Raw genomic sequence first — 144,179 nt, forward strand, 5'->3', positions numbered from 1 at the left:
CAAGCTGGAAAGCCTCAAAGTGCAAGCAGAAATGTCGTCCGTAACAATTGAAAACCTGAAAGCAAAGAGAATTTGAAAATGCAAGCACAGATTTTGCTAAAAAGGTGACCGGTATTCAGCAGACAAAAATGCTAATCTAGAAGGTGAATAACTTACGGTTAGCATCCATGTGGCATTTTCAACTTCATGTGGATTTGTTTTGACGTATCGATGATTGAAGGTGAATCCATCGTGCATATCAACCTTGTGTTCATCTTTTAGATGAGCAACAAGAGTTGGAATGTCACCCATCACGGAACACTCAGATCCAGCATAGGGGCAATTGTATGGACGAAATCCGCAACTTTGCTCGTGTTTAAGCTTAGCATAGTAAGGGAAAATATCGTTACAACCTAGACTCTGATATCGGCAAGGAAGCTCCAAAGATTCCGCCACTTTCTCCAAAGCCAAACACCTTATATTTCCAAGATCATGATGACATGTTGGGCAGAGATTTTGGACTTCAATTTTACAACTCGAGCATAATGTATGGCCATTTGGACACTGCAACACACAATGCAGACATAAAGGAAATATTAAAATTTAGCCAGAATTACACGAATAGACGTTCGAAGAAAATCAAGAAATTGCAAGTGCTTCACCTGGTGAATTGGAGGATACATTAAATTCTTGCAGACAGGGCACCCGAGTAAATCATGCACACCATTCTTCGAACTAGTTCCGTTCTTTCCATGCAACCCAGCACTAGTAGATTTTGTAAGTGTACTATTAATCTTGGCCTCGGATTTTGCCTTGGGGGTCCCATAATCCGAAGAAGACATCAGGTGAGACTCAAGAACTTCTTTGAAAATGCTGCCTCCAGGAGCCATTTCGGACTCAATCTAAAGGTTTCTTCCCAATTTCCTTGGTGTCAAGTTTATTTTTATGGCGGGCTACAAATGCTAAACACTAAAAGGGTCAGTTCATAAGAACTTCAGAAAGTAAAAACTACAATAGCCAACACAAGACATTCTTTAGTTCAAAATTGAACACTCGCACACAATACAATAACAATTATAAGATACACTTTTTCAGTCAGAATTATACCTTATCGAGTTTCCCTACAACAAGTCAACACGAGCAAGCTACATTCACACACAACAGTCTCTGGCCAACACTTATCATGTAAACGAAAAACTATTCTTGGCGGCAATCGCCAAGATTCAGGTAATCACGAGAAGAGAAACCGCCTGAAACATGACAACAACATCAATAAACATAGTTACATAAAAAAAGTACAATTGTAAACAGAATCTCTCAAAATCAAAAACACTGCTGAGATGCTTAAACTTAAAACACTTTTCACATGCCACAACATGTTCAGAACACATTCAGAACCAAAAATTGTAAGGGTAAACAATAATCGCGTCCCAGATCCCCTCATCTTAATAAAGCCTTAACTTTCTATTGCAACAACACCATAGCAATCTGAAATGTTTTTGCTTTCAATTTCACAAGACACGGTTATGAAACGAAAGAGATTAACATTCCATATCTCCTCCACGTATAAATCAACCATAAAAAAGATCAAAATCAGAGAGAGAAAAAACTCAGAAATTCAACCAAGCAACAAAGAACACTACCTTCTACCATCAATGAAACCAACCAAAAACTGGAACAAAACAAAGAGATATAAAGAAACAAAATCCAAAATCTCAAAAACCACAATTCAACAATTCATCACAAAACCAAACCATAAATAGACTCACAATTCACAAATCAACGAAACAAAACAAAAAGTCATCAAGTGAAGACAAATCTGAAACCAAAAACTTCCAAAAACCATACCAATCAAAGGAAAAAACAAAAACCCACAAAACACAAACAACATGAAAAACAAAAATCTCAAATAAAAACACACCCAATCGAGAATTCCAACCCTTATTTTATCTCCATGCGTGTCGAAAAACAATTAAAAAAAAAAACTCAAAAATAGAACTAAAAACAAAAACCATTTCGAAAAAAGAGCTCCTGAAGATGCGGAAATTACCACCAATATATCGAAATCGAACAACAAGAAAAAAAAACCGTCTCGTTGGTATCGATTATTATGAATGTATTGTTGAGTTGACCAAGACAAAATCGTAGGAATTTTTTTTCTACTATGTTTCTTTTCTATGGTTATTTATCTTTCTTTTTCTCTGTCTTTTTTTTTTTTAATTTGAATTTCGGTAAATAAAGTAATTATTTTTGTGTAATTTCTTTCATTATTTTTCTGTGTTTGGTTTATTTTAATTTTTTTTTGTTTATTTTCGACACCGAATGATACGTTGCCAAGACAACAAGGTGGTCTTGTGACTCTTCCCGCACGCGACGTTTAAAATTGTAAAAAGTTAAAACCGAATGTCTTTTTCTTTTTAAGATTTTTGTTTTGTTCTTTTTCTGTTTTTTCTTTCTTTTTTTAACTTTTCTCTTGTGTCCCTTCACATCAATTTTTGTACACTTGTTTTCTGTTAAGGAAAGGGTAGCTTTTGGTAAGTTTACTTTAATTTTATTTTTTTGTTTAATAAAGTTTTATTACAATGTCATTTGGTAAAAACTCGTTGGATTTTGATGTAACTATAGGTTATAATTGATTTTAAGAATTTAATTCTTACTAAAAATAGTTTATGTTTCCTTTTTCTTCAATTTTTTATTGAAGTAAATTACTTTTCGCAAAGAAAAAATATAAAGTTTGTATTTTTCATACATAAATGAGTGACAGATAAAAACAAAGAACTTAATTTTTTAATAAATAAAATTTATCAAAGTCAGATACTCAAAAAGTTATCATCATAATTAAAGAATTTGATTCTTATACACTAACATTTCATTAAAATGGAAAAACATTTTTACGGTGTTAGTAGGGTTTTGGCTTGGTCCCCTTGTATATCTTAATTTCTTATTTATAAATGTTTGTGACTGATTAATAATAATATAGTATAGAAATTAATCTCTAATTAAAATATAGTTCTATATATTTTTTTAATATTTATCTTATGAAATAAAAGATATATCTTGAGTTGGATACATTTCATATGAAATCAAGGAGAGACTGCATACATAATCTAGAGTTACAAAAGCAATCACACGAGAGTTGGCTTCCCAATAATCAATAATAATGACAAACACGTATATGTATGTTTGTTTTTTTATAAGCATGGTAAGAAGGTCAAAAGAAGCATATACTTTGTAGTTTGTCAACTATTATACTATAGTGGGTTCTTCTTCTTTTAATCTTTTAAGATTATTCTTCTTTATTTAATAATGTCTTGTTTATGAGATAATTTTGAGATCCTTCATCTATATTGGCCACTATTTATTTGTCTTGTTATTCGCAATTTATTGAATCAACCACTCTTACTTATTCGATTGGCATGACCTGTTTTACCTATAAGGGGTGAATATTCATGTTCCTTAGTTGGTCGGTGAGGGAGGCTACATTAATCTTCATGGCTTTGCATTCTCTTTCCTTTTGATCTTGTTGCAATGTATGGTAGATCCTTTTGGCTCCTATAATGTTGGCATTGGTTGTAAGTGGCTCGCTGTGAAGATTATGGAACTTCAACTTAAAGTGAACCGAGGATCCTACAATGTATAGGGCTGCCGCAAAGGGTCTATCGAGTATGCAATTATAGATGCTCTTGTAAGGGACCACGAGAACTGTGATTTGAAAGTCATAACATCTTTCCCTTCACCCACAATAAATATCAATTCAATGTATCTCCAAGGACAGGTCGTCATGTCGTTGAATCCTTGTAAGTCAAATCCCTTAAATGGCCACAAGTTTTCCTTCTTTAGGCTCAAATTCTTGAATAGCTCCAAGTACATTATGTCATAAAAGTTGCCACCTTCTATTCGTATTAGGACATGTGAAAGTGGCTGATAGTGGCAATTGTGACCAATGGGAAGATATAATTGATTCCCCAGACTTTTTCACTATCCCTGGAATCAAGCAGAAGTCTATCTTGTCCCTTGGTCAAGGTGCTTTCGCCTTTCTTGTTAACCACCACTAACTTTGTGATTTTCCTCTTCATTGTCCCCTTGGATGGAGCATTTGCTTGAGTTGCACCTTCCGTAATAATTGCAATGTGTTAATATTTCCCCTTATGTGCCTCTTCTTCGCTGGTCGCCTATTTACCACAGGCCATAACATCAACTATTTTGGTCTGAGACTTGTTCTTCGGGGAATCTTCGTAATCCATTTTTTCAGTCTTTGGTGTATTCAAACAAACAACCTTTCTTTAGCAAAAGTTTGATTGCATCCTTCAGTTATATGTTGTCGTTTATGGTATGATTGTGACTCTTGTGGAAACAACAATACTTCATCGTGTCTGTCCAAGAAGACTCCTTGACTGGGTAAGGATTATTTATCCCATCCCGACCTTACGGACCTCAGTGTTAACACATTCCATGGAGATTTTCTCCTGGGAGGTGTTGAGGGGATTGTACTTATCAAATCGACTACGGGTCCTATAGTTGCCTTCTTCCGTTATCCAGTTAGACTCATTCCCAAATGAGTGATTGGAGCCTACATTTCCCGACGTCTGACCTTTTCCTTTGGTAATCAGCTTCTCTTCAAGATTAAAAAAGGGTTGCACCCTATTAAGTAACTATTTTAGATTGTTGGTCTCCTCGCGCTATAACATCTCCCTGAAGGAGTTATTATGCTTCAAACCATTCTCAAATTTCCAGAATTTGAGACTTTCGTCGGAGCCTCCCACTTTTACGGTCACTTATGTGAAGCGGTCAATATATGACCGCAAACTCTCCTTCTTCCCCTTAGTAATTCTACTGAAGGGGACTATTGTCACAGGATGCCTTTTCTGGACCGTGAATCGATTGACAAAGTTCTCACATAAATCGATTCACAAATTAACACTATCATCGGTGAAGTTCTCAATATATATATATATATGTAAAGCATGAGGTTTCACATAATTTACTAGCTCGATTTAGTAATGATTCTGATTTTAATCAACATGCTTTCACCAAACAAGTGAAATATAACCTTAAGAAAACAATGGTTTTTACCAGCGAATTCAGATGAAATCGGAGGAATAATAAGCAAAATTGTGAAACAATGGAACAAAGTTGCAAAAGTGTGAAGAAATTGGACTTAGAGAAATGTTGAGGAGAAATGAAAGAAAAACACCACTTTTGCTTATGGATTTCACACGCAAGCGATGCATCCCATTGTGGCACGATGGAAGTCCATTATGGCGTGATGTTGCTCATCGTGGCGCGATGCAACAAATATTTCTGACACGTTTGGCAACTTTAAATACATAATGTTGGCTAATTTTTTAGGGTTTCGAATTTGGTAGAGAAAGTGACGGTTGAAGATTATAAAAGTGATAATTTTAAGGGTTTTGGAAGCCATTGAAGACCTTATTCTTCCTTATTTTCCATGTTATCTCCATCTAAACTCATGGTAATTATTCTAATCACTATGAGTAGCTAGATTCCTTAAATTAGGTCTTTTTAGACAAACCTTCTTGTACTTGTTGGATCATATGTATGTTTAATGTTACTTAAATTATTTTTTATTGTTATTTTTAATTGTTCTTGATCTTAATGCTTTTTAAGTGTTGACAAATGGATGAATTGATATTAGAGGAGTGGGGATTTCTGACCATTAGTCTACCGATCTGATGTATGGCAACTATGAAAGTGAGAAAAATATATAAAAGAAGGGGGCTGAATTGTGTACATCGGTTTTTACTTCTTTTTTAAACTCCAACTTTAGAATCTGATGACGAAGCTCAGATTTTGAACAGTGGTTAGAGTCTGAATCAGATATAGAGTTCAATGACAATGGATAATATGATGCAGAAGTAAAGAAGGCGACACACAGTATATACTAGTTCCTTTAAAACATAGAGTAATATAGTCCCCTTGTCCCACAAGAGATTTCCACTATAATCAATCATGATTATAACCTGCTTAGACACACCAGTCAAAGACTTCCTTCTCAATCAATCCTGAAATAAACTTCCTTGCCTAAACACACCATTTTCAGGACTTCCTTGATCAAGCAACCTAGCTAGAGACTTCCTGGCTCAAACACTCAATCTGAGACTTTACAAATTCTAAACAAAATGTTTAGGATTTACAACAAGTTGTACTTGATATACAATTAGAGATATATAACGAATACAACACAATTAAAGACTTGTTTCTTGAGGTTTCTAAGATATACAAAGATAAGAAATCTCAAGACTATGTGTAATACAACTAATATATACGAAATCTTAGAGTATTGTTTCAAGTTCTTGTTGTATTTCTTTTTGTGGTCTTCCTTCGAATCTTCATCTCCTTATATAGAGGCAACTAAAAAGTTATTGGAAGATGACTTGCACAAGTGTCTTCGTTGAGAAGAAATTTTCAAGAGAGAGACATTGAGAGTTGGTACTTTGAAGATCTTTATCTTAAAGTAAAAGCTTTACCCATGGTATCTTTCTTAAGAAAAGCGACCACAGGGATATTGGAGCAGACTAGAGAAGTCATGTCAAATTACTGTGGGCCTTGCACTAGGAAGTCTAGTTGACTTAATCTATAATGTGGCTTTTGATAGGACATAACTACTTTGCACACATAGTACGGACCAGAGGCGGTGTATTAGGTTTCCAAGTCATCATATTTTGAGCTATCATTAGAAGTAGAGAACCTAAGTGTTAAGACATCAAATTCTAATCCATCAGAATCTTAGTAACTTGCTTTTCTTTATAAGTTATTTAACAGTGTCAGAACCAAGTCAATTTAGGGCTTTAAGATCCTGCACACTTGAACAAATGTTAGTATACCCTATTATTATCTAAGTATTTTATTATCATTAAAACCTAAGGAGTATGAACATATTTTTTCCAACAATCTCCCCCTTTTTTATAACGACAAACAAATGTATTTAAGAATAATGGTTGGTCAGTTTAATTAACTTGACAACATCATAGTATGAGGTTTGTAAGCTCCCTCTAAGTCTAACAGTCCAATGGATGAGTCTTGTAAGCTCCCCCTAAGTTCTATCCAAGTTATTTAAACTTATTTGATTAAAAATATTAATCCAATGATTTAAGCACACAAACATAAGTTCATTTAGATGGGTTCAGGTGTTAATAAAAACATTTAAGAATGTTTTTATCCTCTTTTAAATACTCTCATTTCTCCCCCTTTTATAATTCAACAAAAAGGAGACAGAACTGAAGAGGCAGTCAATCATAATAAATTTCTGCCGCCTAGAAATGAAAGAAGTAATTAATAGCCGGTAGCATGCGTGAACTGTCATTGGTGTTTTCACTTCTAAAGAATAATGAATGCTACACAAAAAGCGGTTAAGCTTCAAAAACTTCATTATAAAAGCAGGCAACACTTTAAGCAACATCACATAACTTATCTAGCAACCATGAATACTACCAGAAAAAGTACTCAGGTTTTTCAACTTCAAAAATTTCGATGGAGAAGACAGTTGAGGTAGCAGAAACCCATGTTACCTGGAAGAAGAAGAAGAAGAAGAAGAAGAAGAAGTCAGTCAGGTGGTCTTTTTTTACTCTGATAAAGACGAAGAAGAGAAGGACATAGACTGAGGAAACTTCATGATGGCAAAAAGGTTTGAATAACAAGTAGAGTACAACAAGTGAAATAGTTGTATTCTCAACTCTTTATGAATAAACACTAATATTCCCAGTATCTTGATTGTTATATAGATAGTTACTCAATATGTTTTGATTTATCCATAGAATGAAATTATTCATAGAACGTCAAACAAATAGATAACACAAGGATAAAAACATATAAGGGAAATTAATATATCTAAGTAAATATAAGTAAAGAATCAGTATTAATCTTCCAAAATTAAGAGTTAGAACATGAATCTTAATCTACTAGAAAATACACATCATATCCCAAATAAATATAATAGATATCACCCAAAAAACAATGTCCAAAGAATTAGAGGTTGGGATGCTTCAGAATTTGCCTAACATCAGAGGTTGTTCTAAGAGCTTATGATTATGGTATCTTCTAATCATATTTGAACACTTATTATCCATTCACAAACAAGCATTTAATCCTCAGAAAAATGCATGTTCATATTCTTTTTGATGAAATCAAAACTTTCAACTCTCATAGGTTTGGTAAATATATCATCCCATTGATGATCAACATCAATGAACTTTATATCTATCACACTTTTCTGAGCATAATCCCTAATGAAGTGATGTTTGATTTCAATGTGCTTGGTTCTTGAATATCGAACAAGGTATGACATCAGTATTATCACAGAAGATAGGTATACTACTATCACATATCTGAATGTCTTCTGGTCTTTAATTATCTTCTTCTCTTTTCTGTTATTGTATTCCTCGCTATTTTCTCCAATTTAAAAAATATTTTCTTATCTGTCAGCCTTATCATTGTTTCCTTTCTTTTTGAATAATGACAAAAGAAGGAAAAAGTGTATATGATTTTGAATTTTTTTTGGCGCAGACTCTCATAAATCTGATCATTTGATTTAAATTTTTTGAATGATCAAAATTTTCTAAGTTTTACTCTCAGGGGGAGCTTGCAAACCTCACTATGAAGTAATCATGAATTTTTTTAATAATATTCTTAGACGGAGTTTACAAACCCCACTCTAACGGAAATGGAAATTTTAAATTAGTTCAAACTCAGAGGGAGTTTACAAACCTAACTATGATGCTTTAAACTATTGTGCATTTATCCAAAGTAAAAATTGTTCATCAAACTACATAAGTTTGTCATCATGAAAAAGGGGGAGATTGTTAGAACAAGTTTGGTTCGTTAACTATTATAAAGTTTTAATGATAACAAAGTCTTTTGTGTATAGAGAATAATTTTGTACTCTAACAAGGTTGTTAAATATTTAGATATAAAGAAAGCAACTTTGACTTTGAAGAAGTCAAATTGAATGCATCAGATGCTAAGTTTAACATTTACAGAATATGAAGTTTAGCATAATTTGAAGACTGACATCATCGAAAGTAAATAGACAATGTCATAAGGAATGACTCTGCAACCTCTAAACAAGCTTCGTCAACAAATTTGTTGAAGCCCCTGCTTCAAAGGGATATTGTCCTTATCAAGTCAATGATTCTGAAAGATATCATCAATACATATTCTGATCAAGATTCTAATAAAGACTATCTCGGACCCAAGAACATAAAGACTACGAAGCCTCAATCTAACTAGACTTTAATGCCAACTGAAGGTGAGAAAAATATACATTAGAAGGGGGTTGAATTGTGTGTATAAGTTCTTACTTCTTTTTCAAACTCTAAATTCAGAATCTAGTGATGAAGCTCAAATTCTGAATAGCGGTTAGAGTCTGAATCACATACAGAGTTCAATGAAAGTGGAAAATAAGATGTAGAAGTAAATAATGTGGCACACAATATATCATGGTTCCTCTAAAACTTAGAGTAATCCATTCCCATTATTCCACAAGAGATTTACATTATAATCAATCCAGATACAACCTGCTTAGACACAGCAGTCCAAAACTTCCTTGCTCAATCAATCCTGAAAGAGACTTCCTTGCCTAAACACATCAATTCAGGACTTCCTTGCTCAAGCAACCTAGCTAGAGACTTCCTTTCTCAAACACTCGGTCTGAGACTTTATAGATAATAAACAAGATGTTTAGGATTTACAACAAGATGTACTCGATATACAATCAGAGATACATAAAGAATACAACACAATTAAAGATTTGTTTCTTGAGAATTCTAAGATATACAGAGATAAGAAATCTCTAGACTATGTGAAATACAACAGATATATACAAAATCTTAGAGTATAATTTCTAGTTCCTATTCTAGTTGTATTTCTTGTTGTCGTCTTCCTTCAAATATCTAACTCCTTATATAGAGGCAACTAAAGATCCGTTGGAAGATAACTTGCACAAGTGTCTTTGCTGAGAAGTAATTTCCAAGAGAGAGACGTTGAGAGTTGGTACTTTGAAGATATTCATCTGCCGAGTAAAAGTTTTAGCCATGGTGTCATTCTCAATCAAAGCGACCACAAGGATATTAAAGTAGACTAAAGAAGTCATATCAAACTATCCTTGATAAGAAGTTATTTGTGGGGACACATGTCCCAGACATTGTGATGGCTAAGCACCAAGGTCAGACTATTAGTGGGAGTTCTTCCCCATTATTCAAATTCATGAGAAAATATGTGTTGTTTGAGATGATAGAAGTTTCAAAGGCTCTACAAGAGACTATTTCGACTAGTACCATCAAGAAGCGGAATGCGAATGAATTGATCAAAATGTTGACCAAGGAGAAGGATGTTGAAGATGAAGAAGAACAATCTAATAATGATGAAGAATCTGGTAACTTCGATTTTTAATGTGAAGAATAATAATCTAGACCTAAAGATTGATGTCATCAAATTAAAGTTGCTTTGGTGTTTTTTCCCCTTTGTTTATTTTGAATTTTTTGTTTAGGGTTTGTAATAATTTTTTACTTTTGTGTTAAACTATTATAGTTCGTACTTATTTATGTTTATGGTTTTGTTTTCAATTATAAAGCTCATTAGTCTAGCATTTTGTTCACCATTTATCCTCTTATATGTTATGTATATGTGCTAACATATGACATATATGTTGATTGACTGATTTTTCTAGATGATGCCTTTTTCCAAATTATGGCAAAAAAATGAGTAACGGTGTGTGGAGGTAGTGTGTTGTGAATATTGACTAGGGTGGTGTTGATATATGTTATTGACTCTTGTGTGATTGGTACTAACTATTGTGATCTGATTCTGTGTACACACATGCTGAAGCATCTGACCTGGCATCTGGCCCTGAACTTTGTGTGCTGATCTTTGTGTGTGTTAGTAGTATTTGTTGTTTCTGTCTTGACTACTAACTGTGTGTTCATGCATGACTGACTATGTGATTACACAACCGACTGTTATGGAGCATTGATTGTATGTAGCAACTTCATGAATTCTAACTTATGCTACTGATGTGTTTTCTATTGCTGTTGATGTTTTTATGAGTATGGGATGCTTATGATACTCAGTTGTGTTATGTCTTGAAGAGTTGATTTGCCAAAATTTTCCAATGGGGGGAGATTATTGTTCCTTTTGGATTGGTTGCATTATGCCAAATAACATGGTATGTTCAAACTATTTCTATAAAAAAGGACACACGTGAGAACAAATGTTCCAACATGCGCAACATCTAGCCTTTATCAGCAGGCCAAGGTTATAGGTGTTCATCGCATTATTTTTTTATTGTTTCAATCAAATTTGTTGTAGATTTGTTGCTATTGTTTAATAATGTATGATGTGTGATTTGTTTGACAACTGTTTGAAGATCATATCAATTTAAATGGAGATTTAAATTTTAATTTGAACTAATAACAAATTGTATCATTTGTTGGAGATTTTTTTTAGCAAATCAGATCCAACTATATTAGCTATAATTCTCGACAAAATCAAATCAAATATTCAACGTAGAAAAAGCCCATAATTGTTTTCCTATTTAAGGAGACTTTCACCTCATCATTGAGAGTGTGTGCTAGGAGTGAATATCTGTGTGCTAGGTTTAGTTGAGTCTTTTTTTCTAGTGTTTCTTTTACACCATGTTATTCATCTCATTCATATCATAAGACATAATAGTTGGTTTGTTTAGTTGAATTGTTATTTAATATTGATCGCTTTGGTTATTGTTGTTGATCACTTGGGTTATTGATTAAGAGAAAGTGGGAGGGGGTTCTCATATTTAATGGGAGTCATAAATAGAAAGTCATTAAGGGTAGAACTAAGAAGAGTGGCATTGAAAAAGAGACTTGTTCATCTAAGACACTTTGTACTAAATCTATTAAAGAGCGAATTTACTTTCTTGGGTAGAGTGTCCTCCAGACGTAGGTGTGGTTTCACCTAACTAGGTTACCAAATCCATTGTGCTCTTTATTGTGTTTATTGTGTTTTGTGTTGCTGACACAGTGTGTTAAATCTGGTTCAACGAGTTGAACAAGTTATCCCAGACATCTGGTCCAACATTTGTCCCCTTAGGAACAATACTTATAAAACAAAATATTATTCCTTTTATATTTGGTATTTATGCAACTCACATGAGGTTCATCAATACAATTGTACTCATGTCTCAGGTTCTAAACAGAATCTACTCATACGTGGTTAATGAAAAGACATCGTAAACGTACAAAACATGCATTATAAAAAACTATAAAATAAGAACAGGAATGCAATAAATAGTTCTGAAATGAAGAATGCTCCAAAGTGATACTTTTGATCCAACAATACAACAATAAGAATAAAAGCAACAGAGAAAATGACAACTGAAGAATAACATCAGAAACTTAAAACTTGTATAAACTTGAATAGAAATTTAGAGTAGTATTTGGTACAACAATGATTGGATGTTTCTTTATGTGTTACAGTGTAGTTTAAAAATCTATTTTCACACTAAAATGACAATTGAATGGATTGAAATTCGTACAAAACCATAAGAGAACATGCTGGAGACTATTAGAAAACGAATTGGAACATGGGGGTTTGGGCGTCATTTTTTATGACAGTCTTCCAGTCATGGTTTTCAAAATAGAATTCTGAATGGATCATGCACGTATTCCCCGATGACGGATTGCCCGCCATGATTATGAACGGGGTCACGACTCATGCTATCACCCCTAAACTTAAAGCAAGAAAAGTTTCCTCACTGTTAGCCTGACGGGTTATGGCACGATAGAACAAGACAATAACTAAGAACATAAAATTAAAATTAATCATGAAATGGTTAGTAGGTCAAGTGAGAAATACCTGCTGATTTTCCTCATTCCATATTATTCAGCAGGACACGATCCACTTATTGCATCCTTCAAACTAACATTGGTCTGGGATTGTAGACTATTGATCGACAAACTCTTCCTCCTCGTGAGGAAGAGGCTCAAACTCTCAAAATATAGCAAGAGGCTCTTGGTTTATTTGAGGTAATTCCTCTTCTGATGGATCGACTTACGTAACGTTCGACCTTAGGGGTCTCTGGCGAGTTTGGACTGGTAAGACGCCAAACGCCTCCATCATTCTACATATCTAGTCGACCATAGGGTTAAATATAGCCTTCATCTGTTGAGTCAAATTGTGTACTAACTCTAGATTACTCTCATCCATCTTTTGTCTTAACACCATGACTGAAGTAGTATTTAGAGACGACGTTGACTGTGAAATGTAGCTTACTCCACCCATTTAGCCACCTACACCTGCAGTCGTAGAGGGCACATTTGGATAACTACCCTGATGGCCTGTCGCCATCATATTGTCAATTTACGTTGATATGTTCGATTGAAGGCCAATCATCATAGTTTTGGGCATACCATATTGGTATGGTCCAAGAGGCATCAAAACTACTTGGAATAATGCTCGCGTAGGATTAAAAGGAGACCCTCCGTGTCCTGGTCCTGTCGTGACCAGTGTCGTCAAACTAGTAGTGGCAGATGTCCTTACGGGAGACAAAACCGTCACGCTTCCTGTCGTGGTTACCATAAGTATGACATCCATATTTGGTGTAGTACTTTGCGTATTCATGCATCCTTAACTACGTACGTAAGAGAATGCTTGATAAAAACAACTTTAAAAACTTATTAGCACTGTCCCATTGGATGTGCCAAATTGTTTACCTTGGAAATTGGTAAACAACGTTAGTCTCTTTTTAAAGGTTACTTTGCGAGATCGACTGGAAAATCTCATGGCAGTGCTTTAATTTTCCCAAAGTGTCTTACCAAGAGTTTTAGAAATGTTGTATATTGTAAACGAGTTCGACACGACGTCAAATCAGTTTGTTTCAAAAAGTAAACGTCGGAAGGACTTTGCAAAAAAAGAAGAAGATAAAATTGGTTAAAAAAAGTACTAGACTTTGAAAGAAAGGTAAATGATAATATTTAAAATTGAATGAAAGTTGGTGATTGCCCTTGTCTGGCTCATTTCGGTCGTAGCTTGGTTACTTTGAGTGCCAACGTACAACTATTTACAAAGTTTTATTTAAATACAAAAATGTAAATGCTTTTTGGCGGTATTTGTTTCTCTGCATGCCACGTGTACTCTCAAACCTTCCAAATTCTTCTTCTATTGAATCCACGTTCTCCACTTTGGCTACCCACGTCTTGATTTCGTACGAATTGACTCCAGTTAGGCCTTCTCCTTGCACTGGATTTTCTAACTCCTTATACCCATTCAACTACTTCATTTTCTCAGGCCCAATCGACTTCTCCGGTCACTAGATTTTCCAACTCTTTAACCAACAAAAAGTTAATATTATACTATTATATCTCCCATTGAAAAAAAATTGAAAATTTTACGATGGTTGGCTCCACCCTTAACTTTAGATCTATCCTATTCACATTGACTTAAGTATTTGGACATGCTATTTGCTATGACCTCTATAACAATTGTTTTGTAACATTAAATGACATAATTCAAATCCCCTATACAAATGTCAATAGTTATTAATACCATTTAAATTTAGAATAAATTCTCTACTATACACTTCTTTTGTTTCTTAACTTATACAATCAAAATTAAATTCAAAAAGTTAATTAACAAACTAATAACTCTTCTCTCATCCATAGTTGCAACTTGCATTGCATAAGCAAGCAACAAAAAATTGAAACAATCATTTCCCCCATTAACCCCAAAAAAAGAAATCATTTCCGCGCCCACCCAAAAATTAAAAAAAAAACCCACTCACTCTCTCACCCCAACACCCTCACACTTTCACCAATCCCTACACGGCGCTCTAACGACACCGTTTCACCCTACGCCGGCAACAATGGACGACGAAGAAGAACAACAAAAACTCCCAGATCTCGTAAAAGCCCTCGTCCACCATCTTCTCTCTCAAAACCTCCCCCCAAACTCCCCACCCTTAAACCCTAACTCCTCTCACTTCCGAAACTCCCTCCGTTACGCCCACCGCATCCTCTCCAGCCACCTCACTCCCTCCATAACCCCCGACGCCGCCGCCGTCGCCGAATCCATCAAACGCCGTCTCGCCACCGAAGGTAGATCCTCCGAAGCCCTCTCATTCGCTGACCTATACACCAAATTCGTTTCCAAAGCTGCCGATGTTGATAACAAGTGGGCCCTACTTCATCTCTTTAACATCATTTCTCAAGATCGTAAAACCGCTGTTAAATCTCAACTCGATGCTTCGGGTTTTCTCCCGAATTTAACTATCTCCGATAACAACAACAATGTTCCTCGCCGCATCGAAAATAAGGGATGGAGCGATGGAGTTGTTGTTCTTGCTAAGGATCCTGATAATCGTCGCGACATTGCGTTTCGCGAGTATGTGAAATTGGTTAAGGAGGAGAACGATGTGACCGAGGAGGCTATGGTGACTGATGTGCTTTATGCTTGTCAAGGAGTTGATGGTAAGTATGTGAAATATGATAATGAGAATAGATGTTATGTTTTGTTGGATTCGATTAGGGTTTCGAGGGGAACTGCGGGTATGGTTCATAGGCTTTGTGAGTTAGGGGTTTTGTTTAAGAAGGTTGTTGGGTACATTGAGCAGAGTTTGGGTCGTTTTCAGACGGAAGATGTGGGAACGGTTGGACAAGCTTTTTGTTCTGCTTTGCAGAATGAGTTGAGTGATTATTATAAGTTGTTGGCTGTGCTTGAGGCTCATTCGTCGAATCCAATTCCTTTGATGTCTGAATCTGCGAGTTCTGTTAATTATCTTTCTTTGAGGAGATTGGCTGTTTGGCTTGCTGAGCCGATGGTGAAAATGAAGTTGATGGCGGATTTGGTTGAGAAGTGTAGGGTTTTGCGCGGAGGTGCGATGGCAGGTGCAATTCACTTGCACGCGAGACATGGTGATCCGATGGTTCACGAGTTTATGAAGAGGTTGCTTCAGCGTGTGTGTTCTCCGCTTTTTGAAATGGTGAAGAGGTGGGTTTTGGAAGGGGAGTTAGAAGATATATTTACTGAGTTTTTTATTGTTGGACAGCCTGTGAAAGCTGAATCTCTTTGGAGAGAAGGATATAGGCTCCACGATGCCATGCTTCCTTCTTTTATTTCAGCTTCTCTTGCTCAGAGGATTTTGAGGACTGGAAAGTCCATAAATTTTCTGCGTGTTTGCTGTGAGGACCGCGGTTGGGCTCAAGCTGCAACTGAAGTTGCCATCGATACAGGGGCTGCTGCAAGACGGGGTGGTTTTGGCTACGGTGAAACTGATACTCTTGAGTCGTTGGTTGATGAAGCTTCCAAAAGAATTGATAAGCATCTATTGGATGTAATTTATGAGAGGTATAAATTCAAAGAGCATTGTCTAGCAATTAAGCGGTATTTATTGCTTGGCCAAGGTGATTTTGTGCAATATCTGATGGATATTGTTGGGCCTGAGCTTTCTGGGCCAGCTAACACTATAAGCTCTTTCAAAGTTGCGGGATTGCTGGAAACTGCTATTCGAGCGTCAAATGCTCAGTATGACGACCCTGACATTTTGGACAGGCTCAGGGTCAAAATGATGCCACATGAAAGCGGTGATAGGGGCTGGGATGTATTCTCACTGGAATACGATGCAAGAGTACCGCTAGACACTGTGTTCACAGAGTCTGTGATGGCTAGGTATTTAAGAATTTTTAATTTTCTCTGGAAGCTTAAAAGAGTGGAACATGCACTTATTGGAGCCTGGAAGACCTTGAAGCCAAACTGTATAACTTCCAATTCATTTATCAGATTGCAAAGTTCAGTAAAGATGCAGTTAGTTTCAGCATTGAGGCGTTGCAAAGTTCTTTGGGTTGAAATTAATCACTTCATCTCAAACTTGCAATACTATATAATGTTTGAAGTTTTGGAGATATCATGGTCAAACTTTTTAAGTGAGATGGAAGTAGCCAAGGATCTTGATGATCTACTTGCAGCTCATGAGAAATATATGGATTCAATTGTAGAGAAATCTCTTCTTGGAGAACTCTCGCAGTCGCTGTACAAGTCATTAGTGGTAATATTTGATCTTATATTACGTTTCCGGAGCCATGCGGATATTCTATACGAAGGCATTCACGAGTTACAAGCAAAGTATTGATCTTAATTTTCTTCCCAACTGATTCCCCATCTCTTTTCCCCCATATTGCAATGTTTAACATTTGATCACTTGTTTGTTTCAGAATAACGGAGTCCTCCCTATCCTCTCGAGACCAGCAGAAAACACGAAAGAAATCAAAAGATAAGTCATTGGATGAAGGATCCTGGATTGCTGATGGGAGGAAAGCGTTAACACAACGTGCTGGTGAATTTCTTCGGAAAATGGAACAAGATCTAGATGCAATTACCAAGGAGTATACATCATTGCAAGAGGACTTCATTTCTCAGTTGCCTGTACAGCAGCATGTTGATCTTAAGTTTCTCTTTTTTCGTCTTGACTTCAATGATTTTTATAGGCGGGTTGTGTCGTAGCATATAGGAAAGTTGTGAATATGACTGAGGAGCGGATTGAATTGTTTTCTCAAAAAGTAAGGATTCAACGAAGACTTGCAATTAGCTAACTTCCATTGTGTATTTGAGTTGAACAATTGGTGGTGCTTACTTCCTTCAGACCAAATATTCAATGAGCTATGATTAACTAAAGGTATGGGGATATCCTGACCACTTCATTTTTCCACCTAATTTTTTGCCTGCCTCTAATCTTGACCGCTTCATTTTCCCAGCTAATGTTTTCTGTGAAGGTTGTCTTTCTTCTTCTCTCTAAGTAATCAATTTTTGTGGTTTGCCAGGTAGTTTGTTATGGATTTGAAGCTATTCATTTTCTGATTGGATTGGTGATGTGAGGGAACACTTGTAAGTATTTGAATATATGATTATTTAGTTAGTGTCTTTGACAACTTTTATTAGTTGTGCTAGAAATTGTTCATTCGTGTCAAAGATTTTGTATTGTTTGAATGAAAATGGCTGTCCCAAAATCTAGTATGTGTATCATCTGTATTTTTTTTGTTTTTGGTTTACTGTGTCTTTTCATTCTGCAAAAAACCGGAACCTCAACTTAGTGTTCTAGAGCTCCTGCCATAGCTTGGTTGAAGTGTGTAGGTAGGTATAACAGTGAATTGAAGACTCTAAAATGATCAAGGTATGGTGGCATATTCAAATGGTATTTCCATTAATTAGATAGATGATACGAATGACTGCACAATGCCACAAAACTTAGAAAATTTGATGGAAATGCCAGACACACGGCACATTATGAATATGTTGATATTTTTGCACCACGGTCCAATATTGTTGGGAATTTTCATCATTTTACTTCTGCAGTAAATTTGATATAGGTTGAATTATTAAATGAGGTTCAATATAGTTGATGTAACTCATATTTGGGAACATTTGATTTTAATCCGTGTCCTGTTTTAGATGGATGGAAATGGTATCTAGAGTCTGTTTGGCTTGCAATGACACAGTTGTTGTGCTGCATATGCAGTTATGCAGTATCAATTACTTTTATACAAGGACTGGCAGTGGCATGGGGCCTTTTGTCAATTTGATAAGTTATCCAATTACCTTCATAATAGTAGTTTTTATCAAAGAGTGCATTGTTATATACTTTATGAACAACCCATTAATAACAAAAAAGTTTGAGTGAATAGTCATTTTTGTCTTTGAATTTGTGAGATTCCCTCTCTATAATCTATATTCATCAAAATTACAATAGCATTCTTGTATCCAAGTGTCTTTTATTAGGATGTTTGGTCTATGAATGTGTCTTTCATTAGTTTGTTTGGTCTTTGAACATGTCTTCTGTTTGTTTGTTTAAAATATATATATATATATATATATATATATATATATATATATATATATATATATATATATATATATATATATATATATATATATATATATATATATATATATATATATATATATATATATATATATATATATATATATATATATATATATATATATATATATATATATATATATATATATATATATATATATATATATATATATATATATATATATATATATATATATATATATATATATATATATATATATATATATATATATATATATATATATATATATATATATATATATATATATATATATATATATATATATATATATATATATATATATATATATATATATATATATTATGCATAAACTTGCACACCATACTTTAGTTCAGAGTTTGAGTTTGTACTCAACTCAATCCTACAAGTTGGTTGGGTTGACGAATGTCTCACTTTATAATAATCACTATTTTAGCCATATCACTAGTCAATATGGGATCTCAGATATGACAGTTCTTGAATAGTTTTTGATATCATCACGTCCAAGACTGGGCGAATGAAAGTCAACAATACAGTTGAACATGTTTTGATATCATTTGAAGTATAGAATTCTGAGTTTTATTGTATTGCTTAATTACAGCAAGTCATTATGGAAATGAAGTTGATTAAACAATATATGCTCCACTTCAATTTGGATCTTCTCTTTTACTCTTCTATGTACTGCAGGTGAAGAGGATGTGAAATCTTAAGAGATTAAAATAGATGGGGAGGGTGGAAAAATATAAATTAATGAATTTTTGTCAAACATTTTAGAGTCTAATGACATGTTCATGCTCAAAATTCTATAGACACAATTTGAGTCCTTCTCTCACAAGTGACATTTACAGGATATGTATATAGCAAACTTTTTTCTGTTTTCTAGAGAATTGTTTTATTATTATTATTTGTCATATTTGTGTGACTTAAATCCAAATTATGTGGTTGTTGTGACTTATGACTAGGTCTTGTTCATTCTTTCATATCTTTAGCTAGCGACTAATCTACCACCAGAAGAAATATTTGGTGTACTTAGTTGATTTGACTTCACTTGACTTTTGACTTAATTTAAAGCAATGCAGAAGGTGAAGACTTGTTTAGTAGTAGATAGCAAGCTCAGTTTTTTTAGTATCATTCTGCATTTTGTTTCACAATTAATAAAACGTGATTGAGACTACTGATTACTTATATTTTGATTGAAATCATGTGAATTTGTAGAGTCAAATTACATAAAACTTGGTAAAAGCTTTGCATTATCTTTATTTATTTATTTTCTGATGTTCACAAATTAATATTAGTTTTTTTTTTTTGAAGATGACACCTATTTAAGGTTGCAGGTATGTATAATGTTTTGAAATGTAAGAAAATTATTTTTCTTTTGAAAAAATTGAGTACCTATAAAGTTATTTTTATAAAGATTTTGCAAGTTCTCAATATAAATAAAAAAAATCCATGCAACGACATAAAAAAAGTGCTTAAACATATTCTCATAAAGTACAATGTCACTATTATTGCAAAATTTGCTGTTGTATAAATTTAAAAATTTATTAAATTATGCAAAGTATAATTCTTTTCCATGTATACACATATCACTAAAAGCACCCAACATTGCCAAGCCAGGGCAGTCGTTCAACACATACAGTGCAAGTGACTTCAGGTCAACCTTGTTTTTTAAATTCGCCATTAATCTCTCATGCTTAACAATTCAGAGAAAATATCGCACCGAGAACATTCAAACTCTAGACTCTAGAGCACCTTGCAATTATCAAGGTGAACCATACTATTAATGCAACACGAGATGGTATGCAGTAGCAATAGAAAAGCCTTACCCTTTAGCCCTAGTCCTCGGACAAACTTCAGCAATTCCATCTGGGGCATTACTTTCTTCATCCATTCTAAGGAGTGAGGGCAATTCCATCTAGGGCATTACTTTATTTATCCATTTTAAGGAGTGAGGGTGAACACACTAAAGAATTAAAATTTTCTTTTTGATATTTTGAAGATATATTTTAGGACGCACCTTAAATGCACTCAATGTTTCTTAAGTAAGACATCCGTCCCATATTTGTCAAAATTTGAGTTGGAGATGCATTTCCGTAATTTTGCAAGGTGTATTTGTAAGTATATTTTCATACTAATCTCTAAAAGCATTCTGAGTTGATGGAAGACTATTTTTGTGTAGTTTAGATGATATTTCAAAAGTGCATCTCTGGAAAATCATAAGAACTTAGAGCATCAATCTTACGCAACAAATTTGTCCTAAAATTGATATTTTTTAGTTCAACTTTTATTTTTGGTCATTTATACTAAGGATATCGTAACACCAAACTAATTAAACTAATGTAATTTAAGGATGTCATATATAAGTTCAAACAATAATACAAATCCAAACATTAATCAATTAATAAAAAACGTTACTAAGATATACAGTTTGTTCGAAAAATACAACTGTTACCAAAATAAAAATAAAAATAAACTAGTGTATATGTAACCTCTTATTTCTTCTCTATATCATGTACTGGAAGGCATTATGTGTCTCGAATAAGTCAACATGTACGACGACCATGCTAGAATTGTCTTCCTCAGAATCTTCTCTCTCTCTCTCTCTCTCTCTCTCTCTCTCTCTATATATATATATATATATATATATATATATATATATATATATATATATATATATATATATATATATGGCATCTATTGCAATCGTTGCAATACGTTGACAAATCGAAAAATAGGTATTGGGCATGGTCATCCCTAGCCTACTCCTATTCTATTATCTCTTGATGAACAGACCTAGGTGTCACTCCTGCAGGATCTGGTGTCATGAAGGATGTGACACATTATAGAACCATTGCATGTAGCTGAATGCAATAACACATGTATCACCATTCACCCACCAGCTAGAGCACTATGTGCATCATCTAGTACCAGATAATTATAAATATCATCGAGTATAGCATCTAGATATTTGCGGCGGACTGTAAGAGGAGTAGACACAAAGGAAAGTCTTGGAACAATCTGAAGAAACCCGAACTAGCGCATGACCCATTCAGGAAGACGTGGATACATCAGACGCGACCCACAAACCAACCATTCAGAATAGAAAGCTATGTCGTCCTAGAGATGTGTTTGACAGTGAACGTCGTATGAGAATTGAGAAGTAGCATATGTCATTTACTACAGTACAATCAGTAAAAACCCAACGTGGCTTTATCGTCTGATTCCTTATGAGCGAGATATGAAAGCAAACATGTGGCCAATCCTTAGTGTAACTATCATCAAGTTTCCAACCAGATATGCAAAGAAAGTGACACGTAATTCGTGCCTAAAAATGATTCAGATAAAATATTAGTAACATATTAGTAGCAATAAAGGTGCAAATATATTTGTGTAAGCAGCGTGCAGCTTCCTATAATTCGTCTTGTCTTTCAAAGATAAGTTCACCTAGCTTCGAGTAGAAATAAATAAAAAACGCCCCTCAGCTTCACTCGTGGATCCGATCTAAGTCGATGAGGTATATCAGGTACATTACATGAACCTAGGTTGCACTTTTGTCCACAAATATGAATGTCAACAAGGTACAAAATGTATGACCTCAATGCACATTGTCTGTGGTACAAAACTTGTTCATAATAACCTTCGGCCTCCCCTGCCGCATCCAAGTGATATTTGTACAATTGCTCCAGATATGAAAATCTTGCATGAACGCCTCTCGTGACAACAATCTTCATTTTGGCTTCACCTGAGTCAGCTCCCAAATAAGTAAACATCATGTCTAGTGCACCAACTCTAGAGATTTTGGATAGGTTTAGTAGTCTTCCCCTGATCAAAATTAAAATATGTAGGACGCATAATACGTCGTCAAGGGTGACAAACATCTCACTGGTAGAAATATGAAAAGATGAAGTTTCATTGTGCCATCTCTCCACAAAAGTCGCCAAACCTTGCAACCTAGATAGATACAAGATATCCTGAAATCATGCCTCTTATGTTGTGGTAGATTTAAAATCTTCCTGCCATGGTTTATTCTTTTTATCGTTTCATGGAATAGTAAAAAAAACACAAAAACATCAATCAATTCAATTACTATAAAAACGAATGCAAAAATAATTAAATATTTATGATGTCTCTCCTTCTCACACCTGCCTAGTAACATGGTATGCACAGAGAGGAAGCAAGGAAGTGTCATAGGGGCTTCCTAGAAAACTATAAAAAAAAAATGAGAGCAACGACAATTACAAGATCCTCTTGTCGAGCTTCTAGGGAAGCAAGGGAAACGTGCCTCCTACAAGACGACGCTGGAGACACGTGAGCTCTAGAAGTCAACGCTTCCGGGTCAAATGAAGTTGCACCAACTGGTGGTCGCGAGTGTCTGACCCTCTCCATGTGAACCGATGCATGTTGGGCCACTCAACTGTGCCTGAACATGTCCTGATTTTCAACCATAGACCTATAATAAAATTAGAATATCATATCAAAATCAAAATGCTCCAGGAATAAAGGATAACAAAATCCAAAAAAAAAAAAACGAAGATACATCTTCGTAACACAAAAAGAAAATTTCATAGATACGTCTCTATTAAAAAGCGCGATGGGGCAGAAAATGCAAAAAATTCCTATGATACCTTAAATATCAACAAATGTGAATGCATGTCGATACAAACTACCTATTTTGAATCTAACTACGACTTAATGCATCTTAAACAACCTATTCTACCTAATCATGCATCACAACTTAAAAAGAAAAAGAAATGAGAAACTTATCAATTGAGAGTTGTTTTGTGAAAGCTTGAATGGAGTGGGTGGAATGTCCTAATATTGATTGTAATGACTTATAAATAATGTTGAACCTTAAAAAATGACCTATTTAATTCTTACTCACTTGCTCTTTGAAGTGTTTTTTTATAAGCAATTTAAAGTATTTTTGAAAGTGTAGAAAATAAAAAAGAGAGAATGTTATGGTGTGAGGTATATCAATTAAAATCTGTCCGGAGACGCATTTCTATAAAACATTGGATATTGTAATAAGGGATATTATAAAAATCTCCTGAAACATTTTTATGGAAAATGAAGTGTCTCACTCATCTAAACTTTTAGAGTGTGTAATATGAATAAACTTTTAGAGTATGTAATATGAGTAAATCCGGAGATACATTTCCGAAATATGCAACTTTCATCGTAGTGACTAGCACCCAAAGTAACGCCCTTCCATTTATTGGGGAATGAATATAACAATTTTTGAGAAATATATGCTCAGGAAGCCTGGTAGATCAATTGGCTTCAGCATCCAATAAATCAGCCACCTTTGCATATTCAAACTTAGCAGGACAACACAATCCCTTACCAGCTAGACAAAGGTCCAGCTGGTTCAACACAATTGTGACTATAAATCCATATTTGCAATCCATTAAAATTAAACAATTAACAAGTGTATATATATTACCCGCAACTTCTTACAATATATTGCTAGTATCTATAATATTTTCATCAAGATTTATAATTCACTTATAAAATTTACATCAAAAACCAACACAAAGCCACATTGATACAACAATAGTTGAGTTTCACAGAAAGAGCTAGTTTCTCACAACAAAATGAATCACAGTACAAAACTACATTGTGACAGAAACCCGCATTTAACGGCCAACGACAGCTCAAATAAATAACCAAAGAGAAGGCTTGTGGGTTTCCCTTAGACATGTAACTTCAATAGACATTTTTGGGATGATTCTATTTGAGGTAATTTTAGCAATTTGCAAATGATATATGAGGTATATATACACATTAGCTTGTTAGTTATTATCAAACCACTAGTATCCCTCAAGCTACTACCACTCCACTCTACAAGGGTGGCCTGAGAGTGTTTCTTGGAGCACTAATCCAAGCGGAACCTGCAATGGCAAATCTCCACAGTGCGTCGACATGCTCTGGCAGTGCGTACTGGATACCAACACGCAGACCTACCAATATGTTTTCGGGCTCTGGACCATCTAAGAGTTCTAAACCATCTGCATTGACACTCTTTTCCCTTTTAGAAACACTTAATATATATTTTTAAATTTCACATTTGAAACACAAGAGTAATATAGAGCTTACCAGGGGTATAAAGGGGATGATTTGACCATTCAGTTGAAAGACCTAGAGCCTGACCAACCTAAGATTTGGAAAGACATTATTCAGATATGCAAGGACATTTGTTCGAAAACAAAAACTCAACTCCATTAACATTCTATGTTCTTGATCATAGTGAACTCTGATATGATATGCTGTGCAAAATAGTAACTGTATTTTTTTCCTGGAAAGCATCTCAGACAGATGAGAAAATGGGAGGGAAACTAACCTTCCCGGGTCCTGTAAGAAGTATAGGTTTATCCGTTATTTGACCTCGCCGATGTTGAATAACCTCCAATCCTGTAATACTGTCGAATATTACAAAATAAACCTATAAATAATTTATTACATTCATATATTAATGAATGCTAGTAGAGATATTGTAGCCATTTTGCTAGAGTTGATTTAACTCTTATTAAGTAAGTGTTTTAAAATAAGGCCCGAAATCTCAGCTGCGGCATCAAGGTTTTTGATGTCTTCGCTATCACAATTTAAAACCTCGGCACAAACAACGAATGAGCTATATGATTAAGCATTACCACAAACGGGGGCACAAGAACGTATCAAAACACCACCTCCAGCTCCTTCCTTATCGGCAACAACATTCAGCATCACATGAAGTCCATAGCAAAGATAAACATATGCGTGCCCACCCGGTCCAAACTGCAAAACAGAAACAAATACATAGAGCAATATCCCTCTACATTACTTAGCATCTTCAATTCAAGTTAGCGAATTCAGATACTCATCAATCATAAACAAGTTTATGCAAATGAATAAAGAGAAGTGTGAAAAAAAAAAAAAAAAGCAACTTACAAGAGGAGCAGTTCTTGGAGTAATACCAAACCGAGCATGACTAGCTGTGTCATGTGATCTATATGCTTCAACCTGTCAACATTAATTCCTTGTTAAATCACACACACACAAACAGAACTGTAGAACCTAAAATTTATGAATCACTGACATCTGAAACACGACACTGTGGACATCGACACTGATAATAATTTGAAAAAACAAATAAGTTAAACGTCCGACATGTGAAATCTTTTTCAATTTCAAATACTATGTTGGACTATTATTAGTAAAGTTCAAAAGACTAAATTTACAAAACCCTACAAATTTAGGAACTAATTTGAATTTTCAACATGCTAAAAGGACGTTACCTCGGTAATCTGAAGAACGACGTCGTCTCTGCGAAGAAACTTTCCGAGCAAACGAGGGGCAAGGTCTAGTGCGTCGATTTCGAAGAATTCGCGGGGTAAAGTTTCTGTTTTTTGGAATGAAATGTGCGGTTCTGATGATGGGTTGGATTCAGGAGCGGTGAGTTTGGGTTTTGATTTGGAAAGCCGCGGTTTACGTGTGGGTTTGGTTCGTGGAAGGTGTAATATGGGTTTTGCAACTCGCTTGAAGCGTTGTTTGTGTGTCATTGCGGTGGTGCTGTGGTAACGGAAGGAGTCAAAAACAGAGGAATCGGAAGTTGAATCGCGCGCGAATGTGGTTGTTGTACGGTGGTGGGGTTGAAACATAGTGTATGCAACGAGTTCGTCTCTTGGTCAAAAGTTGACCAATTGAGAGTAATTTTCTGAACTTAGAGTAACATGTTTTATTGTATACAAGTACACCCCTTGCATAGAAGGGTGAAAAACTTGAAAAATATTGTATGAAGTGACTATGGGTAGGCTCAAATAATGCAACATATGAGAATTTCATCAAATCAACTTTGTTTTTTTTAACACAAACATCATATTGATTAAAGGGGGCCAAATGTGCCATACAAATAGAGTTATTTTCCAAACAAAGAAATGTGACCAAAACAAGTTCTAGATTATAAGGACTTGCCTACTCTCAGTATATAGTGAGCATTTGCATTACAAAGTCTATTCAAATGCATAAGAATCTTAGATTTGAGTTCACCTAAGAGAATCTTACAATCATTCATAACCGGATCTAGAGCAGCAAAAACTATTTTCATTAATACAAGCAGTAAAACTTGAGAACCGTTTACAAGCAACAAATGAGATATCAGCATTAGAGTTTTTAATGACACAATCCAAGGACACCATTCCTTCACTAAAACACCCTTCATCAGATTGAATAAATCAGGAACCATTAACAAGAAATACATTCTGCAGCGCATTCTCCTTATGTAAACCTATCTTGTTGAGCCTGTTGAATTCCATAATAGAGTCCCATATAACCTGGGCAACAACCTGAGGGTTTGGCATCTCTTGCTTGAACACCACTTTATTCCTTGCTTGTCAGATTTTCCACAAACCAATACACACTAACTTGGCTAAATAACTATTTATACGCTTGAGAGATTTTGAGAGTCATTCAAGCACACCTGAACAATATGGAAAACACATTCCCAGGGGAGAGAGAAGAAAACTCTCTTGGAGAATTCACAATGCAAGAATAAATGAAGAGAATTTTTAGGGGAGAGATGTCAGAAAGGACATGAAACATCTAATATAAGTTAGTTCTTGCTGAGGTTGCGCTTAGTAGGGAGGATATTTTTGGATAACCTCCAAATGAAGCTATTTACTCCCTTATGGACTGGAGCTTTCCACACAGCTGAATCAATACTTGTTGATGGATCTGGTATACTGCTTCTATCGAATTCACCAAACAAGTGGTAAGTCATAGCTTGTCATCTGATAGCCTAGCAGAGAAAGGGATGTTAATTATATGTTCCACTTTCCCAAATCACTGTCAATTAGGTTGTAGACCCTGACATCAGGATCCAGGGATCAATTAGAACTAAGAGGTTTAAATCCCGGGATTGTTGGAACCCATTTATCCTTCAAGATTTGAACACTTTCCCCATTGCTTATTATCCATCTAGAGCCTTTAAAGACAACATATTTTGCACTTAGAATACTATGCCAGGCATAACTGGGCTAGAAACCCAAGGAAGCCTCTAAGATGTGACTCATAGGGTAATACCTTCCTTTAAAAAATTGTTCAAAGAAGGAACCATCACCTTGTATTAATCTCTAGAATTGTTTCCCCAAGAGGCTACTGTTGAAATCACTGAATACTCTAAATCCCATGCCACCTACACCCTTAGCTTGTGACATTCTCTTCCAGCTCATCCAATGGATCTTTCTCTCCCTATTTTTAGACCCCTTCAAAAACTTTGCCAACATCGATTCAATTTCATTACAGTAGTGTTCGAGAATCTTGTAGCAGCTCATTTCATATATTGGGATTGACTAGGAAACCGCCTTGACGAGGAACTCTTTCCCAAATCTAGAAAGAAAACCTTCCTTCCATCCTTTCACTTTCTTCCAAACTTTGTTGATAACTAGGGAGAAAACTTCTTTCTTCGACCTACCAAAAACCACAGAGAGGCCTAGATAGTTTGAGTGTCTAATAACTGCTCTAAACTCCATTCGGTTAATAAACTCTTTGGTGCCATCACACACGTTTTCACCGAAGGAGACTTTAGACTTCTCAATGTTCACCACCTGCCCAAGAGCTTGTTGGAACTTTTGAAGGATTTACAGAATATGGTCAGCTTCAATGGCATTTGCATGAGCAAAAAGTAGGACTATCATCTGCAAAAAAGAGATGAGAGATGACATAACTTTCCTTTCAACTTGTACACCACAAATGGCCTTGGAGAGCTCCTCTTTTTTAGCATACTAAAAGAACGTCAGCACAGACAATAAACAAATAAGGAGAAAGGGGTTCCGGTTGACGGAGGCCTCTATCAGGATAAAAACTTATACTTGGCTGGCCATTTACGAGGAGCTGATAAGAGACATAAGAGATACACCTCTTGAGAAAATGCACGAGGTATGAGAGGATACTAACAAATTCAAGAGCACCTGTGACAAACTCCCATTCGATTCTTTCATAGGCTTTTGACATGTCCAAATTCAGAGCCATAATACCCTTTTTTGCTTTCTTTTTGCTCTTCATCTAATGGAAAGAAAATTTCTTTCTTCGACCTACCAAAAACCACAGGGAGGCCTTGATAGTTTGAGTGTCTGATAACTGCTCTAAACTCCAGTCGATTAATCAACTCTTTGGTGCCATCACACACGTTTTCAATGAAGGAGACTTTAGACTTCTCAATGTTCACCACCTGCCCAAAATCTTGTTGGTACTTTGAAAGGATTTTCAGAATATGGTCATGTTCAATAGCATTTGCATGAGCAAAAAGCAGACTATCATCTGCAAAAAAGAGATGGGAGATGAAAGAGCTTTCCTTGCAACTTGCGCACCACAAATGGCCTTGCAGAGCTCTTCCTTTTTTAGCATACTGAATTAAAGTCATCACAGACAATAAACGAATAAGGAGAAATGAGTTCTGATTGACGAAGTCCTCTTTTAGGATACAAATTTATACTTGGCTGGCCATTTACGAGGAGCATATAAGAGACATAAGAGATACACCTCTTGAGAAAATGGACCAGATCGGAGGGGAGACCACCAACTTCAAGAGCACCTGTGATAAACTCCCATTCGATGCTTGCATAGGCTTTTGACATGTCCAAATTCAGAGCCATAATACCCCTTTTTCCTTTCTTTTTGATCTTCATCAAATGGAAACATTCAATAGAAATCAGGGTATTGTCTGTGATTAATCTGCCTTTAACAAACGTATTATGCTCATCACTAAAAATGTCTGGCAGAATTTCTGTCATCCTGTTGGAAATTTATTTTGTGATTGCCTTCATGACTACATTACATATACTAATGGGTCTAAAGTCGTGAGGGGAACTTGGATTATTTTGTTTGGGAATAAGAGCAATGAATGTAATGTTAATAAGATGTAATGATAATATCATAGCGAAGATCCTTGTCACCCCTCCAGTTTACCTCTCCTATACTAGACTTCATGGCGAAGATTCTTGCTGACCCTCGGGGCAACGTCTCCTCTGTTGGAATTCATGGAGAATATCCTTGTCGCCTCATAAGGAAACACAAATAGGCTAATTAAATTCTCGCCTAAGAGACTTAATTTCTCCTCGAATGTACAAGACTTAATAATCATGCCTAAAAGGACCGAGAGATATCCAGCTAGAAAGACTTTATAACAAGTCTTGCCTGAGGGTTTGATGGAAGTCCCACCCAAGTAGGTAAAATGCCTCGCTCGGGGGACTAATAGTCTCGTCATCCGAGCTATATACAATTCTATCTAGAAGACTTAGATTCTCTAAGCTAATTAAATCCTTTCCTGGGGGACTAAGTGTCTCCTCAAGCAAGACAAAACTAAAGAGTCACACATAGGAGACGCAACATATATCCATCTTGAGAGACTTGAAAACAAGTCTTGCTTAAGGGCTTAATCCCACCCAAATAGGTGAAATGCCTCGTCTGAGGAACTGATAGTGTCGTCAGTCGGGCTACATACAATTTTGTATGGAATACTTAAATTCTATTGGCTAATCAATCTCTTGCATGAGAGATTTAATGTATCTTCGATCGAATTACACAGATAGCTAAAACCCCGCAAGAGGAAGTACCAGTTAGCAGGATACTCATATAATCTACGATTGAAAAAACACTTCGTCTTCTACCAAGTGTTAAATCTGTAAAAGGTCTTGCCTAGGGCGATGCCCTTGGGCTGTCCTAAAAGAGGCGGTGATAGAAGGTCGCCCAAATGGAGGTATCGTCTTGCCCCATAGTCTTTCCGCGCCCCTATGTGGAAAACGCGGGATATGACGTTTCTCAAATATAGAGAAAGTCAAGGTCATTAACTGACCCACGACTCCCTTAGAAATAGGGATTCAACTGTCTACTATTGATTACTTGGACGGTGATCCTTCCCAAAGAAACTCTAGGTCCTATAAACCTCTATAAATACATCTCCTCTTAAAGAGAATGGACAGACCGCGAGTGATACATATTCTCTGCACCCTAAAGAGCACATTGCTCACTACAGTCTTAACCAAGATAATTAAAACTGACCGGGGCAATAAACCAAGACACTAAAGAGTTTAAGGTTTAAAGGTCGAATCGGGGTTGGGTCGAGACTCAACCAATATTAATAAAATATATACTTATTATTATTATTACTATTATTTAAAAAAATAATACATAAAAATAATAAGATTAAATAATTTTAAATGATTTAATTATGTATATAAATTTTTTATTATTAATTATATAATAAATTTATTTTTATAAACCCTTTAAAATTTTATATGTGATTATTTGAAAATGTTTAAAACTTTTATAATAAATACTAATTATCGAAAGATAAATATGAAAATTAATACTTTTATTCAACTAATAAGAAAACAAGCACAAGCCAAAATTAAACCACGTACCGAAGAAATAAAAACTAATGGTCATATCCATAAATTAGGTCTAAAATATATTTGAAAACAAAAACTCTAATTTCATTTGAAATGACTATATCATTTTTATATTTTTTTATTTGTTACTGAGACTCTCTCTCTCTCTCTCTCTCTCTCTCTCTCTCTCTCTCTCTCTCTCTCTCTCTCTCTCTCTCTCTCTCTCTCTCTCTCTCATAGTATTTCCTCACATTAATTAACCACACCATTGTATTTTTTATTTAGAAAAATGACAACCACGATCCAACTTATGGAACAGTTCGAACCATCAATTTTTTTGGTTTCTTCCGTTTTTTATCTGGTTTTTCGTTTCTTTTCAAATTCTATAATAAGACAGTTTCTTGGACATTTTAAACAAGACATAACTCTGATTCTCGATTCAATCGATCGAACTGGCCCGTCTGATTTTCATTACCATGGTCTTAACTTAACACACGACCACCGATAAATGGTAATCATACCTTCACACTATTTAGACAATGCATACATGTGAAGTTAAAAAAAATGAACAATTTACCAAAGCAATAGAGTATAACTTCAAATACGTGCAACGTAGTATAGTAGAGATGTGATAAAATTCAATGCAATGGATAGAAACTCTCGTAATGCTTAAATATGAGGAAAGAAAGCTCTAAAAGTGCAAACCAGAATACATTATTTATTTATCTGTTTTTGCTCTCTTACATAAATAAAAATAAAAAAAGTTAAAAGAAAATACACGAGTTTACTAAAATCGAAGTGTCCAAATTTGAGTACCTGAAAAAAATCCAACATTAAATCCCTAGTAATTTTAACTTATATGGTCATAAGAAGTGTTTTAAAAACCGGTTCGGGCATCAAATCGGTGAGGGTATTGGGTCACTGGTTTATTGGTCGAACCACTGGGTCACTGGTCGAACCACATGACTAAATCAGATAACTCGGTTCAATAAACCAGTCGTTATAACAAAATTATATAGGTATAAAACATTTCAAACCGGATGATTTAGTCTCTATAAAATATAACTAGCAGTTAATTTTTTTGAAAATATCATATCATAAATAAATTTACAAGTTCATAATTTAATTTCAAATTTTAAACATATATATCACACATAATAAAATAGTACAAAATTATAAAGTAGAACTGCAAACAAACTTTAATCGCAACATAATATACTTAAATAATATATAATTAAATACTTTATAATCAAATAATTTCATTGTCTACTAAATAGAAGGAAAATTATTTAAATGTTGAGATCTCCTTCAATATCAAAACCATATGCAACAAAGTCAACCATCCAACATCTTTATTTTTATTTTTTATTTAAGTTTTTTTTTATTTCTTTTATTTTTCATTAAAATAATCATGGCGTCACTAAAATTCAATTTTTTAAAGTTCTTATACAAATTTTAATATTTAATTTTTTTAATATTTAGTTTGAAATAAATGATTGTATATTTAATATGTTTAAATTTTAAAACTTAAATTTAAGTTATTTTTGAAAATTTCACAAAGATGGGTAGGTTTTTAATTTTTTTTTTATATAACAAACTGGGCCAATATCATGTTTGGCTAAACGCCACACTAAATCCGTTATTTGATTTGTCTTTCACTTTCTAGACCCTTCCATTCCTCTCATTCTCAAATCAAATCTCAACCCCTAAACTACGAATTCCCTTCTTCCTTCTAGACCTTTCCAAGCACTCCCCCATTCTATCTTAAATCAAACCACTCTCTTCCCATCTCCCCGAAAAACACATTCCCTAAAATCCTAATCCTTATTCCTTGTAACATTGCGGCACTATTTACCACCCTCACATGGCGAAATACGGCGAGGGCGATAAACGGTGGATCGTGGAAGAAAGACCCGACGGCACCAACGTCCACAACTGGCACTGGTCCGAAACCAACTGTCTAGAATGGTCCAGAGCCTTCTTTACCAACCTCCTCTCAAATCTCGTCATCCTCAACGGCGAAGGTAACCTCTTCATCAAAACCACCGCGCTCCGCAACCTCGACGGCGAAGCCTACATCAACATCCGTAAGGGGAAGATCATCCCCGGCTACGAGGTGAATCTCACTCTTTCATGGGAAGGTGAAGCCAAAGACTCCGAAGGTAAGTCGTTGCTGAAAGTTAACGGTACTGTTGAAATCCCTTATATCTCTGATGAGAACGCGGATGAGGATCCTGATATTAGGGTTACGGTTGAAGATGAGGGACCGATTGGGAAGAGGATTAAGGATGCGATGTTTTCGAAGAAGGGGTTGATTTTGGAGAAGGTTAGGGTTTGGGTTCAGAGTATGGCGAAAGGAGGTCCGGTTAAAGAGGAGTTGGATACTAAGAAGCCGTTGCCGCAGCCACTGAAGCAAAATCAGAATAATGCTCCGGTTGCTACGGCGACAGCTGCGAAGAGTGATTCTGTTAAAAAGGAGGGTGTAGTGGAGAAAAAGAAGGAGAGTAAGAAAGGACGGAAGAATATTGTGTTGACGGAGAAGTTTAGTTGTAGGGCGAAGGATTTGTATGAGATATTGATGGATGAGAATAGGTGGAAGGGTTTTACGCAGAGTAATGCGAGGATTAGTAAAGAGGTTGGTGGTGAGATCAGTATTTTTGATGGGTCTGTTACTGGAAGTAATTTGGAGTTGCAAGAAGCTAAGTTGATTGTGCAGAGGTGGAGATTCGGGAGCTGGGCCGATGGTGTTCAATCGCAGGTATATAATTATCGTTTTGATATTGTTTTTGAAACTAGTTGAATAATGTTATAATTGAATAATGTTAGGATGCATTTGATAGAGACGAACTTGATTAGCAAAAATAAGCATATTTTGTAGTTGAACATTTTTTAATATTGATTCAACTATATATTTACTACTCGATTAGTTATGAAGCATGGTTATCGGAAACACGACACCGACACTAGCACGTCGACACTGTTAATTTTGAAACTAATTTAATAATGTTAGGGATACATTTGATAGCGACGAACTTGATTAGCATATTTTACAGCTTCATGATCATTTTTGAATATTGATAACAATAGTGTGGGAGGCGGCATGGTTGATTTAATCCTTACCCTACTATTTCCAAAGATCAAGTAGGGTTAGTTATGAAGCACGGTCACCGGAAACACAAGACTGACACTAACACGTTGAAGTAGGGTTAGTTATAAAGCACGGTCACCGGAAATACGACACTGACATTAACACGTCGATGCCGCTAATAATTTGAAAAATAAATAAATTAAACTTAATCACAAGTGTCGTGTCAGTTTTGGACACAATACTCGCACACATTTATTTCAGAGGTGACTTTCTTCGAAATTGTCATTGTATGTGGTTGAATCAATGTAGTGATAGAAAGATGGTTTGTTTTGCAGGTGAAACTTGTTTTTGAGGAACCTGAACCAGGGGTTACTGTTGTTAAGCTGACACATACTGATGTACCTGTGGAAGATAGGTGAGTGTTTTGAATATTGGTTTTGTTGAATGATTGGAGTGTTTGTTTTTTATTTTGAGTGATTTGCTGATATGGTTGGCTTTTGATGCAGGTATGGCAATGCCACTGTGGTGGAGAATACCGAAAGGGGATGGCGGGAACATATTTTCCAAAGGATACGTGCTGTTTTTGGTTTTGGAATTTGAGTCTTTTTTCACGTAGTCTGTTGTTTTGTTAGGTTGTAGGATTTATGGATTTGAATATTCATAAGGAATAACTTATGGATTCACTTTAGATATTGAGAATTGCAATGGTTACTCATATATTATCTTCAGAACTTTGGCTTCCTATGTGGAATTTAACATGTTTCTTGCCGTGTCTAGTTTTATATGAATTGTGTGCTGTTACTTGCTCTTGTAACAATCATTTTATATTTCCTGTCTTGAATGCTTCAAACCTGGGAATTAACTACAATTGACTGCACTCTATTGGCAGATGTAGGTTGTAGGATTAGATGATGTCTTTCATGTTAATTTAGTGGTGGTTCTGATTTCTTGTCTGTAACTTTCTCGATGGCAAACGTTTCCTCGAGGCATTTTAGAGGCTCATTAGTTATGTTATGTTCCGATACTTCTGTTGCAGTTGGATGTACTCTAGGCGTTTAAGAGCAGTCCAGTCCGGAAACCGTTTGGAGACTATTGCCTATTTATGAGTCATTTTCAATTGGGATCAGCCGTTTGGTTGATGATTGAGATTCAGTCAATAAATGCCGTTTGACTAGTGACTGACTACCTATCGGCTATCAGTATCACTATACAACTTATCCAGTAGGACTTCTTGACGATGATACATCTAAGTAACAAATTCTAGTTCATAGAAGTTGGTTAAAATATACCTAAGTTTGAATACTTCTCTTGACATCTTAGGAGTTAAGGTCTTTGAATCTGCTTTAAGAGACATTTCTCAATCAGCAAATCATATGATCTTGTGTATGGAGACCTATGATAGTCTGTTGATCATGATTTGGTGTCTCTAGGATGGGTATATTTTCTAATCCGGCTTTTGTTCTCTTGGATTAAGGTAAGAGCGGTTTCCTAAATTCTTAACCTAGATGAGAATAATAACCTTGAGTAAGAGCATAAATATCAGATTTGTTGCCACCGTTTCTGCACAATGTATATGTCATTTAAAATGAGGACAACTTCTCTACCCATCACAAAAAGTTGGGTAGTGTACCTCCAACCAATCACATGATTCCATCTTATTTAATATATTTAATTATTTATTAAAATACTATACATGTTTGTTGTTTTCAAAGCATTTTACAAAGGATGTAACCTTACACAATTTTTTGAGTTGGGTAGATAAGAATTCACCTTTAAAATAAGTGTCATTTCAAATAAATTTTATTTCTTAGATTCATTGAATAATTAATTATTTGGTTTATTATCTAATTGATTAAGTATATTTTGATTGGAATTTGATATATTTTTTAAAGATTTTAAAATTAAAAAAGTATATATATATATATATATATATATATATATATATATATATATATATATATATATATATATATATATATATATATATATACTTTGGTCCCTTAGATTAATTTTAGATTTCACTTTAGTCCCTTATTTAATAAATGTTACTTTTGAGTCCCTCAAATCACATTCCGTTACTCACATTAATCCCTTCTGTTAAATTTTGGCAAAATCCGTTAATTTTTGTAGACGTGGCACGCCAACTGTATTTATTTGATTGATATGGAATCATTTTAAATGATTTAGAATATTTTGTTATTTAGAATTTATTAAGAATTATTTTATATATGAAGTTACCTTCTTCTTCTCTCATCCTCAAAAATCCTAGCCGCCTCTATCTCTTCTCCATCTCTTTTTTTCTTTTATTCATCTTTCTGCAACAACAACAAGTTTCTATGGTGTTCTCCATCTCTTTATTTTCTCTTATCATATGGTTGGTTTTTTCTCAACACATGGAGTGCAAGGAATTCAACGAATCGTATTTTCATTATATTTAGATCTGGTTGGGGAAAAGAACGAAAACAGAAGAAGATGATCTATCGGAAGTGGAGTCTCCTTACAGGCCCGGTGGCTATCCTCGCTGGCGTACTGGCCACAGTCGCCGTCGCTAACTTCATCTTGGTCAAGAATGTAAATATCTTTCTCTCTTCTTTCTGACCCCTTTTGTGCTGTTAATTCTCCCCGTTTTATATTTGTTAAAAAGGATTGGTTTTTATAGATTTAAATGCTGATTCATGATCTGGGTTTTCAAGAATTTAATCAATTTCATTTAGGGATGATGGGGTCAGATTTAGAGACTTGTTTGTGTAATTTGGGTAGTTTTCATTATGCTATCTGCTACCAATTATATAGTAAAAAGATTGCTATGAATCATGTTCAATTAATTCCTTTTGATTTTTGAATGAAATTGAAAATTTGGGTTTTGTTGATGTATCCAATTTTATCATATGTTTCCATATAAGTTTTGCTTATATGTTATGGATTAATATATTTGTTTGCTTCCTAAGGATAGGGATTCCTCCTCTGAAGAATAAGGATAGCGATTCTTGTTATTCAATTCTATTCTTTTCATTTTTTGAAGGGAATTTGGTGCATTATAAGCTTTGTTGAAATCTATTGAGTCACAATTTTCTGAAAAATTCTCGAAAGCAAGAATGGCTCCATTGTGGTGTTTATGTCTTGAGAGCTTGAATATTTTCTTTAAGCTCAAGGGCCCTTTCGCCATGATCGATTCCTTGTAAAGCCTCTTGATTGATGACTTCAGAGGAAGGGAGTCCTTCGATTTGGGCCAGAGTAGTCTTTTCTTTTTCAAGTTCGGCTATTTTCTTGTTGAGTTCGACGATTTGGGATTGATAGTTAGAAATTTTGCTGTTGATCGTCTTCTCTTTATCACAGAACTTCTGTACTTTCTCTTGAAGTTCTTCGACTTTCTTAGTAGAAACAACATTGAAGTCCCATTCTCTATTCATTTCAAGAACTTTGTTCTTCGTTTGAAGATCAGTGTTCCTTCTCAAAATCAAATCTCGCTAGAGTTGGTTGAAATAGGCCTCGAAGTCGAAGAAATATTGGGCAATTGGTGCAGGAAGTGACGCCTTAATGATTTGGTCAAGCGTCTTCCGTATTTCTCCGCCAAGAGTATCTGATTCTTCGAGGACAAGTAGAAAGTCAGGTTCATGGAGATGGTCACGAAGTTGACAAATTAGAGACACAATGGGAGCCTCGATCTCGTCCTAAAGAGCCTTTGACTGAGTAGGGATTTTCTCTATAAGAGAAGTTTCCCTAAGCTTTTGTAAGCGTAACAAGGCCTCTGAAGGGTTAGTTTTCTTCAGATTTAGGATTTATGATTGATCAAGAGAGCTGTTAGAATTGTTATCTTCAATCACGGTTTTGAGTTGAGCTTGGATTTCAATTATGGGGATGCTTGTTTCGGCACTAATTATGGGGATGCTTGTTATCTTCAATCCCGATTGTTTATTCACAATAATTTTGAGAGGAGGAGGTTTCTTGGTGATCTTGTTCTTCTTTTTAGCTGGAGTTGGAGCAGGAGGTCGAGAAAATATTTCACCTTCGTCATCTTTTGGCGAAGTATTTTCTTCAGAATCATCACTTACAACTAACTAGAAAACATAGTGACATGGATATTATCAGATAAAGAATTCCTTAGGAGATGAATAAGATAAACAAAAAGGAATTACCTTTCTCGCAGTATTTGTTTTGGATTTTTTGATGATAGTGGTGGTGTTTGAGCTACTTTGATGTTTTCGACCCTGAGGAAATAAAGTAAATTAAATTTAGGACAAAAGCTAAAGATAATCATACACCAGGATAGTAGTACTTGTCTAGTTGCAGGTCCTTCGACTTCGACAGCTGGAGCGTTACCTTCAAGGCCTGAAAAGTTGAAAGTTAAGAAATTTTGTTCTTTGCATGAAGGAAAAGTCGAGATTACAAGGAACTTACTTATGTTTAGTCGGTCTTCTAAAACATCAAAGGAAGTTTTTAATTTCTTGACGAAGGAGGGGGCATCAAACAGTTGGTAGTACTGACACCACCAGTCCTCAAATTCTTTAGTCGTCAAGTAAGAGTTTTGAAGGGTAAACTTGGGAAGTTCCAGAAACTGTTTATTGTGGAACTTTAAACAGTCAACATGGTTTCGAGAGGTGAATGGTGTTCCCGACCAAAAAATGTCAGTCTCATGAGTGTATAGACTTCTGGGTAACATTTGGCTAAGGCCAAATTGTCGAGACACCAAGTTAGGTTGATAACCTGTGAACCCATAACATTTTCCAGTGGATTCGATTCGATATGACAAAAGAGTCGGAGTTAAAAATGCTGCCCAAATAGCATTCATGTGAGCATGTGATGTCAGAGTTCTGCCTAGAAAGATATCCCTAAACCAACTAGGTCCAAAACACCTATTGGAGAAAGGAGCCATGGACGAAAGGAAGACCTTACATTCTGAGAACAGTTTAATGAACTTCATGAAATTCGTCTTGTTGGATTCACATTGGGGAGTTTGCAAAGCAAGCTTGATGCGTTCGACGCGCCAGTCGTGCATAACCTCCATAATTGCTTGTGATATTGTAAAACCCAGATGTGACTCGAAAGTGACATTTAGCTAGTGTTGCAGTAGCCAGTAAGGGCCTGATAGAGAGAATTGTTTTGTAGTTTCGTGAAGGTGTTTCAGTCTTAAAGAGGCTAAGCCTAAGTTTTGATAAAGATAGGCTAACAAAAGCTTACCTAAGGAAATTTTTCGACCCTCATGTATTTGAATGGCCATGGGGATGTAAGCTTTAGCTATTTGGAGGGATCCAAGGAAAAATAGGTAATACGAAAACCAGTAGGTTAAGAAGGCCACATGCTCTTCGTCAGAGACTTCAACAGAGTTCTTAACACAGTGATCCATGATGTATTTGGTGATAGTGGCATTCCTGAAGTTGAATTCCATTTCTGTTGGAAGGGTAGGGTCGAAGATTTCCCCTAAAGGTGAGAGCCTTGTGATAGCTGCTATGTCGAAGAGTGTAGGAGTCATCATCCCGCAAGGAAAATGGAAGGTATTAGTCGAACCTTCCTAGAAGAAAAGGGAAGCAATCAACATGCTAGAATTAATTCTGTGAGCATTCCTCGACAATTGGATGGCGTCGAATATCCCTAGTTCTTCCTATCTTTGTTGTTTCTTTGCTTGAACCTTGTTGAGCCGAGCCAGATAGTCTTTGTTGCCTGGTGGTGGAGTTGAACAGAAAACCCTCATGGAAGGATCTATGAACTTTAAGTCCAGTTGACGGTTTTTTTCAAATGCCACTGGCATAGTGGAATTAAATACAGGAAATAAGTTACTAACCTTGTTAGGGTGAGTCCTGGGATCAGGATATGGCCCAAGAAAGGCTAAAAGTTTGTCTAAAATCTGATAGGGGATAAGCATTTGGTTTCTCCAAATGATGTTCTTCATATCATTAACAGGAGGTTGAGGAGCGAATGATAATCCTTTTTCTTCATCTTCTCGCGATAATATAGCGGCCAAAGAGTTCATACCGGTATTAAAAGCTGTGGACTTAGCAGCGACCATTGTTGCAGATTTGCAAGGGTTTTTGAAGCAGGAAATGGGTAAAAGCTTGGAAGAGAAAAGTTTTTGAAGAGAAAAATTGATGAAACGTAAAAGTAAAAATGAAAATAAAAGTGAAGAGTTGCTTTTATAGATGGAATCAGTTTACCTAGACTCCTGTTTGATGCGTCAACAAAGGGAAAAAGCGTGTAAAGGTAAAATCATATCAAACGCTTTAGAAATTGAAAATAGGTGATGGTGACAGTTAAGAGCCCACTAACCTAGGGATTAGGAAATAATGATTGCCTTGGAAATCTTAATATAATTATGGAGTTAAACAGTTATCACAGTAGTCGAAATCTAGTAGAATTCAAAACGCCAAATTTCTCCTTTTTCAGTATAGTCGAAATTGGCCTTTTGAGGGGGAAATTTGTTACCTTAAAGATTTCGACTAAATATTTGGATATATAAAACCTTAAAGATGTCCAAAGAAGGGAGTTAGGGAGTTGAAGTTTTTAGTATAGTCGAAAGGGATGTTTCGTCGAAGGCGGTCGGCTGTGTTTGAGTCAGAAAGTCGAAGAAGCAGTTTGTGTAAAGGAAGTCGGAGGAAAAGACTTAAAAGTTTTTGGACTTATTTCAACCATTTGACGCCACCAATCAATAGAGAATGGATAAGATAAGACAATTTTTCTCTAGGACACGTGGAAGATTAATGGACGAAGATTGCATGGTCGAGACACGTGTTGGTAGATTATTAGTCGATTGTTAGGACAATTATTATTTGAAAATCTATATAAACGAATTTGTTTATAGGATTTATGGTTCGCATTTTGACATTGACAAAAGAATACTCAATCTCTGTGCAAATTAGTGAGAAACGAGTGTAACTTTATGAAATGTACGTATGTGTACCATTTTACATTATTATGCAATGGTTTCTTTTTTAATCCTTTTCAATTTTCCTTAAATTCTGTGCATTCACATCCTTTTGAAGTTTTATCCTTTGTGCATTAAATACGAGTCAAAACTACATTTAAAGCAAACATAGCACAATTAGTTCTGAGATTCTCTAGTTGATCTCGTCTGTAACCTTTAATAAGAGACTAGCGTTGTTTACCAGAAATCTGGGTAAACAGTACCACATGGATTGAGTCATAGAGTTTGATCTCATTGCATTGCATTATATATATTATTCAAAATTCTTTCACCTATATAATAGAAAATTGAATTGATGAGATGCTCTAAGTCAATATTTATTTGTTTAAAATTCTTTCATTCTTCTTTATTTGTTTATTATGTCATGCTATAAGTCAATATTTTATTCTTTTTTATTTGTTATGTGCTAAAAACATTTGTTTAAAATTCTTCTGTGACCAATGTCATGTTACAAGTCAACTAATCATTCTTTTTTTATTTTTTGAGTGTTAAAAACATATGTTTCTTTTATTTTTTTTGGGTAAAACGTTGGCTTATTTGATTGTTTAGTTTTATTTACATGTCTTTTGTTTTTGAATGTTAAAATGTCATTACTAATCTTCAACTTCTTTTGTTTGTTTGTTTTTATTTTTATTTTCTTTCTCTTTATAATCAATTGATCACTTTGTTTTTATTTACAATCTATTGGTAATATAGTGAGAGAGTTGTAACAAACTGTTGTTCTCCAGGCGTGAGATGCGGGGAGCCGTTGGATAACTCACGTATCTTTTACAGAATAACTCCCTTGTTCTACGGATAGTTTGAATGAACCGCAATCCATTTTGGGCAATCGATTAATGTCTATTACGATCATCCTGGAACAGTAACGATGTATTTCTCAAGCTTGTTTCCCTGTTGAAGATTCGCAAGCACATTCTCAAGCTTATTCCCCCGTTGAAGATATCCATGTACATTCTTAAGCTCCTGCCCATGCTGAAGATACTCAAGATATAGTATTTTCAAGCTTTGAAGACATGGTATCACAAATAAAGTTGCATAAATTTTCTGGGACTTAACCTTGGACTCTAGAACATATGTTTAATGACGAAGACATTGGGATGATGTCATACTTGACATTCAATCTATTAGAATTAATAAAATTCTTATGAAACCAAAATCACCTCTGAAGTCAACACCTGCAATGAAACCAACTCTTATTGTGACAACAAGTGCCTACGAGTTTGGTAGTGTTAGATCATTCATTAGTGTAAAACCAAAAGTAGCTAGGCCTAGTGAATTCAAAACATCGGGAGTTGTCAAACTTGCTTCAAAGAAGCCAAGTATCAATGACCCAATAAGTTATATGTTATTAAGTCTTGTGCATTCAATAAGTGTTTAACATAAATCATGTTACTATCTCTTTTTTAAGAATAGGTGAAGAGTATGATAACAAAAAAATCCAAAAACCATTGAGGTTATAGTTTATCGAAGAAAGATTAATAGACTCACGACACTCAAAACATGTAAAATTGTGGGTCCAGGAAATATTTTGGTTGTCATATCTCAAGTTTTGTATATTTTAAATATTAATTAATGTATTTTTATTAATTACACATAAAATATTCTTGTTTTCAAACTTGTAATATGGATGTATATATTGCGTAAATTATAATTCCATATTCATATAAAGATTACTTGATACAAAATGTGTTTTATATCCCTGGAGTTTATTAGATTGATAATATGGCATATCAATCCTAACACGCAATGTCAAATCAAAAAAATTGCAATAAAATAAAATTCGTCGCCTGAGAGATTCGAACTCTCGCGGGGAAACCCCATGTACTTAGCAGGCACACGCCTTAACCACTCGGCCAAAGCGACTTCATGTTAATATTTTGAATATATATAGATTTATATAGAAATATGAATGATTGTGAAAAGTCAAGAATAAATCTAATTCATCGATGCCATTGATGACACTGAATTTTTAGAGGCCACCTCCACCAACTACAACTTGGTGGATCATAATTTATTTTCGTCATTTGCAAAGAGGTGACACTTAGAAACCAACAACTTCCATCTTCTAGTTGATGCAAAGACAATGACATTGTATTATGTTTCTTGTCGGATTCATCTTCCTATCATTTGCTGGACCACAATTGGATTGTTAGAAGTTAGGAAATTAAATTGTTGGTGGATTTGATTAAATATAATTGAAAAGAAGCTATATGGGAGTGTGAGGTAACTAGAGGGGCTCATGCACACTTAAACCGAATGTAAGAAAAGTTTAATACGCATTTATAACTAGCAAGCAACACATTGACTACTACAAAATATACATTTCGTAACATCGTCTTACTATGGTCATTTAGTATTTCGCAGTAATAACTCATTTTTAGACTTTTTTTTTGTTATTATCTTAAATTAATTTCACCATGGTCAAACCTAACAACCGTAGTAAAAAGTATCTAGAGTGTCAGACTTTGAATCCTAGCACCTACAGTTTTTCTTTTTTTGGTTATAAAATGAGCGTGTCAGTTATAATCTTATATTTATATTAACAATAAAATACCTTTCACTACGATCTAAAATAGAAACCGTTGTGAAACATACTAACATTTCATCACGGTCGTTTTTATCATCTGTAGTGAAATATGTTGCTTATATATAAGTGAAATTTCTCTCATTTAAGTACAATACATCCGTCTCTCATAAAACAAAACTCTAACATCTCTCTCACGCCTTATTCTAATCTCCATTTCTTCACAAAACTCCAACATATCTTCTCCAACTCTTATGGGTCAAGGAAAGTTGTTACACAACAAGCAAGACGGAAACATCAAACTCATTTCTTTGACTTCCTCTTCACATATATGGTACGTGAGATTTTTCTACCTTTTAGGTTATGAGTTGTGATATTTTTGATGATTTTATTGGGATATGTTGATGTTTAGGTATATTGATGTTTTTGTGAATGTTATTGTTTAGGTATATCGTTGTTTGTACAAATTGGTTGTTGTTGTTTGTGTTATTGTGAATGTTATTGCTTAGGTATATTGATGTTTTTATTTAGTTCATATATGTTGTTGTTTGTGTATCTTGTTGTTTTGTTTAGCTCATAAATCGTTTGTTGTTGTTTGTGTTATTATAAATGTTTTAATTAGGTATATTGATATTTGTGTTTAGCTTATATATCATTTGTTGTTGTCTATGTATCTTATTATTTTTGTTTATTCTATATCTTTATTTTGAAATAAGTTGATTTTTTTGTCGAGGTATCTTATTGTTTTGTTAAGCCAAGTTTTAGTTTTTATTGATAAAGGTAAATGTTTGTTGTGTTATTGTTATTTTTTTTAGGTATGTTGTAAATGTTTGAGTTATTTTTGATGTTTTTTAGGTATGATGTAAATATTTGTGTTATTATTGATGTTTTTTTAAGTATGATGTAAATGTTTGTATTATTGCTAATGTTTTTTTTTTTTTTGATAATAGTATTATTGCTAATGTTATACCTTGTACATTGCATCTTTCATGACGTGCAGTCAACATGTCATAAAAGATGAGTTTATTATATCGTATATAGTTTGAGTGTTTTTCCGACCCCTTACTAAATATATAACTCTTCAAATTGAATTAGAAAATTATAATATGAGATATTAAGTTATATTAGAAAACAACTTACACTTATCAATGTTATACCCCTCCAAATCGTTTTTGTTTATCTATTACTTAAGTAAGTGATTTTCACACCTTTTCTTTTTGTCTTTTTTGTGATTTCGTGGGTCATCGTTTGTTTTGATTTCCCATATTTCTGTGGTGTATTTTGATTTCTCGTCTTTGTGCGGGTATTTTGTTTTTCCGTTTTTGTGCGGTGTTCATTTGTTTCAGGTTGAAAGATTAGTTTCGATCTAGTGCAGATTCAATCAATGACGTTGGTGCCGTCAACGCTACAGATCCGGAAGCATGAATATTTCGGACATCTCAATACAGTCAATACATTAATATTTGTAGGCATATGCAATTTGCCGTTTTATGCTATTAACATGGATGCTGTGGATTTGTTCGCAGATTCATCCTTTTTGTTTTTGGCGATTTTGAATTTGTATTGCAACGATGTACTCTATCGATTTGAATGAATGAATATCATTTATTTTCAAAAAAAAAATCAGATTGAAAGTTTATATGCTTAGCGAACCGATTGTGAAATAAGCAATCCACATAAGTTATGAAAAACTTAAGTAAAGATATCACCACAATTAGAATCTAAGATCGTGGTGAAATATTGTGCGCTAAGTCTTTCGCTACGGTCGGAATCTGAACCATGGTGAAATATATTGAAATCAGGAAAAATTCAAGCACTAGGTATCACACCCCATACCTTAACCTTTTTACTACAATTATTTTATACTACAGTAATGGCATGTTACCTGCTACTATGTTTTTACCACGGCTATTAGCATGTGGTGGTAAATAGGACATATACAACCACACCCTTTTTTATCACGGGTCACCATCCATGGTGAAATCCTTCTCTAAACCGATACGAAATGAGTATTATGTAGACAAGGCAACATAACTTGTATTCACGGGTACCCGTCCAAACTCACTCTGAGTTTAATGGGAAAACTCGCTCTCATTAGGTTTGGGTTTTGCCCGATTTCAAAAGATGAATACAAGAAGAATAATAGACACACTAGTACCCACTCTAAATTATTCCTAATCATGCCCCGTTGGTAATCTAGAATATTTGATTTTGATAATAAAGAATATTAATGATTTGATTAATAATTTAGAATATTTATCAAAGTTCAGGGAGGAGACATGTATTTAAATGAGATTCAAATTTAGATATAGAAAAGATAAAACTAACCCCTGCTCCGCCCTATTGACATACCTAAGTTTTTGGTGAGCTCCACATTTTTTATCTAATAAAAACACTGTAGATTTTTAAGTAGTGTACATGTAGTACTTAAAAGATATAAATATGGTTGATGATAATGTATGTGTCATTGTTTCCCTTTCATTCTTATACAAACATTTGAATAAAGCAAAAAAACACCAGAAGTTATTAACACATGCATGATTTCTAATAATGCATTTTCTAGTGAAATACTAGAAGTTGGAGGATACATGAAACTCCTTAAGGTAACTCTTCTAATTTATCACTTGTTTAACCGTCTATTTAATAACTATGTTGTTTATTCATTAATATATATTTGATACATGGAAATTGTAACATTTCTAAGCATTGTCATCCAAGAATACGATGAGATGAGAGATACGAAGTATCACAATCAACTGTAAATCTATTTGTCTCTATGTTGATCGGCCTTTCCAAGAACATTGTTCAATGACATATAAATTTATTCAAGATGGATCATATGATGTGACTTTTACATTATCAACTACCTACTAGAGCAAGCACAACACTAGTTTGAATGAGGAAGGATTGGCTACCTTTGTGTTTCCATAACTTACCGAGTTCCTACTATACTATATGATATCTTTTGTTGCAAGTAACAATCCTAACTACTTTATAACTACTTCCAACTAAAAATAGAAGCTGGTTAATAAATCTACTAGATCATCCTACCTCTCATTCATTTGCTACTTCTTTCACATGCTTCATGTCTTTGTTACTTTTCTTTTCATGTTTCAATTGAAGACATGAAAAAAGAGTAAACAAGACTTTCTATATCACCACAACCACAAACTTACAAACTCAATTTCTGCTCATTCCTCATTACCATGGCAGAATCTTCATAGATGACATGCAATGTTTCATCATATGATTTAAAAGGTCTTTCTTCATAGAATTTTTATCTCTATTTGTCAAATAGGCACTTAGAGAAGGTGAAGAAAAAAATATCAAAATTTAGTGGAGATAAAAAAAAAAATTGTGAAAAAATATCTTTGGTTTCCATTAGCCATGAAAAGATTAGGAAGTCCCCTCTTTCTAGAATTTGATATAAATAAGTGGGAACATCTCAAGGACTCTGAGATGTGGAATTAAGAAAGAAAAAAAAGACGGTACTTTACTTGTGGTAAGTTATGATCAAATGTCATTTTGTCTAAAGATAATGTTTTGTTTATTTTTTCCCTTTATCCCAAAGATCATGTCGTTGCAAGTGATGTAATGAGTAATCTTTGGATAGCCCTTGAATTAGTTCAATCTCGAAATGGAAGTGAAAAGCTAGAGCATGTTGCAAGAAAATATATTGATGAGTTACATTCAAGATCATTTCTTCAGGATGTCAATGACTTTGGTCACCTGTTGCGAGTTCAAAATACATCACTTAATACACGACCTTGCATTGTATGTTGCGGGAGAAGATCTTGTAGCGGTAAACTCACAAATTCAAAATATACCTCAGCAAGAAAGGCATTTATCATTTGTTGAAGATAAGTCATTTGGCCATGCTTTGTTCCCAAAGTCTAGAAGTGTGAGAAGATTACAACTTCCCATCTTGGGAATGGGTTTTGAAAGTGAAAGTGTTCTAAATACATGGGTGTCAAGTTACAAATACTTGCATTATATAGATTGAAATGACTCTTCTATTGAAACTATGCCTAATTCAATTTCAAAATGAGAGCACCTGCGTTTCTCGATCTTTCTCGTAATGACAAAATCAGAACAGTACTAAATTCCATTTGTGAACTCCTAAATTTGCAATTCTGTTGCTTAATGGATGCTCAGAACTTGAAAAGTTGCCCAAAGGATTAGGAAAGTTGATTAGCCTTCTACATCTAACTGTCACTACTCACTACAAAACAATCTACTCCACTGCATGATGAACTCGCTAGCTTGAACAATATTCAAACTTTGTGTTTTCGAGATTGTGTTAATATGAAGTTTTTGTTCAAACAATCACTCTCTTCCATTAAAGAATTGCATTGTCAATTTACGAACTGTATTATCAATGGTAAGTGGTGTTTTATCAGCTGCTTGCTGAGCACAAGAAGGACCAAATGCACGGGCTGCGTGAATGGTTGAAGCCAGATTCAAAACATATGCTCTGATGCTGAAGCGCAACCAAATTGTCAAATCTTATGACAGCACCAAAATGAAGGTACTTCACTTGTTTTCCGTCTGAGGATGGCGAATCAAATCAAATAGATTAGGGACAAATTGGACGCAGATGGGACTAAGTTTGGACTTGCAAGTGTTGATCTCAGACTTGATATGCAAGGAAGAGAAATGATGTATTCTAATGCTGATGCTTCAAGTGTAATAGGAAGGCAAATTGAGAAAGACGAAATCATCAAGCTTTTGATGCAACCCTTTCCTCAGGGTGGAAATGATGGTGAGGAGTATGTGTATCATTCCCATAGTTGGAATTGGAGGAATGGGGGTAAGACCACATTTGCAAAGTTGGTGTTCAATGATAAGACAATAGTTCATTATTTCCAATTGAAGAAGTGTAATTTTGACATCAAGCAGATAGTCATTACAATCATATCATCAATTGTGCCACTGTTTCTTTATTCACTTCAAATTCCGGTCCAACAAGTGGTCATACTTAACAAGAAAACATTAACTGATACTGAGCAACTAGTAAGTCTTATGACACAAAATTTATGGTCAAAAGTTTTTACTCGTGTTAGATGACATATGGAATGATGATCGAAGAGGATTGAATTACAAGATTTGATAAAGGTTGGCATACCAGGAAGCAAAATTATGGTGACAACGCATAGTATAATCAATTGCTTCGATTATGGGTAATGTTCCGTTTTTCCCAAAAATCATATCTTCAATAGTTATGTAATGTGTAGTCTTTGGGTAAACTTGGATTAATTCAGTCTCTAAATGGAAGTGAAAAGCTAGAGCATTTCGCAAGAAAATATATTGATGAGTTACATTCAAGATCATTTCTTCAAGATGTCGACGACTTTGGCTCTTGTCAGTTCAAAGTACATGATTTGATACATGAACTTGCATTGTATGTTGCAGGCGAGGACTTTGTAGCAGTAGATTTGCATACTCAGGATATACCTCCGCAAGTAAGACATTTATCGATTGTTGAAAACAATTCCTCTGATGAACTCCCTCAATTCATCGGTGATACCGAAACTCTCGAGATTAAGATCAACCTCGACATCCTTGTTGAATGAAGATTTAGCCAAGTGCATGGAAGCTTGTGCTTGTGCCGCGATCCTCTTGGTAGTTTCTGCTATGATTTCGGTGAATTTGTGAGCACCCAAGGAAAGGTCTTGTGACTGTTTTGATGCTTCTTCCGCAAAGCTTCGAGCTTTGTTCCACAACTCCATGCTTCTCTGATTGATTTGTGATCAGAAATTAAAAGGTTCTTCTATTTGGAGAATTAATGAGAAGAAAATATGATCTCTGTTCGAAGATTTTGTCTGCAGAAATATGGTTATGAATACTTTGTATTTCCCATTTTTGGAGTGGGTCTTGAAAATGAAAGGCTTCTAGATACTTGGGTATCAAGATACAGATTCCTTCGTTATTAAGATATGAGTAATCTTCCATTAACAACAATGTATAATCTTAAAAGAATCTATATTCATAATTGTCCTCAATTGTTGTGTCTTTAAGTGATGCATCATGGCCCTTGAAGATTTGCGCCTCATGGCCCTTGAAGATTTGCGCATTACTGTTTGTTCTGATGCCATAAATGTTTGCCTCAATCTGTTGAGTATTGGCCCATAATTTCACATATCAAGAGTGTTTTTATCCAAGAACCAAGAGGAGGGGAAGAGGAATGAAGTCATCCACCTTGAAGGTAAACATAATAATTTGTAGTATCAAATAAGTGTTGGTTGCACCTTCTAAACTACCTAAGAATCATAACTGACCAAGGCTTTATTCAATCAAATCAATTCTTTCACTTAAGAATGACACTTTAAGAACTAAAAATTATGCTATACTTAATTTCATAAAAAGACAAAATTCTAGTCTTTAACATACATAATCATATTCTGAATCCTGATTGAGAGACTGTGTTGCAATCGACTGGGTTTTAAAAGACGGTCCGCGAAAACGGCCGCGTCAAAACGGTATCGGCAACGAATGAAGTTATCACCATTTTTTTATGTTACAGAAAAAATTGTAGTTAATTTACACCGCGACGACCGCAATCAGTGTCGTGACACCTGTACAGACCAAAATCGCGAAAACTTTTACGTGACCGTGGCTATTTTTTAAAACCCTACCAACGCGACAGTTACTGAAACTTGCTTGCACGATTGTGCAGTCTTTTTGTCATTGCAATCCTTAGCTTCCTTTTCATGTCAACCAAGAGTGGAAATGAAAGACTGGAACCAAAAGTTCAGGGTAGAACAGGAAGTTTAACCTTGTCAAAGGAAAAGAAACTGTCCCTTCCCTCAGTGACCACAATTTTCAATGGAACGCCACCACATTGTCTCTCAAGAGCTTCAATTTCTGTTATAGATGGATGATGGCCCCTAACAGAATATATATGAATTAACTGATTTAATAGAATTTCCAAAACCATAAAAGGAGTCAAAAATGAAGGAAATTAGAGCTAAGGACAAATTCGCATAGTTATTCATGTAATAGACACGATTACTCTGTAATTTTCGATAACAGTATAAAAAACACTTAACAAATCTAAAGTAATCATAATGATATGATCAGAAGAGATGTAATAATTACCTATACAAGTGCAGCCGAAAATCCGGATCACCGGGAGAAGACTTTCTAAACCTGTTGTTTGGAAGATAAACATCAAAATCTGGCTTCAAATCATTAATCTTCAAGTCACCAAATAACTTATCAATAGAAATCTCGACTTCGGAAACCACGTCTACTAATTGTCTGTGTTCTTCTGTTCCATCAAGATCTACATATTTAGCAGAATTTCTGATACTCTTCAAACTCCAAGCAACATTGTGCCGCGCAATTATGTACCCGAGAGATTTGAGGTGCTTGTAAGCTTCAAAAAGCTCCGAACAACATCCACTCTTCCCACCAGAAACCTTTTTATACATTTCTACTAAAGATATACTCTTATCACCATTATCTAAAAGATCTAAGGCTTCTAGTTCCATAAGATACCTGTTCCAAATTAAAATTTCCATAAACACAAATTTTCAAATTTTCAAAATACTTAAATTTTTTCCCCTTGTCTATTTAATCAAGATTATACAGAAATAACAGACAAAAATCTTTCATTACAGATTATAATTTCTCATCTAACACGTCACGAAATCTATCTAAAAATATATGGTATAGCATATAACCTACAATGTTTCCTCAATTGAAGTGTAAATCTTGCCGTGACGAACTATTCCAGTTGTTACCCACATTTTGCCATTTTTCTCAAACACTTCGGCCATTCCCATTTCTTCATTCCATTTGCCTTTTGATTTTGTGTTCCTGGAAGATGAAATGCTAAAACTCATCATTTTGAAAACAAAATCATTATAAACGAGAAATCTTCTAAACCTAAAATTAACGCTTTTAATCTTTTTCGTTTTGATACAAGAATTGTGAAATTAGAATCATATTAATAACATTTAAGGAGAGTAATTCGGTATATTTGACCTGAATTGCAACTTGGGCAATGAAGCAGGAGAAAAGCGAAACTCTTCTTCATCACTTGAATTTTGCGAATGGACCTCGTCATCATCATCGTCGTCACTATCTTGAATTGAAGAACATCCCCACGCATTTTCTTTCATTTGCAACTAAAATATGGAAAAAAAATAAGTTTACACATTAAAACCTATATAATTGAATTAAAAGAATATACAACAGAAACAACAGAAACAACCAAGCCTTATCCCACTAAGTGGAGTTGGCTACATGGATCAACTTTCACCATAACATTCTATCCAGAATCTTGCTTCTGTCAAATCGTTAACCTAGAGATCTTTCTTAATAACTTCTTTTATAGTCTTTCTAGGTCTTAATTTATCAACTAGTAATTCAATGTAAGACTCCATCTTATGATTATGACTTGAAGTGTTTTCAGGGTTTGAAGGGATGAACCCAACATTAGGTTCTGTTGGGTTATTAGCCATTGAAAATTATAAAACACTTAGAACAAAAAAGAAAAACAAACCCAGAATCAAGAAAATACAATTATTTATCAAAGATTACAATATTGAAACCCCCACATCTGCATAAAAGATTTGAAATTGAATGAAAGAATTAGGGTTTTGGATATGGTGATCGAGAATGAAAAATCAAGAACTGGGTATTGAGTACCTGAGAGAAATAGGGAAGAAAGTGGGGAAATGGGAAACTGATGAATGCAATTGGGATCGGGGAAGATGAATTGTTTTCCCTCACTCTTTCACTGACTCCAGTTCAGAGGATTTGATTAGGGTTTTCGGATATATGTTGATAGGTAATAATAATGATCAAGTTTTAAATATTGATATGATGAAAATTGCAATTAATTTTGATTTTTTTATCAGTTTTCAAATTAAAATTAGGTTTATTTATAAATTTTATTGTATTGCTATATTTATCTAATCATTGTTATGGCAAATGTAAATAGTTAATATATAAGGATTTATAAATTTGGGGTCAGGTTGATGTGCATAAGGTATATCCTTATGCACGGTGCATAAGTCTCGTACGAGTAATATTTAAATTGTTCCGAGTAACATTTTAGTTAGAAACGAGTAATAATATTATAATCCATAAATAATATATGCATTATTTGTACACATCTATTAATTATGAGTAATTATTAATTGTGAGTAATGAGTACACTATTCTTAGTAATATTGAATTTTAACTATTTTGAGTAATATATTCATTGTTCTGAGTAATATTTATACTATTTTGAGTAATCTGTATATTATTTTGAGTAATAAATATAATATTTTGAGTAATATAAATAATATTTGAGTATTTATGCACCGTGCATAAGGATATACCTTATGCACATCAACACATCCCATAAATTTTTAATGATTTGTGGATCAAAGAAGGGAATCGTATAGTAGACTGCATTATTCATATACCCGATCATTTGAAGAATGTTAAGCTGTTTGAACTGGTGAGAGATGATGGTTTCTGGTTATGGAGTTTGATGGTTAATTGGTTACATATGAATATCATACCGAAAATTGCAGCAATTCTTCCTCCTAATGATGATAATGGCACGAATGTGTTGGTATGTAAAGAGAATGCAAAAGAAGGTAGTTTCTCAATATCAGCAATGTATCATGCATTGAGGAGAGAGGATAATAGAGTAAAGGATGATGTTTGGCAAGATATTTGGAGGCCGAAGGTCCCAGAGATCCTAAACATTATTTTAGCGAGTAAAGATTATCTTCATTTCTCAAAAGAAATGAAATTCTCTATTATTATAGTTTTGTTGTAAATAAAAGATATATTTGCACGTATTTCAAAAAATAGTGATATTAATCACACATTTATACATCAAAACTATAGTAATGGATACCTCCATGCATTATAGCACAAATAGTTTATTTTAGCACAAATATAGTCTATTTTAGCAACAATAGTTTGTGGGAAGCCAGCTCAACAATAAGCTCCAGTCCCAAACGAGATTGAATCCTCTCCATTTTTTTCTCTCCATTTTCCCTCTCCATTACTATAGTTTTAGAGATATATGTAGGGAATAAAAAAAATGTACACATTATGTGTCACATTATTACATTAAAATTTTCAAAACTTTAGTAATGCATAAAATGGAGAAGGGGGGAAATGGAGAAGATCTTGTCTCGTCCCAAACACCTTGTCCGCACACCAAGTTAGCCACCTTAGCAGACTTCATATTATCTAGGATATTATGATTAATACATTTCATGATAGGCAGTGATCAGTGGTTTTACACGTTGATCTACCGTTTATTATAGTTATCTTTGATTTATTTTATTAAGTGTTTTATTTCATTCTTCTACTTTTTTTATAACTTGGTTGTGTCTCTTTAATGTTCTCAGGTTTGGATACATATTCAAGAAAGATCGGAATGAAAACAAGGAAAAATTGCGAGAATTCAGAAAAGTTTTCTGCGCGTTCCAGGGGTCTGCCACGGCCGCCCGTGGTAGCATGACAGCGTGAATTTCCAAAATCACAGGGGTCTGCCACGGTCGTCCGTGGTAGCCTGACAACATGAGTTTCCAAAATTTCAGCGATCTGCCACGGCCTGTGGCAGCCCATTACGCTGATTTTCGTCTTTTCTTGTTTTTGGGTTAAGTTTTAATTTGAAAGGGTATTTTTGACATTTCAAACCATGTCAATTGATTTCTCACTATTTAGGAGAGTTTTTACGATGAATGAAGGTACTTTTTGACAAGATTGAACCTAGGGGTATAATTAAGGGATCAAATGGGTATTTTGCCAATAATAATTAGTTTTCAAAAAAATATTTTTAAATAAAAATAAGAATAATTAAATAAACTAACAATAATTTTATAAAAAACATACACGAAAAAAATCTTTGTGACTAAATAATTAATTAAAACAAATATTTTTAATACCGTCGTCATAAAAATAAAAGCAAACACAATACATAAATTATAAAATGAGAATATTTGAAAAGAGGAGAGATCAAATTATACTCGAAGAGTTACACCACGAGTTACACTCGCTCGTAAGTTCATTTCGAATAAATAGTTTTTAAAATTAACTGTTGGATTGAAACACAATATCATATAGATCTTACCTATAAAGGTTGAGATTAATCTATAATGATTAACTATACCATCAAGATATCCAGAGATTAACGTCAAAATGAGTTTTCATATAACATTAATTTTGGGACTTGGATCCTCTGCAGTGGCTTAATGGTTCTGCTCCATCTCAACCACTCATTTTAATATAATATAAAAAATCATTAATATTAATTAATGCATAGATGGTTAATATTTAGAGCAGTAGGAAAAACATGAGAGAGGGGCAGGAGAGGATCTATGTTGTTAATTTTGATGTAATTCAATGACATAATAAATTATTATAGATTGATATCAAACTTTATAGGTATGATCTATTTGATGATATGTTTCAATCCGACGGTTGGTTTTAAAAAATATTTATTCAAAATAAAATTATTGAGCGAGTGTAACTCGTGGTGTAACTCTTCAAGTGTAATTTGATTCCTCCTTATTTGGAAAAACGCTAATTATAATTTTTTTACGCTTCAAATTTTTATGTTTATTTAAATAAGTCGCTAAAGAAATTATTGACACATACAATAGATTTTTTCTTGTTTGCTTGTTGTTTGTATTTGTGTTTACTTTGTTTGCCTCTTTCTTTGTCTTCCTTTAAAAAAAAACACTTTTATTTATGAATAATTATTTGGATTAGCCTTTCTTCTTTACTACTCTTTAATTGCAAGTTAGTTGTTCAAAAATTTTCATATGTGATTTATGCATGTGTTTGTAGTGTTTATTTATCCGCCTTTTTAATATTGACAAAATGAGAAAAGTGTACTCTAAGAAAGAGCAAAATATATTATCTTTATCTTTGAGGGAGAGTTTAACCACTCCAAATCATTATCTATTTATTTTATTTTATTTTTCACCTCTTTGAGAGATACATTATCATAATAAAAAAGAAGGACAATGTGTATATATGTGTTGTGCAGGTATAAACTTCAATTGGTTTTGATGATGAAACTAATAACAACTGCCAAAATAACTTTTAAAGAAGATAACTCCTTAATTAAAATGACTTTTGGATGTTGGTAACTCTTTTCAAGAGTTCTCTGTGAAAATTGATAAAAGGGGAATTGATTCCAATTTGTACTTGCTAAAAGAATACAGATTCGTAGAAACCATAGGTTAGTAAAGAATGCAAGAGGTTTTAGTGTTTTTGTGGGGTTAGAGCAAACTCATGAGGGTGAGAAACTCTGCTTTTGAGGTGTTTCTCTATGAATATGAGATTGTCCCTTCAACCCTAATGTTGGGGTAGTTATAGAGAGCTATGAGACTGGATTTGAGGACTCCTAAGAAGTAGAGATTGTCTCACCTCGACCATGGAACTTGTTGACTTCCTATGTCTTAGGGAATCATGGACATGACTACTTCACCATGTAGTTATGGACAGTGTACACATCATCATCCACACACTATCCTCAGGGTAAGCCATTTAATAAGTGGAAATGATGTCTAGGAAACATACTCTAAGGCGGGTTCCTAATGAGGACTCGTCCTCCTATCTCCCCTAGCGGGACTTTCACAAATATATTAATACACAATCCCTATAGGGGAAGTGATTAAGCTCTTCCTTTGTATAGTTTTAAGCCTTTCATTTCTTCCAAACGAGTCCCTTAGTTAGAGACAATTCCTTTAGTTAGGTGTAAGTCCCTAGTTAGGGGCGAGTCCCTCTGTTAGGGAAGAGTCCCTATCGGGTGTCCCTTGTGTGGCTTGCACGTCAACTAGAGATATTAAGCATCAATCAATTGATGGAAGCGCTCGATTTCATTTAATATAAGCAATGTTTATTTATTCTTTAGACTCTAAATAGTCACAACCTTCGCATGTGTCATAAACGTGTCGAGAACTTTAATGTTTGAGCGGAATCGTAAAAGTCCTTTCAGTGCCTATAGTTTTAACTTCCTTATAAAAGGATTCCTTTGACCCTTTTTTATTTTCCTTACTTGTCTTTGGTCAGACAACTATCTGCAAGTTTCTTCTAGCTTCCTTATGCTCAAATTTATTTCAGGTATCAATTCCTTCATTCTTTTTTTTTCATGGTAATGTCTTAGAGATTTAGGTTAAAAAAGGTAACTTCATAGAAACCTTGAATGATGTAAGCTTTCAGTATGGAGAGATCGATTATAGATTGGCATAGTTTTTTTTTATTAAAATGCTCTAATAGTTATAGTAGTGATAGTGATGGTGGTAATGATTTCTTTTTATCTTTTATGTTCCCAGGAAACAAAGAGAAAATGGCTACCCCCTTCACAGTGTCCAAAGAGGTCGGAGATATCAGGTCCTCATGTATTGTTAAGGAGAAAATAATCTCCTTTCGACAACAAGTCGATATCTCTAATTTGAACGACGAAGAGACTGTTTTAAATTATTCTAAACACACGTACAAGTGTTTGAATCTTGCAATAAAAAGTTTATACAATGAAATAACTTGTTTGCTTCTTTCTTTCATTGGAGCTTCTTCACTAGATGTCCTCTCTTTGAATTTCATTTTCTCTATTCCTTAAGCTGATTCTCAAAAGTTTATTTACAAAGTTGTTTCAATGTTATGCAATATGATGAATAAAACAGATATAAGTTGAGTATTTATATAACTTTCTTTTTGTTAATCGTTGGTTGATGTTCATCATTTAATAAAAGATCCATTGATATTTTGTATTACTTGTAGTAGGCTAATTCACATCCTTTGTACTTGTAGCAGGTCTTGTCGCACACCATGTTGTATATTTGTTACAGAATGCTTGTGCCATGTGTATTAATGCTTAGTTGTCTCTCAAATTTGAACGTTAAGAAGGAAAATAAAAAAGTTATTATTCTTCCAGAGAATTCAATTTACTAATGGTTGCCAAAGGAACAAACTCATAGAGGATAGTAATTGATCGTCTACCAAAGAATCAAAACATTGACTTTAAGTTTGGAGTTTCATAGAGAAAACATGTGTTTTTTTAGTAGTCATGACTAGATGATAATATTGACAACTTGTATCGACAGGTACTAGAGCCAGTCACAATGACGTGCACCTAGAGGAAGCAATGTCAATATGCTTAATAATTACTTTTTTGATGGAATCCTCTGAATTCATCTATTACAATTGAGTAGGGGTGTTCGCGGGCTAGTTTAGTTCCGTTTTGAGAGAATCTGATGCCCAAACCAATAAAAAATTTATGAATAAGCATATTGGCATTGATCATCCCTACAATAAAAGATCCCTACAATAGAGGATATTTTATAAAACTTCCTTACTTTTTCGCGGGTTGTTTGATTAGGGTTTTATCGCGTTGGTTTTTTCTAGTGTTACTAGAGCCAGTCACAATGACGTGCACCTGTAGTGTTTTTTTTTTACTTAGTCCCTCTCCGCTAATAAAAAAAATTATCAAAGAAGAAAGTTAACCATTAGTTTTTTATAACTAGTAAAGAGTCTCCATTGTTAGTGGAGTTTCATTTTCTATTTAAAAACTATTATGGACCGACTAAAAATTTAACAAGAAAAAGCCCCACGTTTCATTTGGGTTTTGGACACTTTAACTAACTCTCATATATAAAGTACTCTACATAAAAAAAAGTGTACGGTGCATATTATTTTTTCACTCTCACAATATTTTTTCATTTTTCACTGACTTATGTGTTAGAATATTAACCTACATATAAACCTCTTCTCCGCCACATCATAAGCACAATTCCGCCCCAACAAAGCATTATCTCTTCATTTTACCAATTATTTCTAGTTAATAAATAAATAAACTATCCCAAACCATATTATACATTCACACACAATAACCAATAGATAACCTTAAACTTGTGGTTTGCTCCATAATAGTGCATTGAGGTTTGTCCCAATCCTGTTAAACTTGTGGTCCAACTCTTCTATATTATTCATATATACAAAAATTAGAACTTGCTCGTATTGGAGCTTTATTTGCACGGGGCATGGACCCTCGATTAATTCATATTTTCTTTCTCATTCTCTAAAATATAATAAATATTTCTATCCTTCTCTTTCGGATAAGCCTCCTTCAACTTGCACCATGTTTCTAAATACATTTTATTTAATAAACATTCTTTTCTTTCCCTTATTTTTTTCTTCCATGCTTCACACCACCCAAAACCCAACGAAAATTCCACACAATTCTCTTTCCATTTCCTAACATATCCAACTCCATCCATGCCTTCTCCACCGAAACACCAACAAATCATTATCTAGTAATTTTGTCTTGCAGTGCAAAAGGGTTGGGTTATGTCTATAATAGCATCCTATTCACATTTTGTATACAAAAAACTTTACCATAGAGATGAACACTGTAGTCCCTCTCAGTGCTTTGTAAGTGGCAGAGATTCTTTGTTTTGGCGCAAGAGTTGTTTTGGAAACATATTGGTTGAAAACAGAAACAGAGAAGGAAAGAAGATTAGAAGAAGAAATTTCCGTGTGGAATCTATGTGGCCAGATTTGTCTAGACCAAGTACGGTTGAAATGGAAACTCTTAATGATTCTGAACAGCTTGATCAAATTCTTGTTCATGCTCAACAAAACTCTGAGCCTGTTATTATTGATTGGTATTTCTCTTTTTCTATCTTGCATAATCTTTTTTACATAACCTAATGTCAAAGATCATATGTTATTTTTTTATTATATGCTCACAGTTAATATTGGTAATTAGTCCTAAAATTCAGACACTAAATTATGAAAAATAGAGTTCGAACTCTGATAATAACGTTTAACCTAATACTATCGGCAGTTGATTTAGGTTTTGCAGAGAAATTTTTACTCAATCTTATCCTTGGATAGGATAGGATCTAAGTTGTTTGTTAAAATATGAGGTGTAGTGAGAGTGACTGTAGCTAGATATTTTTAGGATATTTTGTGGTATTTTGGGCTTTGGAATTCAAATGTTTAAAATTTGGTAGATGCTATCCACACCCTCACAATCTGTACCGCACCCCCCACATATATTTGAAATGGTCTAAATAGTAAATACATTTTTGTACTATCTAAAACTTTCTAATTTACAAGATATTTATCAAATAAATTTCAATTTTTTTTAATCTTAATCAACAAACTCTGAAAATTTTCAAATATTATTTTTTTCATTTGTGATTTTCAACTGCGTGTTAATTTGATTACTTGTTTTATTATGGAAATATAGGATGGCTGCTTGGTGCAGGAAGTGCATATATTTGAAGCCCAAATTAGAAAAATTAGCAGCTGAATTTGACACCAAGTAAGAACTACTCATTAATGTCTCTTTAATTACATTTTACTTAATTAATTTGATCAAGTAATCTTTAATCTTTCTGCTAATTTTTGTATTTTCTTAATTTTTTGCAGAACCAAATTTTACTATGTGGATGTTAATAAAGTACCTCAGTCTCTAGTCAAGCGTGGCAACATCTCTGTAAGTATATATATGATGTATCCATGATATTTTCTGGTAACAATTTGTTAGTACATTTTTCTTTAAGCTCTTATTAACATTGTTCTTCTTGTTTCATATTCATTCTAGAAAATGCCAACAATTCAGGTGTGTTCCCAATTAAATTAATATGTATACATATATAATGTAATTCATAATTAAAGAAAAATAAAATGGAAAAGTTAAATTGTTTGCAGCTTTGGAAAGATGGAGAGATGAAAGAAGAAGTGATTGGAGGTCATAAGGCATGGCTAGTGATTGAAGAAGTGAGAGAAATGATTCAAAAGTATATATAATGTCTTGTTTTCTTTTTCTTGATACTGATCCTTTCCTCTCCAAAATACAAATAACCAAATCTTGTAATATTTTTATTGTGTGTAATTGTGTATCATATATAAAACAGGGGCTTACTTTCACTTTCTTCATGTTTACTATAAGAACAAAATTATCACTATTACGAAATATATATATATAAACTAAGTTATTCAATGAACTAGCAACAAGTCGCTTTGGCCGAGTGGTTAAGGCGTGTGCCTGCTAAGTACATGGGGTTTCCCCGCGAGAGTTCGAATCTCTCAGGCGACGTTGTAATTTTTGCGCGATTTATTTTTCTATTTGACACTGTATCTCCGCCCAATCCAGCAAACTTTGAGCGAAAATAGATCTGGGCCACATATTAGAGAATTTCTTCTTCCTTTATTTTTTTAGAACTTCTTAGATTTGATTTTTTTTATAAAAAAAAACCTAGTAGATTTGTTTTTATTCCAAGTTATATTTTGGTATTCAAATATTTGGACATTATTTGTAGGAATTTTATTTTCCTGACGTGTAAATTTTTGTTTTATAGAAGTAATTTTTGAATTTTGCAATTCTTGTGCCCTAAGAATAAAAGAACGAGAAAGCAATGTTTTAAAAACCGGACCGGTCGGTCGGACCAGTTGAATCGGAAATCGGTCTGGTTCGATTGTTAGATCGGATATGTCATTGAACCGGTGTGAACCGGTCAAAACCGGTGTAAGCCGGAAAAACCGGTGGTTTAAATGCATTTTTTATTTTTTTTTATTTTAAAAACTTAAAATAACATAATTTTAATTATTTTAATGAAAAATTAAAATAAAAAATAGAAAATAAAAAAAGAAAATAAAAATAAAAATTTTCGGATGTGGTTAATTTTGTTGCAGATGATTTTGATATTGAATAAGGAGATACCAACATTGAAATAATTATTTCTTCTTTGAAATTAAATTTAGTAGACAATGAAATTACTTTATTATTATAATTTGTTCAGTTAGATTATTTTGCGATTAAATTTTGCTTGCAAATATATACTTTGTAATTTTGTACTATTTTATTATGTGTGATACTTATGTTTAAAATTTGAATTTAAATTATGAACCTGTGAATTTATTTAGGATATGATATTTTTAAAAAAATTTGTGTCGGTTATATTTTGTAGAGACTAAATCATCATGTTCGACATGTTTTATACCTATATAATTTTGTTATAATGACCGGTCTGTTCAACCGAGTTATCCGGTTTAATCCGGTTTAGTCATGCGGTTCAACCAGTGACCCATTGGTTCGACCAATAAACCAGTGACCCAATACCCTTACTGGTTTGATGTCTGGTCCGGTTTTTAAAACACTGCGAGAAAGTATAGCAATTATTATTAGAAGGGTTAATGAACTTTTTGGTCCCTCTAAATATTGCAGATTTCGTTTTTAGTCCCTCCAAAATTTTCCTTTAAGAAATCGTCCCTTCAAAAAATTTCGTCTAAACTATTGGTCCCTAACGTCAAATTTGCTAGAAATTAGCTACCACTTTAGCCACCGATTAGCTACGAAATTTGACGTTAGGGACCAATAGTTCGGAAGAAAAATTTTGAAGGGACGATTTCTTAAAGGAAAATTTTGGAGGGACTAAAAATAAAATCTGCAATATTTAAAGGGACGAAAAAGTTCATTAACCCTTATTAGAATTTAATAGATAGAATTTTAAAAAGATAAATAAATGAGATATTTCAGATTGGTAATTGTTAGAAATTTTTATTATTTTAGCACTGGTAATTAGTTATAAGTATTGTGTAATTGGTTAAAAGTACGAGAATTTCAATTTTATGTGATTTGACTTATTTAGCTTGTATCCTAGTCTACTTGTAAAAAATTTAAATATCTTTGAGGTATTGTTAGCATAGAGAATGAAAATATTCTCACCTTCAAAAACTCTCTCATTCTCTTTATCTTTCTCTGCCTCTCTCACTCTCCACAAACCCTCCATTTCACCAACGAAGTAATTTGAAGTTCTAACATTTGACATCAAGAGTTTGGTTCGATCCACCAAACATTTAGCGTGCAACATGAATTCTATCTCCAATGAAAAAGTCTCTATAAACCTAATCGCCCTTTATGGGAATAATTACGACAGATGGTGCAAGCAAATGAAAGTGTTGTTTGACTATCAAAAAGTTCTTGAAGTGATCAAGAATGGGGTGAATCCTCTTGTCGATGGTGCAACAGATGCGCAGCGAGCAATAGATATGGAAGATAAGAAGAAAGATTTTAAGGCGCTCTTTTTTATCCATCAATGTGTGGTAACAACTCTGAGAAAGTTGGTGATTGTGAATCTCCGAAGCAAGCATGGGAAATCTTGGAAAAGACATATGTAGGGGCTAGCAAGGCGAACCTGGTGAGGTTACAAACTCCCAAATGTCAACTTATTAATTTAAATGGAGCAAAAGTGGTAAATCAACGATTACGTGATGGGAATTACATAATTAGTGAACCAAATAAAAGCATGTAGAGAGACTGTTACGGGACAAAATATTGTTGTAAAAATATTGTGTTCTTTGAAGGCAACATTTGATAACATTGTAGTGGTGATTGTGGAATCGAAGCATCTTGCGACAATGAGCAAAAAGGAGCAACCAAGCTCTCTTGAGGCTCATTAGCAAAGGATGGGGGGATAAATAGTGACAAGGCAAAGGTACAGTATGCTTTGTAAGCTTAGTTAATGAGAAGAATAAGAGATCGAAAGGGAAAATGGCCCATGAAGAGTAAAAAGAATTTTTCAGATTTTTGGTGGAAGAGAAACCCAAAATTCAAAGGATTCGACTTTCCAAAAGGGTGAGAGCAACTGCAGCAAGAATGATGGTCAAGGCAACTTTAGAGGTGAAAGAGGAAAGATTGACAAAAGCAAGATACAATGCTTTAATTGTCAAAAGTTCAATCATTTTGCAAGAGAATGCAATGCGAACAAGAAATAACCTCAAGTGGATGAAGCCAAGTTTTCAAGACAAGAGTTTGATGAGGAGAGCACACTCTTGGGAAATGTGGCAGCAACAGGCAGCGGGATATCAGTAGCAGCAATTTCATGAATGTTGTTGAAACATGTTGTAACCAATTACGTAAAATCCGTAACTAGTTATAGGCATAAAAAATGTAATGGTGACTATGAGAGAAGTCTTTCAGAGCACTGAGGAATGGTATTTGGTCTCCGATTGTTCAACGCATATGACGTGGAGGAAGGATTGATTTGTCAAAATCAATTGTGCCCTGAAGAACAAAATGAAGTTTGTGGATGACACCACTCTAGAAGGTCGATGGGATCGGTGATGTTTTGATCATGAGAAAGGATGATAAACATTCCTTGATCAAATATATATTTTACATTCCATGAATCAAATGTAACCTTCTATGTTTTGGGCAATTGCTTGACAAGAGTTACAAAATTCACATGTAGAACAAGGCACTACGCGTTATAAACGTAAACAATGTTTTGTTCCTAAAAGCTCCTATAGATGCCAATGGAAATTTCAATGTTAATTTGAAATTTATAGAGCATATGCATCTTGCTACAGAGGGTAGTTGAGAAGAGTGGATATGGCACTACCGTCTCGGGCATCTCAATTTCTGATATCTCAATACATTGCAAAAGAACGAAATGGTAACAAGGTTTCCATTCATCAATACACCGGCTGAAGTTTGTGAAGGGTATGTGCAAGCGAAGCAACATAAAGGTAAATTTAGCAAGGATGCATGTTATAGAACCAAGCATCACCTTGAGGTGGTGTATTTCGATGTTTGTGGACCGATGCAAGTTAACTCGGTTGGTGGCAATAGTTATTTTGTCACATTCACCAACGATTATAATAGAAAGCTATAGAGATACCTAATCAAAAGAAAAGATGAGGTATTCAAAGTGTTTAAGAAGTTTAAGTCCATGGTTGAGCGGAAAAGCGGTCATAAGCTCAAAGTTCTCAAACAGATGGTGGAGGCAAATACGTCTTAAATGAGTTTGGCAAGTTTTGTGATCAAGAAGGGATATTACATGAAGTAGTACCACCCTATATACTGCAATATAGCGGTGTTTCCGAAAGTAAGAATCGATCGATTATGAACATGGTGATCTACATGTTGAAAGGCAGGAACTTGTCGAAAGAGTTATTGGGAGAAGCGGTATCGACACTGCCTATTCATTGAATGGGTGTCCAATAAAGAAGCTTGAGGATATAACATAGGAAAAGGGGTGGTCCGGATTCAAATCGAGTCTGAACCGTTTGAGATGTTTCGGTTATGTAGCATATCGATATGTTACGGGACAATTTAGAAAGAAGTTGGACGATAAGGGAGAAGTGATGATACATGTTGGGTATCACTCCATCGGAGGTAACAAGTTGTACGGTGCAGCAAACAGGAGGGTTGTGATCAGCCGAGACGTCTTTTTTGAAAAAATTAAAGAGCTGCAGCAGCTTGTAACCAGTTACGTTAAAGTTGTAACGGGTTACATCATTGAAAATTCATATTTTGTAGAGTTGAGAGTGCATAGCAGGCCTTTGTCGAAGCCTGGATTGAAAAGAATGTAAGAAGATCAACAAGGTAAAGAGGTTTTCCTCCAAGACTTCAAGATTGTGAGATGTTCTTAGACTACGAAGTCAACGATGATGGCGCTTTGGTCCATTTTACATATATGGTTGAATCTGTACCCGTGAAGACAGAAGAGGTCTTGAGTGATCCAAAATAGATTTTTGCAATGAGGAAGGATCTATAATCGATTGAGAATAATACTTGGGAGTTAGTTGATCTACTAGGAGGAAATAAGTCGATTGGTCTAAGATGGGTCTATAAGGTGAAGGTAAATCTCGGGTGCAGTTACCGTGCATAGATAAAAATTTATGCACCATGCATAGATTATTATGGACTCTTTGATCAAATTCTAAACATCAATTGTTATTACTCAATACTCAATACTCACCACTCAATACTCAATACTGGATTAAAAACATGATCCAATGACTTATGTAGGCTTATGCATGGTGCATAAGTAAATCCTTATGCACATTAGCCAAAGCCGTAAATCCCAATGATGAAATAATCGCGCATAAGGCTCGATTAGTTGCAAAAGGATTTTTGCAAAAAAAATTCATAAACTTTGAAGAGGTATTTGCACTGTTTGCTAGAATTAAAGCCATGATACTAGTTATTGGTATTGCAAATAACAACAATTAGTTCGTCTATCAATTGGATGTCAAATATGTGTTTTTTAACGGATCACTTGAAGAGGAGGTTTATGTGGAGCAGTCCCCTGGTTTTGTTGTAAAAAATCAAGAGTAAAAGTTCTACAAGTTGAAGAAAGCGTTATACAGTATGAAACAAGCTCCAAGAGCTTGAAACAAGAGTATAAATGGTTTCTTAAAGGAGATTGGCTTAAAGAAGTGTGTATCCAAACTTGGCGTGTATGTGAAGAAGCATATAAATGAAGGGGTGATAATCCTTTGTCTATACGTAGACGGCTTCATCTTATCTATGATTTATTATCATGTTATTTTGTAGCTTTTGTAGCAAAAGATGATCGGGACCTAGAGTCTTAACCTCTCAGAGTTTCTCATTTCGAACATTTGTCACTATATATTATCTATGGACCACCATGAGCATGTCTCGTAGTAGGGCGTTAGCTTCATCATTTTTCAAATGGTTCATCAGAGTGGTAACTTGTGGTGCGTCATCTTCACCTCATAGGTGTTGAGCCAACTTTTCCTCGACTTGAAGTGGAGGCTTTTCATTTGGTGGAGGTACAAAAGTAGTTTCAATTGGTTGGATCGGGTTCTTCAGGTGTGGGAAGTATGTAGTGAGTCCTTCTTCAAGATTGTGGTTTCTCTTCATAATCTCGCTAGGGACATATCATGGACGATTGGAGTTGTGTGTTCTTATTTTTTCCCCGATTTTCCAATCTGATGTTTGAGTAGGTTGTTGAACGTTAACGATTGTTCCCACAACCATCACCAATTCTCTTATTTATAAAGAATCAAACCGAACCACGCGGTTTTGTTAAGAAATGGTCCAAACACATCCATTCCAAATACGGTTTTTTGCGGTTTTGGTTTGATTCGGTTCGATTTTGCGGTTTTCTATTTGGTTGGTTCGATTTTGAACACCCCTAGTCAAAACTGACCTCCTAATCATATTAGACGGTCCATTAAGCCAGATGTTGGTGGTGAAATAATAAAAAACAAAAGTAAGATCACTATCCAAATAGACAGGCCTCATTTGTATAATTCGTTATATCATTTGGTAGTCATTCTTCAATCATTTATCATATTTGGTATTTTCCTATGGCAAGTCCATACTTGTTCTTGAGGTCATAAACCCTTCCTTATTTTTTTACTCTCTTTGTCTTATAAGAAGTGTCTCATTTGCATTTTTTTCTCTCAAAATAATTGTCGATTTACAATTTCAATACAATATTTATTATTATTTTTCACTACTATACCCCTACTTTTTAGATTTTAATTTATTCAACTACTTTATTAACTACAATTAATAAGAATATTCAAGTAAATGATAGTTTTTCACTAAAATCAATATATCTAATCATTTTGTTAAGAACAACGCGTTGCTCCAATATGACACTTTTGTTGAGACTGAGAGAGTACTTGAATGTAAAAGATATCATAAGTCATTAGTCTTACTTCCTCCGTCTCATAACAATTGTCTCATTTGCACTCGCAAAATAAACGCCTATTTAAAATATCAATACAACATTTATTTATTTATTACTATTATATCCCTATTTATTATATTTTTTAACTACTTCACTATCTATAAAAAATAAAGGTATCTTAATAAACAATATTAATTTTATCATTAAGACTAACATCTAATTATTTTTTTAAAAACGATGCAGAGTTCAAATAAAACTCTTGAGACGGAAGAAAGGAGTATGTGCTTTAAGTTAAACTTCCTCTTCACTTTACTAGTTCCTTGTTGGGCCATGTGTTATTGAGCTAGATGCCTTGTTGCACTGTGAATCAATGGAGTACACATCTTATTGGATCTTGGGTAATTGCCTATCATCTCCATTCATGGAGAACTTATTTAAATTCATATACCTATAAGAAATTTTATTTCAAAATACATATTCAACGAGAGCTTAGACTTCGTTAAGTTATCTCTGATTAATTTATTACTAGTACAAGGTTCTAAATGCAAAACATATTTGATTGACTCGTTCAAAAATAAGCTTGACCTTTTAACGGAATGGACACGTATTAAATCCACCCATACTCGATCTAGACAGAGTTCCAATCTAGGAAGAAGAAATGGACAGCAGTCGTCATGTGTTCATGTCTGAAAGGGTTGAAAAGGATAAATAATTTAAAAGGAAGCAGCTTTGCATCGACAAAGATAGTAAAGAGAAAAAAGTGTAAAACGACAAAATATATAATAATTTTATTAATGTAGATTATTAAAAAAATTAAGAGTGTGACATCAAAGAAGTTCAAGTGGGAATGGGTATAGTCATTTGATTCTGCATTAATTAAGACATTTGTTAAAATGTAGAGTCGGTGGTTAAAGAATGTGACGCAAATTCAATGCAGCATCGTGCTTGTGTACAAATAGTATGAAAAATAAATAAAATAGTCACAACTAAACAGTACAAAATAGTGCTATACTATAGTTTTGTGAGAAATACTGACAATGACTTTTATTGGCCTTCGAGTGTGGTTCAAATGCACCACATTTAATTTAAGTTTAAATAAAGTTATAAAATTAAAAGAAATTTTTTTATAGACCACACATTTCACAGGATCTCTTTTAGGGTGTGTTTGGTGGAGAGAAGAAGTTGAGTAGAGAGAAAGAGGTGAGAAAGAATAAAAGGTGGAGAAAGAGATGAGAAATAAAATAGATTTGGTGTATTGTTTGGTATAAGAGAATGAAGAGAGAAATAGAAGAGAAAGAGATGATATTATTTTTTAAAAAGACTAAAATATCCTTGAGTTAAAATCAATATATAACTTATATTTAATTTAACTAATAATATATTTTTATTTATTTATAAATAAATTTGTTTTAATTATTTATTAATTATATCCCATAAAAATATATTATTTATTAATAACAAAATTATCAATTTAAAATCCAATTTTTTTAAACCAACGTGTGGTTATTTTTTTATAATTGAAAGAAGAAGGAAATAAATTATATTTTGAAAAAGCAATGGCATATAAGACTTTGTGGACATTAGGGGTGCTCGCGGTGCGGTTTGGGCGGTTTTGACGAAAAAAATCATCCGAACCGCAAGAGAAAAAATAGTGCGGTTTAATTTGGTTCGGTTGACTTTTAAAAAAAATCCGAACCAAACCAAACCAAACTAATGCAGTTTGGTTCGGTTCGGTTGGTTCGGTTTTTTACAAATATTTTATTGAGCCATACATACACACACACACATATATATACTCCCTCCGTCCCAAATTATAAGAGAAAATCACTTTTTAGATTCATTGAAGAATTAATGTATTTGGTCTTTATATAGACCAAATACATTAATTATTCAATGAATCTAAAAAGTAATTTTCTCTTATAATTTGGGACAGAGGGAGTATATGACAACATAATTTTATATTTAGACATTCATACACTAACAAATAACAACAAAACTCGTCATATTTTGACAACAATTTTCCATGTAATATGTAAAAATTAAATTAGACAAAAGTAGAATATTAAACATAAAATAATAGCATAAAACAATATAAAATTATTGTAATGAAACAAAAAAATAGAAGAGACGAAAGATTAGTGAAGGTGAAAAAGAAAAAGAAAAAGTGTTGAGAGATTAGAGAAGAAGATGTGCGATAAAAATGAAACTGAAATACGGAACATTTACATAAAAATGAGAAGGTGAAAAAGAAAGAATATAGGAGAGTAAAGATTATAGAAGAAGAGGGAAGATGTATGTGGCAAAGAAGGTGAAATAATGTTATTAGAGATTTGAGAAGATCAGGACTGAAATTATATGTGTAAGGATGAGAAAATTGTTCGTATTCATAAGGCTAATGTATAATAGGTTTAATTTTGGTTGGATGTGAGTTAAGTAAAATTTAGGTTGTAACATAATGCGGTTTGATTCGGTTTGGTTTGGTTTACAAAATACAAACCGCAAACCAAACCGAACCTTGCGGTTTTGTTAAAAAATGACCCAAACTAATCCGAACCAAATGCGGTTTTTTGCGGTTTCGGTTTGGTTTGGTTTGGTTTGCGGTTTTCTATTGGGTTGGTTTGGTTTTGAGCACCCCTAGTGGACATCCTTGCTATTTCTTCTCATTTTAGGGGAGAAAGAAAAAAGGTATGGGTCCCACCATTTATTCTTCTCTCTTCTCATTTTCTCTGCTTGCCAAGCAGAAGAAATCCTCTACTTCTCTTCTCTTTCTCTCTTCCCAATCTCTCTCTTCTTAATTTCTCTCAAACCAAGCAAAGCCTTAAAAAAGAAAAATAGTTTGTACCTTAAAAAAGAGAAATAAAAAAAGAGCCGACATGATGGAATAGCTAACAAAGCGCGTGGAGTGCACATAGATACGAAGAGCGTGAGAGTAAAAGTGACAGAGGTCTACAATCCACATCATACAAAAAAAACGAAGCAGTTGAGTTGAATTTGGATAGAAAATTACAATGCACACGCAATCACGCGTACGGAGGTCTTTGCGAAAGCGGTACGATAGGTTGATAATCGAGATTCATATGTTCTTGTTAAATTACTCCCTCACTTCCATTTTTAATTTATTGCATTTCTAAGTTTTTTTTTCAAAGTAGTATTTATTTTATGAAACGGTGTGATAATAATAAGAGGAAAAGGTTAACTGACACTATAATAATAATTTTATACTGTCAATCAATTACAACTTATATCAAAATAAATTATATTTTAATTTAAATTTTTTTTTAACGATAAGATATTTTATTAGTTTTCTATTAGATGACATTGTAAAATAATTTTACACTGTCAGTGTATATAAATTAAACTCTAATAATAATTACTTGTTAAGTATATGTTTATTTTTTGTAGTAGAAGACATAAATGGAATTTCAAATTATAATTTGTCATAAAATGATTTTATTTATTTTAAATTTAATTTAAATTATAAATCATTTTACAAATACGTGTTTTAAGTAAAAGTTATTTTACAATTTTTCCTTTAAAATACTATTATCAAATTATAAATAATTTTTCTTTCACGTACAAGATTATTCAAGTTCTTTTTTTAATTCCCGTAAAATTTTCACAACGACACAATATTTGGATGCATACAAAATTTAAAAACAACACAATTTTACGTGTTTGAATTCATACACATGTGCACTCACACGGAATTTGATATGCATAAAAACTGATAGTTTATCATAATTTTTTATTTATTTATATGTGATATGTATAAATTAGTACATATATTAGAGTGCGTTGATCTTAAAACTAAAGACTCCATTCTCTCACCCATTTGTTTTAAGGGGTACTGTCTAACTTTTATATGTGATGTCTATCTCAATGAACCTGAAAGTGTCAAAATAGACTTATTGATACATTGTCACACAAACACACAATATAATACAGTGCTTTGAGTAGAAGACCAGGACTGTAATATATATATATATATATATATATATATATATATATATATATATATATATATATATATATATATATATATATATATATATATATATATATATATATATATATATATATATATATATATATATATACTCTAGTGTCTCTACCCGTGCGAGGTACGGGATAAAATTTCTTATAAAAATATTTTATAATTACTTATAATTTATAAATAAAGTTTTATTAACATTATAATTTTTTTTTGATTAGCTGCATGCAAAAAAAAATTTTATGAATAATTAACTATATTTTATTTATAAGAATATCTTTATTATTTAAAAATTTAATTTATTTAACTATAAAAAAATTAAATTTTAAATTATGATGCTAATTTAAATCGAATAGATTTTGTTAGTTTTTTTTGTAGGTTACCAAAAAAATGATTTAGTCTTTAAATAAATAATATTAATTAAGAAATTAAAACAAAAATCTTTTTTAAAGTTGCTGAAATAAATAAATAAGATCTCATTTTAAAGATGATCTTCATTTCTGAGAAACAATATATATGAAATCAATTTTAATTTATAAAATTTATATATTTATAATTTTTTTTAAATAAAATGATAAAGATTAGAATCCAATCAAAGAAATTATAAAAATTAAAAGTATAAACATTTATAGTATGTTGTGATTTGAAGAGATTTAATTTTAGGAAAACAACTTAGTTTTATTATTACATGTCTGAAATAATTTATAAGATTTAAAATGTCAAATAAAAGCGTTTTAGTAATAATAATAATATTTTTATTATAATATAATAATAATAAATAAATATAACAATAATAATATTAATATAATATTCAATCACCACTATTAATAATAATAATATAAATTATATATATTATTATAATATTTAGCAAATAATAATAAAAGTTTTAATATTTTTATATTATAATTTTCATAGTTAAATTTTAATATTATATTATAAAATTTATATTTCAGAATACTCCGTTTAAAAGCATCTCTTAAATAAAAAGTAAAATAAATATATTATGTGAAAAAATATTTTAGTTATCCTACAAATTTCCTACAAATTAGAGGAGGGATAAATTTACTCTAAGAATAAGTGTAGAAGACTTACTCCAAATTTATATAGATTTCTAAAAATAATTAGATTAAATGATCAATTAAAATCGTTAGATTATTGATAATCAATGGTTAAGATTTAGAGTATGTCTTCTACACTTACTCTTGGAGTAAATATATCTCTCCTCATATATGCCGGATTTGAAAAAAATATAGTACTGTAACATTGATATTTTAGGGTGTGTTTGTTCGAAGGATTAAAATAATAATCCTGGGAATATTATTACTGGGAATTTTATTCCCATTTATGTGTTTGGTGACTAATATAATTTCCTGAAAATATTTATGAAATATATTTAATTTAATTTTTAAAATTAAAAATAAATAAATTGAAATGCTTTTAAATGAGAAGTTATGGGTGGTTACTTTTTATTCCCATGGAAATGTAATATTCCCACCCTATAACATGGAAATAGAAATGGACAATATTACGTGGAAAATAAGTTCCTAGAAATTAGAAGTTCTTAGACATGATTTATCAAAACTTAAAACAAATATAAAAATTAAAAATATTTCAACCTTTATTCCTGAGAATAAGTTTGCGATGCATGAAACAAACGCCCCCTTATTCTCTCTTTTATCTACACTTTCCCACCTTGTGCTTGATGTAATTAGTTATAAACTTATAATATATTTTGCTTTTTCAAACTTTATGTTTTTAATTTTTCTTTATTTAATCCTATGTGTTGTGATGCAGATCGTATATGTGATCATCATTAGTTAAATGAATATTTGTAAGTCCAATATTCCAACTGCGAACCAACTCAACAATTCCTTTTATAAAATCATTGAGGAAATAATAATGGTACAATCCCAAACGCGGCTTCACCGACACACGACAATTGGTGCAATCTTCTTCCGTTAACAAATCACACAAAGCATTGATGGGGTCATATGCCAATATTGTATAGGAGGCCTCGCCTCTTTTTCTTTATAATTTCAAATCCATTGACAAATAAAATACTGTCGTTTCAAAATAACTTAACGTAAACAAAAATCATCTTAATTAATATTACTTACAATTTAATATATTCTACTTTATAGTTATAGTAATATATTAATACATTATTAAAATATTTAATTTATCGTATAAAAAAAGAAAAACAGAAAGAATAAGGAGACATAAAACCTGATTTTTATTTAATTAATTAAATGTGCGATATTTTGAATTTAAATAAATGTAATGTGTAAATTATTTTTCATTTAATTAAAAGATGTCAAATGATATTATTCAAATTAGAAAATGCACAAATGACATGCATTTAGTCGGTTTGAAACTAAAGAATTCTCTAATTCTCCATGTTAGCATATTCAACAACAAATATGATTTCATGCAATTCAACTGAAAAGAAGGTGTAAATTCTAATCTTAATTGAGAAAGTTCACACGAATGTTTTTAAAATACTCTCAAATATGTCACCACAAATTGATATTCTAGAATTTTCTCTTGAAGGTTCATCCGTGTTGTACTTAATTCAATTATGACTAAAAAACACTAATTAATTTGTAAGATTCCAAGTGCGTGAGGAGGTAGACATTTGATGTCAAAACATTTAATAATCGCAAGCTCGTAAATTGAAGAGTGCATATGCCTCTTGAAAGAAGTAGATGATATATAGGCCAATTGTTTAACATGAAGAATGTATATATATCAAAGTCAATGTTACCATTTTAAAGCATGACATCATTTCTTTTGTGTCATGTTTTTAAAGAATTGTTATGATGAGAGTCATGATCAAATTCTAAATTTGAGAGCTCTAATTTCTACAAACAAGTTTAAATATGTTTTCGTAACTAGTTTTATCAATGTTCATGCCAAACAATCACTCTGTCCAATGCTAGAAAAGTAAAATGTACATGGATCTCATAAATAAGTGATTTACAGTATTCACATCATGATTGTAGAGAGAACACCTCAAAATCATATGTGTTCCCCTTCAAATCAAGTTGACTTCTGTTGCAATAACATTATGCATAAACTTCTAAGTTACTAATGACTTAGCAGGTAGTATGTAGGGATGTAAATTAAATTTTGTCCAAGAAGGCTCAATGTGACCCCTCTTAATACAATTATATGCATCTTTAAAAAATAGATCACCATTTGTAGATCTTGTCCAAATAGGTTTATCAACATTATTATTAATAAATGAAAAGTTAATTTTCAAAATGTCTTCAATTACTTAAGGAGGCAAAATGAATAAGCTATGAGGAATGTTCCAATTGATGTCTTGGATAATTGAGTTGACCTTAACAATTTGCATAAATTGAATATCCACTGGTAATACTAGGTGTAAATATTTAATTTTGTATTCCAACCAATTGTAAGTTCATAAACCAATATTCTTCTCATTATCAACCTTCCATCTACGACATCCCTTTAGAAAGGAAAATAAATTCTTAATGGCATACAATATTGAAGAAGAAATATGATGCATGATTGATTTTTTGTGCCTGAAGTATCTACTAATAAACTTAAAAGACCATTAATTATTAATAGTCAACAACTTCTAACAAAGAGATAAACAACAAACTTTATTTATCGTCTTAATATTTCTTAGACCAAGACCTCCTTTAGACAAAGGTGGCCAATAACCTTCCAAGATGTAGTAATCAAATTTCTATTGTCTATGCTACTTGTACACAAAATTTTTAACGAAAAAAATCTATTTTGTTAAGAAGATTTGTTGGCCATTCATAAATCCTAAGGCTATATATAAAAATGTCTTATATGACTGACGAGACCAATTGAACACTACCCATCATAGAAAGAATGTACCCATTTCAATTAACTAGCTTGGCAAATACTCTATCTGCTATGATCTGGAGATGACGAGTTCTAGGATTTCCTTTCAATATAAGAACTATGATATATGTACTATAGTGAATCAAAGAATATCTACAATGTGCCTCAACCTAGATCCAGAAGTACCTCCACCACAAGGCTTACATTTAGTTGGGCTGATGTGATGATCAAAATTTTGACCATATTCTTGAAGGATATGGTTAATGAATTGAGCATTTTTCCTAGTAATTTTGAAAAATATCATAAGGTCATCTACAAAAAAGTGTGGTTAAGAATGATTGTCTTACCAACTAATATGTATATCCACTTATACTGATCCACCAATATAGATAGCAACCTAGTAAGTATCTCATCAACAATGTAGAAGAGTAAGGGAGAATGGAGATCTCATAAGTTCAACTAATGTTTAACTAGACCAGAGAATCAAAAGGACAATAAAATTGAATGTTTATTTGCATTGACTTATTTGAACTTACGTAGTAGCATAATTTTTGTGAGATGATTTGTTTGAGAGAACTTATGAAAACACCGTATGACATTATTCATAGGATTTCTTTTAACTTATTTTCATAAAATTTTCAAGATAACTAAGTTTTACTTTTATATTTAAATATAAAGTATAAAATATAATATAAAAACAATAAATTCATTCATATTTATTAAAATAGTCCGGCCTATAGATTTATAAGACTTTTTGTATGACATTTGGCCTAATCTATTTAACTAAATAAACTTATAAAAAAATCTAGGCCTTTTCTATTTAAAAAAAACTTGATCTGACCTTGATCTGTGTAGGTTAGACGTCTATTGTCGCCCCTAATTGACATGTCTTGTGTCTTGTTTTATTTCTTAATATATTGATCTTTGCCTTTTTAAATAAAAAACGTATCTTATATTTTTAATCTCTAATAAATTGAAAATAAATTCATTAATTAATATTAATCAATATTTATTTACATCAGAACACACACTTTAAAGTTTTTGCTATCTATATAAAAAGTTTAGACTATGAAAGAATATTTTCATCATGAATTAAATTTGTACCGCATGACAAGAAAATAGTCGGCACCGCAACAAATGCTCCCTCGCCCCTTCTTCTTTCTCTTTCTACACTTTTGACTCCAAGTCTAATAGTTTGTGTTATGTTATTCTAAACTAAACACACACTTCACATTAGTGTCACTCACCCAAACACACCCACCCCACCCATTTTTGTTCTCTCCTTTTTCACTTTCACTCTCATTTAACTGCATTACATTACATTCACAACCCCTTCATTTTCTCTCTCTAGATCTCTCATCTTCCACATTGTACACAACACACAACACAAACTTCAACTTCCATGGCTGACACCACCAAATACACACCCATATCCACCACCATCACCACCACCACCACTCCTCCTAACAACCTCCACAAACTCGACTTCAAAAACCTCTTCCCCATTCTCAAAACCAAAACAACCATCACTCTTGCTTACACTTTTATGCTCATTTTCATCGCTTTCACTCTCTTCCTAGCCTTTTCCCCTTCTTCCACCACAACAATTTCCTCAACACCCAACCTTTCTACTTCCCAATTCTCTTCCATTTTCTCTTACTTTTTCCCAAACACCACCACTCCACAATCTTCACAAACTCACAACACAACCAATCCTTTCGATCCAATCCAAACCAACACCTCCACAACTAGATCCACCAATGCAACTTCTCAATCTCCAATTTCCAACACAACTACAAACACACAAAAAAATTCATCACAAGATGTACTTCCTATTCCTGTTCAAATTCCAATTCCAATTCCAACTCCAACCACAAACAACACTCAAATTGCAAAAATAGAACCATCTACGGTCAAAAATCACACATCAATTTCTGATGGAACAAACTCAAATCAAACCACAAATGTTACTCTTCAAGGAGTTGCTCCAGTTGCTCCAGTTACTCCTCACCAGAATCTAAGTTCTAATTCTTCTTTAAAAGGTGTTGATTTGAATAACTACACGGCTTCACTTGCTAAGAAGAAGAACAATGGGAAAAGCAAGTACACAGAGTTGATGGAATCTCTGATGAATTGTGATTTTTTTCATGGTGAATGGGTGAAAGATGATTCTTATCCTCTATACAAACCTGGTTCTTGTTCAATTATTGATGAACAGTTCAATTGTATAAGAAATGGAAGACCAGATAAAGATTTTCAGAAATACAAATGGAAACCTAAGGGTTGCACTCTCCCAAGGTATAAAGTTCAATTTTTTTGGGATTATTTTATGATTTTTGTTTGTTTGTTTGGTTTAACTTCATAAGATTTTCCTTATTTGTGTTAGTTTTTTTGTTTTTGTTTTCACTAGTCAATTTTATGATTTGATTTGGGGTTTTTTAATATATTTTGTAGTTTACTATAATTGATCTGTTTTTCAATTTTTTGGGGGTTTTATTTTATTTTAGTAGAGTTGAATTGTTAATATGTGTGTGTAATTGAACTTGTTGTTTTTTTTTTATAGGTTGGATGCACATAAATTGCTTGATTTGTTGAGAGGGAAGAGATTGGTTTTTGTTGGTGATTCTCTCAATAGGAATATGTGGGAATCACTTATTTGTATACTGAAAAATTCTGTGAAAGATAAAAAGAATGTTTATGAAGCAAATGGAAGAGTTCATTTTAGAGGGGAAGCTTCTTATTCGTTTGTGTTCAAAGTAAGTATTGATATTGGTTTTTTATGTGTTTTTTGTTCTTCTGTTATTGACTTGTTATTAGTTATTACTCTTCTGCTAATGATATTGGTTTGGTATTGATGGTTTTGTAGGATTATAACTTCTCTGTGGAGCTTTTTGTGTCGCCGTTTTTAGTTCAAGAGTGGGAAATGCCTGATAAAAATGGGACAAAGAAGGAAACACTTCGTCTTGATTTAGTTGGTAGATCTTCAGATCAATATAAAGATGCAGATATCATTGTCTTTAATACTGGTCACTGGTGGACTCATGATAAAACTTCTAAAGGGTAAGTGCGTTTTTATAATTTCCGTTTCAAAGTGATTGTGAATTTGCATTTTGCAATTGAGGCTCGTTTTCTATTTATTGTTATCAACTGTGTATTCATAATTGTTTTTCAAAGTTTCATAATAGAGGAAACCTTGTTATGAATGTTGATTAAGTTGGGTGTGGAAATTTCTAGGAAGGACTATTACCAAGAAGGTAGCCATGTCTACGATGAAATGAATGTTCTTGAAGCGTTCCGAAGAGCTATAACAACTTGGGGCAGGTGGGTCGATACCAACGTAAATCCATCCAAGTCCTTAGTCTTGTTTAGAGGCTATTCTGCTTCCCATTTCAGGTAAAGAGCAGATGAATTGATGCTTTTATACTTCTTATGGTCTTACATTCTTGAACTGACTGTTGGTTTCATTTTCATTACTCATGCTGGGAACATGTTTATTCATTGATCATCATTAGACCATGGAATTAGAAAGATCGGTCGATAGAATTTCTATTGATTGGGTTTAGTTTTGTTTTGAATCAAGATAGACTCGCATGTATCAACATACTGATAACCATGGTTTTTATTTTAATGCAGTGGTGGGCAATGGAATTCAGGTGGACAATGTGACCATGAAACTGCGCCCATCGATAACGAAAAGTACCTAACAGAATACCCACCTAAGATGAGGGTGTTGGAGAAGGTGCTTAAGTATATGAAAACACCTGTATCCTATCTGAATATCACAAGGATGACAGATTTTCGGAAGGACGGTCATCCTTCAATATACCGGAAGCAAAATCTATCCCCCGAAGAAAGAAAATCACCATTGAGATACCAAGACTGCAGTCATTGGTGCCTTCCAGGTGTTCCTGATGCGTGGAATGAGATTCTCTATGCCGAAATTCTAATGAGGGAGTACCGAAATCAGCATCAGCAGAAGGGATCATAGGTAAAGAAAGAACTCCCACAAACCCCTTCCTCCCTTATACATTATATCCAATGTGTTAAAAAGATGAAATAGATACAGATGCAATATACATACAGAAAATGCCTTTTTTTCCACCTATTTGTCTTAAAAAAGTTCATAAAGTTGAGTGAAACAGTAGTGTATAATTAAGAGATGTGGTTACCATGACTTGGTGAGGAGAGGAGAGGAGAGAATACTATATATGGTGGCTTAGTTTGTCATTGTAAATCATACATCCATTGTCTCTACATTTTCTTCCTAGCCTCAAAGGGTGATTGGTATTGTAAATCTCTTATCAACTTGATTTTTTGTTTAGTGTAATCAAACTTCTGATGAATAATCTTTAAATTATTTTATTTATATATAATTTATTATTGGAATGTAGCTTTTATTAAGCCACTAATTGTGGGACTTTACAAAGCTTTTTTTCTCCATGTAGGAAGTTGACCTATTGAATTAACTTTTTGACAATGACTATTGAGTTATGTTTGTTTTAATGAAGTGGACTCATAGTTGGGTTTATGATGATGACTTATTAAGAATTTTATTTTTGTTTTTTAACTAAAATTTTCTAAGATTAAAATTTTCTTTATGTTATTCTCCTATCTTTATTTTAGAACAAGATTTGGTGAAGGAGAAGTCATGGTATTTCTGTATATTTTAATTGTCTTATGGAAAAAAATAAATGAAAAAAATAATTATTAAAATATTTAGAAAATAATTAAACCACATAAATGAAGTTTGATCTTTATTAAAATATTTAGAAAATAAATAACACAATATATATTTTATGCCCGTAATAGTTACACTATTCAACTAAACACTTACAAATTAATATTTTACAAACATAATATTTTATATAAATTATATAATATTATCATTTATTTAAAGATGCTATAACATTATTTTTACAACTTGCAATATATTCGTTATTAGAAAAAAGAAAAAGAAAACATTCATTAATAGTGCATGATAATTGGTGACTTTAATGGAATTATTTATTTATAACTATTAGATGACTTAAATGGAATTATTTATTTATAACTATTAAGATTCTTTTGATTTTTTTCCTTTTAATAACTCTTTGTATTAACTAAATTTTTCACTAAGATACTATAGATTATATTACACATTCTTTTAGAAATGTATAATAAATACTTATAGATTATATTACACATTCTTTTAGAAATGTATAATAAATACTTATATAAGTAATTAGTAAATTTAATACTTCAACAATTTTTTAAATATTCCTGTTATTTATTTAAAGGTTCTATATTTAAAAACAGAAGTTGTATTTATCAACAAAAGTGTTAATTATATGCCGAATTGGCTTAAATAACACACCAATTTCTTTGATCTAGTTTAATAGATTAAGGTTCTATATTTAAGAACAGAAGTTGTATTTAACAACAAAAGTGTTAATTATATACTGGCTTAAATAATACACCAATTTCTTTGATCTAGTTTGATAGATACATATGATCCGTTCATAAGTTTGATTTGGTAGAGAGAACCATAGTTCATTAATTAGAAGAGGATTAAAATCATTTGATATTAAAATTGACTTCGAATCAGATTAAACAATTCAATAGGCCAAATACCGGTAGTGAAAGAAAAAAATATGAAGACTTTTAGTCTTCTCACTCTTAGTGGAGAAAAATTACATTAACGAAAGACTTTTATAAATTGAAAAATCTTTATATCCACACTTATTAATATTATATTTGTTACACTTTGAAAGACAAATAAAAGTATTATACTTGTTTAATTTTCATATGAAGTTATGTTGTTTGAGATAATTAAATATTAAAGTCTTTTAATAATAAATTTTATGTAAATATAAATAAAAATTTAAACTCCGTCTCCATTTTTTGAATTCTTTTTCTATTATTCTCTCCTATTATGTTTTTGGAAGGTAGACTTTTTAATGAAAACTTTTATTTTATTATTTTAATTTAATGCATTTATATTTGTTTTATTATTGCAATTAGATCATAGCTAGTATATATTGTTACTTTGTTAGCTTATAGAGATTAAATATGTGTTAATGGTAAAAATTTTATCATTAAAATTTTGCAGTGTTTGTTTGAAATTGAATTTGCATTATAGTATAACAATGTTTTAATTATGTTTTACTTTATAATTTTATTTTTAGCAAAAAGTAATGGAATTTTTTTTCAAAATAAAATAATGTGTAATCCCCAATTACTTGATGAATGTAGATTAAAATTAGATCCACTCAAGGAAAAAAAAATCAAATTCAAATTGGAAAAATCTTTATAAAAACCATTGTTTAATTTGAAAAAATTTAATATTATCATCCAAGTGATAAAAAAAAAATTATGAGAAATTATTTATATAAGGGTTTCTTCAATTAAAAAAAATTAATTTCTCACAAAAAATGTGAAAAGATCATTAAATATTTTCGAAACATTAAAAATCATATAAAACATTTATGATGTATATTTATATTTTTGTAAAATGGAGTATATATCTATATATACTAACCCCGCTATACAAAAATTTTGGGTCTCTCCCTCTTACAAATTAATATTTTACAAATATAATATTTATAGAAATTATATTTATAATTATATTATGTAGCATATAATAATGTCATTTATTTAAAGATATTTTAACATTTTTTTAAGAATGTATTTAAAGATGTAAAACTTACAAAATATTCATTATTAGAAAAGGAAAAGAAAATATTCATTATTAATGCATGATAGCAGATGACTTAAATGAAATTATTTATCTATAACTATTACGATTCTTTTGATTTTTTTTCCTTTTTATAATTATGTATTAATTAACTTTTTCATAAAGATATTATAGATTATATTACATATTCTTTTATAAATGTATAACAAATACTTATATAAATATTAATTAATTTTTTCTCATATAATAGTAAACTTGTAAAGTTATATAAACAATTAGTAAATTTAATACTTGATGAATGTAGATTAAAATTAGATCCACTAAAAAAAAAATCAAATTCAAATTGGAAAAATCTTTATAAAAACCATTGTTTAATTTTAAAAAATTTAATATTATCATCCAAGTGATAAAAATAAAATTATGAGAAATTATTTATATAAGGGTTTCTTCAATTAAAAAAATTATTTCTCACAAAAAGTGTGAAAAGATCATTAAATATTTTCAAAACATTAGAAATCATATAGAACATTTATGATGTATATTTATATTTTTGTAAAATAGAATATATATCTATATATACTAACCACGCTATACAAAAAATTTGGGTCTCTCCCTCTTACAAATTAATATTTTACAAATATAATATTTATAGAAATTATATTTATAATTATATTATGTAGCATATAATATTGTCATTTGTTTAAAGATGTTTTAACATTTTTTTTTTAAGAATGTATTTAAAGATGTAAAACTTACAAAATATTCATTATTAGAAAAGGAAAAGAAAATATTCATTATTAATGCATGATAGTTGATGACTTAAATGAAATTATTTATCTATAACTATTACGATTCTTTTGATTATTTTTTTCCTTTTTATAACTATAATTAACTTTTTCATAAAGATATTATAAATTATATCACATATTCTTTTATAAATGTATAACAAATACTTATATAAATATTAATTAATTTTTTCTCATATAAGAGTAAACTTGTAAAATTATATAAATAATTAATAAATTTGATACTTCAACAAATTTTTAAATATCCCCATTATTTGTAAAGTTATATAAATAATTAATAAATTTTATACTTCAACAAATTTTTAAATATCCCCATTATTTATTTTAAGGTTCTATATTTAAGAATGGAGGTTGTCTTTGTGTGCGATATGTTTTGGTATGTGGTGAATAACAAATTGTTGGCATGATATGTGGTAAGATATTCATGATGGTTGTGATTGAATATATGATTGTTATTGTGCTTTGTTGTAATTGCTAATTGGTATATGAATCTTGTACAATTGGTGAATAATTCAATGTGTGAATTATTGTGGTATGCAGTATGTTAAGATGTGTTTGGATAATCTTAATTGAATATGTGTTGAGGTAATTGTACATGCTTTCATGATTGGCTTTGAAATATAGGCGGTGAAACTTGGGTTCACATTGGTTGGCTTTGAAATATAGGCGGTGAAACTTGGGTTCACATTGTTGGCTTTGAAACATAGGCGATGAAACTTGGATTCACAATTGTGGAAATGATCTTGTCCGAATCGAAAGCGTGGCTTGGATTCTAGATATTGAATCGGAGAGCAGTGAAACTTTGGTTTCACATGGTACCACATGCAATGAGTCACATTTACTACATTCGAGTCACATTGTGTGTTATGTGATTGATTTTGTATCGATGTGATTGCTTTGTGTGATAATTGGTATATAGTGTATGAACGTATATTTTGAGGAGAGTGATGAATTGTGAAATGTATTCTTGTTGTGTTTTGCATTTTCCATTATTATGTTTATATATAATAATTTGAATTCTCACCCTTCTATTTGAATGATTTTCATCGTAACATCCCAATTTTTCTATTTTATTTATCTAATAATTATTTTATTATTATTATTATTATAATTATTTACTTATTATTTGGGTGATCATTATTTAAATGTGTATTATTGTGTTAATTTGGCTAATTGAGTTATTATAATTATTGGTGGAATAATGAAATAATAGCTAATGGGCCTAAATAGTTGAAATAGAATGGATGTCTAAGCCCAATTAGAGAGAAAGGATAAAGTACGAGTTGAATTAGGTCATTTCATAACATTAACATTTGGTAAGAAGAGAATATAAGAGAAATAGGGAGAAAGAGAAAATTGGGGGAAATCTTGAAGAAGAAGGAATTTGATTTGAGGTAAGGGGAAAATTTTCATTATCTTGAATGTATGAGTATGTAATGAGTAGTAGTGGTAGTATGATAGGTATTTCATTTCTCTTCATTTGATAGATTTTCACATGTTAGGGTTTAGGTTGAATCCATGGAATTTGTGGTAGTAATCATGTTTGATGATGTTTGTATGTGAACCCATGGTTAGAAATATGTTTAGTAACCTTATATGTGTGTTAAATCGCCGCTTGAATGAGTTTTGGTTGCTTAGAATCGTATTTGGAGTGGTATGAAATGTGCTGAAACGCACAGAGTTTTTCTGGTTTTGGTGTTGTTCGTTGGGTGGGCATCTTGCTTCGTCGGGCGAGTGTGTTCTCACATGTCTGTGCCAAGCGAGACCAGTGGCCGAGGAGTTGCCAAGTTTCTGTAATAGAGAGGCGGACGAGCAGATTCTTCCGCCGGGCGAATATGTCCTGTTTGGAAAAAAATTGTAATGTGCATAACTTTTGATCCTTAACTCCGTTTTATGTGCCGTTTGAAGCATTAAGAAGCTAATGTAATTATTTATATGATAGGATTGGACTGGTTAACACTTAATGATTTAATCAAGATGTTGTTGTATGAATGACATATGATTATCGTAATGTGTATTTTGATTTGGTGAATTCTGTATAGCATTTATTGACATGTTATGTGATATGATATAGATCATGTGTGTGAATATGTATATGCTATTTCGATGTGTTTGTTGAGCATGATTACTTGATGCATTTTGTACAATTGGTAGATAATTCAATGCGTGAAATTATTGTGGTATGCCGTATGCTAATATTGTATGGATAATCTTAATTGCATATGTTTTGTGATAATTGTACATGTATTCATGGGGAGATTGTACTCTAGTTGGCTTTGATCCTTGTGTGGAAACATAAGCGACTTTGTTCCTTTTGTGGATTCAGAAGCGATGAACTATATGTTCACATTTTGAGGGCTTTGATCTTGTCCATATCTGAAGCGTGATTCTGGTTTTTAATTGGGAGCGTGAGCTTGATACTCACATGGTACCACATGCATGAGTCACATTAATTGCATTTTGAGTTGCATATTTATGTTATGTGACTACTTTAAATGATGTGTTATTTGTGTGGTAATTGTATTTGTGTTATGTGTGATACTTATGAGACTTGTTTAAATTATGAAGTGTGATGAATGTTTATACTATGGTATGCTATGTTCATTGTACATATATTATATAGTCATTATGATTTAAATTCTCACCCTTATGTTTGAATGAGGTTCATTGTGACATCTCTTGGTACTACAAAGTCTCACATCCATACATGCTTCCAGCTGCAGAGGGAGGTACGCCCAGACCAACCCACAAGGAGATTCTCCGTATGCAACAGGCTCAGTTGGACCACACTCAGGATCTTCTTCCTCTGTGTCTTCAGATAGCTGACAGGGGCCTCAGAGCCAATGCAGAGCGTTTATTCTCTAAGGGAACTGCTTATAGGCGTGCTGGATGATATGACCAGGTTGGTAGAGAGTGCATTTATGTACCGTGAACATCGTGCCAGGATTCATGGGACACTTGACGCTAGGGGTAGAGCCAGCAGAGTCCTTGGTGGACGCGGAGGCGGAGGTAGAGGAAATGCGCATGATGGTACGCATGATGATACCCGACATACTCAGTAGTTATGTTTGATAATGTATTTATATTTCATTTTTGTATGTATTTGATGATGTACTCGACACTTTGACTGACATTATTTATATATTGTATTTTTATTGGTCTACCTACTGTTGTCTCTAAAATGCATTACTGAATTTTAAAATGTATGTCTTTAAAAATGGAGTTTCTGAATGAAAATGACATGAATTCAAAAAATAATAAACTGTTCCGTAGATGCACCTACACACTCTATTTTCACCATATTCCGTAGATGCATCTACGGAAGTATTGCTAAACTGAAAAATAAGATGAAATTAACTGTGTTTTCTTTTGTTTTATACGCTTCCGTAGATGCATCTACGGAAGAAATCAAATTTTTTCAAAATATGGAGTGCTTTCAGATGTGTATCTCTGGAAGCAGGAGGAAAAATTGAAATTTTGCGTGATATATAAGAGACCTATGAGATTTAATGAGAATCTTTCATCATATAATACATAAAAAATCTTGTTCCTATGCTCCACAATAAAATAATATTGTTGAACGTAAGCACATTCATATAATTGAAACATTGTGTACTTGTCTTATCCATGCTAATTTAAAACATATTTGGATTGAGTACCTTAAGAAATATCAGTACAAAATATATTTTTATATATTTTAAATTCACTATTCACAAAATATATATTTTTGATTTTCTACTCCCTATTTATCTTTTTTTTATATTATAACTAGTAACAAACCCGTGACGCACGGGTTCTGTTCGTTTATGCAAATTTGGATACATCATTTATTTTTAAAAAAATGTTAAAAAAGAAAAAAATGAGATAAATAATTAATTATTTCGTATATATAGATATTTAAATCAATAATAATTTTTTCCCGTATACTATTTTTAGATTAAAAATATTTAATCATAAATACCATTTCTCGTATATAAAAATATTTAAGTCAATAATAGATTTTTTTTCTGTATACATTTTTGTTTAGGTATCATTTACAAAAATATTTATATCAATAATAAATTTCGTATATAAAAATATTTAGATCAATAATAAATTTTTTCACGCATACCATTTTTGAATAAAAAATATTTGGGTCATAAATACCATTTTTCGTAAATAATAGATTTTTTCCGTATACAAATATTATTTTTGTTTAGGAATCATCTACAAAAATATTTGGATCAATATTAACTTTTCTTATATTAAAATATTTAGATCAATAATATATTTTTTTCCCATATACGATTTTTGGGTCAAAAATATTTGATCATAAATACCATTTCTCGTATATAAAAATATTTAGGTCAATAATAATTTTTTTCTCGTATACAGACTTCATTTTAGTTTAGGTATCATTTACAAAAATATTTGGATCAATAGTAAATTTCGTATATAAAAATATTTACATCAATAGTAGATTTTTTCCCGTATATCATTTTTGAATAAAAAATATTTGGATCACAAATAACATTTTTCGTAAATAATAACATAAATATTATTTTTATTTAGGTATCATTTACAAAAATATTTGGATCAATATTAAATTTTCGTATAAAAAAATATTTAGATCAATACTAGATTTTTTGGCCTATTCCATTTTTGAATAAAAAATATTTGGATCATAAATAAAATTTTCCGTATATAAAAATATTTAAATCAATAATAGATTTTTTTCCCGTATACAAACTTCATTTTTGTTTAGATATCATTTACAAATTATTTGGATCAATAGTAAATTTTGTATTTAAAAGTATTTAGATCAATAGTAGATTTTTTTCTTCCATATATCATTTTTGAATAAAAAATATTTTGATCATGAATACTATTTTTCGTAAATAATAGAGTTTTTCGCTATACAATATTATTTTTATTTAGATATCATTTACAAAAATATTTGGATCAATATTAAATTTTCGTATATAAAAATATTTAGATTAATAATAGATTTTTTGAATAAATTTTTCCCGTATATCATTTTTGACTAAAAAATATTTCGATCATAAATATCATATTTCGTATATAAAAAAATATATATTAATAATTTTTTTTTTTGGAAGAAAGAAGTGAGAAAGTAATGAAAGAGAAAAAAATAGAGAATGAAGAGAGATTTGATAAGTTTAATAAAATATAAGAGTTGTACTATTTTAATTATAAAATTAAGAACTTTATAGTGCAAAGACCAAAAAACCATAATTTTAATGTGGTGGTAAAAAATCAAATAAGAGTATTTTTTTTTACTTTTCCACAACCATTAATGTTACATTATAGATAATAATAAGTAATTATAATTAATGTTTATTTATAAAATATTTTTGTTACATACATTTAATTAAATCACAACTTACCTTAATCTTTAAAATCAGATCTTTTAAATCAGATTTTGATATATAAAAATATTTTAGGAAAAGTGAAACTGCCGCCGGTGCTCTATTCTATATAATCGTGTTCGTGGGTTAACTTCTATTGTCACTACCTTAAGCTATTCCGTTGAAGGTCGAATCGAAAGGGGCGATGATCATAATGAGAGAGCTATAGTAGGAAATACCAATTCCAATCCCATCTCAAAATCAAGAAAAGAAGAAAAAAAATTTAGGTCTGAATTTGAAGGTGTCGCCATCCCTTTTCATCGAAGGGGTTTGGCTTTGGTATCTGATATTCTGCCCTCTTTTTTTTCTCCTCTTCATCTTTCTGTCCCTTCAAATTGAATTGGGTTTTTTCCTACTATGATAGATCTTTCGAAATTTACACTTGATATGAGCCCCGAATTTTTGCGAATTCTTGATTCTCACGAAATTTATTTTTTGTTTAAGATCTATTGTCGGTTTTTTGCACTTATTTGATTTTTGGATGGGGAAACAGATGCATGTTGTTTTCTCGTTGAAGAATCGATGCGTATATAAAAAGCTTGATTAACATGTTTTTCAGAAATTGGGTGATTTTGTTGTAATTGAGAAGCGGTCAGACAACCGTAGGGATGGAATCCATAGATGCTGAGTTTTTTTTCCGACTGTGATAGATCTTTCAAATTGTACACTTAATATGAGCCCCGAAACTTTTCATTTTCTTTACGAATGTTGATTTTTATGAAACTTGTTTTTGCTATCGGTCTTGATTCGAAACTATGCTTTGGCGGATAAATGTGTGTCCCTGGTAATGGTATTGGTGGGCTATCGGTTTTGATTTGAAACTATGCATTGGTGGATAAATGTGTGTACATAGTATTGGTATTGGTGGGCTATCACTCTTGATTCGAAACTATGCGTTGGCGGATAAATGCGTGTACCTAGTATTGGTATTGGTGGGCAATCAATCTTGATTTGAATGCGTTGGCGGATAAATGTGTGTACCTGGTATTGATAGGCTATCGGTCTTGTTTCAAAACTATGCGTTGGCGGATAAATGTGTGTACCTGGTATTGGTATTTGTGGGCTATCGGTCTTGATTCGAAACTATGCATTGACAGATAAATGTGTGTACCTGGTGTTGGCATTGGTGGGCTATTGGTCTTGATTCTTAAACTATGCTTTGTCGAATAAATATGTGTACCTGGTATTGGTATTGGTGGGTTGTTGGTAATTGGCTTGGAATTTCCACGATATTTCAAAGAGAGTAGTTGGTATGCTGGAAATCATATCTCACCATTTTTATGGTATGCTATTTTTTCATACATATGGTATATTGTTAGTAATTGGCTCGGAATCTCCACGATATTTCTAAGAGAGTAATTGGTATACTGGAAATCATATCTCACCATTTTTATGGTGTGCTATTTTTTCATGCATATGGTATATTGTTAGTAATTGACTCGGAATCTCCACGATATTTCAAAGAGAGTAGTTGGTATATTGGAAATCATATCTCACCATTTTTATGGTGTGCTATTTTTTTATGCATATGGTATGTTGTTAGTAATTGGCTCGGAATCTCCACGATATTTCAAAGAGAGTAGTTGGTATACTAGAAATCATATCTCACCATTTTTATGGTGTGCTATTTTGTCTGGAAATCAAATATCAATATCAAAATAAAATAAAAACAAAATTAATGGTCAGAATTTGAAGGTGCCGCCATCCCTTTTCATCGAAGGGGTTTGGCTTTGGTATCTCATATTCTGCTGTCTTCTTTTTCCTCTTCATCTTTCCGTCCCTTCAAATTGATTTGGGTTTTTTTCCTACTGCAATAGATCTTTTCAAATTTACACTTGATATGAGCCCCGAAACTTTTCATTTACTTTATGAATTCTTGAATTTTATGAAATTTGTTTCTTCTTTTAGATCTTTTGACCTTTTTTCGCACTTATTTGATTTTTGGATGGGGAAACAGTTGCATGTTGTTTTCTTGTTGAAGAATCCGTGCGTATATAAAAAGCTTAATTATAGCAACTGCTTGTTTATGATAAACATGTATTCAGAAATTTGGTAGTTTTGTTGTAATTGAGCAGCGGCCAGACAACCGTAGGGATGGAATCCACAGATGCTGAGTTTATTTGTCTCATCATTCTACTAATTCCATCTCACATTTTCTTATGCTCAGCTTAAATTCAGTAATAAAGAAATTTAAATATGTACATATATTAGATTGATATATGAAAAAAACCATAATTTCACAAAATTGAATAATCAGAAAAATGAAGTACCACAACTATAGTACATGGTATATGATAAATGTGTGTAACTGATGTTGGAATTGGGGGCTATCGGTCTTGATTCGAAACTATGCGTTGGCGAGATAAATGTGTGTTAAACTATGCGTTGTCGGATAAATGTGTGTAAAACTATGCGTTGGCGGATAAATGTATGTACTTGGTACTGGTATTGGTGGGCTATCGGTCTTGATTCGAAACTATGTGTTGGCGGGATAAATGTGTGTAAAACTATGCGTTGGTGGATAAATGTGTGTAAAACTATGTGTTGGCGGATAGATGTGTGTACCTGGTACTGGTATTGGTGGGCTATCGGTCTTGATTCAAAACTATGCTTTGGCGGATAAATGTGTGTCCCTGGTATTGGCGGGCTATCAGTCTTGATTCGAAACTATGTGTTGGCGGATAAATTTTTATACCTGGTACTGGTATTGGTGTGCTATCGGTCTTGATTAAAAACTATGTGTTGGCGGATAAATGTGTGTACCTAGTATTGGTATTGGCGGGCTATCGATCTTGATTCGAAACTATGTGTTGACCGATAAATGTGTGTACTTGGTATTGGTTATCGGTCTTGATTCGAAACTATGTGTTGTCGGGTGTGGTATACTGGAAATCATATCTCACCATTTTTATGGTGTCCTATTTTTTTAAGCATATGGTATATTGTTGGCAGTTGGCTCGGAATTTCCACGATATTTCAAAGAGAGTAGTTGGTATACTTGAAATCATATCTCACCTTTTTTTATGGTGTCCTATTTTGTCATGCATATGGTATATTATTGGTAGTTGGCTTGGAATTTCCACGATATTTCAAAGAGAGTAGTTGGTTTACTAGAAATCATATCTCACATTTTTTATGGTGTCCTATTTTTTCATGCATGTGGTATATGGTTTGTAATTGGCTCGTAATTTCCATGATATTTCAAAGTGAGTAGTGGTATATTTGAAATCATATCTCACCTTTTTTATGGTATCCTATTTTTTCATGCATATGGTATATTGTTAGTAATTGGCTCGGAGTTTCCACGACGAAAAAGTATTCAAACAACAAGTATCTCATAGAGGAGAAAATGCTCTGGAATTGGATAAATTACACATCTAATTGGTTAGTAGGCTGTGTGGCTCAATGTTAAATGTGCCCGGAAATTATGCTTTGGGTGTAATGACTGAAGTGGACCCCAAGGCGGTGTAGGTTTGGTGTTCCTAGCTGTATATTTGGAGCTATCTTTGCAGGGTGGATCAACTGCTGACTGACTGTTTTATAATAATGTTTTCACATTTCATTTTTTTTCCAGAATTGGATCAACTGCTGACTGACTGTTTCACAGTAATGTTTTCGCATTTCATTTTGTTCCAGAATTTGGATTGTCATAGTGTTGATTAAGTATATGATGGAACCAGTTTGTTTGGCATGGATATTGGTAGAGTCATCAGATAAGCCTAGGCATTTGATCTTTTGCAGCTGATGGGATCTATGGGTACTTTAATTTGGTCGGATAGTGGATGAACTATGCTTTGTGGATCAGTCTGTTTTGATTGTCATTATAACTGGATCAGAAAATCGGTAGTTGACTCTCGCTGTGTTAGAGCATCCAGACAGCATTGTACAGTGCTTTTAGTCCTGCGTGGTAATGGTGGTTTAACCTGACTGGAGCAATTTTGCTTTGAAGCAAAACTGTCCCGCGCAGGCTCGCATTTTGATTTTTGTGCAGCCGTGTACTTGTCAATAGATTGGGATGATTTTGGTGTTACAATGGGAAAGCTTGGCACATTTGGAGCGGTTCACCGCTAGAATCGATAACGGCAGAGTATTTTCTAGGATAGTCAGCATAATTTGGTTCACTTCCTAGGGATCCTAAAGAATTAAAGTGATCTCTTGTACAGAAAGATGTTACACGGCAGTTTTGGAACTGCTATTATTGTCTGAGCTGGATAAAACTAAAGATTAAGACATTGTTTATTTCCACTTTCTAATCAGAGGCTGGATGGTCAAGAACATTAAGGAAATTGTGTGAGCTGTGTTGGTCTTGGAATATCATTCCTGGCACACTATGCCGATCACCACTGAAAATCTGTGAATAAAATATTTTCCTAGCTCATTGACGAAGAAAGCCTTCACGTGGTTTACCACTCTTCCCCCAAATTCCATCTTCATATGGAATCAATTGGAGAAAGTATTCCACGAACAACTCTATATGGGATAGTCGAAGGTTACTCTCAAAGAATTGGCCAGTGTTAGGCGAAAGGTGGCTGAAAATAATTATGATTACCTAAATAGGTTTAGAACTTTTAAATCATGGTGTTTCACCAAGTACCAGAGCACAAGTTAGTCAAACTAGCAGCAGGGGGTCTCGATTATTCCATTAGGAAGAAATCGGATATCCAATACCTAATGTACATGGCCCAATTGGCCGACAAAGTTCCACAAACCAAATAATTAAAGGCTTAGAAGGTCAGAACGGCAAAGTTTAGTAAAAAGAAAGTAGCTTATGGCGAGATAGACAATGCAGAAAATGCTTATGGCGAGATAGACAACGCAGAAAATGCTTTTCACTCAAATTATGAGTACGTCGAAGATGGCTGATGTCAAAACCATACCGGAACTTATGGAAGAGGAGGCTCGGAGGCAAGATAAACTCGCGTCCACTTTGACCAACATTATTCAAGTGAAAAACAAGCACTTATCTGAGATTGAAGCAAGATGCACCCAGACTACGGAAAATGTGAATTCTGCTATGACAGAAAACGATTTACTCATTCAATCTTATAATAAAGGTAGACTTATTGAGCCTGAGTTACTTTTCACTAATTTGGATCAGGACTTGTATGTGTTGTGGTTGTGGGTGTTTAATTTTTTGTGTTTCTAATTTGCAACTTGTGCTTTGGTTACACATACAACTGCCAGTTTCTGGAAATAACCAAATATTGCTAGAATGATTGCACCATAAAATATGGCATAGTTTAATTGAATTGATTTTGGATGAATATTATGCTTGAACTTTATTTTACAATTGTAAGAGTTGATTATTAATTCTAAATTTCGTGATCTTTGAATTTGGAGATGAAGAAAATACAGGCAAGTGCTAAGGATCACTTCCAAAGGATTTTTAATGATCACGAAAAGCTTAAATCGCAACTGGAATCTCAGAAAAGTGAGCTTGAATTGCGGAGAATTGCTTTGGAAAAACGTGAAGCACATAATGAAAGTGAAAGAAAAAAGTTGACACTGTGCCAATCCTTGAAGCTATGAAGCAAAGATATAATGAGGAGGAAGCCGAAGACAGCTACAGAACTATGTTCATTGTGGGAAGAGTATCTAAAAGACCCAGATTGGCATCCGTTCAAAGTTGTCATGATTGACGGGAAAGAAAGAGTTTCTTTCTTCTTTTCTTCTAATGAAGAAGTGAGGATCCTAAAACAACCCATAAGATCAAAAAGAAGCAAGATGTTACTTTCTATGAGTAAGAGCATTTTGGTAAGATTTTAATGTGTGTTGAATAAACCGTATTTAGCTATATCAATCAAATGAAGTAGTGTATGTTGATTTATAAGTCATCTTTTAGCCTTTACGCCAAGGCATTGTTATACTATTAAGACAAAAATTTGGTAGTGAATCTTTGAATTTGTCAAAATTGTTTAATTAGTGAATCTCTTTATCTTTCAGCGCATGAAGCTTATGCGTCACCTCGTGTCAAGGTCACTGCCAAACCCATTCTATTTGTCAGGAACTCTAATCTGTTTTAGTTCGGTTTAGATCAGTGGCCCCTATTAGGGATGTTGCTTTTGTTTTGTGTTTTGTTATTTCACCTTTCATTTTTTGACGCTGTTATATTCAATTTATGTCTAAGATGTGTTCATAATCCCTAGGGAATGAGACTAACAAGTATGGAGCTATTGTTAGTAGTCTCATTTTCTCTGTTATCTCGGGTTATCCTTATAACATTCAAGAAACTCAAGGATTAAAACTGTTTAAATTGGCCAGTTGTGTTGAATGAGAGCAAGTAGACTGTTAATTAATCTCTATATTACATACAATCCATGAGTCTTTTCACTTGTATACAACTTGCTATAATATTTGGAAAAAATGACAATGTATATTTTAGTGATATTCAAACCTTTATGATGTTTTTCATAATTTGGCCACCTTTTTTATGACAGATGATAACATCATATTTTATGTTAATCGAACAGGTTTCAGTTTCTTGTTACTAATGATGATTCAAAGAATATGATTGAGAAATTAGATAGTGTCGACATAATTTATGTCTTTTTGGCCTTCATAAGAATTATGAGTTAGTTCAAAGTCATATCCTTTTTTGAGCTTGAGATTCAACTAACCTCACACATATTGTTGTTTTGCTTTTGATTTTACACCTCGTGGAGGAGGTCAAGAAATTTGTAGTGGAGGATGTCCTAAGTGAATTTGTTGCAATGGTTTGGTCATACTGATTATAAGTGTTACTCTTATTGGCTTCCTATAAACACTAGTAAATCTGACTTTACCTACTCATTTGACTTGGCTTAAATGACTAAAAAGGGGGGAAACTCGAAATTCTTCCATCGATGTGTAATGAATAGAAGGAAGACAAATGAGATATGTAGCTTGGAGTCTCGAGATGCTTTGATAACTAGGGTTCAAGAAATAAAGCGGGGAATAGAGCAGTTCTAAATGAGTTTGAGTTTAGAAATATCAAAGCGGAGGATAATATTGTGCTCAAAGGGGAATTCTTAGAGGGAGAGATTCGAAGGACATTTTGGGATTGTGACAGTTCGAAGAGTTCAGGTCCAAAGGTTCAGATGATGTATCATTTGGATTTATTAAAGAGTTCTGGGAGGTGATTAAAAGTGACTTCATTAGATTAATTGGAGAGATTCATATGAATGGGAGGATAGTTCGTGGTGCGAATAGCTCATTCATAACCTTAATTCCAAGTTCTGTTAATCTGGTAAAGTATAATGAGTTCCAACCTATATCTCGAATTGGTTGTATGTACAAAATGTTGGCAAAATTGTTTGCAAACAGACTAAAAAGGTGTTACATAAGGTGATTTTGGAAGCACAATTTGCTCTTATTGAGAAAAGGCAGATGCTAGATTGCATTCTTATAGCAAATGAGTTGGTAGACAATGCTAAGCGTAGGAAAAAAAGCTCTAATTTTGAAGTCGATTTTGAGAAAGCATTCGACTCGGTGGACTGGAAATATCTGGATTGTATGATGATGAGAATTTTATTTAATGATAAATAGAGGGGATGGATTGCAGAGTGTCTATAATCAGCGACGATTTCGGTGTTGGTAAATGGGAGACCAACTAAAGAATTTGTATTCGGAGTAGGTCTTAGGGAAGGGGACCCATTGTCTTCGTTTTTTTTTCTGATAGCGGCAGAGGGTCTGAATCTAATGATGTCTAGAAATTTAAAAAGAACCTTTTTGACAGATATCAGTTTGGAAATGGCGAGGTGAAGATTTCAATATTCAATACGCAGATGACACAATTATAATATGTGAGAGAAGATGGAAGAATATCTTGGCAGTTAAGGCAATCTTGCAGTTATTTGAATTGGTGTCTGGGTCGAAAGTGAATTTTCTCAAGAGTTCGTTAACTGGGGTTAATTTAAACCAATCTTGGCCGGAGGCAACCATTGCTTTAAATTTTAAAGTGGGGGAGTAAACTTTTAGTATTTAGGGCTGCCGGTGGGAAGCAATCATCGGAGGGAACGAGAGTGGAAACCTGTGGTGGAAACAGTTCAAAATAGGTTGTCTTCATGGAACAATAAACATATTTCAGTGGGTGGCCGTATTATCCTACTGAAAGCTGTCTTGTATGCCTTACCGGTATACTATCTTTCTTTCTTCAAAGCTCCGACATGTATTATCGTTATGCTAGAATCTACTTTTAAAATTTTTCTGTAGGGTGAAGGGATAGAAAGTGGAGAAAGATGATTTTGCTATTATTGATGAGGTGCAGTTGACTTCTTGGAGGTGGCTTAAATGTAAAGTTGGTGAATTCAACTACTCTCTCAATCAATGGATATCAAATCCAAGGGAATGTCTAAGGTGTTAGTGGCGTTTGCGAGATTGGGTGGTGAGAAGGTGTTGCAGTTATTTTGCTGAACCTGGGAGCTGTGAAGGCTCAAATTTAGCATAATTTGGATTTTGCAGGTTTGGAGAAAGTGTTGAGGCAGATGGTCCATCAGTTTTCTGTTTTATGTTCCGGTTGGATATTCGAGTAAGTAGCGGAGAATCTAGAGTTTCACTGCAGTGATGTGATGGTTTTTGAGTTCGCAGGTCTGGTTGTTGTTTTAGTTTGAGTAGCGTATCTCTAAGGATTCGGTTGCAGGGTGTGGTGTAGGTTACTGTTAGGGAGAGGGTCCTGGTTTTTTGCCTCTGTTTTATTCCAGTGTTGCATTCTTATAGTTTTGGTCAGTTGTTTTGGGTCTACTGTACTTGTCAATAGCTTGGGATGATTTGGTGTTACAGTGGGAAAGCTTGGCACATTTGGAGCGGTTCACCGCTAGAATCAATAACGAAAGAGTATTTTCTAGGATAGTCAGCATAATTTGGTTCAGTTCCAAGGGATCCTAAAGAATTAAAGTGAACTCTTGTACAAAAAGATGTTGCACGACAGTTTTGGAACTGCTATTATTGTTGAGCAATATGGATTCAGTTGAATGGCATTGTTTATTTCTACTTTCCAATAAGAGGCTTGGATGGTCAAGAACATTAAGGAAATTGTGAGCTGTGTTGGTTTTGGAATATCAGTCCTGGCATATTATGCCAATCACCAATCAAGAGGTTTTGCAGAATTAATAATTAATGTGATACTGGTTTGCTGGTTTTAGTCTAGGTGGTGTCAGGTTGCTTTCTTGCTGCCTTGGGATCTATTTTAGTTATAAATAAATAACTTCTTAGGCTTTTAAATTTTTTTACTTCAAATGTAAGAAGTGCTTTAAATAGTAATCAATACTAAGAAAGATTGCAGGTTAGCATTGATCCTAGAAATTAGTTAGATTGTGTGATTATTGAAATAGAGATTGCTTGATTTAAAAGATTTGGTATATAAGTGTAATTGAATGTTAAATCAAAATCAAGTAAAATTGGGTTAATTTTTTTAATGTTTAAGACTAGATTTGTAGGAATGATTAAGATTTGGAAGTAAAGTCATAAACATTGAGGACAAAAATTAAAATGTGAGAAACGTAAATGTGCTTAATTTAAATGTGCAAAAAATTTAATTTTCTCGTTGGTTTGGCGTTTATGCTTAAGAACTTAGAAATTCTAGTATAGTTTCTATGTCATTTTGCTGTGAATATAAGAAGTTAAAAATTTTAGAATTTAAGAAGTTAGAAATTCTAGCTGTTTAGAATAAAAAACCCAGGTTTCAATGCTTAGTTGTAATGGAAAGTTTTAGCATTCTTAATTTTTGGTCCCCACAATAGATACATGATATTTTTAAGTGTTTTAGGATAGTATGAGTTACAGAATTTTACTGAGCCTTTTTAAATTTCCCCCCTAATGTCTCTCATTCACAATAATTTATATATTGGTTCAGCATTGAAAAGCAATGAAAGGCACTACAAACAGCTATATTTGGTTTACTTTATCGTATTTATAGTCATAGCCTTATCATGTGAGAAAGATTGTGTAGTACAAAGCAGAGGGATTTGGTTATATATTTTTATTTGCACAACTATGCATATGGATATGGATGCTGATTAGTGTTAATATTGAAATGGGATATTTATCAAATTGAAGCTATATATGCTACTACTACACTGATACTGGGAAAACGAAAATTCCCTTACTTTATGTACATTTTTGCTTTAGTTGCTATCATGGAAATATATATTTCATATATAATCAGACCTTGTGCAACTTATTCACTAGATTTTCTGTCAAAATTTATCAACCAGGTATTAGGCAACACGAAATATGATGTACTTGTTATTTCAATACTGAGGCTCATGTAGAATTTTGCAAAGCACTGTTGTGTTTATGTTTTTCTAAGTTTGCGAGTCTTGCAGAGTTTGTTCAAGTCGCCCTGGTGTGCAGAGTCTATTCGGAGTTATTTTCGGTGCAAGTTATTTTAGTCTAGGTGTTTTTTGCATTGCTCTGTCTGAAATGATAAGCATTTTTATTGTCATGATGTATTGAATTGATTACCAGTTAGAGCTAAATGTATTGGACTTGGTAGTACTAAATTAATATTTTTGGCTTTTAAAAAAATCAAACATATAATTAAATTTCAAAACAATTACTCTGAATCAAGTATTGCAGGTTTTTCAAGTAGCTTTTCAGCAAAATGCAGAAAACAATTGAGGTAGAAAATTTAAATTTAAAATGTTGCATGATTAGAGAAATTTGAAAAACTAGACTTTTGTAATATTAATGTATGGTTTGCTTATCTTAGACTAGATATATATTGTAGTTCATTGAGTGCTAGGTAAAATTGTATGATGCTTGAGATGGAGTCAAATTGACAAAGAAGATGCTAATAGTTAAAAATAAAAATTATAGTTTATATAATTAAATTAGTAAAAGTATTTGTTTTATGACCAAAATAAAATTATTTCTTTTAATTTAATTAATTCAATAACTTAAAATTATTGCATGTTTTTAAGATGTAACCGAACGTGTTTTTAACAACTCCAACTTTTTAATTTGCAATTCAAATAGAATGCTATTTTTTTAATTATTTTTTTCATATCAGTATTTTTCAAATTGAAAAATATTTAAAATGATGTTACATATTTAAAAATGGTCAATTATTTATGATAGTTTTAATATACAGTTCATTTAATATGACTATTGTACATTATACAATTAAATTTATCATTTTATATTTACAAGTGCTGCTAAATAAATTATAAATTATGTACCAATTAAAATTAATGGACACAACCAATTTTACGGTGTTGGTGGACTTTTTGTTAATTTGTAATTCCTTGTGTCGAGGCAGGTTGTTACTCGAACACAAGGTGTATCGAAGTGTGTAACAGTTTGTTACACATAAGTTTGTTTTAAATCTAGATAGATTTGATTTAGATTTAAAATAGATTAGATTTGATTTAGCTCCAAAATAGGTATTTTGGGCTTTTATAGTTTTGGGCTTTGGCTTAGGGAGAAGACTAACCTAAATCTATAAATAGGGAGTAACCCTCATTATTTGTAATCAAGTCATTAATCTTGTATTCACAGAAGTTGCAGTTGCAAGTGAATAACAGAATTTCCACAGTTTGTGGGCAGAGAGAAACTCTGCAGAAAATACTTCCTTCTTCTCTTTTAATTTCCGCAAACCCTAATCCTAGTTTTGTTCCTATTTTCTTCATTGTCATCTTTAACGATAAGGAATTACTCAAAGGTTTGAGAGTCTAATTCCAACATCTGGTATCTAGAGCTCCGGTTAATCGATTCAAGGCAAGAAGAATGGCGATGGCAATGAATCATCCGAATGGGCATTTTCCAGCAACACTACCAATTCTGAAAGGAGATAACTATGAGAATTGGTGCAAGCAGATGAAGGTTGTATTCTGTTGTCAAGATCTTTGGGATCTTGTAAAAGAAGGGGTAGAACCGCTTGCAGAAGGTGCGAAGGAGGAAGAAAAGGCTGCTTATAAAGAATTGAAGAAGAAAGATTATAAAGCTCTCTTTATAATCCATCAATGTCTGAGTCCAGATAATTTTGAAAAGGTTAGTGATATAGAATCTTCAAAAGAAGCTTGGGAGATTCTTGAAAAATCTTTTGGAGGTGCAGAAAAGGTGAAAGAGGTGAGGTTACAAACTCACAAGAGAACATATGAATTGCTTCAGATGGAAGATAGCGAAAGCATAACTGATTTCTTCACTAGGATTACGAAACTAGTGAATCAAATCAAGATATGTGGAGAAGTATTAACAACAAGAGCTGTTGTCTCAAAGATTTTGAGATCTTTGGCTCCTAAGTTCGACCACATCGTGGTAGCCATAGAAGAGTCGAAGGACTTGTCGAAATTGACAAAAGAAGAGCTTCAAGGGACACTTGAATCTCATGAACAAAGAATGGCTGAAAGAGCTGCAGGCAAGTCGAAGAGCGAAGTGGCTCTGCAGGCTCAGTCAGCAAACGAAAAGAAAGGCAAAGGAAGCTGGACTGGAAATAAAGGTAGAGGTGGCTACAACAATTCGACTGGTCGAAATCAGCAAGAAGGAAATTGGTCGAATCAGAGAAAACCTTCTTACCAAGGATACCAAAGAGGTGGTGCTGCAGGTAGAGGAAGAGGTGGTGGTCGAAAGCCTGACAAGAGTCACATTCAATGTTTCAACTGTCAGAAGTATGGTCACTATTCGACAGTTTGTCCAGAAAAGAATAAAAGTCAAGAAAGTGATGCAAAGTTTGCAAAACAAGAAGAAGAAGAGATGTTGTTGATGGTCACAACAAAAGATGAACATAAATTCAAGGACCAATGGTACTTGGATTCAGGATGCTCATCACACATGTCTGGAAGAAAAGATTGGTTTGTCAACATAAGACCCTCGATGAAAAATATGGTGAAATTTGCAAATGACAATACTCTAGCAGCTGAAGGTATTGGTGATGTAATGATTACGAGGAAAGATGGAAAGAGGTCAGTAATTTCCAATGTGTTGTACATACCAGGCATGAAGAGCAACTTACTCAGCATTGGGCAGTTGGTCGAAAAGAATTACAAAGTTTCGATCGAAGACAAGATGATGAGAGTTGTCGATGCAAGTGGGAGGTTAATCTTGAAGGCTCCTATGTCACAGAATAGAACCTTCAAGATCGAACTCAATGTGATGGAGCACGAGTGCCTTGCAACTGCAGCTAGCAGAGATGAATGGATATGGCACTATCGACTAGGGCATCTCAACTTCAATGACATCAGAGACTTGAAAAGAAAGAATATGGTTTCAGGACTGCCAGAAATCGACATTCCAAACGAGGTATGTGAGGAATGTGTGCAGGCGAAGCAGCACAAGAATAGCTTCAGCAAGGATGCAGGAAGTAAGTCGAAGGCTATTCTCGAAATCATATACTCTGATGTATGTGGACCAATCCAGGTGGATTCGAATGGAGGTAACAAATACTTTGTTACATTCATAGATGATTTCAGTCGAAAACTATGGACTTACCTGATCAAGAAGAAAAGTGAAGTGATCGAGGTATTTGTCAAGTTCAAATCTATGGTCGAAAGACAAAGTGGTCGAAAGCTCAAGGTTTTGAGAACTGATGGTGGTGGAGAATATGTGTCGAAAGACTTCGACATGTTATGTGAGAAAGAAGGGATTATGCATGAGGTGGTGCCACCCTACACTCCACAGCAAAATGGAACTGCAGAAAGGAAGAATAGAACCATCATGAATATGGTGAGAAGTATGTTGAAAGGAAAGCATTTACCTAAGGAATTTTGGGGAGAAGCAGTGTCGACTGCAACATACATTCTAAACAGATGTCCGACAAAGAAGCTAGAAGGAATTACTCCAGAAGAATGTTGGTCTGGTGTGAAGCCTAGCTTGAGCCATCTGAAGGTATTTGGATCTATAGCACATAGACATGTGCCAGATCAGTTGAGAAGAAAACTTGATGACAAGTCGAGTCAAATGATACTTATAGGATATCATTCGACTGGAGGATACAAGTTGTTCGACCCAGTGAACAAGCAAGTAGTGATCAGCAGGGACGTGATCATAGATGAGCTTAAAGAATGGGATTGGACTGAAAATGTCAAGAAGGATTCAGTGAGAATTCTTTATGACGAACCAGCTACTGAAGTCGAAAGAGAAGAAGTTCGACAAGAAGAAGTCAGAGGTGATGCAGGCTCAGGCAGACCTCAGAGAACAAAACACATGCCTGCAAGGTTGCAAGAATGTGTGATTACATCAGATGATGTAGTCAATGATGAAGGTGAGCTGGTACATTACGCTTTCTACGCAGATGTCGAACCTGTCAATGCAACTGAGGCATTGAAGGATTCGAAGTGGGTGAAAGCTATGAATGAAGAATTGAAGTCCATCGAAGACAACAATACTTGGTCACTTGTCGAATTGCCTCAAGGCAAGAAGGCAATTGATGTGAAGTGGGTATACAAGGTGAAGTGTAATCCAAAAGGTGAAGTGACTCGATACAAGGCGAGGCTTGTGGCAAAAGGATTTCTTCAGAAGGAAGGAATTGACTTCGATGAGGTCTTTGCACCTGTTGCCAGGATCGAAACGATCAGGTTGGTTGTTGGTCTAGCGAACATGAACAATTGGCACATGTGTCAGATGGACGTTAAATGTGCATTCCTGAATGGACCCTTGGACGAAGAAGTCTATGTTACACAACCAGTTGGGTTTGTGAAACACGGCGAAGAGAGAAAAGTGTACAGACTGCATAAAGCCCTGTATGGACTGAAGCAAGCTCCAAGAGCTTGGAATAAGAAGATCGACAGTTTCCTAAGGGAGAAAGAATTTGTGAAGTGCACAACTGAACATGGGGTATATGTAAGAAGAAGCAAGAGTGAATTGCTTATACTATGTCTCTATGTCGATGACTTGTTGATAACAGGTAGCTGCAAGAAAGAGATCGAAGGCTTTAAAGGTGATCTCAGCAAGGAATTTGAAATGTCAGATTTGGGCGAAATTTCATACTTCCTTGGTATCGAATTCTACAAGGGTAGTAGAGGCTTGATGATGCATCAAAGAAGATATGCAAGTGAAATTCTCAAGAGATTTGAGATGGAAGAATGCAATTCGACTTCGACACCTGCTGAAACAAGATTGCAACTGTCGAAGAACCCAGATGAAGAGGATGTCGACCCAACCCAATACAGAAGACTTATTGGGTCATTGAGATACCTTTGTCACACAAGGCCTGACTTAGCATACAGTGTAGGTATGATAAGTAGATTCATGCAGAAGCCAAAGGTATCACAACTAGCAGCGGCGAAGAGGATACTGAGGTATCTGAAAGGAACTCTCGACTATGGCATTCTGTTTCCTGCAGCTGATAAGGGAAAAGAATGCAAATTAGTGGGTTACACCGACTCGAGTTGGTGTAGTGATGCTGAGGATCAAAAATCCACAGCAGGATATGTGTTTATGCTAGGTGGTGCACCAGTTGCTTGGAGTTCGAGAAAGGAACCAGTAGTGGCACTATCATCATGCGAAGCAGAGTACATAGCTGCTTCTCTTTGTGCATGTCAAGCAACATGGATGGTGAACTTGGTCGAAGAGATAACAGGTAAAGATCATGGAGCAATTACCATGAAGATTGACAGCATGTCAACTATCAATCTTGCGAAGAACCCGATAGCACATGGTCGAAGCAAGCACATCGAAATGAGGTTCCATTATCTTCGAGAGCAGGTAGCTAAAGGGAAGATGAATTTGGAACACTGCAGAACTGAGAATCAGATTGCAGATATCATGACGAAGGGAGTGCTGGTCGAAATATTCAGAAGACTAAGAGCTATGATGAATGTTGATAGCTTAGACACAATGAATTAGGTGGTGTGTTAATTTGTAATTCCTTGTGTCGAGGCAGGTTGTTACTCGAACACAAGGTGTATCGAAGTGTGTAACAGTTTGTTACACATAAGTTTGTTTTAAATCTAGATAGATTTGATTTAGATTTAAAATAGATTAGATTTGATTTAGCTCCAAAATAGGTATTTTGGGCTTTTATAGTTTTGGGCTTTGGCTTAGGGAGAAGACTAACCTAAATCTATAAATAGGGAGTAACCCTCATTATTTGTAATCAAGTCATTAATCTTGTATTCACAGAAGTTGCAGTTGCAAGTGAATAACAGAATTTCCACAGTTTGTGGGCAGAGAGAAACTCTGCAGAAAATACTTCCTTCTTCTCTTTTAATTTCCGCAAACCCTAATCCTAGTTTTGTTCCTATTTTCTTCATTGTCATCTTTAACGATAAGGAATTACTCAAAGGTTTGAGAGTCTAATTCCAACACTTTTTAGTTTAAAAGAGACGCTCAAAGAACCATGTTTCTACATTAACTATAATTATTAAGGTTTAAGATTAACAATGGAGTAAGCGTTTTTTGTCATTTATTTCAAGCAATTGTCTCTAAATAACATTAAGTTACTAAGATTGCGTGAGTGCTAACAAAACTGTAGTAAGGTTGTTTATATATGATTTTTCCAGCCTCTATATAATTTTCTCTCCGTAGTTTGTATATATGATTATTCACTTAGTACTTTATTATATAGCCTTTGTTTTTTTGTCCCCATGGATGGGAAAAAATAGACTAGACTCATTGAATTTGTAACTTTATATCTATAAATTTAATTTTAAATATTATGCTAAGATTAATCATTTAAGATATTGAATTAAGTGTATGGTAAAATACAAAATGGAGTTTAAATTTTCTTTACTATATATAGCTTCATTACATCTATATTATGTTTCATTCGAGTTTTTAAACTTCTTTTTATGCGTTTGTAATACATTATTTATCTTAAGAATTTAATTACCCGTGCGGACGCACGAATCTTCTACTAATTATATATAAAAACAAGAATCACAAATTGCTATATTCATAAAATGCATCATGGTGAAAAAATTTAGAAGTAAAAGCCATAAAATTTTAACTTTAAACATATGTAAAAGAATAAGAGAATTAACAGAAGTGAAGTGAGTTTTTTAATAGATATTTGGATTTTTTAGTTAACATATTTTTATTATGGGATTGCTCAATGTATTCTTAGTGGTGCTCAACATATCTTTGTAAAAAATTATAAATGTCTTTCAAATAGGAGTCACATTTTGGTGCTCACATACCTTTGTAAAAAATTATAAATGTTTTTTAAATAGGAGACACATTTTTGAACACACCAAAAATCCACACCATAAATTAGCATGGATATGTATCTCCGTAAATACTACAGAAGTGAGTCACTATCAGAACATCCCCTTATCTCATTTTCATCGAAACTTACTCTGAAACAAAAAAAGTGCCCATGAGTATACACTGAGATTTTCAACTAAAAGAAAGTCAATGAAGAATGTCACCATAAAGAGACATTCAGGGTTATAAGACATTAAAGAAGTGTCAAAGAACAATAAAACCAAGTATTAATGCCAAAGTGTCTTGAAGCTTTAACTATCCAGTCTCGATGTGGCGTCGACCAGGGAGCCAACTGACGTGGCAATTGTGGTTTGGAAGAATCACAAGAATAAACTCGCAAGATTATGATCACTCAGAAACATGTCTAAAATCTCGAGAAAGACAATTGACAAAAATTATGCGTCGACTCAGGTGATGGTCGACAACCACAAAGAAGTTTTAGGACCTAGATAATTCTCCAGAATTTAAGTGTCAAACAAGGATGATGTCAACGACACATTTGGTAGTTATCCTCAAGAGTTCGTGGAAAGTTTGAAGCAGTTATTGCGACATGGTTTATAAACAAGCAGGAGATCATGGGTGACACGTATGGGCACTAGTGGAAGCCTGAAGGCTGAACGTGGACGAAACATATGAATCACCTAGTGGTTAGAACTGCCAATGATAGTTACTTGTAAATAGAACATATAGAAGACCCATACATTGTAACAACAATTGCACGATTTTATACATACTCTCTAGACAATTGGAGTACCCGAGTCAAAGAGCGAAACAATGCTCGAGAAACATGTATGCGTATGCATCCAATACTTTCATTGTTTTCTTGTTTCGTTAAATGAAATATTTATTTTTTATCTTTAATTTAACCTTTATTTAATTTTATTTAATGCACTTTATCTCCTTGTCATTTATCAAAACCCGTCTTCATTCAAGTTTTGTCGTTGCACCGTCTATGTACAAACAGTAACATTCATCTCTCTCTCTCTCTCTCTCTATTTCTCTCTCTCTCTCTCTCTCTCTCTCTCTCTCTATTTCTCTCTCTATTTCTCTCTCTCTCTCTCTCTCTCTCCTCTCCTGTCTCTCTCTCTCTCTCTCTCTCTCTCTCTCTCACACACACACACACACACGTGTTTTCATACAAATTATTTGCACAAATTGCTTTGGAGATTTTCCGAATTAATCTCACTAGGTTATTAAACTCGCAATTGGTTACCAAAAACACCAGTAAATAAAATGGAACGCCCAATGCAACCCTTTTGTGTGAATGTTTCTAAATATATTTGCAGAAAAATGTGTCATACGTTTCTTTTGAACGATTTTTCTCTATATAAAAACTTGATTTTTTTGAGTTTATGTTCTTGAAGAGTGGCTAGAAAATTCTTGAGATGTCTCGTAGAAATCAATTACCTTCCCAAGGTAATTCTCCAAACCTTAGAGATCAACGGGTAACGAAGACTGTCGGCATTTTTGGGATTCCAACTTAAGTTGAAGAAATGCCCACTATCATCAACTAGATAGTATCATCGACTGTATCGCCATATATGGTGAAGGAATCGCTGTAAAATCTAGGAGACCAAAAGCCTTCTTGCTTAAGTTTCATGTTGCCTCAAAAAGAGTACCCGTACGGCATGCCAAATGCAATGATGCAGGCATACACCCGAGTGCATCAGTATACTCATAATACACTATAGCTACGTCGTCTCCTTTATATATATATATATATATATATATATATATATATATATATATATATATATATATATATATATATATATATATATATATATATATATATATATATATATATATATTGGGCCGCAAGGTCCATTATGGCAAACTTTGGTCGAGCGGGACAACTTCCAGGAGGTATAAGGTGTGTGTATATATATATATATATATATATATATATATATATATATATATATATATTGGGCCGCAAGGTCCATTATGGCAAACTTTGGTCGAGCGGGACAACTTCCAGGAGGTATAAGGTGTTTCCCTCCAATTATGTCACATGTGATCAATAACTTCGTCCAGGTCATGAGACAAAAAATTTAGGCCAAAAGATTAATCTTGACAAGACTCAAATTTATTTGTCAACAAATTAAATTCTCATCTTTTGTAGGAAATTATGCATCACACGGGTTTTAGAAAATCCAATAGCCTAGGAAAGTATCTTGGGTTTTTAAATTTTTATTTGTTTTCTGTTTTATTTTCTTTTTGTGTCACTCTCTTATGTACTTTGTTAGTCTGTTTTCTATATCTGATACATAATATACTATCTTGTATTTCAAAAAAAAAATTGTTTATCATTCTGTCATTTCTTTTTTTATGATCATTACTAATTTTTTTGTATGTTAATTCCTTACATTTGAATCATAGAAATATTTTCTTTTTGTGTCACTCTCTTATGTACTTTGTTAGTCTATTTTCTGTATCTTATACATAATATACTATCTTGTATTTCAAAAAAATGATTGATTATCATTCTGTCATTTCCTTTTTTATGATCATTATTAATTTGTTTTGTATGCTACTTCCTTACATTTGAATCTTAGAAATATTTTCATTTTGTGTCACTCTGTTATTTACTTTGTTAGTCTGTTTTCTGTATCTTATACATAATATACTATCTTGTATTTCAAAAAAATATTTGATTATCATTCTGTCATTCCCTTTTTTTAATGATCATTACTAATTTGTTTTGTATGTTACTTCGTTACATTTGAATCATAGAAATATTTTCTTTTTCTGTCACTCTCTTATGTACTTTGTTAGTCTGTTTTTTGTATCTTATACATAATATACTATCTTGTATTTCAAAAAAATAATTGATTATCATTCAATAATTTCCTTTTTTATGATCATTACTAATTTGTTTTGTATGTTACTTCCTTACATTTGAATCATAGAATTTTTTTTTGTGTCACTCTCTTATGTACTTTGTTTGTTTGTTTTCTGTATCTTATACATAATATACTATATTGTATTTCAAAAAAATATTTGATTATCATTCTGTCATTTTTTTTTATGTTCATTACTAATTTTTTGTATGTTAATTCCTTACATTTGAATCATAGAAATATTTTCTTTTTGTGTCACTCTCTTATGTACTTTGTTAGTCTGTTTTCTGTATCTTATACATAATATACTATCTTGTATTTAAAAAAAACTGATTGATTATCATTCTGTCATTCCCTTTTTTAAAGATCATTACTAATTTGTTTTGTATGTTACTTCCTTACATTTGAATCATAGAAATATTTTCATTTTGTGTCACTCTGTTATTTACTTTGTTAGTCTGTTTTCTGTATCTTATACATAATATACTATCTTGTATTTCAAAAAAATATTTGATTATCATTCTGTCATTCCCTTTTTTTAATGATCATTACTAATTTGTTTTGTATGTTACTTCGTTACATTTTAATCATAGAAATATTTTCTTTTTGTGTCACTCTCTTGTGTACTTTGTTAGTCTGTTGTCTGTATCTCATACATAATATACTATATTGTATTTCAAAAAAATAATTGATTATCACTCAGTCATTCCCTTTTTTATGTTCATTTACTAATTTGTTTTGTATGTTACTTCCTTACATTTGAATCATAGAAATATTTTCTTTTTGTGTCACTCTCTTATTTACTTTGTTAGTCTATTTTCTGTATCTTATACATAATATACTATGTTGTATTTCAAAAAAATGATTGATTATCATTTTTTCATTCCGTTTTTTATGATCATTACTAATTTGTTTTGTATGTTACTTCATTACATTTGAATCACAAAAATATGCATGAAAACGGGACGGATTGGAGACGGTTATTACCTCCCCAAAACCCAAGTTCAATTCGCGAAACATTCACCGTTCTCCGCCTCTAATTCAAACATGAATCGAGAATTTAAATCCAAACCTCACACAAATAGTTTCGGGTATCCCCGTCCCTCTACAATCTATTTAGTGAAATCAATATTTTTAAATAGAAATACTTATTTTTTTCAAAATCAAATTACATTTAGAAATAATAAAATAATTTCAAAAAATTTCATTCATACATTTCAAATATTTTAAATAATAAATAAATATCAAAATATCAAAACATTCACCACATATTTAATATTATAAATTATCAAAAATAAATAATAATGTACATATTGAAATAAACAGGGAGGGTTCAGGGTGGGTATACTAGTGTCTCTATTACCCAATCCATCTCCATATTTTATGATCAAATACTATTATCGGTTGAGATTTAGTGTCAAATTAAACTTTGATATCTTGGTGTCATTTGGTGTATGTCTAAAAGACTTATACCAAACCTCAACCGTTAATAGCATTTGATCAAACTATTTTTTAAATAGCTTATTTTTTAGAAGAACAAATAGACGATATTTATTTTAAATTTAATTTAATATGACCGTTTGATCAATTATCTTAACGGTTGGAATTTGGTGTAAATCTTTTAAACTTACATCTAATGTTAATAGATCACACACACGCACACGCGCGCGTGCACACACACACACACACGCACGTACGCACGCACGCACAAATATATATAATTTTAGTATAATATATTGTGCTAATTTATACTTTGTTGATATTTAATTTTTAACATTTTTTATTAATTTAATTTAATCTATTTATTTTAGAGATTAATTGAAATACACGGTCAGTGTAAAACAATTTACACCATCATTCAATTAGAATGAGAGATTTTGACACATAAGATGAGAGAATTATGGAAGAAGTAGTTATTAAAATGATTTAGTTATAATTTATTTATTTTTATTCTTAATTTCATACTTATGTGTCAAAATAAATCATTCTAATAGGATGACAGTGTAAAGTTGCTTTACACTAACCGTGTATTGTAATTAATCACTTTATTTTAATACAATAGTTTTATAGTACAAAAGTTGATGATTCCCTTTTTAAATTTTTACTTTTTAATATAGTATTTCAGAGAATTTCTTACTAGACCCTCGGATTTCTCACGCACCTCTGAACTGGCAAAATTGTCCCTGCTTTCGTAGATGTACCTCCGGAAGCACTCTTTTTTTGTTTAACGTTATTTTGTTCTATAGATGTACAAACGAAAGCTTTCGTAGATGCATCTACAGAAGCATTTGATATTATATTCACGTCAGACTCTTCCTCTTCCCATTCTTCACTTTCTCATCGCTACCACCTCACTTTTTCTCAAACTCAAAAATCAAACTTCCAAACAAGTTTATTTCTTCCTCTCGAGTTCGGCCGGGAACGTCAAGATTAACTAGCAACACATTCCAACAAGTTCCTAACCATATTTAATCGGTAAGTTTTCGAAGTTTCGAGTTATTTTAGAGTTTTTAAAAATAGAGATTGAATTTGATTTTTAGGTGTAGAAATGATTGAGTAGTGTAAGAAATAAGGTTTAACTATAATGTAGGTCCTGGTTCAAGTGTAAAATGGACGATCAATCCATTAAAAAAGGGTTTGAACCCTCTGTAAGACAGACCAGACGCCATTGTTGTGTTTTGGAGATTTCATAACCTTCCGTAGGGGCATCCACAGAAGAATGGAACGTTGGGTCATTCCGTAGATGCACCTACGGAAGAAACTCATTTTTTCAAATGTAAGACACTTCCGTAGATGCATCTACGGAAGGTTCTGTGATGATATTTTTCTTTCTTTTTCTTGTTATAACTACCTAATAGCTTACTCGATTTTATTAAATCACAATGCAGACATGATGACCGACCATCCAGACAGAGTTATACATGGGAGGATTGCACATTATTCATCCGTGCGGCATGAACGGATGCGTGTAGTATCACAGGTGACAAATGGAGCTGTTGTTTCCGCTAATGTACCTGCTACACCAGATGTACCTGCTACACTCATTCTAGTTGGGACGTCTCCATCCGTTCCAGTTTACGGGCCTTCTCTGTCCGTTATAGTTGAGAGACCTACTTCATCTACTACTGCATCACGAAGGCCTCGGGATGATGCAGAGGGTTCCTCACATATGTCCGCTGCCCGCAGACGTTGACGGGGCAGTTCCTCTACTTCTTTGCCTGCGCTAGTAACATATTTTGTAGGATCTTCAGTGCTATCTACTGAGCTACGCGAGGATGATCCGGTGCCAGATCATGTCTGGTACCGGGAGGGTCCTATAGATGTGTCCCTAGTGACAGGTAAGGGTGTTCGCGGTGCGGTTTGGTTCGGTTTTAAGCATAAAAGTCATCCTAACCGCGAGATAAAAATGCATGCGGTTTGGTTTGGTTCGGTTAATTTTTAAAAAGTCATCCAAACCAAACCAAACCAAACCAATGCGGTTAGGATCGGTTCGGTGGTCTGCGGTTTACACCATAAAATAAAAATATACTGAAATAAAAAAAGGAAAATAATTCATTCTTCCATACATATATTACAGTATCATTAAAAAGAAGTTTTTCATACTAATTACACCAAAATAATTCATTCCTACATACATGTATTTTACACCAAAATTACTACCATATAAGTGTATCATATATTTTACAGTACCATACTATGTATTTTACATATACTACGTACTAAATTACTAATATAACTTGAGTTATTCATACTACATACTATATACAGTTTTTCATACTAATAAACTACATACTAAATAATAAACTACATACTACATATACAAGTATCAGATAACATCAGTTCTAAATATTAATACAACATTACAACTTCAGGACTAAATATTATCAGTACTACATATACACCAAATGTTTCTCTAGAATGAGTGAGAGAGAAATCAAAGAATGAAGTTGAACTGTTGAATAGGAAGGAAGAATGAAGGAATAGTGAGTCACATGACGTGAGTGTACAATATTGCAATTGGATTGGAAATATAATAAATTAATTATAGAAATTCAAAAGCTTAGTTAAATATACGGTTCGGTTCGGTTTGGTTCGGTTTTGTAAAATGAAAACTGCAAACCAAACCGAACCGTGCGGTTCGGCGCAAAAATCATCCAAAACCATCCAAACCAAACGCGGTTTTTGCGGTTTTCGGTTTGTATTGGTTCGGTTTGCGGTTTTCCTTTTGGATTTGTTCGGATACGATCACCCCTAGTGACAGGTTATGCAGATCATTCGGCTAGGCATATCTGAGATATAGAGGTAAATTTTCTTCGTTTATTACTTCTTATTATTTTTATTCAGTTTATGACTTTGCTTGAAGATAAGAGTGATTTTTTTTGGAAAATTTCAGGAGAGGGATCCCTAGAGGTTCTACAACCACGGACGGATGATTTCCGCTCTCGTGCAGCCTAACGAGTCGTGGTTCTGGGGTGCACTCATAGCTTCTGGTCTGAGGGACCTCTGCACGGTTGACTTCAAGAAGATTCATAACGGAATGCAGATGAAATATGCAGAGAGGTGGCATCCAAAGACCTCGTCCTTTCATCTTCCTCACGGAGAGATCAACATTACTCTAGACGACATTGCATGCTTCCTGCATCTATCTATCAGGGGTACCCTCCTTAGTCACGGTAGGCTGACGAAGGAAGAAGCGAAGGTGATGCTGATAGAGGAGTTAGGGGTTGATCTTGATGATGCGCTTGAGGAGGTAGAGATAACCCGCGGAGCGGACGTAAGGTTTCACACTTTACAACGGATATATGATGTGGAGATTCTTGCGGCACTAGAGGCTGTTAGTGACGAGGCAGAGGCGAACATACACAAAGAGTGGGTGCTGAGATGTTACTTGCTATATTTGATAGGCACTCAGCTCTTTGTGGACATGAGCTCGACCTACAAAGATGTCGTTTATCTAACGTATTTATCGGACATCGCACGTGTCCGTGAGCACAACTGGGGAGCAGATACACTGGCCTACACCTACCACCGACTAGGAGAGGGATATCCGTGGAAGGCGAGGACAGTGGCTGGCAACTATACCCTCTTAGTGGTAAAAAATTTTGTCCTTCTACATTTTCTCAAATTTTATTATATATTTGTGATAGTATGTTTGATCACCCTTTCTTTTTCATGCTTGGATACTACAATATTCCCTAACATTATTGGCTAGGGAGAGGTGTCGGGTTACACTGAGGACATTCCGTGTGCCAGAGCCTTCGCCCCCCTTAGAGGGAACCAGGTGCCGGATCCTTACAGGCGCTGTCTTGACCGCATGGCTACCGAAGACATCCACTTCGACTACTATGGTGATCACCATGAGACGGTTCCGTTTGATGAGATCGCACTATATTCTAGATGGTTGGCTTCCAGTTCGACCATCATTGTTTGTTATCTTCCGGAGCACGCTATGCGTCAGTTCGACTACCAACAGACGATACCTTGCCCACTTCTGACTTCTCTCCTATCGTCATGACCCTTCGGCAGCTGGATGAGGTCTTTGCAGACTGGGAGCACCACATGGTTCTTGCCGAGGCTCGGGAGACCACATCAGAGAAGGACTTGAGCTGCGTCGAGGGGTACATCACCTGGTACTACAGAATTTCACACACATACATGCTTCCCACCGCACCTGGATCACCGTCCAGACCAGCCCACAAGGAGATTTTGCAGACTTAACAAGCTCAGATGGACCACACTCAGGATGTTCTTCCTCGGTGTCGTGGGATAGCTGACATGGCGCGGGGAGACATTGTCGATGATTTATTCCCTGACGGGTCTGATGGCAGGCGTCTAGTGGAGGGCATCATTAGGGTGGAGAGGAGGCATTTTTGTATTGTAGAAACCGTTTCAGGACAGGTGGGGCACTCGAAGATAGACGCAGAGTAGACAACAAACGGCGCGGTGGACGCAGACATGGAGGCGGGGCCTGTAACATCCCAATTTTTCTATTTTATTTATCTAATAATTATTTTATTATTATTATTATTTACTTATTATTTGGGTGATAATTATTTAAATGTATATTATTGTGTTAATTTGGCTAATTGAGTTATTATAATTATTGGTGGAATAATGAAATAATAGCTAATGGGCCTAATTAGTTGAAATAGAATGGCTGGCTAAGCCCGGTTAGAGAGAAATGAGATAATAAGAGTTTAGTTAGGTCATTTCATAACATTAATATTTGGTAAGAAGAGAAGAGAAGAGAAAGAGGGAGAAAGAGAAAATTGGGGGAAATCTTGAAGAAGAAGGATTTTGATTTGAGGTAAGGGGGAAAATTTTCATTATCTTGAATGTATGAGTATGCAATGAGTAGTAGTATGTTAGGTATTTCATTTCTCTTCACTTTATACATTTTCACATGTAAGAGTTTAGGTTGAATCCATGGAATTTGTGATAGTAATCATGTTTGATGATGTTTGTATGTGAACCCATGGTTAGCAATATGTTTAGGAACCTTATATGTGTGTTAAATCGCTGCTTGAATGAGTTTTGGGTGCTTAGAATCATATTTGGAGTGGTATGAAATGTGCTGAAAAGCACAGAGTTTTTTCAGGTTCTGGTGTTGTTCACTGGGCGAACATCTTGCTTCGTCGGGCGAGTGCACGCTCACATGTCTGCGCCGGGCGAGACTAGCGGGCGAGGGGTGGCCAAGTTTCTGTAATAGAGCGGCGTGTGAGCGGATCCTTCCGCCGGGCAAATATGTACTGTTTGGAAAAAAATTGTAATGTGCATAACTTTTGATCCGTAACTCCGTTTTATGTGTCGTTCGAAGCATTAGGAAGCTAATGCAATTATTTATATGATAGGATTGGATTGGTTAGAACTTAATGATTTAATCAATATGTTTTTGTGTGAATTACATATGATTATCGTGATGTGTATTTTGATTTGGTGAATTATGTATAGCATTTGTTGGCATGTTATGTGATATGATATACATGATGTGTGTGAATATGTATATGCTATTTGAATGTGTTTGTTGAGAATGATTACTTGATGCATCTTGTACAATTGGTGGATAATTTAATGCATGGAATTATTGTGGTATGCAGTCTGTTAAGATTGTATGGATAATATTAATTGCATATGTTTTGTGATAATTGTACATGTATTGATAGGGAGATTTTACTCCGGTTGGCTTTGATCCTTGTGTGGAAACATAAGCGGCTTTGTTCCTTTTGTGGATTCGGAAGCGGTGGACTATATGTTCACATTTTGAGGGCTTTGATCTTGTCCGGATCTAAAGCGTGACTCTGCTTTTTAATCGGGAGTGGTGAGCTTGATACTCACATGGTACCACATGCATGAGTCACATTAATTTTATTTGGAGTTGCATATTTGTGTTATGTGGCTACTTGAATTGATGTGTTATTTGTGTGGTAATTGTATTTGTGCTATGTGTGATACTTATGAGACTTGTTCAAATTATGAATTGTGATGAATGTTTATACTATGGTATGCTATATTCATTGTACATATATTATGTATTCATTATGATGTGAATTATCACCCTTCTGTTTGAATGATGTTCATTGTGACATCGTGCAAGTTCCGACAAGTAGCGTGCTTGCACGATGATTTAGCCAAGGAGTCTTTCAATTTTATCGTTTTGATTAGGTAGTGAGTCAAATGCTCTGATCATGTAACACTGGGGGTTTTGAACTCATGTTTTAATGTTTGAATATTATTATCTTGTTTATATTTAACTTGATATTTTGGACATAATGTGATGATGGCTATGTTGCCAAATGTTGAATTCATATATATATATATATATATATATATATATATATATATATATATATATATATATATGAGTTGGTTATATTATATGATTTGGTAGATGTATATAGTATGAGATATATTCATTGAAATTACTTGAGATTTGTTATTCTGCGTGCGATATTCATAATGTATGAAAGCATGAAGTTTCAAATTATGTTATAAGGTCGTCATTGCATGTTTTTATGATTTATTTTGAGTTTTCATTGTGATGGAAACAACATGTGACGCCCTTTTGTTTATGCATTTATTTTACTCTTTGTATATTTATCTAAATATTTGGGGTTAGAAAATGGGTGTTACAGGGTCAGAGGCAGGGGAGAGGCGCATGATGATGTACGACACACACAGTAGTGATGCCGACGGATTTATTTCATATATGTATTTTGATTTCATATTTGTATAAGGATTTGATATATGTATTCGACATTATTACTCGACAATTTATACGATGTGTTTTTTGGTGTCCTATTTTCTATTGCGTTTAAATTGCTTTACTTTAATTGACTGTAATTGAGTTTTCCATTGTTGTTTTAAAACTTGAGTTTTGGAGTGAAATGTATGTGATTTTAAAAAATAGCAGACTGTTCCGTAGGTGCATCTACGAAACATTCTGTTTGAATACTTTCCGTAGATGCATCTATGGAATAAAATAAATGTTTTGAAGAAAAAAAATGTACTTCCAAATGTGCATCTATAAAATTTTTGTCAAGTGGCTAAGAGATTCAAGGGGTCTATTAAAAAATTCTCCTATTTCAAACTCATATCTTATAATGTTTTCATAATACTAATAAATAAAATATAATTTTATAAATTATATATTAAAAAACCGTTTTAGTTAAATCCTATATATCACAATCGAATTTTTAACAAATCAATCAAAGCAACCATATATAATTTTTTTTTTAGTCAATCAATTCTAATCTACATATTAAATCAACTAATCTGATTTTGTGGTTCAAAGGAACGATTCATTGGCTTTGTAGATAAATTTATCTTTACTTAAAAGAATTTTGACTCAAAATCGATAAAAAATATTGCATCATGAATACCTACACACTTTTAAATCACGAATCATGAAAGTAGAAACATTAACATTTATTTATTATTATAAACATATCTATCTATTTCCGACCCAACTTGTCTACTTTTAATATAATAAAGTAGATGACATAGTAAATCTTTTAATTATCCCTCTAATCACCATTTTAGAGAGTAATAAACAGGGACATAAAAGTAATTTCATTTTCCTTAATATTTAAATTAATAAATAAATATTATAATTATTTCTAAACCTTTCATTAACCCTTTTATATTTTTCCATCATTACTAACGTGTAAAACTTCCTTGGAATTGTGCAAAATTCCTTGGAATACAGTAAAACAACCTCCATGCTTCTTCTCTTAGGTTTCCATGTGATTTTTTTACGGCTTCCCATACACACTCCGTGCATTCCAAGACTGCATGCCTACAAATTCACGTTTCCAATACAACTAATCAGCAACATCCAAAACCCTTTGTACCTTTACATTTTCCAGCCACAACCCTAAAACTCAACAATAAAAATCGGCATATGAAATTCTCCTCTCAACAATCACACAAGCAAACAATTGATTCATCTTCCATTCTACTAAGGTAAGATTCTATTGTTGAAACAATGATAAGGTCACACTGTTTCCATTATACAGTGTTTTTTCTTTCTTTTTTTTTGATATTCAGGAGCATTATAATGATGTTACAGTTGTTTCCACGGTGATGGTTGAGTAGATCCGATGAAAATACGACCACATAGAGGTGCTATGACGGGGCCGAAATCGACGAACAGAGGCGCAATGAAGACGGTGGCGCGCTGTTGGTTCGTGCGGAAGATCGTTTCATTGTTAGAACTTGGAATTTCAAAAAAGTGTGTTTATTATTGATTGAGAGTGGAGCAAAGAGGCTCTATAATGGAAAATAATAGATTGCCAGAGGTATCTCATAGTCCCCTTGATGTTTATTATATATGTTTTGCATTTCTTGGTGTTTTCCTGTCATTGTTGTTTTGTCTTAGTTTGACACATTTAGCTACAAATTTTGTAATTTTTAATTTTAATAATACAAGTTTGGCTTACAGAAAAAATAAATTATAATTTTGAATATTTTAACCAAGTATTTTACTTTTGTTATTTCATTCGGTTGATGGGGGTGGCTGCAAGCGGATCATTACTTTTGTTAGACACAAGCGAATCATCTGGCGGTGGCTGCAATAATTGATGCATTTATATTTTCAAGATGTTATGAATTTTGAGTTGTACTTTTGTTATCATGTAGTTTCTTAAGAAGGTGAGTAAAATAACTGTTCCTGTCATCTGGCGGTGGCTGCAACAATTGATGCATTTATCTTCCTTTATAAAACAGAATGAGAACTACAAAGAATTCATTCATTCCTAAAGTGTATCAACTGTTTTGAGAAAAATTTCGAAAACTTACGTTTTCTTTTTGCCTGCAGATTAGAGAAAAGTTACTGTACGATGATTTCCTTCATACAAAATCGTTTTCCAGCTACATTTATTATCTTCCTCCATTAATCGTTTTTTTCTTTTATTAATCCATGAAATTTTTTACTGAACCAATTTGATATTTATGCTGAAAAATCATACATTCACGAATTCTCAAATTGATTCATTTAAGTTTTTTTAGCTGTCATACAATCGGATCAAATTTTAAATTTTAAAGGTAAAACTTTTTTGTTATTCTTTTGTTTACAGTTATGAAATTGGATTTGTTTTCATTTATGTAACAAACTCGTATCTTCTTTCTCTTTTGAGATATGTTTTTTTATAAATCATACATTTGCAAATACTTATAGGTTATAATTCACTTAATTTGAAAAAGGTAAAAAAAAATTGTTATTATAGTAATAGATTTGTTTTCAATCCTGAAATTGTTGGCCAGTTCTAAATTTCTAATGTATATTTCTATGATTAATAAAATATAAATTTTTGATTTTCTAATTTAAACAGCTCATGTATCAGGTTATGGTACTAACCGAGAATTGAATGACTGGAACATTACGAGAATTTGCAAATTTATCTCCATTTAAAAAATATTTTTATCATGTATGAGATTGCTTTAATTTATTTTTTATATTTTCCCAATGTATCATTATAGAGTCTTAATAATTTCATTTTGTTTCTCTTTGCAATGGTTAGTTTATTTTTTTCAATACATTTAAAATAGGTCATTCTATATGCCTTTACATTTATCTATTTTTATTAGTCTTTCCATTAAACACTTTCATCCATATTTTTGTGTAGCATTTTGGTCAATCATAAATAGATTGCAACTATGGCATGGAAGCAAACTCTCACTACTCATCAAACAATGTATTATGATCCATCATTTTTCTTAATTTTCTTTTATATAAATGTGTGTTATGTGATAAATTTCTGTTAGTGATAATTACCGTCTTTTTTTTGTGATAAATGTTTGTTAATAATAATAATAATAATAATAATAATAATAATAATAATAATAATAATAATAATAATAATAATAATAATAATAATAATAATAATAATGGTACTTATTATGATAAATGTATGGTTATAATAATAAAATAAAAATATATTTTATAATCTATCTTTTAATAGGTTTTTAACATTAAGGAAGACCAAAAATAAAAATAGGTTTTAAATATTCCGATTTTTTTTTGTTATTAGGTTGTTGTAGTTATTAAAGAGTTTAATTATACATTCAATTTTTTTATTTGACCATTATATAAGAAAATAAATTTATTAATATGTTAATTATGTTAAATATAGAATCACCCAATAAATTTTGAGCCATAACTAATTATTATAATTCAATTTTAGTTTGTTGTATAAAAGGCATCTACTTTTAATATTATAAAGTAGTATACTATCAAATTTACGTAATTAATTATTTAGTACCTCTAAGTGTCATTTCACGTTAAATATTTAATTAATTAAAAAAGTTTACTCTAATCATTATTAATGGCAGGTTAATTGATAGTGCAAATATATTCATATTTTTGTATTGTTATCCATTTATTTGACAAATACTGTTAAAGTAATTTTGATCTTTACATTTTCCCACATGACCTGCATAATTATTCATGCAGTGGAAAACGTAACAGTTTAACTTTTAACCAATTTCCACGATTATTCTTCCAACAATTTTATACCTTTTCATATTTCTTTCCTACATTAACCAAAGTAAGTATTCATTAATTTCAGCAATATTTTATGGCTTTTGAATTTTCTTCCCACATTAAAATACAAACTTTTTGAATTCTACCATATTTCTAAGTAAACCCTATCATACCTTTAATACACCGTATTTTTATAATTGTTGTATAATGAATCAAAATATCAAACGTACAAGAAAAACTTCCTTTAAACACTATTCCCTTTTATAATTTTTTTATTACTTTCACTTACCAATGTAAAATCTTTGAAAAACTTCCTTTAAACACTATTCCCTTTTTATTATTAGATGTACCTTATTTCAAACATGAAATATTATTGGTGATAATTGATGTGCAGTTAATTATTGGTAATACACGGGGAAAATGAAAAATCCACTCGATTCAATTAATTTTACAATATTCAATGTAGCTAAAACAAAAAGGTCATCCGGGGAAGAAAGAATATTCATCGTGCGCTTTGAATTTTTATATACAATTATAAAATTATTTTTATAAATTTTATTGGAACAACTTTATTCAATTATCTCCACCCTGTTGTTGTGCAAATACTTTTCTTTTATTTTTAAATATTTTAATAATATTATTGATTCATTGACAAAATAATATACATTATATAAAAAATATAAAATAATTAAAAAAATTTGTTTTTTATATGCTTCAAAAATAAAATACTATTCAACAAAATACAAGGAAATATTTTAAATAACAATAAAAATAATTTTACAAAGTTTTATTTATCTAAAAAAAATATATATTATACTATTTAAATATGTTGTAGCTGCAATATTCATAAGAGGTTCAAATGTATTGAATTTTTTATATTTCAAATATGATTAGAATGTCATAATGAATTAAAAGGTATTAAATTCCTTATATTATAAATATTTTTATAACATATTAAAAAAATAAGTTTTATATCTAAATTTGAAAGGTAGTAAATTTTTTATATTTCAAATTAAGTTTTTTATATTCCAAATTTGATTATAGTGTTTTTTTATATTTCAAATCTGATTATATTTCAAATCTGTTTATAGTGTTAATACAATTATTTTTATAAATAGGAATAAGTTACAAACATTTTTATAAACGGGAAAAAGTTTACCGTTGATACAATTATTTTTATGAACGAGAATAAGTTACAAATATTTTTATAAATGGGAAAAAGTTAATTGTTTATACAATTATTTTTATAAACGGGAATAACTTACAATTATTTTTATAAACGAGAAAAGTCAACTATTGATACAATTATTTTTATAAACGGAAATAAGTTACAAATATTTTTAAAAATGGATACACGGGTTGTAAAACCTTTCCTCCGCCCTGCAAAACCAGGGGTGCGGGGTGTGGCAAACACGCGGACATTGTATCTTTTATAGAAAATACAAAATTATTACATTTTTTTATGAATATTTTTAAAACTTATAATCTTCATTTTATTTTCATTATATATATAGTCATTATGAGATTTTATTCTAATAATATATATATATATATATATATATATATATATATATATATATATATATATATATATATATATATATATATATATATATATATATATGTTAAAAGACAATTTTAAATATTTTTTGTATTTTTCTATTAAAATATACATTTTTCGACGGGGCAAAGCTACTTAATCTGTATATATTTTATTTATATTTTTAACCATTACTATATTATATTTATTTACTACTAATAGATGACTATTTAATTATTTCCTTTATTTTTTATAGGTACATATTAACCTATAATTGATATTTTTGAAAATATAAATCTATTAAATATATTGAAATTTTTATTTAAAAGGCTAAATTACAGTTTTGGTCCCTCTATTTTGGCCAATTCACGAAATCAGTCCCCCAATTTATTTTTTAAACAGTTTTGGTCCCCCATATCCATTTTGCGTCCAAAAAATGCTGATTTTTCAGTTTTATGTATTCGTGGCATACTTTTTGAACGAGAGAGAACGTAGAGAGCATTTTTTTGGAGAATGAAAGAGATGAACGAACAAGCTGAGAGAAAGAGAATACGTTTAGAGAAGATGATTAAAGGAAGAACATGTCGTCAATAATTAATATTTCTCATTCCAAGTCAATAAAAGTATGATATGTATCTAAAGAATGGTACACAACAACGTTTTTTGAATGAAAAATGGACATGGGGTACCAAAACTGTTTAAAAAATAAATAGGGGGACTGATTTCATGAGTTGGCCAAAATACGAGGACCAAAACTGTAATTTAGCCTATTTAAAATAAGTGAAAAAGATTTCAAATGTTTATAATAAGATAGGGGTATGAGTGACAATGAATAAAATTTGGACAAAAATGTTTGGTAGCTGTTACCAAATCAAATAAGTAGATGACTACTTAATTATTTCATTTATTTTTTCTACTAAAGTATATATTCCTTACTAGATTAAATTAATATTTATATAATAATTATAATTTTAAATGTTTTTTCTTTTTAATTTGCGTATCTTTTATATACATTTATTAACCATTATTATATATTTATTTATTATTTATATCGACTTTGCGTGACCCATGCGAACGCACGGGTCCTTTACTAGTTTAATTCTAAAATAAAACATGAGTTTCATTTCACGTTTCCATCGACCAAATCATTGGTGTTTGATATAATAAAAAAAAATGCTCATTCGTTCCATGAATTTACTGTAGCTAATAACAAACAAAACAAACGAATAAAATAATAACAAAATTAAAAAAAAAAATAGGAAACAAAAACTGTACAGAAATGGAAAATAAATAGTACGTGAAGTTGAATTGAATGTTCTTTGTCCTCTTTCTTTGATATACCTTTCACTAATTATACCTAAAATACGAAAAATTGACCTATCATATCATAAAACAAATCTGATGGGCCTGCTGGGCCAGCCACTTCTGGGTCTTGTCCATTAGGTACAGTACAAACAATATTCTGGGCTTCATTATTATTGTTCGCCGCGCCCTCCAGCGGCGATCGAGGCGGTTTGTTTAGCTCCGGCGGTGGCTCCGGTGGTGTTGGTGGCAACCCTTTCACAAGATGGACACATAGTGAGAGTAGTAGCTGGACGCTGCATGTAGAATGGTTGAGAAGTTTTCAAAGCTCTTAATTCTTGCAGTTCCTTTTGTAATCTTCTATTCTCTTCTGTTAATGTCTCACAACATTTTTTTAAGTACTCACAGTCTACTTCCGTTTGCTTTAACTTTGTCCTGTAAAATTTATTTTTCATTTCATACGCAAAAAATGAATAAACAATTTTATGATAAAAAAATTTTAAATAAAAATTTTAATATATAAATATCAATAATTTGTTTACATAAATATAAATAAATACTGCAGAATAAATTTGAAACAACAAATTATACTCATTTCACTCGACTATCACATATCAGTTGAGCTACTCTTTTTGATAAGAAAAGATAAGGTGAATGGTAGTTTCTATTCTTACCTTGCTCTTCTGTTTTGAAACCAAACTTCTACTTGACGTGGACGAAGATTTAACTGTTTTGCAAGAGCAAGTTTTTGTTTCTGCAAATTTTTAAAGTATTTAATAAAAAAAATTGATTAATATTAATGAGGTATATTAAAGATAAAAGTTAATATAAAAAAAGAAAGAGAAAAGGAAGTTATTACAGGATTGAGAGTGGTGTGTTCTTTGAAGCTATCTTCAAGGAAAGCTGACTGTTCTTTAGTGAGTCTGAGTTTCTTTCTAGTGGAACCATTTTCTTCATCATCGCTATCTGCACCTCTCTCACGACTATTATTTCTTTCTGCACCCTCAGCAGCATTTCCATTATTACCGTTCATGATAGAGAAATCCATCTGAAAAGATGACACCGCGCTATTCGGTGATGAAACCGCAGCTCCTTCGTCGGTAATATCTTCAACCGACGCCGCCAGCCGGAATCTGTTTACACTCGACATCCTCGCCGGTTCAACTCCGACTGCAAATAATATCACAGCTAACAATTAACATATGTTTATAAAAAAAAATTATTTATACATGATGAAGTAATAAGTATATGGTGTTTACGTGCATCGTTGAGCCATGGAATTCGAAGGTTTGGAGAAGGATGGGGAAGGAGAACTGGAGTTGAAGGAAGAAGGTTGAGTTGGATAAGTGGATCTGAGGAAGTGTTTTTTTGGTCTGAGGATTTTTGAAAGAGAGAGAATGGTTTTGGAGTGTCGCCTAAGCTCAAAGCTAGTTCCATTTTTGAGAAGAACTAAAGATGCTTTTGCTAACAAGTTTTAAAGTGATAATGGGGTTTCAAGTGTTCCAAAAGGGAGAAGAGAAGGGTTTTAAAAAGAACCTGAATTGACAAAGCAATAGGTGTAGCCTCTAGACTATAAAACTAGGGAGCAAAGGTTATATATATTGTGAGATTGTGTTTCCAACCCAAAGAAAGTCATAAATTGTGTTTTTTCTATTACTACCTTTTTATAAAGGATTCCTTTTCATTTTAAAAGTGGTTTGATTAATTTTTTATTAATATATTTTAGTTATACAGTAGTTCATTTTTAAATCTTTCCATCAAAATATTCTTAAAAAATATTAAATTTAAATTTTTATAATAAATATGAAATATTAACTTTTACTTATAAATCATTATAGAAGAACTACTGAAAAGATAAAGTTTAAAAAAAATATTGATTCTTACAAAATTCAAAATTTAAATAAATTTCATCTCTTAATCAATTTTTGTAATTTTTATAAAAGAATTACATTAAAAGACACAGATAATAATAAACAAAAAGATTTACATTTTTTAATTTAAGTTATAATTTTTTTAGATTTAATTATTAACATACATTTTAATTAATATTTACATAAAAAGAAAAAAAATATATTTGAATTCAAATCTAAAACTTCATATAAACTAGTCAACCATAGGATAAAACAATGACTATATGTTGATGTTTTTAAAATGAAAATATGTTCTCTATTCTTAATTTAAGACTTTTAAAAAAATTGTTTATGAAAGTTTTAATTAACAAACTAAATTAATATAAAAATGATAAAATATCAATTTTTTTATAAACAAATTATCATTGCGAATTTTAAAGATCCTCTAACCTGATTACAAAACACTGAAACTAAAACTCAGGAAAAGAAAAAATACTCACCAAATAAATAAAATATCAATTGATTGAGATGATATATATTTAATATACTGTTTTAAATATGATAATATTATTATTGATCAAGTTTTGTGATAATCAAATATATTTTTGATTAGTCATATTTAAAGATAGTGTTGATCAACTTAACATTTTTTTTAAAGTTATACAATTTTATTTATTTAAATTAAAAAAAATCTTATTTTTAAATTTCTTAATTTAGGACTTATGAGAATATTTAATAAGAAGGGACTAATCGGAGTAAATACTAGTAGTATATGCATTCAAAGCAAAACTGATAAACCTGGCTTACCCTTATATTGCTAGGGTAAGGGCTCAGGCTACTCTATTTGTATTTCTCTATCCCTTTGTTGCGTGAATTGACCGACAAATTCAGGTTGACAAACGCACGTGAATTTAATTAGATAAACATACATATGCCACTCCCTCTTTTCTCATAGTGCTTTTTATTTTTTCACACTCATGCACTTCACTTGTGATAAATTTATGAACAGATTCAGATATTCAAAAATTGCAGGATTGAGTTTTGATATTCTCCTTTCCTACTTCTCTACATTTCATGTTTGTAAATTTCGTAGTAAAAACTTATAAAATGTTCAATTTAAGAAAATGATGAGTTTTTCATTCCAAGTTATAATTGATTTTCTTAAATGATTATAAGGAAAAAAAACAAGATACATGCTATAGTTATACCCATTTTAACACCTACACGGTATGATCCATTTTCTTCTTATTTTTTTGTTATTCTGTGCCTTGATATTTGAGCCATTTTTAATGTAATGCATAAAGTTAATGTGTAGTTAAATACGGTGTCATTATATAGTGTAAGCATACCATCTCTTAAAAAACTATGGTTGTATTTATAAGAAAAAAATTATTTTTCAAATTTATTGAATAATTGACGTATATCTATAGTTATTCAATAATATTGTGATAATGATAAGATTTAATTTCAATCAACACTTTGATATGTGAGGTAAAGAAGAGTAGCAACCAAAATAAATGACGTTCAACAATAATAATCAATAAGCAGAAAATATAATAGAATAAGGAAAAAAAAAGTAAAAAGTTTATTTACACCGTTCGATCAAAAGATCTATTCTGAGGGAGAGAGCATCTCTCCAACTCATTATATTCAGAAATTTGTTATAAGAGATTACAGATGAATTACAAAAAAATAGCCTTCGCATTTAGAGTTCCCAAGAACAACCCTGAACGCGCCCAAAAACAAAACTCTATTTTCTACCATCGGTGTTTCTCAACCTCTCCAATAAAGGTGAGAAAAATATACACAAGAAAGGGGAGTTTGAATTGTGTATATCGAATTTTACTTCTTTTTCTAACTCTTGACAAAATCTGAATATGTTTAAAAAGTAACAATTATGCAGCGGAAGATAGTTCGATTTTACTTTTTTACTTTTTCTTGTTCAACTTCTGAACCCAAGGACCAGGTTATGATATAGAGCTAGCTTTCAGGAGTAGAACTAACAGTTTTGAGATAAATAGTAAAGCAATCAACACATAAACAAATTATTTTGGTTCCTCCCATAACTTGAGAGTAATCCAGCTCCATTGTTCCACAAGAGATTTTCACTATACTCAACCGATTACACTTTGCTCAATCAAATTAGAAAGAGACTTCTGCTCAAGCCAGCAAGTAAGAGACTTTCTTGCTCAATCAATCATGAAAGAGACTTCCTGCTCAAGCAACCTAACTCGAGACTTCCTTGCCTAAACACACTAGTTTATGACTTCCTTGCTAAAGCAACCTAGCTCGAGACCTCTTTGCCTAAACACCCCAGTTCAGGACTTCCTTGCTCAAGAAACCTAGCTCGAGACTTCTTTGCCTAAATACACCAGTTCATGACTTCCTTGGTCTAGCAACATGTAAGAGACTTCAAACTATTTAACAATAGAATTTGGTATTAACCTTTGTGTTTATACATATGCTTCTTAGTTAAGCAGATACACAAGGTTTACACTTTGAACATAATATAAAATGACTGCTCCTAAGTGTCTAAGTGTATAAGAATGAAATTTTCATTCTTCTTCTTGCACATATGATCTTTATTGTTGTGCCTTACTGTTCTGTTGATCTTTTGATCATATTCACATTTCTCTCTTTTGAGTCTTTTACTCATATGTGAATATGTCTCACTCTTCCTCCTACATTATTTTCACACTTCTAGTTGAATGTTCCATTTTCTATGTATTCCCGATATATGTATTCAATCTTCCATTTTATCTTTAAATAAATACTAAGAATATAGCTGTTAGAAAGAAAAAGATCGAATCTTCAAACAACATAAATAGTTGTTGGCTGACTTTACATACAACAAATAACGCTTTTTATGACGAAGCTTTCACCTCAACCAGAAAAAGACGAGGTATTATGCTAAGGTGCGCCATCTTTTAATTTTTTTTTTATAAAAATAAAAACAACATATTCTCCCGGTTTCTATTAAAGCCGAGGGGTAAAAAAAATCAAGACATGCTTCGAATTCCATTTAATGAATGTTTATATTTTTATTTGTTTATAAGTGAATACTAAATCATCTAACTCTTCAGTTTCCTTAAAAATCGAGGGATAACTTAATCACATTTCAAGGTAAAAGCACTCGCTAAACAAATTTGACCCTAATCCTAACTTATATGTTGTCACCCTAAACTAGCACATATTATTCTTTAGGATGGATTACAAGACAGAAAAATCTTCAATGTTCTTCAACCGTTGAACAAAATATTTTTTTCTACCCTTGCAGTCTATCTCACATAATGGTGTTGCTGTTGTGTTTTTGGAACAACTCTCTATTAAAGATCTATTAAAGAGTGTTGGAAAAGTTCCTTATAATAGATTGTAAGTGCAGAAAATCATTTATGCTTCCAGGTTAAACAAAGAAGGCTATTAAACTTTTGAAAAGATATAAACAACAAAATATAAAATTGTAGCGATGATAATGAATCTGAGTTTTTTTTTAATATTATGTGTAAACAATGTAATATTTTTTTAAAAAATATATATCATTCACCTCAATTTTATTCTAAAATCGAGGAGCTTACTTATTTTATTTTACTTTTCTATTGAAAATATAAAGTAAATTTTTGCTCGGTTTTTTCAACTATTCGAGGGAACATGTTACACTGCTACAACAACAAATATCTACCTTATATTCATAAAGGAACAACACTCAAGATATTGCCAAGATATCAATCCATAAGAAACTATCTACTTCCACGACTATATATTTTTTTCTTGTGAAAGCATTTCTCTTGATAGCATTTGCTCAAAATAACGAAATCTTGGAACACTTAAAGAAGCTTGGAAAAGTTCTATGTGATGGATTGCAAGTGCAGAAAAAAACATTTTCCAAATTTGGAACAGATAATTCCATACAGGGGGTAGATAGCTCGTTAAAAGTTGATTGCATGCAGTCCATAGAACTTTAAAATAATAAGCACAAAATCTATCTAATAGGATATGGATTAGAGAAAATATGTATTGTTCTTTAAGAATAACAACTACTATGATAACACTGCATTTGTTGTAATAATGTAATTTAATATTTTGTGTAAACAATATAATATTAAAAAAAGCTTATAAACCTTTTACCTCGGTTTTTGTCAGAAACCGATGAAATAATTTTGGCGTGATAACTGAGAATAATGAGCACCATCCTTAAACAAATCTCTGTCGTCCGTTTCATGTGTATAAATACTCAAGACACTCTTATTAGTGATCAGTGTGAAACCTAACAGACATCCATTATAAAAGCATTATGAATATCAATAATTGTTAATGAAACATAAAACATGAAAACTTTGAAACGTAAAAAACTCGGTAAAGTTCTCTACGATGGATTGTAAGAGCAGAAAATAAATTATGTTTAAGGTTTGTGTTCTTCAATAATCAATTTTTTATGGTGTTCATCAATAACTATATTCATTCATTTAACTAATCATTATCTTGTTTTACATCAGAAACAAATCAATGCAACAAGGATCTGAAATATATTGCATCCAACATTTCAATTTGTAGTGAGAATGGATTGAACATGTACTTGAACCCCAAGGTACTGGGTTTGATACCCACGAAATGCATAAATACGAACCATGTACCTGAACATGTAATCAAACCCTGTACCCTGTGAAGTTAATACCACAGCTAGCATAAATACGTTGAGAGGAACATATTAGAGTGATGTTTGCAGCGCAGAACAATTGAAGAGACATGATAGCGAAGATACTGACAATAGTACCTTTTCTCAAAAAGACATAAAGAAATGTACCTTTGTCACAAGATCTTCTCAAGATATCTTTTGACCAGGGACTTCCCATAAACGTTTGTTGAAGCTGGATTAGTGTCACTATCACATTCATACTTAACTTCTTAAGTCAGAGGCTTTTTATAGAATTAGTTGAAGCTTGATCATAAGTTATAATATATCCTCGGGACTGAAATTGTCTTTATAAGAATATTGATTAGATAAAGATAAAATACTTTTGAAACAAAGACTTCAGACAATATGTTAATGAAGCATTTTCAAATTTTGCAGAGTCTGTTTGCTTCAGAGAATGCCAGTCTTCAGACTTTGCTGATCTTCAGATACTATTTATGTTTGGCTCACATCTTATGCATATAAATTGACTTCTTGAGAGTCACCTTTGCTTTCTTTAGATCTGCATAATTAACAACCTTGTTAGAGTACAAAATTGCTCTCTCCCTCTATATATTAAATACTTTGTTACCATCAAAACTTAAGGATAGTTAACGAACCAAACTTGTTATAACATCCAACTCTCAATAATGTAAGCACACAAACTCAAGATGTAGACAAGTGTTTGCCAATCCCCTTAATAACTCCAAAGGTTTCCCAAAACCTTTGTCTTTCTAAGTTTTTCCTTGAGAATACCCTAAACCCTTTGCTCTACCTTTTTGCCGTAAACAAATTGTCACACTGCAAAACATTTAAAGAGATACATATTTATAATAGCTAAAACCCAACAGACAAGCCCAAAACACAACCCATTAATTATTATAATAAAATATTATAAATATCTTATAATATATTTTATATTTATTTAGAGTGTTTCTAATTTTATATATATATATATATATATATATATATATATATATATATATATATATATATATAATATTCTAATATTAAATAACTGATTCGCAAATCAAACCGGTTAAACCTGAAATCCGCGAACGGTCCAAACTGTACATTCTTGTTGCTTTTTGACTTTCTGATTTTTAGCAATCTTGAAATATATTTTCTTTCTCTTCATCAACAAAGATTTTAAGGCATAATTCAACAATCTCTATCTTGACTTCAAACCATGGTGATGTCATTTTAACCATCAACCACCTTGCAGCTCTCTACCATATTGAAACTCTAGTTAATAATCTTGATCAATTTCACGACACACTCGAATATTCATCTCTCCACTTGCATCCACTTGTTTCCAATTACCTTTTTCTGCCTAGGTAATCTAATAAGCCCACAAGTATGATTATTCAACCATCGTCGACTCCACATGCCTTCGAACGTATCCTTGAAGATCCATGTTTTCTTTATTTTGCAATCCTTCAACCATAGTTAAAGCATAACACCCAAGGTTAACATAACCATTCCTTTGAGATGCTACAATCTCACCCCTCACTACTACTAGTATTCATAGTTGGAAACTCCACCTCAAACTGAGTTTTCTCCTTTATAGTTCTAATAGGTTTATCCCTTGGGTTTTACTGTTCTTCCTCTAAAGAAGTTCTCTACCAACCAAGTAAGATGCTTTGACATCAGCCTTTCCACAAAAACTCAATAACAACTCAAAAGGTCACATGTATTTTTATCCCATGTTCTCTTCAAAATTCATTATACACTTCTAAAACAACCCTGAAGACGCCTAAGAACAAAACTCTATTTTCTACCCAAGTGTTTTCCAACCTCTCAAACTCTCAATAATGTAAGCTCACAAACCCAAGGTATACACAAGTGTTTCCAATCTCCTTTGATAAATCAAAAGGTTTCCCAGAACCCTCGTCTTTCTAAGTTTTTACTTGAGAAGACCCTACACCCTTTGTTCTACCTTTTTGCTATAAACTTTAACATTGTCCCACTGTAAAACACAGAAGAGATACACATTTATAATAACTAAAACCCAACATACAAAAACCAAAACATGATCCACTAATTATTAGAATAAAATATTATTAATATTTTATATTAATTTAAACTATTTCTATATATATATATATATATATATATATATATATATATATATATATATATATATATATATATATATATATATATATATATATATATAAAAATAATATTCTAACATTAAATAACGGATCCGAAATAAAACTATTCTTTAATAAAATAATTCATTTGTAATAATCTATCACAATATTATTCTCGATATTTTATTTTTATTAAATATATTATTTTATTATTATTAATAAATTCAATTTTTTTCTCAACTATTATGATAACAATAATTGTAGGATTGAATATCCTGTAATAATTATTTTTAAATTAAAAAATGCATACTTTTTAGCTAAAACTTCAATTTTCCGAGCCTTTATGATCCTTTTAAAAATTGACTCATGTCATGCCCATCCAAATAACCCCAATTTATGAAGTTCACCAAACAAAGTTCAAAGAGTGTCATAATGAGAAAACAGACAATGATATATGATTCGAGGGACAACGCATATTGAGAATATTTAGTATAACCTGCTCCTCTTGTCTTACACTGATGATTGAGTTTATGTCATTCTCTTGGCCCTCTCATCACCCTCATGATACGCATCATCATTATCATTATCGTCATGCATGATCAATGATAATGGAGTACTCAAAATGTTTTCATACTAGCTTTGATTTACAAAATGAATTTTAAAATTTTAGATTATATAATTCTGTGAAATATTTGTGAGGCAATTAAAATTTATGAGCAAAAGATCCTTAAGGTGTGTTTATCTACTAAAAAATTAAACACTATACAAATAATTTTAATTATCCTGCGTTTGATATAAATTAGAATTCGAAATTGGACAGATTTTTTGCTACTACAAATTAATTTTCATGGCTGAGTCTAAACTTAAAGTCTTTAGTTAAATTTGAAGTAATCTCTTTTCATCTCATTCAAATACTTTTTATTCAAAGATAGATTATATATTAGATACAAACTTTAAAAATATATTTAGAGGTGAATTTTACAGGTGAACTTATATATATATATATATATATATATATATATATATATATATATATATATATATATATATATATATATATATATATATATATATATATATATATATATATATATATATATATATATATATATATTTATATTTATATTTATATTTATATTTAAATCATTATTGAAGGTTTTTGAAAAATTTTATACACTTTTAATCTTATCTCACCACCTATATAGATAGTGAGAAAAGATTAAAAGTGTGTAAAATTTTTCTAAAAACTTCAATGATGATTTAAATATACATATAAAATAAAATAAAACTATTGAAAGTAATTTATATAAGCTTAAACTATTATAATAAAATTATTTTATATTTGTAGTATAAAATAATTATCAATAATAATAATAATAATAATAATAATAATAATAATAATAATAATAATAATAATATTTATGTAAGAAGAATTGAGGGGTCGAAGATCCGTGAACATGCAACTTTAAGAACTTAATTATTTAATGAGACAAGTAGTTGGTTGTTAATTTATATGACTTTGTTAAGAGTTACACATCAGACAATATAAAATTTAAACATGTGTTTATAAGTGGAGACAATCTTCATCATACTAGTGTCTTATTTTGACAAGACAAAACTGAATGAATTTACAAAAATTTATAAAATTTAATCATAAAGAATTTTGTCAAACTATTTAGTGATGGTTGCTTGAGACAGCCCTGAGCAAGGGCAAGAAAACCCTAGCATAGAACCTTCAAATTCTAAAGGACCTCAGTTTCATTAAAAAGCAAAATTTATATTTAAAATGATTTGAATAAATTAAGGAATGAAAAATTATCTTGTAGAGATCACAAGTCTGGTGGTAGTAAAGCTCCGATAAGATACTTGTTAAATGGTAGTGTGTTTAATTTTTTTGATTGTAATTTTTAATTATTAAAGTTGGATCTATTTAAAATTTTTAATTTAGGGCTATTATTTATACTAGAACAAGGTTTTTGGATTGGTTAGACCTACCCTAACGCTTGATAATCAACTTAGATTTATATCATTGATATGCACGACACTATTAAATTTGCATCTTTGAATAGAAATGGTGATATTTCAAAAAAAATGGCCGAAATTAATAGACATGTTGTCTATCCGTTAATTTATCATCTTTTGAAGTTAGCGATGGTGGCCACGTTAATTATTTACCAAACATTTTCTATAATGAAGATTGTTAAAACTAAATTACATGATTGAACGAAGAATGGGAGGACGAAAGATTGTCTGATGACTTATATTAAAAGAGATATGTTTAAGGACATTAATAATGAATCGATTATTCAACGATTTTAGAATATAAAACTGCTTGTAAATGACAACTATAAAATATACACGTAAATTGTCTGATGTCCTATGTATTTTTTGAATAAGTTACATTTATATGTGCAACTATAATTTCTTATTAATATTAAATAATTTATAATTTTCTTTCAAAATTTTGATATCCGACTTTACGGTCGATTAATTTAACAGGACTAATTCTACCATTCACTTAAAAGACAATCCCGTTTAAAGCCAAAACAAATTTATAGACTCGATCTAACACATTGTTTGCATCTAACTAAATTTCAATTTGAGATCTTAAAAAGACTGCAACTTCAATATTCAAATCTTAGTCACTAGAACAATCCTTTAGAGTTAATTATTTACAACCTCTTTGGATCCTCCACTAATTTACAAAGTGTTTTTTTTTTTATTTTTTATGAAATGTTAGTGAAATTTAAATTCAAGACATTTTTTATTTCCATATTTGTACTTTTCCCTAACCTAACCAGAATATAGGGATGTCCAAAGGAAGTGAAGAGGTCAGATATGTCATGCTTTTGGGATCATTGCAATAATTGAAGTCATGCATGCAGACTTTAATTATAAGCTGCGGAGAGAAGAGAGGATGCGTGAATTATTGGGTACGATCATCCTCTTTCAAGAAAAACGTATACAATGCCATAAAGTATGCATGTCACATTTTATAAATGCCTTAAAAGGAAGGTTTTTTAAATTTTCATTCTGTTCTACTCTTAAGAATAAGATATCAATATTTATAAAAATAAATACAAAAAACCATCATGTAAAAATATTACAATTAAAATTTATATAACCATCACTCCCTCCATTCCTTTGTCACTTTTTAGAAAAATTTATATTTTTTTAATGGTTATTTTCAAAGATAATAATAATTATTTTATCAAAATTGCTCTTAATATTTATTATAAAAAAATTAATTGAAATAATAAATAGTTAAAGAAATTAAAGATAAATGAAAATTATTGTTTAAAAGCAACAATAATTATTATCTTTTTGATATGTATAAAGGAAAGGAGGAGGGAGTAATTTTGTAACTAATTTTTATACTTAAGAAAGGATTGAGTATATTTTTACACTCTAATTTTATTAATTATTTCATCCATTTCAAATTAAGTGCCGTTTTAATAAATATAATTTGTTTCAAAGCCTATTTCTTACAATGTTTTTATAATAATGATTTTCAAAGAATTTTATTGTTTATAATAATTTAATTGTAAATAAATTATTTAAAATCTACAAATACGAAATTAACTAAAATATAACTTCTCACAAAAACTATATATTTTAAATATTTTTAATTTATTTAGACCAATTTTAGATTATAAATGTTTTTTGAAAAAAATTTAATTTAAAATCATTTTGAGTATTTCTTGTAAAATCTTTATATATTAAATGAGTTTAATTATATGATTATTTAAGATGTCAAAAATATTCTTATTTTATAAAATTTGAGTTTGAAATAACTTTTATTATTTTTTAAAATCTTTATAAAAAAATTATTTTAAATTATGAAAATAAAATTATTTGTTTAACCTATATGAAATGGACTGACCTTAAATACTTTCTCACTTACCTTTATTATATATTCAATTATGGATTTTCATTAATATATATGTGCAATACTAGTACTTCTCTAATTATCGGCTAAAAAATATTTCTCCAAATATTTTATTATATTTATATTTATGATAGAGGAAAATAAATCGATACTTGATCAGGTTAATTAAATACAAAAATGTCAACATTTTTTACAGATATTTTTATTACATTTTTTTACTCTGTTAAAATAAAAAATTAACTTTAGAGTTTACTTTGAGTAAATTTCAATACGAAAAAAGTAAGAGTAAGGGTAGTTAATGTGACAAGAGTAGGTAGGACAGATATGGAAATGAAAAATCACGTGAGCATGTAATGATGAGGTGAGAGGAATAACAGGTAAAAGGAATTATTGGACCATTAACATTGAATACACGAGAGTACAGACAGAGAGAAAGTTTTGGTTTTAAGGCATCTAGCTTCTGCTGCGTGCTTGTGCTTGTGCTGGTTATGGTAAAGGAAAGTGCAGTAACCAGTTATTACCATCATTACTCATTAGTAAACCCATCTGCTTCTATATTTACTTGGTTCATTACCTTGCATTCTCAGGGAGACAATCTAAGAACATCAATCATTTATACTGCATTTGATCGTATTTTGTATTTGAATCTGTTCTATTAGTTTCTCATAGTAATATTATAAAGATATTAGAGGGTTCAAGGAGTGTCACAGGTGTTGAGAATCAAGTGTGAGGAAAATTTTTCACATTGGTTAGAAAATAGAAGATAGAACACTTTATAAATGAGAGAATACATACCTATCACCTTAAAGTTTTAGTTGAGTATGTCATATGCCTCTCACATAATATGTCTCAAGTATAAAAGTGTTTCCTCGATGATCCACTCAAAGTACCTTTAACAACATTGAGTATATATTTTATCAAATACTTTAAGGCATTAAAAGTATGAGTCTATTCTTTTATATATCAAACATTTTTTCAATTTTTTATTGATGTGAGACATAACCACTCGCACTTGAATTTTAATAATCTTCTCAAAAAGTGAGTCACTCACATCACTAGGATTATTCCATACTAAAAACTCACTAGCTTTTACTCTCTACAAAACCCAATCATATTTCTAAGACGGATGCTATTTTTACACCCAAAAAGCACACACGGTAGCTTACACCATCCCATATATAATATCATTTTGTATTGTTTGTGTAAACAAAATGAAAAGTTTAATTACTATACATAATAGAAAAAGTAAAACCGTAGCTTTATACGGTGTAAATGTAACAAAACGTGTAAGAATAACGTTTCTCTATTTCTAATACCACTTGTTGGAGAGTTAGGAAACATCGAGAGTGTCATTGAGTAAAATGTTCATACCTTAACATGATATATCCATCCAAATCCAAAACTGTAAGACAATGAGAGTATAAGTATATTCTCATAAAATCAACACTTCCTCAATTTCTAATTAATGTGAGGCTTAACCAACTATACTTTAACCCCAATAATCTCTACTTTACTAGAAATGGTGGAAAATTATTAAGAAAAACAAATGCTTAAAGAAAAAAAAAACACAATAATAACACAAAGATTTAACGTAAAAACTCAAAAACCAAAAAAAAAAATCATAGTTGTTGTCAATTGACAACCAGAGAATAACACAATGTAAAATATTTTACAACACATAAACTACTGTCAATCAACCAAGGTCGCGATACAACCACACTCTACAAAGAAAATATTTAATTACTACTCACAATACTCTAACACAAGAGTATGAGAGAAAATATAAAAAAACAAATACAAGCTTAAAGTATTTTTGATTGTTGTATTTTATAAAAAAGATTTTGAATCGATTAAATAACCTTGAACTCACTCTTTCTTTACAAAATTAAGTAACGTGAAACTTCTTTAACATACATTTTCAACCACCACCAACGATCTCCACCTTGACTGAAAATATAATACATTAGTTTCCATCATCTTCATCGACAATCATAGTTCAAAAGAACTATCATACTTCACTATAAAGAGTATAGTCGCTTAAAGTTACACAACTTCAAGAATTTCCACATTGTCTTCATCGACAACTATAGTTCAAAATTATCATACTCAACCAAAAGAAGAGTACATCTCAATTGAAGATAAATCACTTCAACAATTTCCACATGTCAAAAACCATATTGAAAACTTAGTGCAATCTCCATGTTGGCAGAAAACTCTTCAACCATCAACATAATCTCACAACACACTTTGCATCAACGCCCATATGTTAATCCGCTAGCAATAACCCGTCCTTTTACATGAAAGCTTTCATGAGGATACACTTCTCAATCTTTAAAAATAATTTTACTAGCAACTTCTTCAAAACTCAAAGTTTCTTATTCCTATATATCAAAAGAAGTTTAATATGCTCATTGAAGATGAAATAAATCATATGAGTACCAAAGATTTATCTTTATCATCAATTTTGACTCTAATAGTTTCTAATTCAAAAATAATACCATTGAGAACACTTAGATGATCAGATATATTTATATTTCCATTCATACACAATCTATGAAACTATTTCTTCAATAACAACCGATTTGAAATAACCTTTCCTTGATATAGCCCTCCATTTTTCTCTCAAAGTTCGTTGGATGACGATGTACCAAGAACATTCGGAAGAATATGCTTAACTAAAGACATGTGGGTTGTACTCGAAGCATTCAAATCTAGTTCCTATCATTTCTCTCTGTCCATGTTAGAAATTTTTCCTTTCAATGCCCTGTGTAATCTAATAAATTTTAAGAAGTGTACTAAAAATTGTCGCAAGTAATAAAATAATTTGTCACCACTAGAATTGTCGTATTTTGCAATGATTTGGCTTGAACGGGAAAATAAACAAAAGTTGGAAGATTATCTGATTAAGGGCCCGTTTGGTTAGTCTCCACAAGGATTGTCGTATTTTGTAATGATTTGGCTTGAACGTGAAAATAAACAAAAGTTGGAATATTATCAGATTAAGGATATTTGGTCTTGTTAGGAATCCCATGTATGTCACTATTGATACAAGTGTCTACTTGTCCTAAATTGAGTTCTCAGAAATTATGGCGATCTAACAAAGCCATTATACTCAATTCCTTGGTGTATAACTCACTATTTTACACTATAATTCCCTAATCCCTTAGGTCAGTTCAAATTTAAAATAGGTGAATTTTGTACGTTAAGCGTTAAGCCTTAAGTTACAACTTATAATTGTTTTTCCTAAATTAATTACTAAGTTGAATAGTTAATCTAGTTAAGGTTCACAGAATTAGGGTCAGTAATCCCTACAAACCTAAGTTCAATCTATGAGTTGGTTAAGCCATACGAAGCTTTAAACACGATATTAAATGAATAACAATACTGAAATATCAATTTAAGAAAATAATACAAAACTCAAGCATTCAAATAGATCGATACAAGTTCATCTAACAAGACCTAATATGAAAGAAACTTAATAATACAATTAATCATAAATATGAATTTAGAGCAATAATATATAAAAATTAAGGAATAATTTGGTCTTCAATGGATAAAAAAAACTCCATTTTTAAGCTCCTTGCACTCTCTTGCCATAAAAATCCTCTTCAAAAAAGTCCAACCCTTGCAAAATCTCAAAATTTTCCTTTTAACGACGTCACAAAAAATGTGTGGCATTGTGGCACGATTGATTTTAATCGTAGCACAATTTTCTATAGTAGCTAGATTTTTTGTTAACTTTCATTTGCCGGTTGTCCCACCTCAATCGGAGTTTTGAAGCTCAAGATATGATCAAATTATTAGGGAAACGTCAAGATGTAATATGTGTTGAATTTATGGATTCAAACGTGTTTAAATCATACCACAGTTTTCTAGCAAATTATTTTATTTTCTTACTTCAAAATTCCACTTTTATTATTTTGACATCTTTGGTCCTTCTCGCACATTTTGTTAATTTTTTCTGTAAAACTCATAATTTCTTAACTGGTAACTACTAAAACACAATGGAAATTACTTCTAAAATTACATGACTGACTATCATCACAACCCTAAACTTACATTGTTACTTGTCCTCAAGGAGCTCATTCATAACTTCTTCCTCAGAATTTTGTACTCACTCCATCATAATCCAACAAGTTTTTCTTCAACTTTCTATGTACTTAACCTTCACTCAATCTCACTGTTCACTCTTATTGAAACAATACGATAAACACTCAATCATATACACTTAACTTCAAACATATGAATTTGCAATATTTCTATAAATTCGTCACTTTCTTTTCGAAAACATATTTTAAGTTCTTTCGAAGAGTGTAACGTGACTTATGTTAAGATGGAATATATTTGGTTAGTAGATTTAATTCCTTGTATTTAAGTATCAACTACCTTCCCATTTTCACACCAACCTTACATATTCTTTGTAGTGTTATATTTATGATATTCCTAAACAAGAACGCCTTCTCCTAAGAGTCGTATCGCCCGGGTGATGACCTTGAGACCTGCCCATAAGTATCCCTAACACGTGAATAAATTAAGAGGGAGTCCCCACTAACTCTTGAAAGATAGGTGGTCAATAACATCTCCAACGAGAAGGCAGTGGCAGACGCTACTAAGGGGACTCAAACCCTAAGCCCTAAAGGCCTCTATAAATACAACTCCCCTCAATGGGAGAGGGTTAAATCCCAAGTCATACACATTATTTACATCCTAAATAGCACCACGCTCACTAAGGTTTTAGAAACCTACTGACTGTAACCATATGCTTGCTCCCAAGCATCACCGATCATCAACAGAGCCTCTAATCTCACGTAAGCAAGACTTTTTGGACATCACACTGAGGACAACTATCAGCTAAAGAAGGAAATTTAAAGAAATATGTGAAAGGCGACTCCTCCCGTTCGTCAAAAAAATCTAGGTTGTATCGGAGAGACGGTGCTGGGAGCCCCATGCATAGCAAAGCTAAAGAATCGCTTCAGGGTGAGTATATCAAAGTCACGCATCATAAGCTCAACACTATAGCAAGAGGTTTTCCGGAGGTGGGGAAACTAGCTCCGCAAGAAAAAGGTAGGCTTACCAAATCTCGAATGTGGAAAACCTCCCTGAGGTTAAGATTGAAGGCGAGCTCTAAGTACCGGAAGCTACGATCACCTTCTTGGAGAAACATACTACTGGAATTCACCCTCATAAGTATGATTCCATGGTTATTGTCGTCAAATGCAAAGTCTGGGAGATTAAAAAATTTCTCATTGACCAAGAGAGTTCCATAGACATATTATATTGGGAGGCATTTGAAAGAATTCGCATCGATCCGAAAGATATTTAGTCGTTCATAGGATCACTGGATGGATTCTCAGATAGGTAATGGATATATCATCTTTAGGATCACCTTTAGAGAAGAAGATCAAACTAAGGAAATAATGGTTAGGTGTCTGGTTATCGATGTCCCTTCTTCATATAATATGATTATAGTGCAACCAATATGTCTCCATTAACTGGCTGGGCGCCGCCTTGTATACTATGTATTTCTGCATGAAGTACCAGCTCCTTAATAGGTGAGTAGGGGTTATCCAATGAGATTAGGAGATTGCTGGAAAATGCTACGCAAAAAGGCTTTAGGTGAAAAGAATTCACACTCAAGGCAGGAAGGCCAGAAAGATAAGCTCAGGAATAAAACCAGTAAAGAAATCCCACAAAGGTGAGGAAATCTCTTCCCCAACCTCTAAGGAGACTGAGCGCTAGATATTTAGGAGATATACCCATAGAAGACATCAACATGGCTTCCATTTGTTTTCCTTTAATATTATTTGATTTATTTTTATTTTTATGGGCGCGTATTGTATCTTTGCCAATTGTAAAAAAACAAGTTACTTTATGGGGTGCATTTTTTTAACATTTTGTGTTCTTATCATAGGCAAGGATTTTTAATGAGGCCTTCACTTTTCATTATGTTAAAGTCTGTATGTTTGGCTATCCATTTCTTTGAAGGAAACTTAAGAATTTATGAGAGAATTTCCTAATAAGGCGAACATTATCGTTGGATCCTTAAGTGAGATTTTTTTTGCCCAATGAGACGATAAATCGATGAATCCTTAAGTGAGATCCTTTCCACCTATGAGGTGATCAATCGCGGAATCCTTCTTTGTATCACCCATATTTGTTGTTGCCCATCAGAGCATTACAATAGTGATAGGAAGGAGTATCAATTTTGTAAACTTTTATTATTTTTTAATTATTTAAAGGTTATATAATTGGCTAATAGGGTAAAAGAATTTAGGGGATTAAACTTAACAATTAAGAAAATTTGTAAAAGAACTTTAAAATTCAAGGAGTTATATAGTTCAAAAAGGTAGGTATACAATAATACAATGATGCGAATATCCAAATATCCAAATATGATAAATTTGAAAACGGATAAAGACTTTGAAAATTAATTAAGAAAAAAAAAGAAGATGATGAAATATTATCAGCAATGATAATGGCATGGTTCTACCACGCATGATTGTGTGAGCAAAGCAATTTATATAGGCATGCAATGCTAATGGTCTATGTTCTCAAACATCATTAGGAACATTATCATGTTTTTTTAATATTAATTATATCAAAATGATAACCATTACCATCATAATTAATCTTCATCTTCTTCAGCCTGAGATGTTGTGTGATGCTGGTAAAGTAAGGGACAAGTTACCCTAAAATATCATTCCCTTCCATGAACTTTAACCTTTTATTTTTGAAATTTTTATAAGAAATTTATTATTACAAGATGGTGGTGGCCCAATATAGTCGTTTAATCAAAGACATATTATAAGGAACTTCGGAAGTTGTCATGGTAATTTGAATAATAAGTCGTCATTAAAAAGATAAGTACAAGAGATACAATGATAGTTAAATTACCAATAGGATTGGGCCCGACAACAACAATTTTTTTTTTATAACTTTTATAATATCGTGAACAAAGTTTCAAAGATGTTGATAGAATTAAAGTTTCACATGCATAACTTATATTTTCAAAATCATAAACCAAGTTTTAAAGGATATTGATAGAAATAGAGTTTGACATAATACATTTTATAAAATCGGTTTAAAAGATGAGGGGTTTCACTTTATATAAATATTTTGTGAATTTCATCTCTAACAAATGTCCGATTTAAATTTTTTTCAATACATTCTTTACCTTCAACACTATTAAGTCTAATGCGCATATAAATAGTGGGTGATCTGAATCGTTAATAACTCGTGACATGATGATAGAATTGATGTTTGGTATAACCAATCCTTTTAAAATCGACTTATAAGATAAGTAATATTATTTTAGATAAATTCTTCTAAGTCTCTATCTAGAATTAATGTAGAATTTCAAATATTTTTAATACCTCACGCCCAACACTATTAAGTTTGATACATAAATATAAATTATAGATGACTCATACTGTATCATACTATTATTAGAATTTAGAATAACTAATATCTACAAAATCGATTTGTACAGTTGAGAGTGTTACTTTACACAAAGTGAATTTTATTTTTAAAATATACTACTACCTCCGTCTCAAAATAAATATCGTTTAAGGTTATTATACACAGATTAAAAAAAGTAATGATCGAGTTAATAAAGATAACATTTTTACAAAATTACCCTTAATTCTTTAGATATTTAGTATAAAATCGAATGGAATTATTTAGATCAATAAAATTTAACTTGATTTTTTTATTTTTAAATGATTTAATATGAATTGTTATGTTAATGAAAAGATAAAGTATATAATTCTAATAAGATCAATCTATGCCTTACAAATTTCATAAAACAAATTATATATTTATTTATTAAAATATATTTTTATTTGTGGATACAATTCTATTAAATCATTTTAAAATTTGTATTTAACGAGTATAAAATGAGTAATTATCCACAAAAATTATGAAGGTATATCAAACAAAACTAGTTTTATTTAATTTCATTATTTAATTAGTAATATAATTGTAATTATTTTCATTTAATTCAAATAAAATATTATTTTAGATATTTTATTTTTTTATTGAATTTTTTTTGAATACCACAATTTTAAAAAACGCTTAATTTTAAAACTATTTCAAATATTTTTTTATAAAAATCATTTTTAAGATACAATTTCTTTTAAAATTGTAATTTTATTTTATTCTTTAATAATGTATTTTTATGTTATAGGATGTTAAAATTAAAAATAAATAAATGTCTAATATTTTAAAAAGCAGTTTTATAAAATTCATTTTTATCCATTTATTTAAAACTAAAACAAACATTGTCCTATCTGATAAAAAAAACAGTTTAGATTTTTTAAAACAATTTTCTTAAGGCATTAATGTGAAGTACTATAATTGACATGCCACAATTAAGCAATAGATGAACTCAATTTTAGCATCAAATGATTAATTAAATGCCGCGCATATGCATGCCTAAGTTTTGAAAGGGATGATTATTACATGATAATAAAAATGATGATTAAGATAATTATGACATAGCTGAAGAGAGGAATATATTGACTTGTCTTTCATCATAGAAATGGAAGCATTGGGGCATAGAATTAAGGATGATGTTTTATAATGATGACGAAATTTGTTGACCAAGACGAACATAGAATCATTGAAAACAAAATGAGATGCCTTCAGAGACACCCTCGTCCTTGCTTCCAATCATGCTCTATCACTCCATCCATCATGTTAAGATTTCAAAAATAAAATAAAAAATTTGTTTATAGTATATATATATATATATATATATATATATATATATATATATATATATATATATATATATATATATATATATATATATATATATATATATATATATATATATATATATAGGGCCGGCCCAATCAATCCGGAGATCCGGTTCTAAAATAAAAAATGGGCCTAAATAAAAAATGTACTTTTAATAATTAAAAATGATGCATAAAAAATTCAACTTTATATTAACCAAATAAAATACCAAAAAATTTAAGTATTGTTTAAACTATAAATAACATTTCATACCACTTAA

The 144,179-nt window shown here is 32.2% G+C and overlaps 9 protein-coding genes, 1 long non-coding RNA gene, 2 other non-coding genes and 2 pseudogenes across 17 annotated transcripts in view; 9 read left to right on the forward strand and 5 right to left on the reverse strand.

Annotated features, from left to right (window-relative positions):
* LOC131610197 (E3 ubiquitin-protein ligase SINAT2-like) overlaps positions 1 to 2,384 on the reverse strand; it is a 2,812-nt gene extending 428 nt beyond the window's left edge. The window contains exons 1-5 of one of the 3 annotated variants that reach the window (XM_058882087.1): positions 2,030 to 2,384; positions 1,087 to 1,229; positions 642 to 932; positions 157 to 543; positions 1 to 55 (exon numbers count right to left, since the gene is read on the reverse strand). The exon at positions 1 to 55 is cut by the window's left edge and continues 428 nt beyond it. In XM_058882087.1, coding sequence (XP_058738070.1) covers positions 1 to 55; positions 157 to 543; positions 642 to 869 — 670 coding nt within the window. In that variant the 5' untranslated portion in view covers positions 870 to 932; positions 1,087 to 1,229; positions 2,030 to 2,384. The other 2 variants (XM_058882085.1, XM_058882086.1) reach the window with 2 other exon arrangements.
* Positions 2,385 to 14,669: 12,285 nt separating this feature from the next.
* Positions 14,670 to 17,982, forward strand: LOC131610198 (gamma-tubulin complex component 3). The gene is made up of 3 exons (XM_058882088.1): positions 14,670 to 17,085; positions 17,175 to 17,635; positions 17,781 to 17,982. Exons 1-2 carry the CDS (start codon positions 14,831 to 14,833, stop codon positions 17,461 to 17,463), a joined length of 2,544 nt encoding a protein of 847 aa, XP_058738071.1. The 5' UTR covers positions 14,670 to 14,830; the 3' UTR covers positions 17,464 to 17,635; positions 17,781 to 17,982.
* Positions 17,983 to 24,273: 6,291 nt separating this feature from the next.
* Positions 24,274 to 26,550, reverse strand: LOC131612507 (DNA-3-methyladenine glycosylase). 2 transcript variants are annotated; one of them, XM_058884299.1, is made up of 6 exons: positions 26,114 to 26,550; positions 25,767 to 25,838; positions 25,490 to 25,613; positions 25,180 to 25,250; positions 24,936 to 24,993; positions 24,274 to 24,860 (listed from the first exon to the last, which is right to left on the reverse strand). In XM_058884299.1, exons 1-6 carry the CDS (start codon positions 26,474 to 26,476, stop codon positions 24,715 to 24,717), a joined length of 834 nt encoding a protein of 277 aa, XP_058740282.1. In that variant the 5' UTR covers positions 26,477 to 26,550; the 3' UTR covers positions 24,274 to 24,714. The 2 variants fall into 2 exon arrangements, with proteins under 2 accessions (XP_058740282.1, XP_058740281.1); XM_058884298.1 differs by having other exon boundaries at positions 24,276 to 24,847; positions 26,114 to 26,543.
* Positions 26,551 to 32,842: 6,292 nt separating this feature from the next.
* On the forward strand, positions 32,843 to 35,090 carry LOC131610199 (uncharacterized). The gene is made up of 3 exons (XM_058882089.1): positions 32,843 to 33,959; positions 34,625 to 34,704; positions 34,796 to 35,090. Exons 1-3 carry the CDS (start codon positions 33,066 to 33,068, stop codon positions 34,887 to 34,889), a joined length of 1,068 nt encoding a protein of 355 aa, XP_058738072.1. The 5' UTR covers positions 32,843 to 33,065; the 3' UTR covers positions 34,890 to 35,090.
* Positions 35,091 to 42,986: 7,896 nt separating this feature from the next.
* On the reverse strand, positions 42,987 to 43,068 carry TRNAS-GCU (transfer RNA serine (anticodon GCU)). The gene has a single exon. It is a non-coding gene; the product is annotated as a tRNA-Ser (tRNA).
* Positions 43,069 to 46,410: 3,342 nt separating this feature from the next.
* On the forward strand, positions 46,411 to 49,302 carry LOC131614781 (uncharacterized; annotated as a pseudogene).
* Positions 49,164 to 52,542, reverse strand: LOC131612509 (uncharacterized). 2 transcript variants are annotated; one of them, XM_058884301.1, is made up of 5 exons: positions 52,257 to 52,341; positions 51,719 to 51,861; positions 51,419 to 51,550; positions 50,828 to 51,229; positions 49,164 to 50,616 (listed from the first exon to the last, which is right to left on the reverse strand). In XM_058884301.1, the coding sequence occupies exons 2-5, from the start codon at positions 51,853 to 51,855 to the stop codon at positions 50,481 to 50,483; spliced, it is 807 nt and encodes a 268-aa protein (XP_058740284.1). In that variant the 5' UTR covers positions 51,856 to 51,861; positions 52,257 to 52,341; the 3' UTR covers positions 49,164 to 50,480. The 2 variants fall into 2 exon arrangements, with proteins under 2 accessions (XP_058740284.1, XP_058740283.1); XM_058884300.1 differs by lacking the exon at positions 52,257 to 52,341 and adding an exon at positions 52,385 to 52,542 and having other exon boundaries at positions 49,512 to 50,616.
* Positions 52,543 to 58,825: 6,283 nt separating this feature from the next.
* On the forward strand, positions 58,826 to 60,634 carry LOC131612510 (thioredoxin-like 3-1, chloroplastic). The gene is made up of 5 exons (XM_058884302.1): positions 58,826 to 59,361; positions 59,952 to 60,026; positions 60,134 to 60,200; positions 60,309 to 60,326; positions 60,416 to 60,634. The coding sequence occupies exons 1-5, from the start codon at positions 59,045 to 59,047 to the stop codon at positions 60,512 to 60,514; spliced, it is 576 nt and encodes a 191-aa protein (XP_058740285.1). The 5' UTR covers positions 58,826 to 59,044; the 3' UTR covers positions 60,515 to 60,634.
* Positions 60,635 to 60,721: 87 nt separating this feature from the next.
* Positions 60,722 to 60,803, forward strand: TRNAS-GCU (transfer RNA serine (anticodon GCU)). Its single transcript has one exon. It is a non-coding gene; the product is annotated as a tRNA-Ser (tRNA).
* Positions 60,804 to 76,164: 15,361 nt separating this feature from the next.
* Positions 76,165 to 79,359, forward strand: LOC131610200 (protein trichome birefringence-like). Its single transcript, XM_058882090.1, has 5 exons — positions 76,165 to 77,284; positions 77,550 to 77,742; positions 77,853 to 78,046; positions 78,221 to 78,379; positions 78,620 to 79,359. Exons 1-5 carry the CDS (start codon positions 76,389 to 76,391, stop codon positions 78,972 to 78,974), a joined length of 1,797 nt encoding a protein of 598 aa, XP_058738073.1. The 5' UTR covers positions 76,165 to 76,388; the 3' UTR covers positions 78,975 to 79,359.
* An 8,544-nt stretch (positions 79,360 to 87,903) lies between these two features.
* Positions 87,904 to 98,809, forward strand: LOC131610202 (uncharacterized). Of its 2 annotated transcripts, XR_009286414.1 has the most exons (3): positions 87,904 to 92,927; positions 93,220 to 93,627; positions 93,817 to 98,809. It is a non-coding gene; the product is annotated as an uncharacterized LOC131610202 (long non-coding RNA). The 2 variants fall into 2 exon arrangements; XR_009286413.1 differs by lacking the exon at positions 93,817 to 98,809 and having other exon boundaries at positions 93,220 to 93,703.
* Positions 89,852 to 90,028, forward strand: LOC131615443 (small nucleolar RNA snoR143; annotated as a pseudogene).
* An 11,918-nt stretch (positions 98,810 to 110,727) lies between the features above and the next one.
* LOC131614782 (uncharacterized) lies at positions 110,728 to 113,552 on the forward strand. Its single transcript, XM_058886336.1, has 5 exons — positions 110,728 to 110,992; positions 111,077 to 111,192; positions 112,285 to 112,926; positions 113,047 to 113,259; positions 113,361 to 113,552. Exons 1-5 carry the CDS (start codon positions 110,728 to 110,730, stop codon positions 113,550 to 113,552), a joined length of 1,428 nt encoding a protein of 475 aa, XP_058742319.1.
* Positions 113,553 to 122,535: 8,983 nt separating this feature from the next.
* LOC131612511 (homeobox-leucine zipper protein HOX11) lies at positions 122,536 to 124,244 on the reverse strand. The gene is made up of 4 exons (XM_058884303.1): positions 123,916 to 124,244; positions 123,516 to 123,826; positions 123,331 to 123,410; positions 122,536 to 123,091 (listed from the first exon to the last, which is right to left on the reverse strand). The coding sequence occupies exons 1-4, from the start codon at positions 124,091 to 124,093 to the stop codon at positions 122,830 to 122,832; spliced, it is 831 nt and encodes a 276-aa protein (XP_058740286.1). The 5' UTR covers positions 124,094 to 124,244; the 3' UTR covers positions 122,536 to 122,829.
* Between the last annotated feature and the right edge of the window lie 19,935 nt (positions 124,245 to 144,179).

The sequence above is a fragment of the Vicia villosa genome, linkage group LG6 (assembly GCF_029867415.1).
Source record: "Vicia villosa cultivar HV-30 ecotype Madison, WI linkage group LG6, Vvil1.0, whole genome shotgun sequence".
Classification (NCBI taxonomy): Eukaryota; Viridiplantae; Streptophyta; class Magnoliopsida; order Fabales; family Fabaceae; genus Vicia; species Vicia villosa.

What these genes read in the sequence shown, in the direction of transcription:
- LOC131610199 (XM_058882089.1), top strand. Translation starts at nt 33,066, where the DNA reads ATGGCGAAATACGGCGAGGGCGATAAACGGTGGATCGTGGAAGAAAGA. An exon ending in CCGATGGTGTTCAATCGCAG is followed by an intron (nt 33,960 to 34,624) that starts GTATATAATTAT and finishes TTTGTTTTGCAG; the next exon opens with GTGAAACTTGTTTTTGAGGA. An exon ending in GATGTACCTGTGGAAGATAG is followed by an intron (nt 34,705 to 34,795) that starts GTGAGTGTTTTG and finishes CTTTTGATGCAG; the next exon opens with GTATGGCAATGCCACTGTGG.
- LOC131610200 (XM_058882090.1), top strand. Translation starts at nt 76,389, where the DNA reads ATGGCTGACACCACCAAATACACACCCATATCCACCACCATCACCACC. An exon ending in AAGGGTTGCACTCTCCCAAG is followed by an intron (nt 77,285 to 77,549) that starts GTATAAAGTTCA and finishes TTTTTTTTATAG; the next exon opens with GTTGGATGCACATAAATTGC. An exon ending in CTTATTCGTTTGTGTTCAAA is followed by an intron (nt 77,743 to 77,852) that starts GTAAGTATTGAT and finishes ATGGTTTTGTAG; the next exon opens with GATTATAACTTCTCTGTGGA.
- LOC131612509 (XM_058884301.1), bottom strand. Translation starts at nt 51,855, where the DNA reads ATGAAAGAAAATGCGTGGGGATGTTCTTCAATTCAAGATAGTGACGAC. An exon ending in ACTTCAATTGAGGAAACATT is followed by an intron (nt 51,230 to 51,418) that starts GTAGGTTATATG and finishes AATTTGGAACAG; the next exon opens with GTATCTTATGGAACTAGAAG. An exon ending in TTTCGGCTGCACTTGTATAG is followed by an intron (nt 50,617 to 50,827) that starts GTAATTATTACA and finishes ATATTCTGTTAG; the next exon opens with GGGCCATCATCCATCTATAA.
- LOC131612510 (XM_058884302.1), top strand. Translation starts at nt 59,045, where the DNA reads ATGTCTATAATAGCATCCTATTCACATTTTGTATACAAAAAACTTTAC. An exon ending in GAGCCTGTTATTATTGATTG is followed by an intron (nt 59,362 to 59,951) that starts GTATTTCTCTTT and finishes ATGGAAATATAG; the next exon opens with GATGGCTGCTTGGTGCAGGA. An exon ending in GCAGCTGAATTTGACACCAA is followed by an intron (nt 60,027 to 60,133) that starts GTAAGAACTACT and finishes AATTTTTTGCAG; the next exon opens with AACCAAATTTTACTATGTGG.
- LOC131612507 (XM_058884298.1), bottom strand. Translation starts at nt 26,476, where the DNA reads ATGTTTCAACCCCACCACCGTACAACAACCACATTCGCGCGCGATTCA. An exon ending in TTCTTACAGGACCCGGGAAG is followed by an intron (nt 24,994 to 25,179) that starts GTTAGTTTCCCT and finishes TCCAAATCTTAG; the next exon opens with GTTGGTCAGGCTCTAGGTCT. An exon ending in TCATCCCCTTTATACCCCTG is followed by an intron (nt 24,848 to 24,935) that starts GTAAGCTCTATA and finishes GTGTCAATGCAG; the next exon opens with ATGGTTTAGAACTCTTAGAT.
- LOC131610198 (XM_058882088.1), top strand. Translation starts at nt 14,831, where the DNA reads ATGGACGACGAAGAAGAACAACAAAAACTCCCAGATCTCGTAAAAGCC. An exon ending in ATTCACGAGTTACAAGCAAA is followed by an intron (nt 17,086 to 17,174) that starts GTATTGATCTTA and finishes TGTTTGTTTCAG; the next exon opens with AATAACGGAGTCCTCCCTAT.
- LOC131612511 (XM_058884303.1), bottom strand. Translation starts at nt 124,093, where the DNA reads ATGGAACTAGCTTTGAGCTTAGGCGACACTCCAAAACCATTCTCTCTC. An exon ending in TCCATGGCTCAACGATGCAC is followed by an intron (nt 123,827 to 123,915) that starts GTAAACACCATA and finishes TATTATTTGCAG; the next exon opens with TCGGAGTTGAACCGGCGAGG. An exon ending in AACACACCACTCTCAATCCT is followed by an intron (nt 123,411 to 123,515) that starts GTAATAACTTCC and finishes AAAAATTTGCAG; the next exon opens with AAACAAAAACTTGCTCTTGC.
- LOC131614782 (XM_058886336.1), top strand. Translation starts at nt 110,728, where the DNA reads ATGACCGACCATCCAGACAGAGTTATACATGGGAGGATTGCACATTAT. An exon ending in GCCTCGGGATGATGCAGAGG is followed by an intron (nt 110,993 to 111,076) that starts GTTCCTCACATA and finishes CATATTTTGTAG; the next exon opens with GATCTTCAGTGCTATCTACT. An exon ending in CTTCCAGTTCGACCATCATT is followed by an intron (nt 113,260 to 113,360) that starts GTTTGTTATCTT and finishes ACCCTTCGGCAG; the next exon opens with CTGGATGAGGTCTTTGCAGA.